At 32.0% G+C, this 144,179-nt stretch overlaps 3 protein-coding genes across 8 annotated transcripts in view; 2 read left to right on the top strand and 1 right to left on the bottom strand.

The window, feature by feature from the left end:
* Positions 1 to 4,599, top strand: part of LOC148278635 (uncharacterized) — a 5,694-nt gene extending 1,095 nt beyond the window's left edge. Inside the window, exons 2-3 of the mRNA XM_088231063.1 lie at positions 1,038 to 1,255; positions 3,288 to 4,599. Coding sequence (XP_088087189.1) covers positions 1,038 to 1,255; positions 3,288 to 3,430 — 361 coding nt within the window. The 3' untranslated portion in view covers positions 3,431 to 4,599. The remainder of the gene's footprint in view (positions 1 to 1,037; positions 1,256 to 3,287) is intronic.
* Positions 4,600 to 23,489: 18,890 nt separating this feature from the next.
* On the top strand, positions 23,490 to 45,949 carry Ir25a (ionotropic receptor 25a). Of its 2 annotated transcripts, XM_088231097.1 has the most exons (12): positions 23,490 to 23,656; positions 32,172 to 32,321; positions 33,093 to 33,395; positions 34,706 to 35,120; positions 36,864 to 36,975; positions 37,055 to 37,294; positions 39,266 to 39,654; positions 39,883 to 40,086; positions 41,038 to 41,223; positions 41,787 to 42,012; positions 42,756 to 42,862; positions 45,112 to 45,949. In XM_088231097.1, the coding sequence occupies exons 1-12, from the start codon at positions 23,581 to 23,583 to the stop codon at positions 45,506 to 45,508; spliced, it is 2,805 nt and encodes a 934-aa protein (XP_088087223.1). In that variant the 5' UTR covers positions 23,490 to 23,580; the 3' UTR covers positions 45,509 to 45,949. The 2 variants fall into 2 exon arrangements, with proteins under 2 accessions (XP_088087223.1, XP_088087224.1); XM_088231098.1 differs by lacking the exons at positions 23,490 to 23,656; positions 32,172 to 32,321 and adding an exon at positions 32,808 to 32,981.
* Positions 45,950 to 46,421: 472 nt separating this feature from the next.
* LOC148278633 (leucine zipper putative tumor suppressor 2 homolog) lies at positions 46,422 to 133,196 on the bottom strand. Of its 5 annotated transcripts, none has more exons than XM_088231099.1 (6): positions 132,889 to 133,196; positions 91,152 to 91,296; positions 76,878 to 77,085; positions 52,452 to 52,640; positions 50,474 to 50,753; positions 46,422 to 47,619 (listed from the first exon to the last, which is right to left on the bottom strand). In XM_088231099.1, the coding sequence occupies exons 1-6, from the start codon at positions 132,925 to 132,927 to the stop codon at positions 46,912 to 46,914; spliced, it is 1,569 nt and encodes a 522-aa protein (XP_088087225.1). In that variant the 5' UTR covers positions 132,928 to 133,196; the 3' UTR covers positions 46,422 to 46,911. The 5 variants fall into 5 exon arrangements, with proteins under 5 accessions (XP_088087225.1, XP_088087227.1, XP_088087226.1 ...); XM_088231101.1 differs by having other exon boundaries at positions 50,474 to 50,738; XM_088231100.1 differs by having other exon boundaries at positions 76,878 to 77,078; positions 91,148 to 91,296; positions 132,889 to 133,193.
* Between the last annotated feature and the right edge of the window lie 10,983 nt (positions 133,197 to 144,179).

The raw sequence follows: 144,179 nt of genomic DNA, 5'->3' as shown, positions 1-144,179 counted from the left end.
AATATTTATTGAAATCGTCTACATTGATGTGGGCATATGTGGTTGCACAGTAATCGATATATTTGAGTCTGAATTTACTTTGTTCAAGTTAACAAACAAATAAATAATAAATTTATAAGAATAATTTATAAATAGTAAATTTTTTATCGAGTATGTAAATAAAATTAATTAATTAATTGACTGGTATGGGGATATAAAAGTTTAGGTATGTATTCAGCTCCGGAGAGGATTATAAACCCAGTTTTGTTTAAATAGATATTATTGCCTTAATTTGAATACAGTGCAAGTCGTTTTTTTTATACATTTGAGATTACGATTGAGTATTTTTTACCATACAGAACATCATTTATTTCTGTAATTTAAACGAAGAAATTGTTGATAAAATAGATCAAACACATTTTTCAAATATTGTGTGTCTAAAGAAGACGTGTAATCCTTGGAATACAGCACAAGTGCAAGGTGGTCAGTAGTACGGTAGTTTACATTTGTTTGTATAAAACACTTTAGAATCGTGTATACAAACAAGAAATACAGTTCTGTTGGTGAAATAGTGTTCTTAACTCGCTGGTAAAAACTTGTGAGCAAAATGTGAACCTGATTTCTTTCTGTCCATGTGCTCTGCAACTGCAAGACGTGTTGTAATCTAGCTCCTAGCTAATTTATAATATTTGACAATGATAAACTTGAATTTCAGTGTGCTTTGTAGCTCCAAAAGGTTTTGGGATATTTATTTTACATCACCCTTGAATAAAATAAAATAATTGATTATAATGGACTATTTATAAAGTGACGTTTTTGGGGGTTAAGTTTGTGTAAAATCACTCAAAATGTGCCTACCGGTTTCAGAATACAACTGTTCCTTTGTCAAGAATAAAAATAAGAAATGTTTAAACCTTGACCAAGGAACGGTTATGTTCTGAAATCGGTCGGAAATTTTTTAATGATTTTACGCAAACTGAATAGATATAAAATAGGTAAAATTTTTAACATTTAAAATAACCATGTTATCTGTATTAAATTTGTTGTTTTTTTTATAGTGAAGTCGCTCCCGTCATCGCGGAGAAAGAAGTGGTGACATCTTCTGTCAAGGAGTCTCCTGTGAAGGAAACCAACGGCAAGAGCGCCCCCGTCGGAGATGAGGTTAAGGAGAAGAACGGCAGTGAGGACAACGGGGTTGCCGGCAAGGAGGAAGCCGTGAAAGAAAATGGGGATGGGCCCAAAGAAGAGGAGGTCAAAGAAAATGGCGACTCAATAGGTAAAACATGTTGACATAAACCAATATAATACCAAAAAACAACACTATCACATCAAAAAAAGCATAGACAAATGCAGGAAAGTCGAAGACACTCAATAGTGGACTCATACATTACAATGGCTTACCTGACTAGAATTGTATCGGAGATAAATTTATATTTTAAATTGAAAAGCACGTAATGACTATTAACCGCAATATATATTAGAATATGATTTTACCTAATATGTACTTTTATTTATTTATAATTTTACCTATTATACCTTGGTCCGCTGAGAGAATACTTGCACCTGCCTAATAGTCCGATTCCTGGACTTAAAGGAGGAGAATTTGCAATGGATGTGAGAGCTTTCGTAGCCGGCTCTAAAGACTTAGGCTTGGAGGGCGAGAATTGATTTACAGTGACCTGTCGCAATAGATCTGCACAGGTCGCCGTGACATTAGGAGTAATTTTCTCCGTCATCCATCTATAAGAATAGAATATGTAGTTATAAACAGTTTTAAGATTAATCATTGCAAAAAAGACAAGTGCCCTCATATAATAATGAACTAGCAGTAATTAGTTAAAAAACCTTGTCACACTACATGAGGAAATAGGATAAAAAAAATGTTTACTTGTGCATAGTAAAAATAAGGGGAATTAAATTGTACTGCAAAGTTTCTTGAAAACATACAAAAAAATATCCTAATAAAAACTAACTTCTTTGAACGACATCACTAGTTCATATGAATCAATCAATCAATCATAAGAGAGCTGTGAAAGATATCCGATTTACTTACCGTCTACGGACCAATCAGGAGAACTGACCGAGAACAAGCGAAGAGAACCTCTGACGTCACATGCGGAGTAATTTCAGAAACACAAAACTTTAAAAAATCATAACGCTGACGTATTCTATGTATAAAAACTAAAAAAAATCTTTTGGCTTAGTTTTATTATCTTTAAACAAATAAATTTAAAACCGCTAAACTTCCTCATTGAAAGAAACACACCAACAATGGTCTCATTAACAAGGAATCGATTTTTCAGGAGAGATATTGAATAAAAAAAAGGTTTCCAATTAACGTTTTTACATATTTTTACATATTATCATAGAAGAAAAAACAAACAAAAATGGGCTCATTGCATTAAATTTATGTCAACCTTAATGATCTCCATCTCCGTTGTAATCTGGTACTTGTCTACAAACATTTGTACATATTTGTAATTTTAAAAGGTTTTTTTGTAAATAACTATTGTCAGCAATTTTTTTTCTTATTTATGCCAGTAATTTCACAACAATCTTAAAAAGTCTATCCCGGAATACCTAAAATATATATTTCGCAACTTTCTCCTGTATTGTATTATTCAACTTGCCTTGAAATAATTTAATAAGCATGTGTCATGTAAAACAAAAAGACGCTTATTAATATGGAAATATGTTTACTGGGTCAAAGACATTCCAAAAGGGTTTGAACAGCCATCTTGCAAGACCAACACACCCAACATGTGTACACTAATCTACCTTTGCATGTTTTTATTGGAGCGATATGATATTTTTACAGCTGGTGATTTAGTGGTGACTATTTTGAGACCGCTGGATAAATTTTCCTCATTCACTTTGCCAGTTTATTGCCACTAACAAACTTGTCTGGCGTTCGTCCAATTTTACCATGGAATACAGACCAAACACCAACGCAGTGGAAATTCATTAGTCTCTTGAATAAACTGTCAAAAATTTCTTAATTAAACCCCAAATGTCTGCTATGTATTTTCCTTTGAAAGGACAAATTATTTTTTTACTAAGTATTTTTTTAATATATCAATAAAAATTTATTAGACTAAATTTTATGCAACAAAAATGAAGAAATGTGATTTATTTAAAACGTTCTTTCCCTGCCTTTTGAACCATTAACACTTTGTCCCTTAGAGCACTTTTAATTCCCGCTGATGTTAAACTAAAAACTTCTAAATAACATATTTCTAAGTAGCCCGAATATGTCAGCTTTATTGTAGCCCTTTCTTGATGTATTTATACTCTGGTTTCTTTTGCAGACGATGTGTGCGCCATCAAGAGGAAGTCATGCGGCGCAGAAGCGGAAGTCACCAGCCCCGAGAAGAAGGCCAAGTTGGCTGAAAAGGAAGAAGTCAGCCCAGATGCGGACGAGTCCAACGACGCGGAAGCCGTGGAAGCCTAATATGGCTCTCCCTCACCGGACACGACTAGATCTAGTACCTATTTAAATGAAATGTTAAGTATTGAACAATCTGTTGTATGATGAATGTGGTCAATGGCAGTCGGAAGTGGGCTGCTGACAAGCCAGATTGGCAAAACTTTGCATCCTCCTCCTACCACGACATTCCCGGGCTTGTCAGAGCTTGTCTTCCCATAGTGAATTGTGTGAGAAGTTGGTTAGAAGTGATAAATTAATAAGTACATTGGCAGTTGTCCGATAACACGGCTGCGACCTACGTAAAAAGTTCAAATATAACAATGTTAGTTTATAAGATATGTCTTTTGGCTCTTTAATAATATTAATATAATATATAAACGAGTTTTCCCCCTACTTAATTTAATGCATTTCATTATATTTTATTTCCTATGTGTTTTCGGTCGTATTTAATGATTTTAGTTTAGTACTGTGGTGCTTGTATGATGAACGATCGGATTATTTCATAGTTGTCAACGTTTATTTGGAGTTTTAAGTGTATTTTGTGATATACCTTTTCTTACTTACTTCCGATAAGTTGTGTAATAAGGCCCAATGGAAAATCTCATTAGAAGTAAAACACCTAAAAACATCGAATGATATCTCAATTGTTGCCAATTAATGAATACCCCCCTATAAAGTATAATAATTATTACCTATATTTATGTGTGCACATTTGCTGCACACTTGGTTACTACTTATCATTTGGTCCAAATCCACTCGGAGTCTAGCTTGTAAATTGCCAATTCTCAATAGTTAACCGACACATTTGGTTGATTGGACACTATTTTTACTATTTCAAAGTAGCATGGACATTTTATATACCAAACTGTGTTCGTATTCATATCAGAATGTAATGACAATTTCCAATTTTATTCTATATCTTTGACGTTTTTATAAAATATAATATGTATATCGATTCACATTCTCTACATTTGATTTGACTATCCTCCCAACTATATAGAGTTGTGTGTTTATATTGAATTTGTGTACAGTTATAAGGATCTCTCTCGAGTCAAACAGTGCTTCAGCCACCTGGAGTTTGTATTACCTCTAAATCCTGATGCACTATCTGACTATGAAATCTTCATCTTAAGAATCTAATTTGTAAAAGCAGAATGTAATATTAAGACAGCAATAAAATAGTTTCAACTTGCTCCCTGTTTTTTATTTCTTATAAATATCTCATTTGTTATGGTTTTCCGTACGTTTTATAGTACGTTAGCCTTGTGGTGTAATGGTCAGCGCATTTGGCTACCGTGCGAGAGACATGGTTCATATAAAATATTTATTCAAAAGGGTTTTTGTATATTAGAATATTTCATTGCCTCTGGACTGGTACCTGAAGTGTAAGACTAATCATCTTACCTTCACGTAGCAAAAAAATAACAAGATACACTGCGATTGGTGTACCAATGCAGTGCCCTATGCACCGTTAGGTGTGGAAAGGGAATGATGTTATGGTTTTATTCTAGATCGTTATGGTTTCTAATTTCCGAAACTGAGTTAATATGATAATAAAAATATTATTTTAAAACAAAATAATTCCTGTGAGAATATAATGCAATTATGTTTTTGCTCCTCTAATTTTTTACTTGATTTGTAATGTGGAGAATGAGCAGTTTAATATATATTTTTTTAAATATTCATAACTCACAAACCCTGTCATCAGCAAATTACAGAAATTTATCCGCAGAATTAAGCCATGGCTATAAATTTCTTGAACAGCATGCAAACAAAGCAAAATAAAATGCACGGAATGTTTTTAAAAATACTGAAATGACATAATTTACTTATTATCGGTGATACTGCATAACCTGTATTTTTTTTTATGAAAATCTGGAATAATTTTAATTACTGCTATTTTTACTTTAAATAATGTTAGTAAAGTTTCACTTTTTTATTTTGCATGGCAGTATGCTTTTTATTGTTTCTACATGTATACAAAAAAGCGTTGTTTATTTTTTAAATTATTACTTACTATGTTTGTACTTACCTGTATATTTTTTGTAAATGCCCCTTGGGCGTATTGTAAAATTAAATAAATAAAATATTCCATGTGTGTTATTTTGAACCACTCGTGGCACGAGAAAACAGTTTTTCTCTCACGAGAGCGTTTGGAATGCCAGCCCAGGGGTATTTTTGGTTGATTAAAATCGCAAGTAATATAAAATTCCATTGATAATAGTTATTCGGTATTGCAGTATCATCGACGATATCTTCAAACCGCCAAGGTAAAAAAGATTTTTGCATATAAATTATTGCCGTACTTTAAGTTTTTTTAATGAAATGAAAATATGACTAAATAAATCATGCTGAAACTGGTAGGGAATTTGTGTTTCGGGGAAGGATGTTTACTTGGGATGGAAAAACAGAGATATTGAAAGGAGGGTTAGGGCTGGGAACAGGGTGAACGGTGCAATAAAATCAACCCTGGCAAATAAAAGTTAGGTGCAGGAGGCAAAATAAGCAAAAAAGCAGTTCACATTGAAGTCCTAGTGCCGATCCTTATGTATGGGAGTGAGGTATGGAATTATAAAAACAAGGGTGAAAGCAGGCTGAATGTTGTCAAAATGCAATCTCTCAGACGTATGTGCAGTAAAACTATAAAAGATAGGTGTCCAAATGCTGAGATTTATTTATTCAAAATTACACTCCTTTACAGATTCATGAACTTATTAACCCTTTCCCCGCGTTAAAATTTGACATTTTATTGATTAGTTTAAATACTTATTATTACGTATTTTATCTATTAGTTTCAGCAATAATTTTGTTATTGACCATGAATATATAGACTATATTCAATGAATGCTTAAGCTACTAATCTTTTTGATAATAAATTACTCACATATGCTGTGAGAACTCCGTAGTTGTGCTGTTATAGGCACTCACGGACGTATGTGAGCACCGCAGTGAATGAGTTAAGGATTTTTAGGCTGTGCCCCAGTGGCCATAATAATAAACAAGAATAAAAAATGCGTAGTAAAATTAAGTAAATTTCAATAACATGTGATGCAATAGAATAACAATCCAGAAAAATTAAGTATAAATAACATAGAAAAAAATTATAACATTTTTATAAGATAACAAAAAATAATCAGATATAAATATTAGAATATAAATTGTATAAAATTAGTTACATAGATAATCAAATGTAGAATATAATACAAAAACGTAATTGAAATGATAAACGTGATACGCTTTAAAAATAAGAAATTAACATTATTAGCAGTGAGTACTAAAGTAAATAATAAAAATGATTTGTGCATTTTGTAAGGCTGTGACAAGCATTATTGACAAAATCAAGAAAGGTGTGGTGCATTGGTTTGGGCATGTAGAGCGAAAGAACTGTTTAAATGATTTACGATGTGAATGTTGATCGATACAGAAAATGATGAAGACCACAAAGGACGGCATGATCAAATTCAACAAATACTTGACAAAGACTTAAAAGTCAAAATAATCGTTGAGCGTGCATGAGATGTATAAATGTAGAGGAAGCAGGTTGTGCGTGCAAAGACAGTGATATGGCATTCTACCCTCCTGCCTAGCCCCCACAAGGAAACGCGGTGGTGGTTTGTTTGTGAATAATAATATGTTGTCAACTGACATCAAGTGTCATATTCCCATTTACACAACTGTAATTCGAAACATCTCTAGAAGATAAAAACTAAGGAAGGTTTCTTGGAAAACTAACTCCATCAGAATTGAATTGAAAAATGTTGTATTTGACTTCTTGGAATCTGCCATAATCAGAAACACCAGCTTTATTTTACTTAGATCAGATGTTTTTTTTTTATAATATAACACATAAATTATTTAAATGAAGTAAATTTGGATAACCTATAGTCATTTTTTTGTTCTGAATTGGATTGGGGGAGGGAAAAAACTTAATGAATCTCAGAACTATGAGGTATTGATTAAAATATAATTGTAAATAGTTGACATTAGAAAATAAATTGATGTGTATGTTTTCTTCTTTTGTGTATTAATTATTGCATATACAAGGTGATATCTTTGTTTACGTTTTGAATATAGACAGGATGATGTGACAAAATTTGTGAATCATAAATATGAAGCTAGAATGTGAAAGTTAGTGAAAACTTGTAAAAATGTTAATTTTGTAATAGGTCCTGTGTGACTGAAAGGCACTAAAATATGAAAATTGATATAGCTATGTTTATCAAGGCAAATAAGCATTTTATTTTTAAATGGCAAGTAAGACTACGCATATGTCCTTATTTATTATTATAAATGTATTTAAAATGTATCTTGCCCTATCCAAACCTAACGGTGCATACGACACAGCATTGGTACACCAACCCCCCCGGGGTATCTCGAACAATTTTTGTTACATAAAGGTATGATGATCAGTTTTAGACTTTAGGTGCTAGTTCAGGGACTTTTTTAATTAATATTTCACTTCGGAAATTAGACTCGAAACCAAATTACTTGTAACAATATATTTTTGTTGTATAAATCAGTTATCATACAAAATGTAGTGCATCTCAATCATCCATTCCGTGAAGTCATGGTAATTAATCTTACACTTCAGGAGCAGTCCAGCGCTGCTATTCCGAACGCTCTCGCTGCCGTAGAAAACACTTTTATAGCGCGTCTTTACATACTAAGTAAGAGGCTATAAAAGTTTTTTCTATGGCCCTGAATAGCGTTTGGAATAGCAGCCCAGGGACAGTGAAATACTGCCTTGTAAATACACTGTAAAAACAAATATATTACTTGGATCCTGCCATTTTATGAAAACTATAACAATTTAAATACATTTTTACTATAAGACTTCATAAAATTATATATTTTACATCTGTTTTTATTATATAAATAAATTCAAACAAACTTGAATTCATACAAATAATTAATAATAACATTATTTTATGCTTAAATTATTTTAATTTAAACTCTTTTATTCCTATAATCATGATTTACAACCCCTGCTTGCACTTGCATATAACATTGAAAAAAATTTAGTCTCCCACAAGTCTGATGATGTCGGTCACGATGGAACCCGGTCACTGGTAAAAATTATAAATAAAAGTGGAATAAAACAATATATGTATTTTTTTATGGTGATCAGTACTATTTATGAATAAAAATTACCCAATGTGCATATAAAAGAACCAAAGGTGTTTTTTTCCCTAGAATAGCAATCGGTTTTTTCTATTCCAGCATTCATTTTATTTCTTTATATTTAGAAATACTCATATACTTTTTTTAGATAATATTACCTATATTACTCATCAACATTGCAGATATTATGTTAAATGTATTATTTGTGCGAACATGTTATATTGAATTAGTTTATATTTCAGTACTCCTTAACCATAATAATTAGGACAAGATAATATTCTGTTCTTTAAATTCCAAAATTACATTGTGTTTTTTCTCATTATTTATACTCTCGGGGCCAATGTAAAAGAACAAGACAGTTTTTAAAATAATATTTGTTTTATGGTGAGCAGATCAACTAAATATTTGTTGAATAAATACATATGACATACATTCTTTTAATGGTGTCACCTGAAGCATATTAATAAAACTTGTGCACCTGTAAGTTTTACCATATGCAATGTTTTGCAACACAATTGCGTACTAAAGTGCAAATATTTTTATTACATTTTTCCCAACAAATACTATTCAACCAGAATGTTTAAAATATTATGTAGGTGCCTGTTAAGTAAATAACAGCATTTGTCGATACTATTCCTGGCCGAATTCCTTTGACCCATTCTACATAACATCAAGAAATTCAAAATTAGAAGATTCGGATTTAGAACAAAATCCAAACATTTTTAACTTCACATAAAGACGGATAAAAAGTGCTTGGATTCGTCGCGCGTCGTGGAAAATATTGTTACATTTCATAGTTCATTTTGTCATCTAGTGCCCGAAATTGAAGAACATTCACATCTCAATCACAAAACTGAATGAAATTCATTTTTCATTTACAGTCCGCCTTTTCGTTAACAGTGCCTACTCTTTAAAAATGTTTACTGTTTATATATATTTAGTATATTTTAAAGATTTTATATTACTGTGCAATGTGAAACATTATGTATTATGTAAATTAAATTTTAAAATCCTCCTCACCAGGATTACTTGTACTGAGGACTGTACAGTGTAATCTTTCTTCTTTATCGATTTATTTCAGCCAAGTGTTATTTTCTTTATTGAAAACATCTTCATTAAATAACAGATGAGCTTAAAGTAATAATGTATGCTACAAGCGGTAGCATTTACATTATATCACTGCGTAGATAAGTATCTATCAACTTGATTGATTGAGGAAACACATCAAACAATTTGGCAGAAATACTTGTAAACCTTGCATTATCTAGTTAAAAATAACCTTTATGTATTCTGTGCCTACTAAGATCATTGGAAATTTATTTATTGATGAATTTAAGGACAGCAGATTTTATGTTAGAATGGTCCAAGATTCAAGGTGCAGGCTTCTCTATTAAAGATTTTAGGTTTATTTCCCAGAAAAGCTATGGTTTCTAGTATGGCCGTGATGTGGTGAGCATAGCAAGACAGTCGTCTTAATGGAGACCAGAGATGTGAACTTAAAAAAATCGGTGCTGTTATCTAGCGGCCGTGATCAGCATATTTTATGAACTAATCATCTTATTTTATTAACTTATTTCTATAAAACTGAGACTTATTGTGGCGCAAAATGGGCTTTTAGTAAGTATATTTGATAGATAAGGAGTTATCGGAAGTCCATAACTATCGTTTAAGGGATAATGAGGATGTTAACAAATCGTGTTGCACAGTGTACATTTCAAAGTTCAGTGTAAATTTAAAAAAATCAATAGAAATTACTCATTTTTAATAGTACAAACCACATTTTGCACTCATTTTCAGAGACAAAAATGTTCACCGCTATACAAAAAAAACCTTCCTAATCTTTTCGTACCACTATGACAGCCGACCTGCAAATGATGGCACTACTGTTTGACGTTCTGCTCACAATCAACGCTTTCTAGGAAACCTGCACTATTTGGTTTACAACTTTTTAATGACGTCATCCACTGCTACATGATGGCACCGTTCTTTAAAGAAACTGTAACTTGAGGATGCACAATGATTCAATATTGAGGCTACCTAATTACAAAACAAAAGAAAATCTGTTTACTTTTTAAAAACATAATACATTATTATTATTATCATAAACAATCATTTAATTTAAATTTGAATCATTTGTATTGTTAATTTTATTGAAATATGTATTTTATTAGTGTTTACATGTAATTGATGAAAAATAAGAAGTGTCTTTTTTAAATTTGTAACATTATTTTTCGTTGTTTTCAAACCAAGTAAAGAAATACATTTAAATAATTACTTTTTGAAACATGAGAACAATAATTTTAGAGGTCTTCTATCTATCAACATGTATTATCTAGCTATCCCAGTACATGCAATGTTACAAGAGAAACATATATTAATTTTCAACCATTCTAATTACATGATGTTTTTTATATTCTTAAGATTTACTAAATTATTTAAACTTTAGCACCATTTTCTTTTAGTCGTATATAACCGTGATAGAAAATGAGAAACAAATTGAGGTAAAGCAAGGTTCGAATCTTGAACCTACTGATCCGGAGTCAGCCACACTACCTACAAGACAACAACCCACATTTTTTAGTCTTTTTTATATGAATAATTAATGATTTACATAGTATGTATTAAACACATCGAAAAATTGTATGACATAGTATTAAAAACGTAGTTCTCAGTTTGTATGACCTATAAATGAGTCACTCTCATATTTCATATGAGTCACACTTTGACCTATTCATGTATTTCTCGATTTGTATGACAAAAAATGAGTCATTACCTATTTATGTTGTTCTCCATGATTTCTATAACACAAATCAGTCACCAATGGATTTCTTAATTTATATGATAATATTTCATGTCTATGTACTTCTCAATTTATACGACAACCAAAAGGGCACATATTTGTATATTTCTTAATGTGTATGACAACCGAATAAGCCACCTATGTAATTCTCAATTTGTATGACAACTAAATGAGTCACCTACATATTTATGTATTTATGTACTTTACTTGTATTTATGTACTTTTCAATGAGACACCATATAATTTGTATAACGATCAAATGAGTCACCTATTTATGTTCGTTTTAATGAGGCACCTATGTAATTCTCAATCTGTATGACTACAAAATGAGTCACCTATAAAGTTCTCAATTTGTAGGACAATTGAATAAATAACATTTTTATAAACTTTTCAATGAGTCATCTATGTAATTCTCAATTTGTAGGAAAATTGAATAAATAATTTATTTATGTACTTTTCAGTGAGTCACCCATGTATTTTTATTTGTTGATGGCTGAATGAGTCACCTATTTATGTACTTTTTAATGAGTCATACAGGTGACTCATTAAAATACATAATGTAATTCTCAATTTATAGGACAACCAAATGAGTCGCCTATCTATGATCTTCTTAATGTGTATGACACGTAAATGAGTACCTACTATACTACCTACTACGCATAGTACCTACTAACAACATGAGTCACCTATGTATTTCTCAATTTTTATAACAGCTGAAAGAGTCACTTATTTATGTACTTTGTGTATGACTCATAAATGACTCAGGGGTGATATTCCAAACGCTCCGCGGCCGTAGAAAACACATTTACCTCGCGTATTTTGTATCTAAATACACGAGATAAATGTGTTTTCTACAGCCGCGAGACCTGTTCAGAATAGCACCGCTGGTCGTTCCCTGAATTACAAATTACTTCAGAGAAGGAACATCGAATTGCGTTATTCCAAGGTTGTTCAGTAATCTCCCTAAAACTATAATTAACATTGAAGATCTTCAAATGAAAAAAAAGAACTGAAAAAATACCACCTTAATACTTTACAGTAACTGATAACATCATCATTCCATGTCCACTCCCCAGTTCGAGCATATGGTGTCCACAAAGATCCTCCAGGCATCTCTGTCGGCTGCCAGCTCCGGTGCATTCTCCCAAGTCAGGTTCACGTCCCGTAGTTCTGACATGAACTGCCGACAAACAGTCAGCAGTGGGCGTCTAAGACGTCAAGAACCTGATGCCTTGTAAAGTAGGCAAGCGCGGTTAAGGCTCTCAGGAGGCATCCGCAGTACATGACCAAGCCAACCGTATCGCCTCCGCTTGATAAAAGTTGTCACTGGAGTTTGCTGCGTTTGTTCTCTAATTACTTCATTCCTTACAAAGTCAAGCCACTGCATACCCAAAATTCTTCTGACAAATCTATTCTCGAAACTCAGAATTTTGCTGTTTGGGCCCTAGTGAGTTGCCCCGATTCGCAGCCGTAGAGGAGGATAAGTGTTATATAGGCGGAATTTTGTTTTCACTGAGTAAATATCCAATCTTCATACTGTTAAATGTGGCGCCTGTTTTTTTTAAAGCTGCCATTTTCCGTAACATATAGAAGCTCCCAAGTATTTGAAACTCTCGACCCTTTCGATTATTTGGTTTGACAGTCAGGGGATTTTGGTATATTGATTTTTAAACTCATGCATGCGGAGTACCTATTTAGATTATTTACAGATACCTGAATACCCCCGACTGAATCGTCAATTATAACCGCATCATCGGCACATCCTAGGTCGCAAAGTTTTTGGGAGGGGGAGATGGATATTTCCCGTTCTAGTGAAATTGACTTCCTTATGATGAAGTCCGTAAGGATTATAAAAAGGAACGGTGCAAGGACGCAACCTTGGCGAACTCCGGCAGTGATGACCTGAAACCAATCTGTGACAAAATCGTCAATTCTGATTCGACATTCTCTACTTGAGTGAAGGGTTAATAAGTTCGATTAGTTCTATAGACATCCCATATGCTTCTAGTATTTTCAAGAGTGTAGGTCTACGCGGACTATCAAACACTTTTTCGTATTCTACGAAGCACATACCCAAGGAACTATTTGTTCTGTAGAATACAGCGTACGCTGTGTTTTCCCGGTACACTAAATAGAGTGATGCAATGATGGTTATAACATTTTAATGGATCACCCCCTTTGTGGAATGTAATGATTTCCCCATTTACCCAGTCTCTCAATCACCTCTTTTTTTCCTACACCTTAGCCATTAGTTGGTGTAAAAGGCCAACAATGCCAATGATGCTGCTTTTGAGATATTTCGGGTGTATATCGCCAACTCCTGGTGCCGTTCCGTTTTTCAAGTTCGACAAGGCCATTTTTATTTCAGCCAATTTCGGAGAACCATCAGCAATGTTGACTGCCCGCGGAATATTTGTTACTGTCTCGATTGAGGAAATCACGAAGCCATATTTCCATACGTGTGTGGTATGTAGCATTACTTGAAAACAAAGGGAGTTTAAATACGTCCCGATGTCTGAGTGTTCTCGATTTTGCATTTATTTTTATATTATTGATAAAGTTAGTATTTACTTTACAGTTTAATATGTTACAGAGAAATTCTAAATCGTAAACATAAAAATAATATAAAAACATTAATCTCATGCACTTTAGCTATATCACGAGATACACATATTTTTATTTTTAAAAAGGAATAGCCCGATAAGCCTCTATTTTGAGGCTTGTTAACAGGTGGGATAGAGGGGATATGGAAGGAGGTAATGAAAAATACACCACAACACCCAGACCAATTGAGAAAAAAATATTTCTTGGATTCTTTTCTTGCAACTGGCGGGAATCGAACCCGCGAGGCCAGTTTCACAGATAGCCGTCTAACTGCGCCACGGCGCCTGTTTGTTTTCAATAGAGCCCTGTGTAATTAAATTAAAATATCAATAAATCATAGTGATCAAATAAAATATAATATGGTCCCAAAAGTAATACTTTGTATATAAACTATACATCTGTGTGAGTAGGTTGGTACTGTGCTCGCTCAACTTTGTTTGCGGTACGTATACATAAATAAATGTGTAGAAGTATCGAAATAAATAAATGTGTTATTTGAAGGAAAGTTGTTAACCCGTTTAGAGATGCCAAATAATTATGTTCCGGTCTACGAAACAAAAACAAAGAACTTTTGTTAAAAGATATCTCTAATCTGTACTAAAAATCTTATAAGCGATTACTAAAGATATATGTACTCTATTTTTAATATAACAGAGTAGTTAGCACAAGAGTCACAGAGTGTTCGTTCGTATGTAGCGGAAACGAGAGCGAAATACAATTTTGATTGCGTTAGAGTGATTAAGATATATGAGATACGAAAGAATTTACGAAACAAGGGCATGACATGCAAAGGGGTCAGTTGACTGTCAACTTCATATTATCACATGTCATGTAATTACGTCATTTGTCACTTTTAATTAGTAATTATAAGTTGTTTTATTTTCAACGTGTATTTTGTCCGTTTCCAGGGGTGATTTCCAAACGCTCTCGCGGCCGTAGAAATTACTTTTATCTCGCGTATTTTGTATGTAAATATGCAAGATAAAAGTGTTTTCTACGGCCGCGAGAGCGGTTCAGAATAGCACTGTTCGCGCTGGTGGATTAAAAAAATAAAATATTTACAATGTTTTCGTTTACATTTGGTACATTATTTATAACACAATATGTAACTTACAACTAAACATGAAAACAAAAAAATCCCACATAGGCATAGCCTGTGCGTGGTGTAGTGGTCAAGACGCTTGACTCATGCACGGAAGGTTCCGGGTTTGATTCCCGGTGAGAACACAAAAATTTAAAATGTGATTTTTCTCAAGCCTGGGTGCTCTGTGATGTAATTCACCACTGTAATTAGGCCTCCTGGCCTGTTGTGGTGCAAAAAAAAATGTAATGTAATATTCTAGATCTAGAATACGTAAATCTATGGCGTAGATGCATAATATATAAATAATAAAAAAAAAACACTAAACTTCCTCAACCATGATTGAGGCAAGCGATTAGCGTCTTAGCTAGTACACCACGGGGCCGCGAATCCTTAGGATAATAATTATTGAAGGAATCTATGTTAATCAGTATCATTCCCCTTTACGCACCCGGTGGTTCATAGGACACTGCATTGGTAAATGTAGCATAGTTCGATCACCTGTTACACAAATGTAAAGTGACCGGTTTTACGCTTTAGTTGCCAGTCCTGAAACAATGAAATACTGTAGTTCAAAAAACCTTTAAACTCAATATTTCATCTCCACTCTGCCAGGAATCGAACCCAGAACCCCAGGAATGGTAGGCTAATGCGCCAACCGCTACACAACGAGGCGGACGCATCTATACTCGATTTTCTTATTCGGGACTTTTATCTGAGGGCAGCCATTGAATCAAAAACACTCGTACAGACGATTTACAAGATTACAGAATCTTCATCCGCCTGGACACTGAATAGAGAAGAGTAGAATATTATTCATTGTAGGTATTCAGTTTAATTCTAGCGTTACATTTAGGGTTTTTATAAAGTGATGGATTATTATATTTAGGTGCGTGTTTTACGATAGGCAATTGGACAGGTGGGCATTATTAAGTAATTAATTTTCAATTTTTCGGACATGTAATATGTAGAATGCATACATTGAAAAGGTATATACGTAAAATCATTATAATAAGTACATTATTCTTATTCTTAGAGGTGGGGGTCAGTGCTGTGCTAGCTCCTGACGTCACTGCGACCTGTGAAGATCTATTGTGACGGGTCCCCGTGAATAGGTCTCGCCCTCCAAGCCCAGGTTTATTAAGAGCCTGGCTGCCGTGTGGAAGGCTAGAGTTTACATTTTGCTAAATCTCCCTTTCGAAGCCCAGATCCGTAAAATATCGGGCTATTAGGGAGGTGAGCTCTGTAACATCCTCAGGTTTAACCAGTGGTCCCCCGAGGATGAGGCTCCTTTTATGATGTAAAGCATCACATTCTCATATAATGTGTATGGATGTTTCCTCATCCGCACTGCATAACATAATAAATACATAATTACATACTTTTAGTTATCAGAAATAAGGAAATATTAAACAATTTGAAGGCCAAAGTCTACAACTCTTGTGTTCTGTCGGTGACAACATGCGGTCTTGAAACCATATGTCACTAACTGCCAGAAGTGTTTACAAAATGAAGTGCACTCGGTGGTTTATGGAAAGACAAATGTTGGGCGTCTCCTTAAAAGACCGAATAAGGAATCAGGAGATAAGACGCCGTACAAAGGTGACCGATATCGCAGAAATAATGAGAAGACAAAAATGGCAGTGGGCGGGTCATGTCGCTAGACAAGAAGTCGATAGGTGAACCCCCAGAATACTAAATTGGAGAGCCTACGAAAATGAAAGGAAAGTAGGGAGACCACAGAGGAGATGGACTGAAGACATCATCGAATTCGTGGGACATGGCTGGAACAGAATGCCCAAGACAGAAAAACATGGAAAAAATTGGAAGAGGCCTATATCCAGTAGTGTAGAGAAACGGGTTGATAAGATGAAGAAGAAGACGTTACGTATTTACTTATATAATTCATGTCCACTCCCAAGGTGGAGCATATGGTGTCCTCCCAAGTCAGGTCCACGTCCCGTAGTTCTTTTTTAAAATTTATTTTTTATATGGGAGTTGCTTTATTATTTACATTGCTTATTATATACAAGGTTTATATTTCAAGAGTGGATTTTTCTGCAATTAAATTTCTTTCTATTTATCTAAACTGTTGGGATCAGGAGGGATGTATTAATGTGGGCCAATAAGGAACTTCTCAGTATTTGCTCATGTAGAAAGGAAACCCCTTAAAACTCTTCAGGAGAAACTGGCTTGTTGGCAGTAGTCAACAGGCCTTCCGTTCCACTAGAGGAGTGTTCGCCATTTTGTTTCCTACTTTGGTTTATTTTACCAATTGCCTGCACTATATTGACCATGTAGCGTCCCGTAGTTCAGACGTAAACTGCCGACGAACTGTCAGCCGTGGACGTCCAGGACCACGAGAACCTATTGCCTTATAAAGTAGGCAAGCGTGGTCAAGGCCCTCGAGAGAAGGGCTTTTTTTGAGACTTTCGAGATTTTGAGACCAGTAGTATGATTCTAAACGTTCTCTAGGTAGGTAGAGAACGCCTTGCTAGCACATGATTTACATATTAATAAAAAATTATAACGACGACAATATCATGTTGTGTAATACAATAGTGAAAATGAAGGAAGAATTTTACAATCTCAGTGCGAGCGCAGGTAATACTGAAAATCTAAGGCAAAAAACATACTCGCGAGGTCAAAACAGCAATTTTTTTATTAGACTGAAGCAGAATTAGTGCGGCACTACTCTAATGTATGCTAAAGCTACACATATCAAGTTACGAAAAAAATAATAAGATGTTCATTGTAATGCATTAAAAATGTAATATGTTTAAAAATGTATCCAAAAAAGGTGATAATAAAAATTAAAAATTCGAGCTTGCCGGAACCCGGGACCTCAGGAATGGTAGGCAAACTCGCCAAATACTCAGCTAGGAGGCAGACTTGTCTCCACCCTTGCGTAATTTTTATTTAAAAATAAGCAAAGGGTATGTATGCAATTTCATGTTTCGTGCCTAGATGCCCAGCATCCCTGATTTTGTCATGTTAAGTCACCGAAAGGGTCGAGAGTTTTAATTACCTGGGAGTGTACGTAACGTAAAATGGCAGCTTTTAAAAAATATGAAAGCCGTCTGGAGTTCAGAAGTTTACTCCGTGAAAACTAAATGTCACCTGTTCGATGCAATGCCTGTATAGTACCTATTCTCCCCCAAAAATGCGAATCGTGGCACCTCCTAGGGCCTCATAAAAGCAAACTATTGCATTTTGAGAATATGTGCCTCAAAACAATACTGGGTGTGCGGGGTATATCTATACTTTGTAAGAAGTGTGAAAATAAGACAACGGACGCAGCAAACTCCGATGACAACTGTAAAGCGAAGGCTGGTTGGGCCATATATTACAGATGCGTCCCGAATAGAGCTTACAGTATTGACGCAAATTTGAGTCTTGAGACAAGGAAGAGACTCAGAGATCAAATCTCGTAATTTAAGGCTTTTCGAGACTTGAATATTGGATAATTATATTAAAAATAGTGCATATAGAAAGTAAATCACGTCATAGCATACTTTAAATGTTTTTTTTTTCAAATGAATACAAAACATACCGATCAACTATTCCTATTTTACCAAACATAGATCACAATAGCCTACCTTAAATAACATAACAGAAAAATCTTCTTAAGAATTAACAAAAATACCGAATGTACACACTCTGTAATTCTTACATGTACCTTCACGTGTGTACATAATATTATAAATACATACGCACATTGTTACATACTAATGCAGTTGACACTTATCTCTGCTCAGAGAAACATTGCAGTTTAAAACCACCTTTCAAATCAATATTTCATGTCAACCTTCCCTGGAAACGAACCCGGGACCTCAAGCGTGGTAGGCGAACGCCCCTACCATCGCACTAATGATCAATATAGTGCATGCAATTGGTGAAATAAACCAAAGTAGAGAACAAAATGCCGAACACACCTCTAGTGGAATGGAAGGCCTGTTGACTACTGCCACCAGGCCGGCTTCTCCTGAAGAGTTTTAAGTTTTTCAGTGGTTTCCTCTCCACGAGAGCAAATGTTGAGAAGTTCCTAATTAGCCCACATTAGTATATCTCTCCTGATCCCAATAGTTTAGATAAATTTAAAGATATTTCATGGCAAAAAAATCCCTTTTTTGAAATATAAACCTTTAGCAAGGTAAATAATAAAGCAGCTCCCATTAAAAAAAGAAAAAAACCACGACACTACGAGGCGGACTTATCCTTGCTCGATTTCCTTTTTTAGAATTTTCACCTGGGAGTAGCTATCGAGTCAAAAACTCGTCTAGGATTCAAGTTCTATTTATAAGAACGTAAAAAAAAACTTATAAATGTTAAAGTATTTTTTTCCTTATTCATTCTTGATCGTTTTTACTCGAACAAAAGAAATATTGGAAAAACAATTTCAGCTATTCTCTTAGCGATCGAAAATTCCGTGAGTTTATAAATATCGTAGTTATGTACTATGCGAATCGATTATTAATGTATGGACATCGGACATGAATAATGCCTAAGTCCCATGTTTAGTCGAACAGGCTATTGAGAAAATGGGGCAGTATTTACTAAAACGGACAGTCGATGTGTACAAACAGTGGTCATCCCCTTGGAAACCGGGGTTGCAAACAGAAACAACTCGACATTCAAGGCTCTCGGGGTTAGCGATGGCAATGAATGCCATTTTTACCATTTCATTAGCATGCTAACGAAATTTTAAAGCGGTTTTGTGAAATGCTTATTGAGGAACTTCCGTGATTATAAATATATATATTTTTTTGAAAATAGAATATTAAACCAAGTCAAAAATATTATTTTTGTTTCTCTATCGTCGCTATGATTATTTATAGTTTGGTAATTTTAAAATTACTCCGCCCATGACGTCACTAGTTGTCTTCCCGGAAACCTAAAACCTGCTTCTGATCCTGAAATCTATCACAACATTATATTATTAATTGATTTGGAAGAACTAGTTTAATATTTATTAAAATCATTTTAAATAATTTTTCAAATATTTTCGAGAAACTTCGCCGTATAATTAAATGCTTTAATTTTACTGGTTGTATGAAAACATTTTTTATATCCAAAAACCAGTAGCACTGAACTTCCTCATTATATTTCGATATATTTGCTGAATTATTTTTGATCTGGTGTTTCCAGGCGTTTTTAAGTAGGTAATACAGTTTTGAAAAATCTTACTTTTATAACGTTTGTACCCTTTTCATTATTTGTTTTCTGTGTTTTTATATCGCTTTTCCCCCGATCAAAATGTCTTCCCTAAATAATATTGATAACCTTGTTTTTTTGGTGCTTTGTGTCCGGCTTGATAAAGATGTTATACGAGTACAGGTAAACGTCGTTTTGCGCCGGTTTGATTTACGCCGGTAATGCCGGCGTGGGATTTTCCCGGTTCGGCCGACAACAGACGACAGTAGGCGCCGCGATTCTAATAGCAGACATACTTTTACACATTGTTTTATTTTATTACCGTGTATGCGAGCAGCCTATCGTGTGTGTGTGTGAAATTGTTTCCGAGTTAGTTTTCGTTTTGATTTTAAGAAAAATAAAAATCGGGTTGTGGTCCTGTGGCTAGTGTCTCAGACTCATGGACCAAAGGTCCGTGGTTCGAATCCCACTCTACCCTTACTTGATTCCCATTTTCTAATAGTGAGTTATTTACAACTCGTTGAAAATGGCCCCCAAAATTAAATATTTGGGTAAATAATAAGAACGCAAATATTTATTTTTTCTTTTTAAATAAAAAAAAGGTATGATTATATTTTTTATTTTATTAGATATTATTAAAATTAAATATTTATTATAAAATTAAATGAATATTCAAATATTTGAAGTTTATGCAATGATTCTGCAAGAAAGAAAGCAACAATCAAAGCAAATGAAATGGGATGCTTTTTTTAAAAAAGTGTGAGAATTTTATTTAGTATCAACGAACTGGTGAGTTAAGCTAGGGTTTCCTAGGACAGCGGTGCCCGTATTTTAACGGCCGTAGTGAACGGTGATGCAGTGAACAGCCGTCGTAAAGGTGACTAGAGTGTGGTTTTCTAGGAAAACGGTGTTATCAACACCATTTAACACCGTTTTCCTAGGAAACCACTCTCTAATCACCTTTACGACGGCTGTCCACTGCATCACCGTTCACTACGGCCGTTAAAATACGGGCACCGCTGTCCTAGGAAACCCTAGCTTTAGTATGTATTATTAAAAAAAACATTATTTATATGAAGAGATTATTATTTATTTTGTAAACGAATTTAAAGAGTGTTTATTATTTACATTTATAATTTGTTTTGAATATATATATAGGATATGTATTAATTCAACGTGTTTTTTTTACATTAAAAAAAAAAAAAAAAACATTTTTTTTGCACCACAACAGGCCAGGAGGCCTAATTACAGTAGTGAATTACATCACAGAGCACCCAGGCTTGAGAAAAATCACATTTTAATTTTTGTGTTCTCACCGGGAATCGAACCCGGAACCTCCCGTGCGTGAGTCAAGCGTCTTGACCACTACACCATGGAGGCCGCCAGATTAGTTAGATTGTTCTTAGAATTTCGACACGGAACCTAACCTTATATCTTCCATTATATTCGTGTTCACTTTACGCCGATTTTTTTACGCCGGTGTCTCTCGGAACGGAACCCCGGAGTAAAATGACGTTTACCTGTATATGTCAATTAGAATCAAAACTCTCGACAAGTGCTTTCGACTCGAAAAAGAAAATCGAGTGGACATAAATCCGCCTTGTGTCGCAATCGCCAATCATGCTTAGGTCCTGGGGTTGGATTACTGGAATGATAGACGTGAAATATTAGTTTTAAAGGTGATTTTACTCTACAATATTTTATTATTTCTGGACTGGCACATGAATCGTAAGGCTGGTGACTGCTCTTTATTTATTTTACAGAAGCAAAAAGATACCGTTCAAAGAGAGACCAGAAAAGTTTCGAAATAAAAATTATACACATGAAATTGTGGTAAACAAAAGGGTGTGTTTGTGTGTATTTGTGTGGGAGTAAGTGTTCAGGTGTGTGTAAGCGTGAGCATTATTAAATATTAAGTGGGAGCGTATCGCAGCCAGAAAGAATGATAATTTAGAATTTCTTCCATTTAGTAAAATAAGTCGAGATACGCTACAATAGGAGCATCAAAGTAGTGCTTTTGCACAACTGGGTGCTGATGTGATAATATTTTATTGATAAATAAGATTTTTGTTTTTTAGTTCTTCCGAATTTCTTATCTGCCTTAACAATAAATTTTCAGGGAAAAACCCTGAAAATCTATTGTTTTCGAATCTCGACAATTTCTGCAAACTCGGGTATTCGCTATAATTACTATGGTAATCCATTGTAATATTACCCAATGCTATTCACAATTCATAAAATACTAAGAAAAACATTCGGAGCTGTGCAGAAAGCGGAGTTTGGAGAATACGGATTAATGAGTTTACAATCAGCCCAACATAGTTAAGTAAATAGCAGCATTTATCGATACTATTCCTGGCCGATTACCTTTCGTTCCCATCCTTCCTTTGACCCATCCTTATAGTACCTACCCAACATCAAGATAGAAGATATTCAAAATTAGAAGATTCGGATTTAGATCCAGTACCAGAAATTGAAGAACATTCAGATCGTATTAAAGGTAGGTATTCATTTCATATTCCTATCCTTTCTCAAATATTTCCCAATCTCAAAACTGAATGAAATTCGATTTTCACTAACAGTCCGCCTTTTCGTTAACAATAGTACAAATAGAAAGAATGAGTGAAGAGAGAGTGCCCAATAAGATACTTCACACAAAGGCCCAAGGTAGACGAAGAGTTGATAGATCCAAACTTCGATGGCTGGATGAAGTGCAGCGGGATGTTGATGCTATTGGCATCAGGGACTGGAAGAGTACATGCCAGGATAGAGAGGGAGATGGCGATGAATGTTAGAGGAGGCCAAGGATAATGATGATTCACAATGAGGAAGATCTTTGTTTTTTTTATTTGTTAACAGACTATTAAACAAAGCCATTTTTTTAAATCGTTTTATCAGCGCTACGATTTTTCAAGGTTTCGTATTTCTGAAATAACTCTGAGTGTGACGTCAGAGGCTCTCTTCCGCTTATTCTCGGTCAGTTCTGCCGATAGGACACAGCAAGCAAACCGGAAATATTCCATAACTCTCTTATCATTGGTTGATTCATATGAACCAGTGACTTAGTTCAAAGTAGTCCGTTTTTATTAAAATGTTTGTTGTTATTTTTTCTTACATTTTCAGAAAACTGCCGTATAATTTAATGTTCCAATTTTTACCGCGCGCAAGAAAACATTTATTGTATCCAATTTCCTCATAACCCACACAGGAGTTTCTTAGCAGTTCATCAAATTTAACACCTTACCTTTAACACGCTAATGCGAATTAATCATCTTTCATTCGAATGTTACTATGCTAAGTTAATGATTATATTACTGCCTGAGGTACGTGGTCAGATTTTGATTCCTTAGGGCTAAACTAGCCATAGGTTCGAGCAGTGTCATGATGTGATTTGTAAACGTGGAGAAATTTATCATGTTTGTCCATTTATTTATTTTTTACTGTACTGTTCATACGATCTTTGGACAAACGACGCAAAATATAAATGTTTGTAAGTATTTATATTTTTTAATATATCTTATACGTAAAAAAAAAACTGAATAATCTAATGCCATCTTATGTAGCTAAAACTGCTTGTTTCATGGGTTTCAACTTTATATTTTTACGATACTTACCTACTTAATTTTATCAAAATTGATGACAGTTTCCAAAGCATACTAACAAATATTAAAAAAAAATAATATGAACTAATATTACATCGATATGATTTAAGATAAAAACAGTTATGTATATATTAATGTAGTTATTCTGGATACAGAGATTTGAAGAATGTTATGTATGTAAAAAATAACAAAAATCTAGATCGAGTATTTTCGGCTACTCTCAAATAAAAATCCTGAATGAGGAAATCGAAGAAAAGTCAGCCTCGTAGTGTAACGGTTGGCTCATTCACTTACCATACTGTACGTCCCGGGTTCGATTCTTATCAGGATCGACGTGAAACATTTGTTGAAAAGGTGGTTTAATACTGCAACATTACACTGTCCCTGGACGGGTACCTGAAGCGTAAAACTAATTATCTTATTTCCATATTAAAAATGATCGAGACACGCTGCATGGTTACAATGTAGTGCCCTATACTAGATCAGATGTGGATAGGGGATGAGTATGACGGTGATTATTTTTCCGTACTTTTAGTTTTAGAACAAGACGAGTGTTTTCGACTCGATGGGTATTCTCAGGTAAAAACCGTAAAATGTAAAATAGAGTGGAGATTAGTCCGCCTCGAAGTGTAGTGGTTGGCGTATTTCCCTCCAGGCTTGAAATCCCCGGTTCGATTCCTTGGAGGATTCCTTACATGTGTTGCGCATTGTCCCTTCTTGAATGAAGAACGGGAGGTAATATTGGACAGTCTGATAGATGTTGCCAGATCAGTCTAGAATCCAGACTAAGTTGAGTACAGTAGGAATTTCAAATTATTAATTTAGATTTGTTAGCTCTCGGGTTAAAAAATGGGAGACTCTCAGGGGTGCCCCGTAATTTGCTAACTGATATTTGCGGAATTTCGGTCTTTTAGAGAATGCAGAATGTTTGGTAATTTTATAAATTGTCAAAGGAGCCCAATGTCTTTGGTTTGAACCGAACAAATATTTTGTTCTGTTCTTTCCTATCAAGACGCCTTTCAAATCCTTGGTGTTGTAATAATTACATTGACTGACAATTATTGTCTATCGAAGCATTTACAAGGATTTCACGGCGACTTGATTAAATGAAGTACAGTAAAACTCCAATTATCTGAACTCCGACTATCCGAATTGCTGAATATCCAAATAGCTTTCAGAATTTGAGAAAAAAAAATTAAGACGGAAACGTTCTGCGATTCGAAAAATAACGGCTTGGCTGACCAAAAAACGTTTTCCGTCAGCCAAGCTGTTATTTTGCGTTGTAATTCTTTTGTATAGATTGCATATTGAAGATGATGTTAACTCATTGACCATATGACATTTCTGTAATTAGTGTAGTCATTTCATATTATCATCCGTAGAATTAAGAATAGTCCAGAAGGAGCGTAGAATCATATTTGAATACATCGGACTGTGTCCAAAAATCTCCCCACTATGCTCCACTTTCACCGCGCAAATTCGTGATGTGGTTACGTAATGTTGCACGATAGGAAAAAATATAATCATAACACAAATGTAAGGTAAAAAAAAAAAGCAATCTGTTAAATTCTCTAAAATTTTATTGCGCACGCGGAAATATTGATTGAAACAACAGAGTAGATAAGTAAAGGGTCATTTATAAGGAGTAATTGAATTAATGAACTTTGAAATTTAAATATAAAACCAATTTTATTTTACATAAAACGGATATTTTTATATCATGTTAAATAACATTTGATGTTTTAAAGATAATGTCGGTCAAATGTCCGCGATATAGTTGTTTAATCCGAGGTCTAATTTTCATTAGTTCTCTCATCAGATGAGCAAAGTAGGGTAAAAAAAAATACTACCCTGGCAAAATTAACGAAATTTCCATTTTGATTTCTTCGACAATCTGGCAGATGGAAAAATGATAAAAATTTTAAGTAATGTGTTTGCTACTAACACATTCATTAGCTAATTACACATGAAATGTGATTGCATCCTGTTTCTTTAAGATCCTAGCAGTATTTCTACACTTTAAAAGGACACAACATGGCATAGTTGAATTCAAATCAGGAGTTGCGTACTGAGCGACGTCTACAAAGAAACCAATGGGTCAAAACGCAAAAACTACTCATTCATGAGTAGTTTAGTCGCCTTCTGTTTGATGCTCGTATGTGGTTTCTGGACTATTCTTAATTCTATGTTATCATCGCTAAGATTTATTAACGGAGAAACTTTCAAAAAATTTCAAGTATAAAATGTGTTGCAAGTAGAAAGTTTTGTGGTTTTTTAAAACATACTATTTTTTGGCTTATAGACTATCAAATTAAGCCTAATTGAAAAAAAAAATAGTATGTTATCATGGCTATTACTTTGTAAGGTTTTGTAATTTTAACATTTTGTTCGTCCCCCACTTCAGAGTATAGGACGCTGTGGCTCAAGATTTTAAAACAGAAATAATAATAAATTACTTTTTGTTTTACCAACTGAGATATAAATGTTCTAATCATCAGGAATTACCACTTATGGTTTCATCGTCTGCGTAGCATGAGATATTATTTTTATATTTTATTTATTTTATTAATATAATTATATATTTTTACAGTTTTAACATTTCAATTTTCATATTTTTAGTAAAACTAAAATCCCACCAAGCCACTTTCTGTAGCTTGTTGGTGGAGATATATATTTATATTAACTTGTACAGGGTGTTCTTTAAACCCTGTCACATCCGAAACCACGATGATCAGTATAGGCAAGAAGGCATATTTAAAAGAATAATTAGAACGAAGAAAATTTAAACAAATAAAATATTTTAAAAAAAAACAAATGGTTGCTTACTGCTGCAGGGGAGAAGCGAGGGGGGCGCGGCCGTGCGATTGATGGTGTATCAGACTCCCCCCTCCCCCTCCTTGTTTCTTCCCTGCAGAAGTTAGCAACTATTTGTTTTTTTTTCCATATTTTATTTTTTAAGATTTAAGTCGTTTTAAAAATTTATTTTAATGTGCCAATATGTCTTCTTGCTCACACTGATCATCGTGGTTTTGAATGTGACAGGGTTTAGAGAACACCCTGTATAATATTATATGTATTTATAAAATCAATGAATTCACAGATGTAATGAAATAATAATTATAATTCAATTTAATAAATTTGTAAAAAAATGGTTACTGGGCTTAGGTCGAGAAAAATCGGAAAATTGACTTAAAAACATTCTTACATAATAAATTATATAAATTAATATTGTATAACTGTATAGTTAATTAACTAGTAGGTATTAATATTATTGTTTATTTTGCGTAAAAATGTCTGCCTTAAAACAGGTTGTACCTAGTTAGGCAGACTAGACATGATCCAGAGAAATCTATTACCTAACTGTGAATGTAGTAGATAAAGTAATTGTTATTTTTGTAAATAAACCACGATGATGATTAATATTATTATTATTAATGAACAGCCAGAAAGATCAGAATATACATGTATATACAAATAATAATAATAATAAAATACAAAGATATATTTTTTTAAATAAATGAAAAATTAAAATATTTACACATAATCTACTATTCATATATAAACTTTTGATCGAGTAGCCACTCTCTTATTTTGCTCTTGTTACAATGTGAGTTAAATTTGAGTTCTTTCATTTAAAAATTAAAAATGCCAGGTACTTATTTGAGAGTTCTATTACCATATTTATTGCATACTTTTATGCTACCAAACAATCATTATACGTGAATCGTGTATTATGGTTATGTTTGAGAGGAATTTTGAAAGCATTACTATTAAATTGTTCTAAAATGATACAAAGCCACAGTAATCCTCGAACAGGCAGAGTTTTAAGTATTTTGTACAGGAGAACATTATCATTTCTTTGTTCGTAAACCTCTGCTGGTACAATTCTTTTAACTTTAGAGTACTGTAGACCTAAGACCATTTTAATATTAGTTTTAGTCGAAAGTCCCCATGACTTTATACCATATCTTATTATTGATTCTACTAAAGAAAAATAAATCATTTTCAGGGCGATTTTAGGCAAAACAAAATAATACTTAACGACCTTATCTCCCTTAGCCCTAGATTTACCCTTCTTCTATTCTTGAAAGCATTTTTATATATTTATTTTGTTTGTGCGAGAAAACTTTAGTGGCTCATATATTATTGAGATACTCGTATATTTAGTGATCAAGATGTTAAACTTGCTTTGTTTCTTTGTTGTTCTGAATATGTCCTTTAAAAAAAAAAGGATAATACTATCTAAGTCCCGAATCGAGTTGTAGTAACTCCTGGGAATGTAATTCATATGCATTATATTTTGTAAAATACTTTGTATTATGTGATAAATAAAATCAATTTTAAAAAATATCAAAAAAATTAAAAATGCGCGTGACGTCACCGGTTCTTGTCGTTCAGTTGTCCTGATTGGTGAGTTAGCTTTCCAGAAACCGAAAATCTTTTACAACACTATATTATTGGTTGATTTGGAGAACTTGTGACGTCATTCAAAGTAGTACATTTTTATTATTTTTTTCATAAATTTTCGAGGAACTTCATCGTACAAGTAAATGATCTAATTTTTACTATGTGTAAAAAAACATTTTGTACATCCGATTTCCTAGAGCACTGAACTTCACTGAAAAAATCTTCAGGAAAAACTGTCATTTTTAGAAAGGTTCTTAAAAATGGTCTTTAAAGCAAATATCCCCAGCACGGAATGAAGAGAAAACATGTAAATAATTTTCTAGAAAATCCCCTACAATTACAACAAAAAACTTTTAAAAATATCATAAAATACCTGGGTGTTTTTCTCCAATCCTAAGCGTCCGCTTTTAGTAAATCATCGTTATTTTTACGTCCATGTTGACACAATTTGCCGACTGATCGCTAATAAATTTTGGTGATCACCTGAAAAAACATACTGACGTCAAGTTCATTGACATTTGCTTTAAACAATGTATCGGTAAATCAAAAATGACTATCAATTTATCATATTTAGTGATAAGACACAGGCAAGCGTATGCGGAATTTATTTTAAATTAAGAAAAAATAAAGACTAAATTTTAATTCCCAAAAAAAAATTAAGCTTTGAAAGTTAGTAACAAACAAAATAAACAAACCATCACGCCATTTCCCCGTAGAAGTAGGCAGATAAGAAGGAACGCCACATCACTCTGTCTTAGCATACAGACCTCGCTTTTTCTACATTCATACACTACATTCTCACGCACGCACGCCGGTTATTCCTACTCTTGACGTGTCCATCTTCAAGTATTTGATGGACTTGATCGGGCCATGTCTTTATCAGACTTCCTCGATTTCTGCATTCATCAACATTCGCATCGTAGATCCTTTTAGCCGTTCTTTCGCTGTCCATTCGCTGTGCATGTCCAAACCAACGCAGCACCCCTCTTTCTTAATTCTGTCGATAATGCATGTCTCAGCCGTATACAGTTCACGAATCTCGACATTTGTGCACCTATCACGAATCGTTTTACCACACATTCTCCGGAGAGATCGCTTTTCGACAGCATTCAACCTACTCTGATCTTTATTTTTCCAATTCGGCACTTCGCTCCTATACATTAGGGTCAGCACTAGAGCTCCATTGTGAACTGCTAGTTTTGCCTCCTGCGACAAATACTTTTTTTCAAGGTAGACTTAAGTGCACTGTTCACCCTGTTGTCGGCACTCACCCACCTTTCGATATATTTCTCAGTATTTCCATCCCTAGTAAACCTACTTTCCATATACACAAAAACTATGAAAAACAGATATCTAGTCATACATTTATATATATATTTGACGTGTATTTATTAATACATTTCTTTTTCTCTTTTTACAAATTAACATAAAAACTTAAACAGCTGACAGAATCCTACATATACAATGTATACATTATACATAGCATAAATTACTCAAGATGTACACTCAGCAACTATCAACAAATACAAGACACATTTTATTTAATATTTCTCGTAGCACTGAACTTCATAATTAGTTTTGTCATATTTGTAATAAATAAGCAAATGAAAGGCCATAAGCCCTGTAATTGCCTAGACTTCCATGTTCCCTTGTCAAAAATATTTTCTTTCTCTGTAGAAATACATTAAGAAATATTTTGCACATGCAATGCTTTGCTCGCAATCAAATCAAATAAATTAAAAACGTAGATACTTGCGATTTTGTCAAGACGTGGTTTTCTGCGACTTCGTTTTTTAACCTACTTATTTCATTGTATAAATGTTTACATAAATTTAAAACACACAAACATTCTTTACCAAACGATGACCCAAATAAAAATAATTATTCGCGCCAGCGTCTTATTACCTACTTGATCGAAATTAAAATTATTATTTATGATTGGTTTGTGATTGTCACAAGAATAATCAACTGTGATAATTAAATACTTATTTATTTGATCAAAACTTTTACAACGTCTCTGTGTCCAAGCGGATAAAGAATACAGTTATGTGGGTGAAATATGACCAGAACCCCGGCGCAGTTAACAAACATTTTATTTTAATGAAAAAACCTACCAACAATTAAATATAATGATATGAAAATACAACATTTTTGGAAACAGTGAACAATACTAAAATCATTAAAAAAAACCATTAAACAGTAACGTTTTTTGTGTACTTTTACTTTTAACGCTAGGTAAGAATCTTCTTCTTCTTCAGCCCTTTTCTCTCCACTGCTGGATAAAGGCCTCTTTCATACGTCTCCATTCCTTCTTATCACCCGCTTTCATCATTCATGTTTTACCGGCAATAGAGGCGATGTTATCGACCCTTATTTTCTGGCTTTCCAACACTTTTTTTGTTCGCCCATGGTCTCCACTTTATTATTTTGGGTGTCCACCTGCCATCATTTTGCCTCGCCAAGTGTCCTACACACTGCCATTTTAATTTTTCTGCACGATCCATGATATCCACGACTCCGGTTCGGCGCCTAATTTCTTAATTTCTTATTCAGTCTCTTGGACATACACCGAGCATCTGTCTTTCCATGGATCGTTGCGTGCATTTTAATTTCTGGCTACATTTCTGTATTACAGACATGGTTTCTAGTCCGTATGTTGTCACCGGCAATATGCATGATTCATAGACTTGTCTTTTTAAGCATATAGAGACTTCTCTATTTTCAAAATTTTATTTTAGTTTGCCGAAAGCAGCAGAACTTAGCCCTATGCTTTTTAGTAACTCCGCTGTCTGGTTATCTTTACAGAGTTTGACTTTGTGTCCTAGATATATGTATTCATCGACTACTTTGATTTTATTATTGTTAATGAAAATGTCTCTCCTCGTTGGACTCATAATCTTTGATTTATGAATATTCATTTCCAAACCAATCCTTTTTGAAGCCTTATGTAGTTTTTTTTATTTTTTTTATTTTTTTATTATCATTATATTACATACACAAAATTATAATTTATGTAAAGTTGCTTTGACTGTCTAACTAGGGTTATTAACCCCGTTCTAAAACAGTCAAAAATTATAAAAAACAGTAATCAATTTATAGAAACAGTTATAAAGATACAGGACAAAGTGAAAAGCAAAGTAAAAAATGGAGTAAAAACATGGTAAAAAATGTAGTAAAAACATAGTAAAATGTAATAAAAACATAGTAAAATTGTAGTAAAAACATAGTAAAAGTATAGTAAAAACATAGTAAAAATGTAGTAAAAAAAACGTAGCAAAAAAATAAATTATAAAAACAAAGTAATAAATGCAGTTCCATAATCATTTTGCCTAGTTCATCCGTGTTTTTACTTATGACCGCTATGTCATTTGCGCACAACCATTTCTTCACACTAGGTAACAGAGATGGGTATTTCGTTTTTTTTTAAAATAAAAGTAGCAATAACAGTTACCATTACTACCGAGAGTGGAGAATCTCCTACAAAAGGGATAGAAATGAAAAGTTTATGGGCTATCCAAAAAGACGCCATTTTAATTATTTTCGAGAGGAAGAGACATTATATTTTAGATTGAAGATAGTACGAATACAATGGGTATTGTTTTCAAAGGGGTCATATCTGATTGATCCTAAAAAAAATTAACCCTAAAGCGTAAAAATATTCCACCGTCAAAATGTCCTACCTACATCAAATAACGCACTGAAATATTATGCATAAAACTGCTAATGCAAGTTACCCGTGTATTTCCTTTGTACAAAGCAAAACAATTCAAAGCAGTAGGTAGGTAAGAAGTATTAAAAAAATAAATAGAAATCAGGCTGAAGTGATTAGTAAATATAAAATTTAAAAAAATATTCTAGTGATATGTAAACAAAAAAATGTACACGATACAGTCCTTCTAAGAACTGCTGCTCCTAAAAATGAGGACAGCTCTAAAAATACATAATAAATTAAGAAAATGCATGATTTACACAATATATCGTGACATGTTTTTTTAGTGTTCGTCAACGAAGAATACAATACGGTGGCTGATAGGGCGTTCAAGGTCGCTCAGGAGTATGTGAGGAGGAACCCTAACCTTGGACTGGCTGTTGATGCTGTGGAAGCTATAGGAAACAGGAGTGACGCTAAGGGCTTACTGGAACAATGTAAGTAGAAGCTCAAATAATTCATCTAATATTTATCATTGCTTGATTCGGAAGAACCATATAGTGATGTTATACAAAATAGTACGTTTTTATTCTTTTTTTTCATACATTTTCAAGCAGCTTCGCCGTACAATTTAAATGCTCTATTTTTTCCGTGCGTAAGAACACATTTTTTACATCCAATTTCCTGTAGGCCCGAACTTCCTCATTTCTCGCGATATTATACTACCCACGACACTGACGGACAAGAATCATATAAGAATCTGCCAGAAATGTTCACTATTTTTATAGATTTTGAGAGAGTCTATCTAGTTTTCTTGCAGTGTCACCTACCTAATTTGTTTTTCAATTCGTATCACGCTTGCCGCGCAATATCATTCCAGTTTAATTCATAATTATTTGATAAAGAGTTATGAAAGCCGTTTGAATTTTGAAATGACAAAATAGTTACGATTTTGGTTTCCGGAAATTTCCGGTGTGAAGTGTGCTTTTTAGCAAGTTTTCCTTCTGTGAGTTGACAGCTGTCAGCGAACTACTTTTTTATTTGTTATTTTACATAGTTTCAAAAATATTTACCACGCATTTTAATAAGATATTAACTGACAACGAACTTCTTGAGCAATGAACGTCAAATACTAAAGAACTTGATGCCTTGTAAAGGTGGGAATAGTTTTTGAAGCTCTGAAAGACTGACAGCATTTGCACCATTTCTACCTCTGAAATGTAACAAAATATTTTTTATTTGTTCTTTTACCATCTTCAATTCTTCAGTATGTCGCAAGTACAACGACATGGTGGTCTCCAAGAAGCCACCGCACGTCGTGTTGGACTTCACGATGACGGGAGTTGCATCGGAAACGGTGAAGTCCTTCACGGCAGCCCTGGCCTTGCCGACGGTGACAGGCTCCTTCGGCCAGGATGGTGATCTGCGGCAGTGGAGGTCACTGGACAACAGCCAGGCCAAATACCTCTTGCAGGTCATGCCCCCAGCGGACATAATCGCCGAGTGTGTGCGGGCTATCGTCGTCAAGCAGGATATCACCAATGCGGCTATTCTCTTTGATGATAGCTTTGGTAAGTTTAAAATACACATTTAAAAGATGGAAACTTAAATCTCTTCTTATTTGAGAACATTTTAATAAGCTAAATATTTGCCTTGTGATTTAAGCCAATATTTCAATTTTTTTATTTTAGATAATCCAAGGAGTTAGTTGCAAAAAAAACTAATTTATTTTTGAAGGCGTATTTAACCTTTTCAGACCTGAATTCATTCCTGTTAATATAACATATATTTTTTTAATTCTTTGTGCCCTAAAGGATTTTAACGTTTTTAGTATGTGTAATGTTTTTTTATCTATTTCAAAAACCGTGTGTTATTATTTGGTTTATTAGGGGAAAAAACAAAGTTAGTGTTCGTTTGAACATACATACGGTCTCAAAGGGTTATTACCTAAAGAGCCTTTTACAGGAGTGAAGAATCAGTCAATTCAATATTGCATAGAAATACTGTACTGAATTTAATGTTAGATTTTATCAATTTTTATTCTGAAAGGCAGATTTCTATTCACAATGATTTGTTTATAAATTTGTACAAACCATTTAATTTTTAAGTTTTTATTTATTTATTCATATTTTTCGCTTACAAACTATAATTAATAATAAAAATAATGTGACCTCACTGGGGTTTCCCGTGCCGAGGACTCTTAACAATATACTTTTTTGAAATTACATTTGAGAATAAACAAAGAAGACTAACTTAAAAAACAAAGATAATCATCAAATATTCAGACAGTTTTAAAAACAAGGTATTTATGTACATCTATATGATTTATATTACAAAACACACAATTAAAATCACAAAAACCTAACGTAAGCTATACACTTGTGGAGCAGTTGAATTAATATTGGTATGGGCAAATGAGACAATCCATTTTACTTCTACCTAGCTCCACTATCCATTTTTTTATAGCCTTTTTAAACATTTTCTCGTTACCAATTGTTTTAATAGATAGTGGAAGTAGGTTATAAATTTTAATTTAATAATACTCAAATTTAATTTAATTTATTTTATTTTAACTACCTCATCATCAGGAATTAGACTACTTTAAAATCACTCAGGTCACTATTTATATTACAAAATAGGTATCGAAAGAAAATAAAATAATAATTTTAAAAACACTAGACAATGAAAACAATATGAATTATAATGGAAATATTTTAACAAAGACCGTTTTTTTAATATGTAATATTTTACTCAATCTTCACTTAGACTTAGACAATCAGAAATTATTAGAAATAAATAAAGCGATTTACTAAAAACTTTGCATAACAAATAATAAGTCTTATAAATGTATCAATTTAATACAAGTTTTAATGTTTTTTAGTTATGGATCACAAATACAAATCCTTGCTGCAAAACATTCCGACGCGCCATGTTATATCACCCGTAAAAAGTGTTAATATTGAAGATATAAAAGGACAGCTAACCAGCCTTCGCGAACTAGATATTGTGAACTTCTTCATACTTGGGAGCCTCAAGACTATAAAAAATGTGCTCGATGCAGCCCAAGCTAATAAATACTTCTCGAACACTTATTCCTGGTACGCATTGACTCAAGATAAAGGGGACTTTTCGTGCACCTGTGAAGATGCCACCATTGTTTACTTGAAGCCCGTCCCAGAACCGACCAGTCGAGATCGGCTTGGAAAAATGAAAACCTCTTATAGTATGAACGGAGAACCAGAAATTGCTTCTGCGTTTTATTTTGATTTGGCTATAAAAACATTTGTGGCTACCAGGTTAGTTCTAAGATCAGATATATCTTTGTAATTCAATTATCTGAACTATTTGCACTGTTTCTCCTATGATTTAAGTTATTTTTGTATTTTGTTATTGATTGCATTACTCAGAATGTTTCTATATATTCTTTGATAATATTTAGAACATACATTTATTGTAGTATGCATAATTTTATTCTGTGTAAACAAAAAAAATCCCACATAGGCATGAGCTTTGTGCGGCTATACTTTTGTGTAGCTGATGTGCTACCGGTGATTTTAGCAGGTCCACCAGGATCGCAAGGACGCCCTTCCGCCGGTTGTAAGGCAGCAGAAACCGACGAACTGACCACACACTCGCCCCAACTCCAACTGAAGCCGAATCAACTTGTAGTAGTATAGTTAAAAGGACTTTTAAATCCAGAAGCTTCTTCTGAAGCGCCTTCCAGAAGCGCCTTGCGCCACGGTCGAGATCTGTCAAGTGAGAAGTCCAGTAGTCCAATCCAAAGGCCAGGTGAAGGTCTTGTAGCGTAGTCAGTATCAACAAAGGGTAGAGCAGAGAGATGATTCAAACACAAGTAGTAGCGTGAGACTGATTTATTATGGGACCTTGCGGCGTATTTATACACAAAAAATACGCACAGGCCACACCGCCAGGCCAATAGCAGGTGTGAGTAGGTTAACCAATCAAGTCGCGAGAGTGAGAGTGTGCGCTGTTCGCCCACTCTATGTTTCTCTTTCGCCACGTATATGGACTACCCCACCCCGCTACCCGACCGCATTAGGGCGTAGACCGTGCGGGAAGCAACATATTTAAAACAGAAATATGAAATAGAATGATTTGGAACAGTATATTTTTATTTAATTTTTTAAGACTGCTGCGAGACATTGCATAGTTTTATATACAGTACTATTAAGCATGTTGTCCAGATGTTTATTGAAATTTACGTTTATGTAATAATTTTTATTTGTAGTATGCTTTAATACCAATATGCATTCTTCCACTTCCTATTTTGTTGTATCCAAAGTCAACACAGGGCTCTTGGCTTCATAGATTTAGGGATCCATTTATTTTTTTTGTAATATGTATCTTTATATGAATAAATAAATAAAAATAATAATAAAATATGTCCTATGCCTAATTCTATACGCCTCAGTATGGCAAAGACCACCCCCGAAAGTAACAAATAAGAGTCTTTATTGAGTGGATAGTACTTCGCTAACACTTACTGAGGTCCCTATTCTAACTAAGTATTAAAGGCCCTAGCAAATAAGAGTCTTTATTGAGTGGATAGTACTTCGCCAACACTTACTGAGGTCCCTATTCTAACTAAGTATTAAAGGCCCTAGCAAATAAGAGTCTTTATTGAGTGGATAGTACTTCGCTAACACTTACTGAGGTCCCTATTCTAACTAAGTATTAAAGGCCTTAGCAAATACGCTAGGCGTCCATGATACTTTTGTATCGGGCCTTATCCATAAATTTGTTTTTATTTTTATTTGAGTAAACTTTTATTGGCCGTGGGGTGGGTATGGATTCCTTGCAGTACGCTTTGTTTAGCCTTGGAGCAGCAAAGTATGAATGTCTAAGTTTCCCGATGAAGATTTCATAGCTTGTGCTTGTATCTAGAACTGGTATTCTCCATTTCATTGTATCGCTCGATATTTAGAGCATGCATATTTGCATTGTAGAATTTTTCTCTATCAAATACCACTATGAAAAAAAAAAATGTAGTCTGCTTAATATTGAGTATATCTTTTCAGTGAGCTTTTGAGACTTGGAAGTTTACAGAAATTAGATTATCTGACATGTGATGAATATGATGGCAAAAACTCTCCAAACAGAACAGTTGATCTAAAATCTTTGATTCTTCAGGTAAGACATTTGTTTATAATTATTTTTTATTTTTATATATAGTAATATAAGTATGGATTACGTATTTAATTTCTTTCAGTCTAATGAGCCTCCAACATATGCACCGTTTTACATGTCTGATGAGCAAAAAATTAATGGGAAGAGTTATATGGAGTTCACGATGGAAATAAATGCAGTGACTGTCAAAAATGGCGGCTCAGTTGGTACTAAACCCCTGGGCACGTGGAAGGCTGGACTCAACAACGATTTGAAACTTCTTGATCCAACTGCAATGAAAAATTACACAGCTCAAATTGTATATCGTGTCGTTACTGTTGAGGTAAAATTTAATACAAAAATATTTGTTTTTAGTATGTTTGATTCCTCTTCGTGTTGTTGCGTATATATCCTAATCTATCTTCTGAACACATTTTGTGGTATTGCCTCTTTATTTCTTTGTATGAATACTAAATAAAACTTCTGGCTACTATCTGTGTCCCTTTTATAGGTCCTGTTGGATATAATATACTAGATCTATAGTCCTTAAAATATAGCTTGATTAGAATGACAGCTGTCAAACTAATTTCATTAGTGATGGGAAATAACTGATCACTGATCAAATCGATTTAATCAGTTATTTCATGCAATCATGAAACTCTGTTTCCGAAAATTGATTTAAAAAACGCAAAAAGAAGCCTATTATAGTATGTTGAATACAATTATTTACCTAAAATAAGACATTTATACTTTTTTCGTGATCATTATCAAACGAATTATTCTTTTATTCGATCAAATTACATTGATCAATTTGTCCCATCTCTAACGTTCTTGCAAAATGATGTAACCTTGTAAGAACGTCTTTAATAATTAGGTTTATTTTAGTTTTAAAGCTGTTTTTATATATTTACGTTGATTTAAATATCAAGAATTGTAATAAAAAAATAAATTAACTTACCAAATACGAATGATTTTTCATGTGTCAATATAAATCACTTCTTAGAAGTTACTAAAAAGTTATGTCGTCAGTTTTTCTGACAACTGTCATTCTAATCATCTTACATTTTAAGGACTATATTGGCTAGCAAAAATAATTTAAAGGCTTTGTTTTTATTTATTATTTTTTTATTAATTTATTATTTCCAATGAATTTAATTCCAGTCAGTGAAGAATTCACTTAAAAAAATGATCATATACTTTAAATGCCCTCAGCGGGCTTTTTAAAATAATTTTTTGAAATTATTACGTTTATTATATAATCCTTTTTTTAATGATATTTTGCGATCTAATGTGCAGGGTTGTGCAAAACTTTAATTATTTTTTGGTATGTGTATTTTTGTACATACACAAATCTGGATTTCTCCCGAGGGGAAGTAGGTATATATTTTTTTTATCAATATTCCTACAGAGATGAGGTAGAATGACAGGTCATAAGCCCTGTAAACGCTCGAATATCGATAATCCTGAATTTGAAAAAAATTCTACCTCATCTCTGTAGGAATATTGATAAAAAAAATAAAACTTTAATTATTCACTCTTTTGAATTCTCAAGTACAAATTATAATGCTTCAGAAATATCAAAGGCCTCCCGTGGTGTAATTTGTAAGGCAGTTGACCCACGCACGGAAGAACACAAAAAAAAGTATTTTTTTTCAAGTCTGGGTGTTATGTGCTGTAATTCACCACTGTAATTAGGCCTCCTGACCTGGTTGTGACCTGATTGTAGGGTTGCAAAAAAAATACACAAAATTTTGATCATGTTTTCAAATCCAGTGTTCCTATTAGTATTCTATGTAATAAAATATGCATACAAATAACTAAATATAACAAACTGATTTGAATAACTATGTTTTGAATATTTCCGCATAAAGTTAACTATGTAATAATTTATGAAATAGAGAAAAACTCCTAACTACCTTAGATCGTACATAAAATAAATGTTTTCATTTTCTACGTACATTTTTTAATAGATGCGTACGCATTAAGAATTATTTTGAGTATTTGAAATATATTTGAGAATGTTGAAAAAATAAAATGCATGTTAATATTCTTGATAATATGCATAACGTCTCTTAAAAAAAAGTGTTTTGAAATTAGAAATATCTGTTTTAAATGTAGAGACCTCCCTTGCGACAACTTTGTAAATATATAAATTTTGGGCAGATCTGAGTTATGAATACCATAATGATTAATAATATATGAGGTCTAGATACCTCAGTAGATTTTAAGAATCACATTGTTGTGTAATATAGAAAAAATTTAGTTTTATATTTTAGTTTTGTTTAATTATATCTTGTACATTCTTTATTTATAGCAAGCTCCATTTATGATCAAAGACAAATCTTCTGTTAGAGAATATAAAGGATATTGCATCGACTTGATAGAAGAAATACGAAACATTGTCAAGTTCGACTACACAGTATATCCCGTGTCCGACGGCAAGTTTGGAGATATGGACGAAAATGCCAACTGGAATGGAATGGTAAAAGAATTAATGGACAAGAAAGCTGATATAGCCCTGGGTTCCATGTCAGTCATGGCGGAGAGAGAAAACGTAGTGGATTTTACAGTTCCATACTATGATCTTGTCGGAATAACAATATTAATGAAGCAACCTACTTCACCTACATCCCTGTTTAAGTTTCTAACAGTTTTGGAAAATGATGTGTGGCTGTCTATTTTAGCAGCTTATTTCTTCACAAGGTATGATTTTTATTCATAAAATGGCGGTAAAAATATTATTAAAACTAAAGAAATTGAACATAAAGTGAACAATGCACTTTGCACTGTTCACTTTATGTAGTGGTCTTTTCTTAACACGTCTTGGGCGCGTCTCCCTTCTATATTAAAATGAAATATTTTGCAGTACGTTAAGGGTGATACTTTATTTGGAATGAATACAGTGTACAATCAAAAGTTTTTGGGTTGTAGTTTTCTGATGTGGGTATTCGATCGCTGGAGTCCATACAGTTTACAGAATAACAGAGAGAAGTATAAAGATGATGAGGAGCAGCGAGAGTTCACCTTGAAAGAATGTCTCTGGTTCTGTATGACTTCCCTCACTCCACAAGGCGGCGGCGAAGCACCTAAGAATCTGTCAGGAAGATTGGTAGCAGCAACATGGTGGCTTTTCGGGTAAACATCTTTACACTGTAATTATATGTGTGTTAAAGAGTTGTTTATTGGAAATGTGTTTCTGAAAATAACTAGCTAAAATATTCAGATTTTTCTTTTGAATTCATATTTTAAAATGGCAGTGTGCTTTAAAAGGTTATAAAATACGGTTATTGGAGGAGAGTAGATGTAAAATGGATTGTGTCCATTGGCAATAGGTTTTGCAACCATGCAAGTTTTGAATTTAATTTTCTTTTTGAATGTATATTTTATATGACATTCATATTACCATATTGATATTTTTGAACAAGAACTCAGTTATTTTTCTATGTAGAATTTCTTTCTGTACTCTCTAAGTAAAAAAATAACAATGCATAGAGTCCTTGGCGACTTTCGTTTTTAAATAGTTTATATTTGTACATATGTTACAATGTTTAAATAAATATCGAAAAAAGGCTCAGTGACTGATGTGCGCCCCTGTTGCTGAAATTGAGTTATCTACCTATGCGCTTTTCTCAAAATTTTAAGCTGTGTCATATGTGCCAACAATCATGGATATCAGACATCAATTTTGGCGTTTATATCAAAAACCTTCATGTACGAGATTCACAAAACCAATGGATTTATATCACACAAAATTTTACTTATTTTTATGCAATATTTTCAAGACCTGTATTTTTTTATATTTTTATTATTATCTTAAAAAGCCCCAATAATTTTACTAACACCTGTCTTACCTACAATGTTTTGAAATTGATTCAAAATTTAAAAAGTTAAGCTCATTTTTAATTTTTTTAAATCTTTAACCGTTCCCTCCTCATTGAGATCATGTTTTCTGTTGTTATTTCTCTGTCTCAGTTTTTAATATCATGACAGGTTGTTAAACACCTTTAACTTAATCATGTTGAAATTTCATCTTTGTTACCTCTCAAAATATGGTTAAGTATTCAGTCTATCAATTCTCTTCCACAGCTTCATCATCATAGCATCGTACACTGCAAACTTGGCTGCTTTTCTAACTGTGTCCCGTTTGGATACTCCAGTGGAATCTTTGGACGATCTTTCTAAACAATACAAGATACAATACGCTCCTCTCAACGGGTCTGCTGCTATGACATACTTCCAGAGAATGTCGGATATTGAAGGTCGCTTTTACGAGTAAGACTCCGAAATATACATTGAATTCCTAAACAAGTCATTCCTGGGTAAACAATATAAGGAATAATCAGTTCAGCTATTTATTGTGAAAAAGGTGTTTTCTTTAATGGATAGTTGTCGATTAGATAGTAGATTTGTAACATTGACTCCATTTCTCCGTAAGTGAAGTCTTGTCTCTCGAGGCCAATTATTCACGCTACTTTTCTTAGCAGACGATGTTGCACCGATTCAATATGAGCTATCCGGCCTACATAGAAGGGAGAACAGATCATGGAGGCATATTCTAAAAGAGGAAGAACAAGTGAGCAAAAGAGTGCCTTAACTGTGAACATATTAGTAAAGTATGAAGTATTCATATATTCATGTATGAAGTATTTCTTTAAATGTTTATGGCAATTTCTCCGTTACTTTTCTCCTTCTGTAACCACCATATAACCGAGAAATCTGTGTTTATTCTTCTTTTTTTAAATACCTTATATTTACCCCCTTTTCCATCTTCATTAAATAAAAAAATAAAACTCCATCATTGCCTATGGTTACCTGTGTTTATTTTTAATTTATAGTATTTGGAAAGATATGAGTTTAAATGACAGCTTAACTGATGTTGAGAGAGCCAAACTAGCCGTATGGGATTATCCTGTCAGTGACAAGTATACCAAGATGTGGCAGGCCATGAAGGAAGCCGGATTGCCCAACACAGTGGAAGAAGCTCTGGAACGAGTCAGAGCCTCCAAGTCTTCCAGTGAAGGTTTTGCGTGGTTGGCAGATGCGACTGATGTTCGCTATCAGGTAAATAATCTTGTTCATAATAATATAGTCAGTAATTCCAAAGTTCACTGCAGTGAAAAATTGGAAATAAAAAGAATTAGAGCATTTAATTGTATGGCGAAGTTTCTCAAAAATCTATGAAAAAAATTAATAAAAATGATTTTGACAAAAATGAACTATGTACCTTGAACGACGTCGCTAGTTCTCCGAAATCAACCAGTGATAGTGTTGTGATACATTTCCGGTTACCAGGAAGCCAACCCACCAATCAGGACAACTTGCCGTAGAGAACTTGGCGGAGTTATTTCAAAATCACAAAAAAGAAATATTGTTTGATAGTCTATTAACAAATAAAAAAAACCTCGACTTTCTCATTATTTAAAATATATCATATATCATTGTACGTCATTGTCAATAAAAAAAAGAGTTTTCATGGTGATCAACTTATGTTTTGGTTATTATTTCAGTCAGAAAATATGTAATTTATTTATTATTTAAAAACAGATTTTAAAAACCAATGTGTTGATTGTAGTGCATGCCTATTGACGATATGCAATCTAATAAGATTGTAAGACAATAGTAAGTAGTAAAATATATTTTTACATAATTTGAAACCTGTACTGTAAAAAACTACATAGGCGTAAAATGTTGCAATAAAGTCTGGAATAAAATAAAGCATACATACACTTATTTTGTATTGTAACCGTCATTTATAATATTGTAAAATTAGTGTTTATTTGATACATCATGATTTGTGATTGCAGGTTTTAACAAGTTGTGAATTCCAAATGGTAGGAGAAGAGTTTTCTAGGAAGCCATACGCTATTGCTGTGCAACAAGGATCACCGCTAAAAGACCAGTTCAATAATGCGTATGATTTTTATTTACAATTATTTCATACTTTAAGACCCATATCTATCAGGGGCGAATTGTCCATATAATCGCGCAGCTTACAATAATATTGGACTATCAAAAATAATGTTTTAACTATATATTATAAATTAACGTCACCATTTTATATTGCATAGCCCGTTCCCAGTGGGAGAAAGAAACTGACCGATTACTGAAGCTTATTTCTTCATGCAAAATGTATACTGTATTTTAACTACTCAGTCTATGTTTTTTCTTCCTCGAGTAAGCTCGAAGATTACAGATATTATTTGTAGCTTAGAATTAAGAATAGTCCAGAAACCGCATACGCACATCAAACAGAAGGCGACTAAACTACTCATAAATGAGTTTTGAATCGGGTTGTGGTCCTGTGGCTAGTGTTTTGGACTCACGGACCAAAGGTCTGTGGTTCGAATCCCACTCTGCCCCAACTTGATTCCATTTTCTAATAGTGAGTTATTTACAACTCGTTGAAAATGGCCCTCAAAATGAAATATTTGGGTAAATCATAAGAACGCAAATATTTCTTTTTAAAAAAAAAAAAGGTTTAGGTTTTGACCCATTAGATTATTTGTAGACGTCACTTAGTACGCAACTCCTGATTTGAATTCAACTATGCCGTGTTGTGTCCTTTTAAAGTGTAGAAATACTGCTAGGATCTTAAAGAAACAGGATGCAATCACATTTCATGTGTAATTAGCAAATGAATGTGGATGTAACAAAGCATTACTTAAAAATTGAATTATTTTTCCATCTGTCAGATGGTTGAAGAAACAAAATGAACATGTCGTTAGTGTTCCAGGGTAGTAATTTTTTTTACCCAACTTTGCTCATCTAATGAGAGAACTAATGAAAATTGGATCTTGGATTAAACAACTCTATCGCGGACATTTGACCGACATTATTTTTAAAACATCAAATATTATTTGACATGATATAAGCATATCCGCTTTATGTAAAATAAAATTTGTTTTATATTTTAAGTTTAAAGTTCATTAATTCAATTACTCTTATTAAATGACCCTTTACTTATCTACTCTGTTGTGTCAATCAAAATTTCCGCGTGCACAATAAAATTTTAGAGAAATTAACAGATTGCTTTTTTTACCTTACATCTGTGTTATAAATGTAATTTTTCCCATCGTGCAACATTACGCGGCGGCATCACGAATGCGCGCGGCAAAAGTGAGGCATAGTGGGGGAATTATTGGTCACAGTCCGATGTATTCAAATGTGATTCTACGCTCCTTCTGGACTATTCTTAATTCTATGATTTGTAGCTTCTCTATTTGGAGAATAGCATTATTATTTTCTACGGACCATTTTCCTTTGATAGTATACTATTGGCATATGACATCAGTTCTTTCGTCCGCCCGTCTTAGTTAGTGGCGCTCCGCTCGGTGCTGCGTCAGTTTTTGGCATTATTCATCTTTAGAAGGAAACGAAGCTGACAGTGGCGGTCACATGGCGGTGCAACATTTTTGTTGCAATATTATTGCGAATATGTCTGATGAATGTAATTGTTTTTTTTTTAGTTTATCCAGAAAAAATAAATACTAACATTTCCCATTACGTTAAAGAAAAATCAATTTTTGTGTACATAATGGGGAGTGAGGTCTAAAAATAATGTGTTTATTTTATTTTCAATTAGTAAATATTTTCTATATAAAATGTAAATTTAGGTTTGATTGGTGGATTATTATGCATTATTTCTCCCACGATTTTTTTTAAGTGCCTTGAAAGAGTAATCTTTATTCTAGGCATAGCATAAAATTTAAAATTAACATCTTGCACCTATATTAAAAAATATTTTTAATTACTTTAAATTACTTCATAGACTTTTGACTTAATGCATTCTGTCAGTATAGCCTCGATATGTATGTATGTATATACATGCAGGTACAAATTACAAAAAAATATAGCTTACCTATAAAAAAAGTCACCGTTCGCCACTAATATCTATTTATATAGTAATTCCTTTAAATGCACAAAGAAAAAAATCTACATCGTTAATTGCTGATATCAAATCAAGTTACTGACTTGTAGAGTAAACTAAGATCTTGTTCTTAAGTATTAATATATTTATCACAATTTCAAGTTTTCAGTACCTACTTCTGTTTACTATTGTCAGTGAATTTTTCGCTTTTATCTGATTACATTAATGGCAACAAAAAAAAAACAGTTCTGAGTATAGTAAAATGTTGAAGTTTTACTTATTTTGTTTTCCAGAATTCTCCAATTACTCAACAAACGTAAGCTAGAAAAACTGAAGGAAAATTGGTGGGCAAACAACCCCGCATCCAAAAAATGTGAAAAGGTGGATGATCAAGCAGATGGCATCTCTATACAGAATATTGGCGGTGTATTTATCGTCATATTCATGGGAATCGGGTTAGCCTGCATCACTCTAGGGTTTGAGTACTGGTGGTTCAAATGGCGCAAGAAGTCCCGAGTAGTGGACGTCAAAGAAGCAGATAAGAAAAAAGACAAAGTTCCGAAGAAGGCGAAGCCTGTTTCTGAAATTGTACCAACTGTACCTCCAGTTGCAAATAATGCAACCACTGATAATTTTGGATTCAGGGCTCGCCATACTTTTATCCCTACAAATTTCCGTGCCCGTTTTTGAAACAGTCAATACGAAATTGAAATGTTCAGCTGTCATTTCTTTTGCTCTTTCAGCTGCAGTTTGAGAATTACAATGGAATTCGAGGGACTAAAGGTATATAGAGAATAGGTCTTTACAGCAAGAGTGAAATATTATATTTTGAAATATACGTACTCTGTTAGACTTATTTTTACCGTTACGGAATATAAAACAGACATGAAATTTGAAGTTACAGGTGTTTACAATCAAAGATTCTCTCTTGCGGGCATTGAATCTTTTGCTATTTAGATAGATTGTGATATAAAATAATGAGAGTTTGTTTATTAATGGAGCAGGAAATGGTTTGAGGTGTTTGTGGGGGGATTTCTAGTATTAAGTTTTAAATTATTTAAAAGGTATAACTTCTACGAGTGGTTTGTTTGTTGTTCATGTTTGGTGCACAAATAAAGTTTGTTCAAAGTTTATGGTTATGTTTTCTTTCATTAAATTAATTGAAGACTTATATCCAAGGTGAAATTGCGTGCACCATTTTTGGGTTATTGCTGTATTTGGTTTTTTCGATAAAGTACATAATGCATTATTTATGTTCAAAGCATTGAACTTTCTGGTCAAACATTTTAATTAATGTTTGTAAATATTTAGTATATAACCACTTACTGACTTTTCATGTCTACCGGTTTCGAGACTTACCCGTCTCTTCGACATGGTGGTGTTTGCATCCCTTTAACTCTGCATGTAATGTATGTATTTTTTGCGGAAGTGCATTTTAGTATTTGCATGTTGGTGTAGTGAGTGTCCTGACAAAGAGACGGGCACGTCTCGAAGTAAGTGGTTATATACTTATATTTACTAACATTACATAATAATGTCTTACAATAAGTTTAAAAAAATTTAAGAATCCAAAAAGATGAAAATGAATACACCGGTTACATTATTTGTATGTCTTATAATTGCATTTATTGTGAAAAATACAAAATAAGCTTATGAAAACACTCACTAAATCAAATCTCAAAATATATGTGTAAGTATTACTTAGACAGTTTTATTACATACATATGATATTATACTCCGTTACAACAGTCGTAATACTGCCTTGGCTGTATGATTTCGTTAGCAGTCATCATCACCATTAAAAATAGAACAAGAGTCGCAAGAAAACAAACTAGTCTACAAAATAAATATTTCCTAACAATAAACACAATCACAATAAACCTTTAAAACTTCATGATTTTTCTCTTAATAGTAGTTTGATCATTATGTGACAGACAGTAATATATGAATCACACAATATGTGTTACTCCCGAGAGATAAGTTACCGCCCTGTTGGTATTTGTACAGTTTCGCTGGTCATGTTAACCCGCGGTGTAGATGTGCGCCTCTACAGGGGAAATACGACAGCAAAACAGCCGTTGCTTCTGACGGCATTATAGCTCGATTGTTTTGTTTAATTTCTCAACATTCTTCTTGTTTTTGTTTCCAAGTTCTAGCTCTATTGTCAAGTTTTCTAGCTCGGCTTCTAGTGCCCGCGATCTTCTGTACATTTGAACGTAGTTTAATTGTAACTGCTTTTGATATCTTAGAACTTTTTCTTTTTCTTCCGACCACTTTCTTCTCTCGCTGTCGAATTCCCTTTTCTTATTTTCTATATCAACCTTTAATCTTTCGATCTCGGCGTTGTTGTGGCGGTGGTCCATACACGGCGGGTCTGGTAGTTCTCCGTTCAATCTCTGAACTTCGGCATCCTCTAAACTACTGTCTGTGGATGTCCAGTGATACTCGGCTGTTTTGCAAACATCGTATATTCCCCTCAGTGACCGTCCCGCTTCTATTCCTTCATAGTTGCTCAAGGATATATCAGATAACTCTTCCCTGAGCTCTTTAAGTTCTGTTTTGAGTTTTTCGATTTCTCGATTACTCTGATCTTTAGTTTGTGAGAGTTCCATGTCGGATTCTTTGACTCTTACATTTAGTTTGTGTACTTCGGCTTGTAATTGTTTAACTAAAAGCTCTCTATCATCACTCTCCGTTCTTAATTTGGCAAATTCTTTTTCTCTTCTTTCATAATTTTCCCTAACGGTACGAAGTTCACTTTTTAGCTGAAGAATCTCGTGGCCTTTGGTAGTATGATCACTCTGAAAAGAAATTAAAAATTAATTTTAATACATAAAAGTAAATTTTTTAAACTAAAATGTCGGAAAGTAGTAGTGATTCAATGATTCATTCATATCGTTGTGACCGTAAAATGATGGATGTGCGAAAAATGCAACATTGATTTTTTATTTTATATTCGATCTTGAAAAGGTTTAATAAAGGCTTTATATCCAGGTTTGAAAAAAAAAATACATGTAACTGACCTAAGTATCGAAGGATATACTTTTGTATTTATCAAGTTGTGACATTAAGTGGCAAAAAAATTTAAACCGCTCATGTAAAATGGAAGAAAATCACATGCATTGTTATTCTATTATTATGATAAGCTGTAAGGTATTTGAATATTTTTTTAATGCAATTTAAACTACTTTTTTCAACATTACCTTCCTTTGCAAACGAGATGGCTTTGTTTATTTTTGCTATAAGGTTTTTATTCATACACAGACTACTCTGAGTGGATGAACATTCTCATGCGAACACCAGATGATTTAACTCACCCCTTCGCTACAATGGCTCTCAAGAAAATCAACCAGATCCTTAGTAAAGAATAAACAGTTTTAAATTGAAAAAAAATAAAGATCAAGAGATATGTATGTCTACACAATCTATATCTAAATTATGGTTAAGTACAAAAATAACTTTGTATTTAAAACCTTTTTTTCACAAATAGTAACCATTTATATTAAGATTATTTGATTTGCAATTTAAAAGCAAAACAAAATATTTCCATGTTACAATAATAAGTTGTTTAAAAAGATATGCATTGCATTTGAATATACAAATAATAATAATAATAATAATAAAACAGAAATAGCTTTCGTCATCGCTGTAATTTTATTAACAATTTAAATAGATTGTTTCATATGAAGGATTATTCCTGGTTTTTTAATGAAATCTCAATAACTATAGTATACATTTTTATTTTCACACATTATTATGAACTTTTAATATAACATGGGTATCTTTTAAATATTTTAATGATTGCCGCACTCCATAAGGTTATCTATAGAAAAAACTAAATTTAACAACATCGTTTTGGACACACGATTCTGCTATCAGATTTTGTACAATTGTAAGTGCTGACATACCAATGTAATAATTTTCTCTTCAATAAATGAGGGTACTTGAAGCAGCAAGCTTGGAAATTTCCACCAAAACGGAAAATTGAGTTACTGATGCCAAAATGAAGTTTATGTAAAAATGTATCTGCCTAAATAACCACGTGCTTCAAAACTGTCCCTATATCATAAAAAATGGATTTAAATTAACTTATCACTACAAACCTAGCATTCTTCAAAATTGAGTTTGCGAAATTAGAAATCTCACAATCACAGCGTTTAGTTAGAGAAAATGTTTCTTCTCTCTTAGTTAGAATTTTGCTGATTTATTATAAAATCTCCCCTTTCATGCTATGCAAAACTAGATTTGGCTACATTTTTGCTGCTTAACAAGCAATGTCCGTTTTTTAAACTGTTCTTTCTTTCTTTTTTAAGTCATTTACTTATGAATGAATACACATATTTCAAAATGCTACATTAATTGGAGCTATTTAAATTTGAATCTAGTACCCTTAAATACTGGTTTTAGGCATTACCTAGAAGTAGGTACAGTATAGTATGCTTTACATTTTTTTTAAATGAGTAAGTATTTGTAGGCTTTGTTAGGGGGGCTCCTACCCCAGTTGGAGATGACAGAAAAAACAATATTGATGTTTGGTTTGTTTTTTATTACATGGTGAATATAATACAAGACAGCAAGTACTATATCTGTGACTAGGCGGACACTGAACGAAACTTTGTTACCAAACATGTGGTCTTTTTATAGGTCGTGTTCTTTTGTTCTGAATGCCTTTATGGTGGGGATGAAGTTGATACTTTGATACTAAACCTTTGCCCTGGATTTATGTAATGAGTTGGTTCTCGCACAATTTAATGTATTGTGACGCTCTAAATCTCTAGTGAAATAATTTTGCGCTTGTGCGTGTCACCGATCCATGGTTGCTGTACAATGTAAGTGTAGGAGCTTCCCTAACAATAACTGACAAAAGCCTACATATCATAGAACATTAAAGAGACAAACATATAGAAGTCTAGGCATTTACAAGGCTTATAACCTGTCATTGGCTGGTTTAAGTGGCCACTTCACACACTGTGTAACATTCACTATCTATATTTCTTCAATTTATCTGTCGATTTTGGCATCAACACAGGCAAAATGGTAAAAATATTTGCACTGAGTTGCTTGCACATACCGCACACCGCATCTGAGGACACGAGTCTCCTTGGCGGTGCTCACACACAAGGAAAAATAGCTCGTGCCGAATGAAACAAGCCATCCGAGGGGGTTCTCTAAAACTTGGCAGCCTGTGCACAAAGATTCTAGTCCAGTGGAAAACTGTTTAAAAGCCTTGAAATTCTTTTTGGAAACCACCAGATCTGTATATCCGACAAGATCGAATCAATAACAAGGCCACGGATAGTAGCAAGAAGCTCCATTCGGTAATCATAGATAGAGGGAGGGAAAGGACAAAACCACAGGATGTGTTCAGAAGATTGATTAGGATATACGCAGCATCACGAAGCGGAATCATCAATATTAAAAACAAAGAATTTTTCATTGAATTTACCATGACCAAACTTGCTAGTCTAGTGATCAGGGATAACCCAAGAAGATTGACTGTCGTTGGCTAGTTTGAGTGACCAAGTTGCACAACGTGTAAAGTGGCCACTTAAACCAGTTGATGACGGGTCATAAGCCCTGTTAATGCCTAGATTTTAATATTTCCTTCTGCGTTGTTGTAAGTTAAGATTGTAGTAGACACAAAATAACACCTACTTGCGCTTCCTTGAGCTGGGTCTTCAGCAGCGCTATTTCCCCGGCCTTCTGGCACAGGTTCCACTCGGTCTCCTCCAGCCTGGCCCCGAGGGTGTCGGCCTCCCTCCCGAGCCGCGCGCGGTCCTGCTGCAGCTGGTGCGTCCGCATCATGAGCATCTGCTCCAGCTTGAGGGCGCGCTGGGCGCCCGCCCTCAGCCGGCTGTCGTGGGCGGCCTTCATGCGGCGGAGCTCCCTCTCCCACACGCGCTCCTTCTCTTGGTACACTCTGGAAGTTTGTTCACTGTTTGAATGGAAAGGAAAACAAGCTTGTAATGCAGGTTGGTACAAACAACAAATAAAGTCAATAATTAAATGTATTTAGTACATTACTTGGTATGTATGTGTATGTGTATGTTATTGGTATTTTTATACAATTTTTTTTGTGTATTAAAAACATTTTTGTATATTATTGGTATTTTTTGTACATTATTGATATTTTTGTGTGCTATTGGTATTTCTGTAAATTATGGTATCTCCATATTTTAGGAAAATATCAATAAATATTACATGAAATGCATTCAAAATATTAAAAAAGTAATTGTACCATTAATTTATTAAGAAAATCTATAAATTTTCCACATTGAACAATGGTGTTTTTTTACGTAGCTGGTGTGTTTGTATATTATTATATTGTTATATATTATTATATTGTTGGTATTTTTGTATTTTATTGGTATTTTAGTATATTTGTTTAACTTTTTGTACATAATGTTATTTGTATATTGTCGGACTTATTGCCAAATGGCAATTTCTTCTAAACAACCAATTAAATTATAGTTTTGTTTTTAAAATTCAAGTTACATAACATATTTAATAGAAAATAAAAATTAAAAAGCCAAAGATATATAAAAATAGAAATAAACGTATTTGTTTATAAATATTGACAGGTGTATTATTATATTATTGTTTTTTGTATATTATTGGTATTTTTGTACATAATATCTACTTATTTTAGGAAAATATCAACAAATTTTACACGAAATGCATACAAAAAATTTTTTAAAAAAATATTATTATGAAAAAGATTATTTTTTTGTATGTTACTGGTATTTTTGTATATTATTAATATTTTGTACATTATTGATATTTTTTTGTATACAGGGTGTTATTTAAACCCTGTCACATCCGAAACCACAATGATAAGTATGGACAAGAAGACATTAGCATATTTAAAAAAAATATTTAAGACAAAGAATTCTTTTAAAAATAAAAATAATAAAAAAACAAATGGTTTCTTACTTCTGCAGGGGAGAAGTGAGGGGAGCGCGGCGCAGTATCAGAATCCCCCCTCCCCCACCTCGTCACTGCCCTCCAGAAGTAAGCAACCATTTGCTTTTTTTGATATTTTATTTTTTTTAATTTTATTCCTTTTAAAATATTATTTTAATGTGCCAATATGTCTTCTTGCTCATACTGATCATCGTGGTTTCAGATGTGATAGGGTTTAAAGAACACCCTGTATAATTGGTTGTTTTTACTTTTTTGGTATTTTTGTATATTGTTGGTATTTTTGAAAATTATTGTTTTTTTTTGTATATTGCTGGTACCGAATACTACGGCACCCATGGTTTAATGGATAAAAGACGCTTGCCTTATTTATTGAGGTTAAATAAAAAGCAGTTAGCATCTTGACAATAATTCAGTGTGATCAATAAAAGGTCAAAGTTTTTTTGATCACATTGTATTAAAACTAAAATAAAAAGAACAGAATTTTAAAAAAAAACGGAATATAATTTATCTACAACAAATCAAGAGTGACAGTCACTTATTTTAAAACACGAAACCAGCCTAAAATGCATGCCATAGTTAAATTTTATCCGACAATATGATTCAGCATTTAGAAATGCTATTTTTCTATAACACGCTATGCTATTTTGTTGAGCATGCTATTTAAAAAAAATAATATATATATCATCAGTGTTAAGGATGCGGCGTTTACCTGAATATGACTTGCTCGTTGTGTTCCATGGTTTGGCGCAGGTGAGCCAACTCGGAGTCCCGGTCCCTGAGCGCGGCTTCTAGTTCCGAAACCCCGGAGTCACAAGGGGAGGGCGCTAGCTGTTGCAGGCTCCCCCCACCCCCGCCATTACTCGCACCCACCATTGCGCGGTACGACCACTTGTGGCCACTGAAATCGAAAAAAAAATCTTTACAAATCTTCGTACATCATGTCATCAAAATATATCCGGAATTTATATTTTACTTTTTTTAATATTTTTTAAATACACAATTTTATCATAGACACAATTATATGTTTTTTATGTCCCGACTTGTTAGACAATTCCGTGTTAAGTCGGGACTCTTCGATATATCAATCAAAAATATTTATTAACATATTAAAACAATATACAAAATAATCAAAACAATATACAAAATAATCAAAACAATATACCAAATAATAATAGAAAAATAAAAATAATAAAAATTATAATAGAAAAATATAAACAATAAAAATGTTTACATGTTGAAAAATGGAATGCAGAAAAGTTATATAATAATACGTATGACAGTGATGATAACATATATGGCGAACTTTTAATAATTTTAATGTAATAAATAAATCATTTAACATAGATTTATTTGCAAATAATCTTAATGACGTACGGCGTTTGCTTTCGAAATAACTCGTAGTATTTTTTATTTTCTTTTATTTTTACATTTAATTACTATTCATTTTATGTATCTTTTTTAACTTACTGTGATGCTACTTGTGAAAACCTGTAATTGGCTTATTTGTTATTTGTTTTGTTATAAATATGAGATAATTATAGCTGTTGGTTATCCAAATAAATAAAATAAAATAAAATAAATTTATTTATATATATGTGATGATGACATATACGTATATGGATAATAATGAAGACAGCAGCGATGTTATACAAGGTGTTCATTAAACCCTGTCACATCCGAAACCACGATGATCAGCATGAGCAAGAAGACAAATTGGCACATTGAAATGATTTTTTAGAACGAATAAAATTTCAAAAAATAAAATTTCAAAAAAAGCAAATGGTTGCTTACTTCTGCAGGGCAGAAACGAGGAGAGGGGTGGGGGAGTCTGATACTGCGCCGCGCTCCCCTCACTTCTCCCCTGTAGAAGTAAGCAACCATTTGTTTTTTTAAATATTTTATTTATAAAAAAGATTCTTTGTTCTAAATATTTTTTTTAATATGCTAATATGTCTTCTTGCCCATCTACATCAACACCTGTATATTTATTCCCGAAGCAAACTCATACAGTGGTCTCTACCCCTCGATACAATCCAATTATGGATCTTCATCTTAAATATAGACGTTGTTTTGGACATTTTGGAGAACTTAATATGTTCATCCAAGACGTTGAACACTCTTGGAGCTATACTAATGTATGAAACCGGGTTGTGGTCCCGCGGTAGCGTCCTCGGTTCGCGGATCAGAGGTACGAGATTTGAACCTTTGCTCTGCCATAACTTGGTTCTTATTCTTATTCTTATTTATTTAACTTTTTGTACATAATGTTATTTGTACATTGGCGGGCTTATTGCCAAATGGCAATTTATTCCAACCAACCAATATTATATATATAATTCTTAGAGGGGGGGGGGGGTCAGTGCTATACAAGCTCCTGATGTCACTGCGACCTGTGAAGATCTATTGAACGTAGTTATGCAGAGAGCAGCCAGCCATAGAAAACTGAAACTGAGATAATAGCACGTTTGTGAAAAGAGTGAATAATCAAATCTACGCAACAATTGGAATGTTTTTGACTTTGACAAATAATTAGCAATGAATACATTAATTTTTTTAAATATTACAAACAAGAATCTAATTGTATTGTATTTGACCAGTTTTAATTATTTTTAAAGTAGGTACCGTAAGATTTTTCCAGTGCCGTGGGTTTATTCTGCAAATTGAGAAATGCCGTTTTTGTGATCGACAATATTTTCAGAAGGTGATTGTTTGTTATATTTTTTTGTATGAAAGCGGCCTGGCTGTTTTTAGCAGAACATAGAATTGACCTTACTGCACCCGATATCACCAATATCTCATTCTTACAAAATTGTGGACTGATTGCTTTTAGCGTAACTATGTTCTATTGTGACGGGTCCCCGTGAAAACGTCTCGCCCTCCAAAGCCCAGGTCTATGCCCGGCTACTGTGTGGAAGGCGAGAGATTACATTTTGCTAAATCTCCCCCTCTAAGCCCAGATCCGTAAAGTATCGGGCTGTTAGGTAGGGGGCGAGCTCTTTAACATCCTCAGGTTTAACCCAAGGCTTCTTTTATGATGTAAACTTTGTAAAGCATCACATTCACATATAATGTGCATAGGTGTTTCCTCATCTGCACTGCAGAGTCTACATCTAGAAGTTTCGGAAAGGTTCATTCCAGCAAGGAGTTTGTTCAATCTGCAGTGCCCTGGGCGGGCTCCAGTGATAACCCTCACTTGATTTCGGCTGCAAGGAAAAATTGCTAGTTGTCGAATGAGAAAAGCTGTCCGAAAGAACTCTGTAATCTGGTAGCCTTGTGCTGAAATAAGGTAAGCCACGGTTCACGTTATGTATGTAGATACTTGTGACCGACCGATGTTTCGACTTCGGCCAGTTTCAGCCAGTAAAATGAGCTTCGGCCGCGGTTTCGGTTTAGGCCAATAATTGACTGAAATTCGTCTTAGCCGAAACCTGCGGTCGGTATGTGTCGGATTACGTGCATCTTGTGTCTTGTGTCTCAGCCGGGTGACCTGCGACCTTTAGTTTGTTCCGGCTTTCGGCCCGCGAGTGTTGTTAGTTGTCAGTCGGTCAGTTAGACCAAAAAGCTCTAAAAATGATCCATCGTGTTTTACTTAACACTTATTTTAATGAACTTGCGAGGTTGAACAACAAAAATGCCTAATTTTGGGCGTTATGAAGTGACTTTTAACTTGCTTAAATAAGTTTCGATTTCGGCCAATCCAAAAACCCATAAAAGCGCCCAGTTTTATCTGCTGTCTTCGGACGTACGGTATATACAAGTATGAAAAATATTTTTTTAGAAAATGAATGTTAGAAAATTATTCTTTCTCAAAAAAAACCAAAGTCGGTTCAGTTTCGAGGTGCGGAAAACGGCACAACGAAACCTCGATTTTAGTAAGGCAAAATTAGTCCGACGAGCAGTTGTCTTTTTCGCTGCACAGTGTCGGGGAGGTATATGCGAGGGAGTGACAGAAAAACAATTTTCAATTACCTATTTACCAAAATTCCCAGACACCGCCTATCCCTGCCAGGAATCAAACCTAAAGACTCGCGTGATAGGCGAACGCGCCACCACACGAACCACTACGAGGCAGACTTATCTCTACTCGATTTTAAGACAGTCAGAATTTCTTGTTCAGGGTTCTGGGTCTATTTCACACATAGAACTGTAGGTACTTTTCTTCCGCCCGGACACAGACTAAACGATTTTTCTAAGTTTTTCAAATTCGCAAAAATAATCGATAATATTAAATTATTCATGCTTTATTATGTTGGTTCATAAACATCTTAAGAACTAATATAAACTTTTAATTACATTACAATTTATACCAAAATTTCTCAAGAACATGTTTTTTCAAATTAATTGAAAATATTTAAAATCTTTACATTTCTTTTATTTCTTCAGGTAACTCATTGTACAGCTTTTCAATCCCTTGTACAATGAGAATTAAATTTGATTATATTTTTTATTTTATTTATCTCCTTAATTGTTTTATCTATAAAAATTGTTATGTTATATTTTATTTGTTGCTTTATTGCGAGCAAGCCGATTTCTTTGTTCTTTCTTTCTAAAAATACGACGGGTTTCGGAACACAAACTCTAACGTTTATTTTCAAATTTACAAAGAGACAGTTGTATTCCACAACGTTGTGATTTTAGTGTCAAATTTATGAATTGTTTCAAATAATGCGTGGATTTACGAATATGGGTATTTTTACGCATTTAGAATTCTCTAAGTCAATGTCCTTTACTGAACTAAGTATGAAGGTAGGTAGGTATGTACTAGAACGGAATCACACCTCGCTAGTCCGCACTGTTCCGCTACTTTAACAATGGAGGCATATCTTCTGTTTGTAATGTCCATCACACGAAGAAAACTCACCTCTTGCAGATGCAACAGATTCAAGTCGCCGCTCATGGTAAAAATGGTTCCGGCGCCTAGCTTCCATTATTATAGATGGATGAGTTCGTTCGCAATAAAACATTATAAGGAAATGATTCATTTTATGCGCATCGTCCAAATCCACTTTGCGACATGCATAGTGGTAAATCATATTTTGCCAAAAGAGTCCAACGTCTCTAGGTATGAACTTTTTTTAGTCATATAGTCACATAAAATAATACATGTTTTTTTTTTCTCTTACGATCTACTTTTATATATTTAGTTAATCTTATAACTGTAACATTCCAAAAGACAGACCAGCTCTTGTGCTTGAAGAGTGACTAACAGTGTAATATTATAGATATTACTTAGTCATTTGAAGTTATATAATTTCGAATATCATCATCACCATCATCATCACCATCATCATCATCACCCTTTTCGTACCGAGTGATGCATAGGGCACTGCATTAGTACACCAATCGCAGGGTATCTCGATCATTTTTGTTACGTGAAGGTAAGTTGATCAGTCTTCAGGTGCCACTCTAGGAACTATGCTATATTCTAGCGTAAAAACACATTTTAAAATAAATATTTCATGTCAACCACGTCGGAATTTTGAATATACATGAAAAAAAAAACATTTAATCTACTTTCATAATTATTTTTCCGATTCCATACTTCGCTCCCGTAAATTAGAGTTGGCACTAGAACTCCATTGTAAACTGCTAGTTTTGCCTCCTGCGATAAACATATGTTTGCCAAAGTAGATTTCAGTGCACCGTTCACCCTGTTCCCGGCACTCATCCTCCTTTTAATATCTTTATCAGTTTCTCCATCCCTAGTAAACATACTTTCCAGACACACAAATTCTTCTACCTGGTTCAGAATATCTCCGATCACACTGATCTCACATTTAGTTTTATTTTTATCCCTTTTAAAAACCATCCCTTTCGATTTATCAACATTCATTAGCAAATAGCTTTTCTTGCATACATCGTAGACTTTTTTAACCAAAAATTGCAGGTCTTCTTTGCTGCTAGCAAAAAACACGGCATCCTCAGCTCAATACATTTTTCAATAAATATTTAATTTCAATCATGTCGGAATCGAACCCAACTTGAGTATCAGTTTAGCTATATATTAACTGGTGTTAACATTAAAATGAACACTGATTATATTTATGTATCTTATTCTATATATTTCTAGATATGGAGTTCTACAAAATAAACGCCTACTCAAGAAATACTCAAGTTATCAAATTGAGATTGTTTTTTTTTTACTTTTAAGATTAGGTGATTACTTTCACTGCGTTCACGAATAATGCATATTTGTAATGCGCGTATTACCATATTTACTATCCGTGTAATTCTACGAAAATGAACAGAAAGTTCAACATCACTAAATTTAAAATGTTGCAAAATAACGCTGGAAATAATTACGTGGATAAAAAAGATGGAAATATTTACGTGGATAATAATTATTGACGAAGTTTTCCAAAATACTTTTTTACTTAAAACTTTTAAAACAATTTGTTATTTTTTGACTGGCTGTAAGATAAGTCCGCCAAAGTGTTTTTTTGGTATTAGTACTAAGTTTGAAATAATTATAATTTTAATATATTTTCTTGAGATTTAATTAGTTTCTTTTTTTTCCCGGGATATTTCTTTCTTACAATATGTAAATATTTTATTAAAATTTTTATTATGAATTGTTTAAATTTCTTTGTATTATATATTTGCTTGCTATCTTATTTCAGTTTTATGTACATATTATTATTTCTTACTATATTATTACATTTTACTATATTATTATTATTACCATACCTTTATGTAAATATTATTCTGTCCCAAAATGAGTTTGTTGTAACTCCTGGGAGTACAAAAAAAATTGTATGATTTAATAAATAAATAGTTTTTTTATAACTTATTTGAAGTAATATTAACGTTAGTAAGCTACATTGTTCGTTTCGTGGTCTAGAGTTCGATTCCCGACATGGTTGACATGAAATATTCTCTTTGACTAGAATATTTCATGGTCCCAGGACTGGTACCTGAAGCGTAAGACTGATTATGAAGAAAATAATCCATTCAGTCTTAATAGCCTTTGTGTATGTGTGCGTAACATAAAGTTTTCGAATAAAATGTTGCGTCCTAACACGAATAAAAATAGTGTTATGTTTACTCAGTTCACCGACAGACACTAACCCTAATATGGGCATTTGAGCGAACTGTATCTGCGTATGTTTATACTATTTTGTTTGAAAATGGTACCTATATAATATGTGGCTGATCTTATTGACTTATATTTGTAAAAACCACAGTCTTGAAATTGAATTATCTACATTATTATTAAGTCATTATTAATAAAAATCTATATCAACAAGCCCCAAAAAGTGTTATTTATTTATTTATTTTGTTTATTCATTTTTTCCATTATAAACAATGATTAAACACACAAAACCACACCAAAAAAGAGACAACCTCTTGTGCTTGGCATGGAGTATAATATATCCTCGTAAATATACATATTTTTTAGTATTTGATTATTTTGTATCGTATATCACTTCGAAGTTAACAAATATATAAATCTGCTTATGAATTATATTTAAACAATTTAAAAGCCCGTCAAGGGCGTGTAAAATATAAATAATAATATACGAAATAAATTAATCAATTAATATGTTTGAAAACAAATATGCTTCTCCATGAAATTAAGTTAATAGATTTTGAAAAATATGATTTTCAGGAATTATTTTTTTTGTTTTGTTTTCACGTCCTATATGTTGTGTTAGTATTTTTAAAAATATGTTTAGTAATAATTAAAAAAGTACGTATTTAGAATAACTTACTAAGATTTCAAATGATGGATTGTATGTGTAAATTAATAATAGTTAACAAGGTAAATAAACACTGAAATTGTTGTAATTAAATGAAAAATACAGTCATTACTAAAACTATTATTTGAATTGATTAAGTATAATATTTATAATCAGATAATGGTCACAAGTGAGTAGGCACAAGGCTGATCAAGATTTTTTTAGAAAACGGTACCGTGAAGCACAAAGATCGAATGTGATATAAAAATAATTATTTTGGATCAAGGTTTCCTTCGATCCAAGATGCTTGTTGTTATTTGGCATTATTTTGCATTGTTATTATATTAATAAACATTTTGATATGATATTTATCACTCGTTTAAAATGGCACCAAAATGTATTTAAATCGTAACAACGTAAATATATTTACTTTTATATATGTAATTTTAGATAAATGGCTTCCTCATATGCTATCATGATTCCTTATCCACACCCAGTGATGTGAAGGGCACTGCATTGGTACTCCAGTTGCAGGATTTATTTACAGATTGTAACCGCACACCGTATCTGAGGACCCGAGGACTTAAGCCTCCTTGGCGGTGCCTACATGCAAGGAAAAAATTGCTCGTTGTCAAACAAAAAAAGCTGCGCAAGGGAGCTCTCTGTAATCTGGTACCCTTAAAATATTTGTGCTGAAAGAAGGTAATCCAGAAGTTCGCAATAAATATGTACTACATTGGATTGATGAAAAGAGGGAAGTAAATTCTTCACGGACTTTTCAATTTATAGTGAAAATCACCCTTTGATACACATTTCGTGTCGATATTTCCGGGAATCGATCCCGGGCCTCAAGCATGGTAGGTAAAAGCTCAGACCAATTACGTAATCTCAACTCGATTTCCTTTTTTATGATTTCTATTCGGGAATAGCCATCGTGTCAAAAACTCTCGTCCTGGATTATGTTTCTATTTTACGTACAGAATTGTATTCTTTATTATTATCTCAAAAAAGTTCTTCATTGGTATTGAAATTATTTAGAGGCGCATGCGCACTAACCCTACAAAAAAAGAATAGAGTGGCTTTTAAAAATGGGAATCAGTCACTTGGAGCAACAATTAAGAGTTTGTATGTGTGAAGATATTATCACATGGACAAAACCTATGTAGATACATAATTTCTCGTAGTTTCATGTTCGGTAAAGATTTGGGCAGTGGCCCAGTTCGGAATGCCGAAGGCAGTTCGGTGATGACGGGCGTTATCTGCATCTGCCAGCGTTGGGAAAAATATTTTAATGATATTTCCTGTAGGAAAAGCGCTGTAATGGTCTTCGTAATGTTGCGGGGTATTTTGTTTTATACAGCAAAGCTAAGGGGAAATTCTGAGAATAAAGGTGTTGTTATTTTATAAGTTACCGCCCTTGCTCGTCTGTTTGCTCTCTCGTTTCCCACGATACCAGCATGTGCATATTTTTGAAATTAATTTCTGGGTTACGATTTATGATAACCATTTAATCAATTTTTACCAGAGAATCAATTAAATCGTTTCACGTTTTCGTAATGTCTTCATTGCCAAATTGTATACTAGCATACAGTACCAATATGTTTTAGAGTGAAAAATAACAACACGCAAATAACAAAACTACACTGTTCAAGTTATATACACAATAGCATGACCGACAAAGGAAATCGAGCAGTTGCAGTTAGCAGAATGCACTTTGTGCAAGAAAATGCGCGGTGTAATAACATTTCCCCTCGAAAACAAATTTCCATTATATTTTTAGCGCAACATATAAAATTGTATAGTACACATTGGCGATTTACATTGGGCACGTAAAAAAAACCAACAATTTTCAGCTCGGGAGCTATTCAAGTAATAATTCCGGAAGAGAACTCCGTTATCCGCACCTGGGCCCCGATTACAATGGGATGTTAACATTTATCTTCAATTTTATCTACAAAGTAAAATTAAGTTAAGTCTGAATGTTAAAAAAACGTCGTATATGATTTTTGGGAACAAACAGGACTTTAGTCCTGATATTTAAATATCAATATTTTTCTCAGAACTGGCTATATTGAAAAAATCAATTCTACTAAATATTTGGGACTGTTTATTGACTCCAAACTTTCATGGAGCTACCAATTTGAACATGTAAAATAAAAAAAATATCACTCGTAACTGGCGTATTGCATAGACTTCGTGGCTTGCTTTCTCATTCCGTTTTGTTTGCCGTCTACTGCATTCCCACCTATCCTATCTATCATGCATATGATTTCGCCAGTAAAAATCAGATCTTGAAAATACAAGTTCTTCAGAACAGAGCTCTGAGAAACATTCTTGGACTGAAATGGGATTCCCATGTCAAAAATATCTACCGACAGACAAAAATACTTCCTTTCAAGGTGATGCTACTGGATGCAATACTATTTTTTTCATGAAATTTTCTGCTCACATAAATTTAAAATACACATTTGGTCGTGATATTCATATTTACAATACGCGTTATGGAATTTTCATGTGTTTTCGCTCGACGAAGATCGGCAGAAGGTCTCTGGAAAATATGGGCCATTCCGAATTTAATAAACTGCCCGGTTGGCTAAAACACGAAAAGTCGAATAGAGAATCCAAAAGTGTCGCAATTAAAAATATTACTTAAATCTTTTTGATAGTGTAATTATGAATGTAATTTATATATATGGTGTAAAATACTGTGTTTTATGTTTCTTAAATAATGTTTTATTATTGTATGATTTTATTATGTATTGTCACAAAAATGTTTTCTTTTTATGTACGGTCCCAAATTACATTACATTAATTTTTTTTTAATAACGCCTGGGAGTATAATATATATTATATGTTTTATTAATAAAAAAAACAAAAGTTTCTGTATGAAAAGCAGAATATGAATACATTTTTTCTTCTAAACATGTTCAATAATAGATTACCGACGAAGATACTTTAAATGTTCATGCTAATATACTCATTTTCGTAAACAAATATCGGTTTTTCTTTATAGACAGTCAAAGATAACTCTGTTAACTTTTTAATTATTTAATTTATATTAATCATCAATTTTATTTTCAAAGTAAAATTAAGTTTTCTGTATGAAAAGCAAAATATGCGTACAGTTTTTTCTTCTAAATATGTTCAATCATAGGTTGCCGACAAAGATACTTTAAATGTTCATGCAAATATACTCGTTTTCGTACACAAATATCGATTTTTCTTTATAGACAGTTTAAGATAACTCTGTTTGAATTCGGGCCCTGATGTTTCATAGTGCATTAGATTGGTATCTTAATCATCTATAACATGAAGCTAAGGTGATCAGTTTTACGCTGCAGGTGTCATTCAGCGGCAGTAAAATGTTGCAGCTTCCACACCACATTCCGCACACCGCGTCTGAGGTATGCAAGTCTCTTGGCGGTGGTTACATACAGGGAAAGATCTGTCGTTGCCGAACAAAGAAAACTAACTGCCCACCGGCTCTTAGCAATTTGGTAGCCTTAGTTTATTTGTGCAGAAAAAAGTCACCCAGAAGTACCATATTACATATCATTATAACCAACTTCCTTTATTTAAAGAAAATACATATTTTACTTTCCTCTTCTGCTTCCTGGCTTCTTCCAAATTCATTACCCGATCCCAAATTCCTCATCAGACTGATAAGTCTGATAAGACCCACCAGACAGGTTTATACCCTAAGTATTTTTAATAATAAGTTTTCATATATAAGTTCTATCTGAAATATTTGAGTAATAAAAAAAGAGATAAAACAGCCGCCGCAATCAGACGTGAAAAATAAAATAAGAATAAAAAAAAGCGAAATTTTTTTAACTTGAAAAAAATCGAGAAATTTGTTAAGATAACTATATATATATTTCTATTTTCGACACTTGTGCAATAATATTTTCACACATGTCCACCCTCATTCCAATATAACACCCACTCACCCACCCTCTCACTCACTTACACTCAAACAAACACACTAGTATGTATTGTAGGTGTATTTATTTATGTTGTTCATTAACGCCCAAAAGGCATTTACAAAAAGTAAAAATGAAATACATGCTAACATACTAAATAATAAACACAGAATATACAGAAAAAATATGTGAAATTAGTTAAAAAGGATATAATAAAAAGTTTTACAAAGTAAAAAAAATAAAAATAATAATAATAACAAAGGTATGCAAGAAAAAACAGTAAGCATATAAACAAAAAATGCAAAGATATAAGCTTATGAAATAAATTCTGTAAAGCAAACAATAAATAAAGTGTAAAATAAAGGTACGCAAGAAAGACATTTTTAAGTTAAATTAATAAACAAGCAAGCAAATATTATCACAAAAAAATAAGAAATAAGAATGTTTATCTATGAAATGCGTATTTGCCAATACTACAATGCAATTTGATATAATAGTAAAAAAAAAAAACAAGTATAAGGTAATAAAAATAAACAAGTATTTTTTTTAATTTATGGAATTGAATTGTCAATAATAGTTTGACGAGCAGCTACAAATAAACTTGATATTGTGGACTTATAAGATAGTAAAGAATTGGACAAAATGTCTGCAGCCGTTCCATAAGTGTTACCTAACCTATGCAGTCTCGGTATCAATGAATTGTTTTGTTGGTTGGAAGAAGTACTGGAGCAATGAAACAATAAAGTACTCCTAGTGTTGACAGCAGGTACTCTAAAATTAATCAATTCAAGTATTTTTGGTGCGTCAAAAAGAGAGTTTACAATTTTATACAGTACAATGAGATCATCTTTCAGAAAATGTTGTTAGGTTAAGCAGTGTTAATAAATAGTCATAATTCACATTTTGTATTGGAATGTTTAGTGTGTAGTTTATATATCGTAGAAATTTATGTTGAATGTTTTCTATATTATAAACATGAACATTATAGCAGGGTGACCATATTGATGAATTAAAATCTAAATAACTTCTTACAAGAAAACAGTATAATATTTTCAATGATCGGATGGACTTAATTTTTTTTGTATTTTTCAAAATATTCAGTAACTGTATTCAATGTATTTCTGTGGATATCTGTCATTGGTTTTATTCTCTGTATGTTTTATTTGTTATATTTTTGTTACATGTTGATATTCCCAATAAATTAAAAAATAAAAAAAACCTGATGCATTTAAAAAAAAAAATATTGAAAATATTAAATAAATATTAAAAAACAAAATAACCGTTAACTCACCTAAGATATAATTAGTGTAATTCTCCTGAGAAATGATCCATGAACTTCACACAAAAATGATATTAATTAATAAATGTTAGCACAATTTGAAAGTACCATAGCTAGAAAATCGCGGCACTGTTGCATTACGAATTAATCCGTCTAATTTGAATACGAGTTAAATATAACAATGGGATTTTGCATGTTATTTCACACAACCGTCTTCTTTGGCAATGAAAAGTAAACTGAACACCGAATAACTGAATGAATCTTATCGAGTTCAGACGTCTGTATGATTTATTTATTAGTTCTAAGGGCAGTAACTAACTACAATCGAATCTGCCATACATCTCAATAACACACTGAAAACAATAAGTGAACGTTACTGAATATTAGCGATGCGAATAACCGAATAATGGGTATCATTAGAAAATAACTGGTTTTGATAATCATTATCATTATTTAAATTTATTTCAACAGAGAGGGAAAATATTTTTGAGAGGGGAATATGGAAGTCTAGGCTTTTACAGGGCTTATGACCTGTCATTGGCTGGTTAAACACACTGTGTAACATTCACCATTCTGCCCATATTTGAACATCCACATTTCCTCAACTCTTCCATCTGTTGACTTTTGTGAAGTAAAAGAGCTGAAACCTTTATCCCGTGGGTGAGATTCATCCGGCTGAACCAAATCACCTACTAGGCAACGCCTGAAAATAAGTTTTCAATTTTTATACTTCTTTTACCAGGTAGTAGTTCAACAATGTTTGAGTATGTCCAAATGCTTGCAGACTGGCTTGATTTCCTCCCTAGGGAATTATTCATATTGAAATTTATTTGTTGTTCAAACATGAGCAAAATGGTGAATGTTACACAGTGTGTAAAGTGGTCACTTAAACCAGCTAATGATAAGTCATAAGCCCCGTAAATGCCTAGACTTCCATATTCCCTTTTAAAAAAATGTTTTCCCTCTCTGTTAAAATAAATTTAAATATGCATAACTCCCTAGGGAGGAAATCCAGCTAGTCTGCAAGCTTTTGGACATACTCAAAAATTGTTTAAATTATCATTATTTATCACAATGTTTCTATCCACACCCAGTGGTTTAAAGTGTACTGCAAAAATTTGAAAAGATATATTAACTTGATCCTAAACTAATATATAAGTATAAAAATAAAGTAAAAATTATGTTCTTCTGACATTCTACATTTTTTCCAGTCTACGCTGGTAATATGGACCCCGTGGTTTCATATGAAATGTATGATAATAATTATTTACAGAAGTCGCAAACATACACCCCTTAACGTCCAGCACAATCGTTGTGGACCCAACTGTTGTATTTGCTGCATTGAATCCACAATGCACCTCTTTGCTAAGTCGCATGTTTGAAAGTCTGAAATAATCTATTAAGAAAAAAAATTGTAGTGCAGGTATTATGAACCTCGGCCCCACCCAACTAACACATTAGGGGTTCCATAATACATGCACTATAACCATTCAAAACAAACTATTCTACACTGTAAAATATTTTATATCGGTCATATATCATCATTCCTCGACAATTACAAATAAATCCGATAAGTTTCTCCATAACACGGAGACGGCCTCTGTAGAGCGTTTAATTTTTCAGTACAAAAGAATTCACCGAGAGACATAAAAACATTTCAAATTTTACTCGACGAATAACCTGTCAAAACTTAGTTATGGCTTTCACCAATATATTCCGCTAATAGTTTTTTTAAAACAAGGGGTTCCATCCATATTAAATGCAGGTTCCATTTTACCACCTCCTCCTTTATACTATCAACTTTAAGATTTAACCGTACATTTTGGATTAATATATTACAACAGAGACGACGAACATTTTAGAGACGGAAATATAGAAGTCTAGGCATCCACACAGGGCTTATGTCCTGTCATTGGCTGGTTTAAGTGACCACTTTGCACACTGTGCAACATTCACCATTCTGATCATATTTGAACATCTTTCATCTGTTGATGTTAGTGAAGTTAAAGAGCTGAAACCTTTATTTATGTGGGTGATTTTCATCTAATTGAATTTTTTCACCTACATACTGGGCAACGCCTGAAAAAATATTTTTTTTTTGAATTTCTATACTTCTTCAATGGACTAGGTGGACATATGAAAGAATTTAAGGAGTTAAGATCTTTAAATATAGGCATAATGGTGAAGGTTACACAGTATATAAAGTGGCCACTTAAACCAACCAGTGGCAGGTCATGAGCCATGTAGATACCTAAACTTATTTATTACCTTCTCTCAAATGTTCTTTATCTCTGTTGTAATATGTTCAAACTAACAGCTCCCTAGGGAGTTTAATTCAGTTGAATCCACAAAAATTTGGACAAACTCAAAATATTGATGTATATTTTGCACTTGTTTTTATGAAAGCTCATCAGTTTTGATGCCCTGATTTGGTTTTCCGTAATTTTAAATAAAAATCTAAAATGAGCAATTGCTATTAAATATTTCGTATTGTCTAACAAAGAACAACTAAAGAAGTTTCCAATCCGATATTGTCTAAAAACCTACTATAGTAAGCAATTATACACGAGTACTTACAATAAATTATACTAAATCAGAAAACAACAATAATACATCAACATTTTACTCTTAACTAAACTAGACCGGTATTTGTAGCGTTATGTTTTCATATAATTTATTTATTTAGATTTGCAGCTATTGGAATACAAATCAATACCCTATGCCCAATTGAGGCGATGAGGATGAAGATGCTTATTTTTCTTGCATAAAACCTTTGGAATGCACTTAAAATCCGCTTTTGTCGTGGTGAAGGATCTAGTAGTAAAACCGAACAAAAGACTAATAAAATATCACATATTGAAATAAATAATCGATTCGATTATTTAATGAATCGAATTATCTAATTTTATAATCGATTGTTGATCACTTTGAAATATCGCGCCATCCATTTCGATCCAACTTCATGAAGCCATAGAGCACGATATGAAAATCGCATTTTACAAACTCGCGTTTCGAAACGTTATATTAATAATAATTGCAAAATGATGTTATGGTGTGTGATTTAATTATCATGAGGTGTAATAAACTCTCTAAGAAACGAAATAATCATTAAAATGGCTGCTTTTTACAAGTCATACTATTCTATCTATCCAACGAACATTTTGTAGGAAGCGTTAGGTTGTATAAACTGTAGGTGCTTAAGAGGATACGCGGTGTCAGAGAAATTTTATTAATAGGTATTTACATATTACAACAGAGATGAAGCACATTTTAGAGAAAGTAATATAGAAGTCTAGGCTATGACCTGTCATTGGCTGGTTTAAGTGGCCGCTTTAGAAACATTCACCACTCTGCCCAAATTTGAAAATCTATATTCCTTTAATTCTTTTACCGTTACAAAGAAATATGGTGGTGACAAAGGTCTACATTTCGCTGAAATTCGCACGTAAATCGGTCCAGTAGTTATGCAGTCTATAAAGGACACACATACGAACATTACCTTTTATATACAGGGAGTTCATTAAACCCTGTCACATCCGAAGCCACGATGATCAGTATGAGCAAAAAGACATATTGGCACATTAAATATTTTTTTTAGAACGAATAAAATAAAAAAATAAAAATATCAAAAAAAGCAAATGGTTGCTTACTTCTGCAGGGGAGAAACGAGAAGGGGGGAGAGAGGAGTCTGATACTGCATCGCGCCCCCCTCGCTTCTCCCTTGCAGAAGAAGGCAACCATTTGCTTTTTTTAATATTATATTTTTAAAAATTTTCTTGGTTCTAAATATTTTTTTAAATATACTAATATGTCTTCTTGCCCATACTGATCATTGTGGTTTCGGATGTGACAAGGTTTAAAGAACACCTGTATATATATGATAGATCGTGAATAATCTTTGTTAGGATTTTCCTAATTGGATGTCATGTAGAGAATGATGTTATGTTAGTATTAAGAAAAATAAAAGGTACGATAGATAGTAAGTTTAAATCTCGAAGATTTTTACACAATAAAACCTATGCAGAATTGTTATTTTTTTGCACGGTACTATGTGGAACGTATTCCCCGTGTAAAAATAGGTTCCAGTGTAGGTACTTATAATATTCATGATATTTATGATAAGCTGCTTGCACCTTTTAAGTAAAGAAAATGTCTATCAATTTGAACATAAAAGGTGTATTGACATATTGATATCAATGTTATCTTTATTTGCAGTATGACATTTCACGAAGTATTATCCTTTATCGATTTTCAGAAATAGAGCCATAAAGAAGAGATAACAAAAATAACAACAAAAAATGATAAGCGTGCGGCTAGGAATCATATCCACACAATTATTGAACAAGACTTAGCAAAAATCAACAAATGGACGTATTTATGAAAAATGTACGTTCAAACGGGCAGAATAGTAAATGTAACCATTCTGGTGTGATCACAAATACGGTGTGATATAGTTGACAGAGAGAAATTGTGGAAAGTTTTACCGGAGTATGGAGTGAATGGTAACCTGATAAGGGCTATTGCGTCACTGTACAAGGACAGCACAGCACAGCATGTGTGAAGGTGAATGGGTCATTCACATCGTGGTTTAACATTCCTAAAGGAGTCAATCAGGGATGTGTAATGTCACCATGGTTGTTCAACATATACATCGATAACTGTATGAAAGAAGTGAAAGACTTAAGAATGGGAGCAAAACGTAAGACTGACATTAAATAACAATGCAGTTACCTATGCACCACCAAGTGTGGAAAAGGTTTTGATGATTTTACTACTTAATGATAAAGCGCCCTTTTGGTATTATATTACGAAAATAGCGCTACATAAACTATTGCATATTTTAGCATTTTTGAAGTTCAGTGCAACGGGAAATTGAATAAAAAAAATGTTTTCTTACTCGCGGTGAAAATTTAATAATGAGTATTTAAATATGTTTCGAAGTTTCTCTAAAATGTATTTTAAAAATATTAAAAAAGATTTTTTCGAAATCAACTAATGACAGAGTGCTGTGAGTTGTAATACATTTCCGGTTACCGGAAGTCAACTCACCAATCAGCAGAACTCTCCGACTAGAACTTGTGACGTCATAGGCGGAGTAATTTTAAAATTACGCAACTTTAAAAAATCATAGCGCTGATAATACGATACGTAAAAATATTTTTTTTGGCATGGATAGACTATTAACAAATAATTTTAAAAAACATTGAACTTCTTCATTATATTTTGTGCTAATGAGGAACTTCAGCTCTACGAGAAATTGGATACAAAAATTTTTTTCTTGCTCGCGGTAAAAATTAGAGCATAGAGTTCGGTAAAATTTCTTAAAAATGTACGAAAAAAATTATAATAAATATTTTTATAAAAACACACTACTTTGAATGACGTCACTGGTTCATATGAACCATCCAATGATATTGAGAGCATTGCAGGATATCCGGTTTGGTCACCGTAAACGAACCAATCGGAAGAACTGTCATAAAACAACCTCTGACTTCAAACCCGAAGTTATTTCAGAAATACTTTAAAACATCATAGCGCTGATAATACGACATATAAAAATAAAAAAAATAAAAAATTGGCTTAGTCTAATATTCTATTAACAAATAAAAAAAAAATATATAAAAAGACTCTGACCTTCCTCATTGGAGTTAATCTATTCGTATTTACCTCATGCACGCGGAACTCACTTTATTCATTCGGTTCTAAGATATTTACATCTTTACATGAATGTCTTAACACTTTCTTGTATCAATTGAACGGGCTCGGGTAACGCTAATTGCGGTACCAATACTGAACCAGTTAATCACGAGTGAGATAGCGGAGCGCTTTACCACCTTGGATTTACTTTCGTATTAATTCTCGTAAACAAACATAGCTAATGGGAAATGAATATAGCGAGACGGATAACTTTGTCATGTCGAATAAGTTTCTCTTTTGACCATTCTACAGATATATGTAGGTGCACTATTCTCTGGCTGGTTTATGTGAAAATCAACACTAAGGAAGAATTTAAGAAATATCGATGTTCAAATATAGCCAAAATGTTTGATGTTGCAGTGTGTAAAGCCGTGGTTCTTAACCGGCGTACCGCGGAGCTTGTTGTACTGGTGGATTTTTATAAGCTGGCGCGTGCGCTATACTTACACATACGCATTGTGTAGTATCCGTGAATAAGCCCATGGTATGTGTATGCGCGGAATACGCATTTCCCTGTCTCTCTCGCGTTCAGACGCGCTTATGAACTATGGCTTTGTTAGTTGCCAATAATATGGTAATGAAATATACACAGGATGTTTCTGCGTTCGTCTGAATTTGGCTGCGATTTTTAATAGTAAAAATTTAATAATATGTACGAGTATTAAGTTATGGATTAAAAACTCTGGTTTATAAATATGTAGGTATTTCATTAAATCAAATCATAAATATGTCGATTACGTAGTGAAGGCGCTTTCGCAAAACTTACACAAAAACATGTTTTATGTACAGAATACCGATTTTAAAAATCTTGATGTTATAAAAAATCTCTTCTAAAAAAAAACAATTAATTAAGAAAATGTCAAATATTTAGGGGTATTTATTTTTAAACAAGCATGTTTTTTTATTTAATATTTTGTGTTCATCATAATAATAATTAATAGAGTGTAAGTAAAATGCACAGTACAAAATATATCGGAAAAAATATGCATACACACTTATTAATAAACAGTAAATCGTGTTATTTAAATATTTAAAACAATCTACACAACTTCACATTCAAGTTCTAAAGTAATTGACCATATAAAAAAAAAATCAAATTAAAATTGCCCCTTGTTCTTGGAAGAACTATAATTAGTAAAATGCAACATTTAAAAAAAATATTTGAAAAATATAAAATAATGAAACAAAGTATTTTAGTAAATGAATATTACATTTTCTTAACCCAATGTATCCAACACCGAATTTTAAAAAAGATAGCACATTTGGTTAAAATTTAAAACAACATTTTTTAAAATCGACATCCTGTAGCAAGCCCTATGGCCCTTTGGCCATTAGTTGCGTACTATTAATCTGTGAGTTGCTCTGTAGACGTCACTTAGTACGCAACTGCCGATTTAAATTAAATTATGCCCTTTCGAGTCGTTTGTTAGTGCCAAAATACTGCTGGGATTAAAAGGGAATACGATAGGATCGCATTTCATGTGTAAGGAGCAAATCCACAAGTAATATTTTTTAAGAATTCGATTATTTTACCGTCTGTCAGATTGTTAAATAAAACAATATGGAAATTTTGTTAGTATTGCCAGGATAGTCATTTTTTTTACCCGGCTTTCTATTAATAAACCTTAGTATAATATTGAACGGTATTAATTTACTTAATTAATGATTATTGAATAATTTTTTTACGTTTGCCTAATAAAAGTACCTTTTTTTATAGTCCAGTCAGTAAATATTTTTTTTGGTAAAACATAACACAAAGGTATCTTAAATTGTGTTATGATATTATATTGTTCGCAGTTTGGCAACAGTACGCGGCCACTTCACGCATGCGCGCAGGTGGGATGTCAGACTTTTAAACATAGCGCGATGTGTGTGCAAACATGATTCCACGCGCTTTCTGGAGTATTATACTTCTATGTGTATACCAAAACAACGAACCAAAAAGCGCTAAAAATTAACAAGTTTGCTCATTAAATCTTCGCTTGTTTTTTTTATGCACAATTTTTTTTACATTTATTTTAATGAACTAGTACGATTTAACAATAAAAACGTCTTATTTTGGGCATTTTGAAGTAACTTTTAACTTATTTATTTTACTATGTTTTTTTTTTAACTTCGTATCTTACTGTTTTATAAAAATATATTTTTTGCTAGGCACATATATTTTTTTTACTATGTCTTTAACCATGTATTTTGTTTTTACTACGGATTTCATTGGATTTTAAACATGTTTTTACTATGTACTCGTATTTTAATGTGTATTTTATTTTTACTACGTATTTAACTGGCTTTTTCGAAATATGTTTTTTACTATGTTTTTACTACATTTTGTACTATGTTTTTACTACATTTTGAACTATGTTTTTTGCCATACATTTAACTAAGTATATCACTACGTTTTTTGGCTTGATTTAATGTTTTTATATGTTAATTACTGATTTTTATATTTATTTTTGACTAGCTTAGAACGGGGTTAATAACCCTAGTTAGATAGTCAAACCAACTCAGTATACACGTATAATTTTATGCATGGAATATGATAATAAATAAATAAATAAAATAAAAAATCTTCATATGTTTTGGTTTCGGCCGAAACTATAATAAAGGCCCAAATTCGGTTAGGTATTGGCTGAAAGTCTTGTTTCGATCTGTCACAATTAAAACATTAAAATACTATTGTTTGTAACATACTCATAATTTTATTTTTACATTCCATCGGTTTATCTTCCTTTATCCACATTTGTGTAACTTTCTCATTTATGTAAGTGTGAAAGGACGCAGGAATTCGGAGAAGATAATGTTTTAAGTGCTTGCAACGCTTGTAAAAATAATGTATTTCTGTGGTTTATCAGTAAGCGAAGTTGTGCACGGGGCTGAACGATTTAATTGGCTTTGTAAAAGGGTCGTGGTCCACTGTGTGAGCTAATTACGATAATCCTGGTATTAGGGCGTGCGATACCGGTTCTCAATTAACCGGTTTACTCGAAACATAAACATAGCAAATTAACCCTTAAAGTGATTCTAAACGAAAATATAAAACTAATTATTCATAGATGGCGTTTTACACGCACCCCGGAATGAATATTTTATTTATGATTACGTAAAACCGATTTGTAGAATATTCAATTTATAAATTGTAATGTGGTTCAACAAATAAAGTGTCATTATTTTGAAAATTTAAAGCCCTATCCGCACTCGATGGAGCGTAGGATGCAATGTCAAATCAAAGGTAGCGTATCTCGATCATCTGGTATAGGAAGATGAGAGGGAAAACATTTTTGAGAAGGGGATATGAAAGTCTATGCATTTATGACCTGCCATTGGCTGGTTCAAGCGGCTTTTTACACTTTGAGTAACATTCACCATTCTGCCCATGGTTAAACATCCACATTTCCTCAACTCTTTGATTTGCTGAAACCTTTATCACGTGGGTGAGATTTATCTGGCTGAACGGATTCTCTAACTAAGCAACGACTAAAAACAATTTTTAATTTTGTATACTTTTTCTTTTACCAGTTAGTTTAATCGAAAATGTTTTGAGTACATCCAAATGTTTGTAGACCGGCTGGATTTTCTCCCAGGGAGTCATTTAGATTTTAAAAAGATGCAACCGAAAGAGAAACATGTGCAGTATGGTGAATGTTACACAGTGCGTAAAGTGGCCACTTAAACTAGCCAATGACATGTCATAAGCCCTGTAAATGCCTAGACTTCCATATTCCCATCTCAAAAATGTTTTACCTCTCAGCTGCAAAAAGTTAGAACTATAATTAAATTATTACTACTTAAAGATTGTTATACGGTAACGCCATCTATGCTTCAAAAATTAAAGTACTCGTATTGTTAAATCAGTAGTTCTGTAGATGGCAGTGCATTTATGTTTGTGAAGTGGTCAGAGAAACAATATGAAATTTTTTGTAGTTCAATAATCTTTATTTCTAAACATAACCGTCGGGTATCTTCATGTTTACAACAATAATAAAGTATACATAAAAACACAGATGAGAAATAATCATTAAAAAATGTTATAAAACACAATCAAAATTTTATTTAGCTACAAATTTAAGATGTAATCTTAAGTAACAAAAAAACGTAAGAGAAAAATGCGACCGTGTAGGCATTTTCAGTGCTTTGGTTAAGAAAATCAAATAAAAGCAGTTCCCAATTCACAATTTATGGTTTCTAGTATGCTACGTCACAAATATTAGCAGATGGAGTGCTCAATAAATGAATAAATAGATGATTCAATCAATTAATTAAAGGTATGATTGAATAAATGCAGAGAAGAAAATGGTGGATAATAAATCTACGATAAATTAATTTAAAATTAATGAATTTATGAATGAGGAAGTTCAGCAATTGTTTTCTTTGTTAATCGACTATTAAACTAAACAAAACATTTTTTTTATTTTAATGTTTCGTATTTTTATGTATCGCTATGATTTTTTTACGTTTTGGATTTCTAAAATTACTCCGCGTGTGACGTTTCAAGTTTTCTTCCGCTTCTTCTCGGTCAGTTCTGCCGATTGGTCCATTGAGTTACTGTAGACCGGAAGTCTTTCACAACTCTCTTATCATTGGTTGATTCATAAGAACTAATGACGTCGTTCAAAGTAATCGTTTTTATGATGATTTTTTTCATACATTGTCAAGAAACTTTGCCATTTAATTTAATGCTCTAATTTTTACCCCGCTTTTAAAATAATTTTTAATATCCAATTTACCATAGTGCTGTACTTTCTCTCAATAGACGGATAAATAGATAGACGGATAGACAGATTAATTGATATATGGATGGATGGATACATGGATAGATAAATTAATTATCTATGAATAAATCTTTGATTGAATGATTGAATAATTGCTTGAATGGATGGATTAATGCATGAATTAACAAGAGTAAATAAATTAATGAATTAAATCATTAATTTAAAAAAAGGTTGAATGGGTAGATATAGATAGATATTAGATAGATAGACGAATAGATGGATGGATGGATGGATGGATGGATGAATGAATAAATGGTTAAATGAATGATTGAATAAATGTTTAAATGCATAAATGTTAAATGGGTAAAGGAATGATTGAGTAAATGGTTAAATTGATTTATTTATTCATTTATTTATTAACGGACATTGTCCATTTATACAATTTATAGGGTTTTAATGTTTTAATGTTGTATGACTATAAAAGAAAAGTTAAAAACATTTAAAATAAAATGAAAGAAGCATTGAAAAACATAAGGGACATCGAGACAAGATCTGGACTATTTCTTTAGTGCTCGTTTAAATCTCTGTAAACTTAAACCAAAAAAGTCCAGATGAATGATTGAGTAAAATTATTACCGGATGAATAGATGAAAAAATCAAGGAATGTTTGAATAAATGCGTAACTGACTATAGTCTAAACCTAAAGATAAATATATTCAATAAAACCTTGCATATAACAAAAGCAAGGTATAAATAATTTACAACTAAAAAAAAAAACTGAATATAGTCACATGAAGCTTAGAGATATCAGCTGAAAGGGGAGACGTGTGCCTGAACATTGCACCAGATGTAAGACTGGTCAATAGAGGGCGCTGCCAAAAAGTAAGTAATGTTCATCGCGTATCATTTGATAATTAAGACCTACATAATTCTAAATAAATTGTCTTTGTCCGCATCCTCCTCTCCGTTGCTCTCTACCCCTGAGTAAATATAAGTTTTATAGTGAGAAGATCTTTTAATATAATTATGTATCCCCGTACTGCGGGCCAACTGTTTGTGACACCTAATTTTTATAATTCGTATCATTTCTATCAAACGTATATGTTATTCTTATTTATATATTATGTAGGCGCATTTAATATGTATTTGTATGTTCGTTTTGAATCCACGTTCGCGTATTGTCAAACCTTGTTTTATTGTTGACATTATATCGTATTTACTGCATTTTGTGGTTACCTACCGTACTCGTATTGTATGGGACTCGTCGCAGATTATTCATTCAATGTGTATCAGTTAAATTTTAAAATAAAATCCTTTTTTTTTGAGAATACGGTTTTGATATTTAACATAATTTAAAAAAATACAATTTATAACATTTCTTGATTTGAATTTTAACAAAAAGGTTTCAAACTTTTTACCAAGCTCTTTCTTGTACCATTTTTAATATAATTACAAGTTTTAAACAATTATTTTTTATACTTACGTACCCACACACAAGCACCCTCTCCCTCATTCATTCTTACACGCACATGTACCCTCTCACTCATTCATTCACGCATACACACATTCACCTACACATGAATACAAACGTCACACACACACAACTACGTAAACTATTTTCTTATATATTATGTGTCATTAGATTTACAGTGGATTTTTTTAATTGGCTCTAGTATTTATAATATTATTCTACTTATTTTGTTTATGTAATAGCTGTAAAAATCCCAAATAAAATAAGTAAATAAATAAATAGCTGTAATTAAATTATATTAAATCGAAATGATTTTCCAGCGGATCTCATCACAACAAATGGATATCTAAATGCATCTTGTATAATGAAAACCTTACCCATTGGTTTGACTGTTGACACTGGACACAGGTGACCGGCGGACGCTCTCCAGGGAGTCGTAGTTCAGCAGCTTCCGTGGGGGGGCGTGCTGGAGGGAGGAGAGGGGCGGCGGGGGCGAGGGGGAGGGCGAGGCGCGTGACGTCAGCAACTTCCGGTCCAGCGAGTAGTTGGACACTCCCGAGTGGTGGTGGCGGAGGTCGCTGCTGCCTAGAAACGGAAATCAAACAAACCATTATCCCCTGTCTCCATTGAGTTATAAATCATCATAATTCACTTATCTGCATCTAAAGGCGCATATGGCCCTGAAATTTGCACACCCCAAAAAAAAAATTATAATCATCATTCCACTTTAGTAAACTATGCAGCGTATCATCTATTACTTGAAGTTAATGTGATCAGTCTTACGTTTCAGGTGCTACTTTGGCAACAATGAAACACTGTAGTTTGGAAGAACCTTTAAAATCAATTTTACACGTCCACTCTTCCAGGAATTGAACTCAGGACCTTAAGAGTGGTAGACAAATGCTCCAATCACTTCACAAGGAGGCGGATTTATCTCTACTCTATTTCATCATTGAATTGAAAAAAAATTAAACATATTATTATTCCATTAAAATCGGTTTCCGTGACTTTACAATCAACTCTATTATGTTAACGAATACTCCTACTACGTATTGTTTTGTGGAGGAGAAATCCATAAAAGCCTTATTTTGTTATATGGGAAGAAACGGCTTGCAATGAATTCACTACGGCGTGATACCTTGCACAATATTGGATTCAAAATTATATAATATACAACAATATTCGTGATTGTTACGAGAGATTTCAGCCCACATGGTGTGTATTTATTTATTTATTCATACAAATATAATTTATTATAAAAATAATAATAACGAATCCCTAACTCTATGAGGCCAAGAGACATATGTTGAGTTGAGATACAACATAATAGAAATTGGAAGCATGTACATTATTAAACAATAACAAAATAAAAATTGGAATCTAAGACATAAGCATATATTTCAATACACATCTGGACACGCTTAAAAGTATATGAATCTATGCAATATCTCGCAGCAGTCTCCTGCAATGGTCTCTTCCTTTAGACAAAATCCAAACTTGTACACTTCTCCTGAAAGTGGATTTCGTTTTGGAGAACTTTATATATTCATCCACAGGACAGTGAACATTCTTGGGACCACAACAGAGAAATTTCTCTGAGCAAAAGTCGAACGTGTTTTTGATATTAAATAATTAAAATTACAGGAAAACACGTAGGAGCATTCTGCTGGGATCTACTCTTGTAATTGAATGAGATTATTTTACTACAACAATTTACCAAAATCTAAGGGTTTTCTCAAAAAAGTGGAAGAGCTATGACTTATAATAATAATAACTTTTTACTTTTAAGAGATATACCCCTCCTTTTATAGTTTGGTATTTTTAAATGTATTTTCATATGACAATGGTCGGTGACTTGAGCCCGGGACACATTGTATTAAAAAAATTAAAAGCACGGTTGCGTAAGGCCAAAAATATATGAAACAGTGTTTAATTTTTTGGTTGGCTAGAAGATATTGCTATTAGCAATAAGTCCGCCAAAGTACTAATCCTTTGTATTTAAAATTTTAAATAAACAAATTTCTTTGGTGACGAATAAGGGTCAGCTGTGAGGAAGTTCAGTGCTACGGGAAATTAGATATAAAAATGTTTTCTTGCACGTGGTAAAAATGAAACATTTTATTGTGCTCGTAGTTTCTCGAAAATATGTAAAAAAAAATAATAACGGTTTAAGTAAAAACGAACTACTTTTCACAAGTGAATAATAATAATCAAAAAATGAGGAAGTTCAGTGGTTTTTTTTTATTTGTTAAAAGACTATTAAAGTAAGACAAAGTTTTTTTTTTCAATTTTTATATATCGTATTATCAGCGCTGTGATTTTTGAAGTTTTGTATTTTTGAAATAACTCCGCGTGTGACGTCTGAGGTTCTCTTCCGCTTATTCTCGGTCAGTTCTGCCGATTGGTCCATTGGTAAGCAAACTGTTATCTTTCACAGCTCTCTTATCATCGGTTGATTCACATGAACCAGTGATGTCGTTCAAAGAAGTGTGTTTTTGTTTAAAAAATAAATTATTATGTTTTTCGTACATTTTCAACAAACTTTGCAGAACAATTGAATTTATTTATTTAAATGATTTTTTACCATGCGCAAGAAAACGTTTATTGTATCCAATTTCCCGTAGCGCTGAAGTTCCTATGTTCTGTTTTTAATTTGATTTTATTATTGAATTTTTTATTGATTGACAAATTGATTTAAAAATAACATTATCTAGATCGTGCCAAACTAGTTATAAATAAAAGTTTATTAGCGCGTTTTGAATACAAATAAAAATAACAGGAAATTATCATAAACAAAACAAATAAACACAAAAATTAAACTATAAATAAAGTACTAAAAATTAAGAAAGTAATATGCGACTTTATAAAAGAAGATAAATAAATACTTCAAACATGTGTTGTAATAGATTTCCGGGTTCCGCTAGCCGGAAGGCTAGCCATTTTTTTAACGTTTAGTGTATTTTGACTGCTGAGGGGTTTAACCTTTAAATGGAAACACAACTCACCGACGACAACTCGTGACATCACGGGTCTAAAAGTAATTATATTTTAGTTACATAAAACTTGTAATTTTTTAAAAAATAAAAATACCTTTAAAAATTATTGTTTTTATCTAATTTATTTGTTTTTATTTTTTTATTATAGCGCAATTAAAAAAAACATTCGTTTTAAAATGGGAAAATCGTATGATTTCCTAATTTTGCGTTCGTTTTACCAGACTACAGCCTTAATACGAAACATGAAAGTATTGCTTAGTTGACAAATACGAATTTCATTTAAAAAATCACTAAACTTTCTCATTAGCGTATATTTTCCACTTTGTTGTTCTATTTCAGCACTTGTAAACTTACCGGTAGGTCGGAAAGTTTTGCTAACAGGAAGTCGGTTTTTCTATCAAAGCGCTGATGTGTTTTTTACGGTAATCATTAATCTCTCACGGCTTCGGCATGTCTCGTGTCACTGACAGATTATGTAAGCTAAGTACCCGTATCAGTGGGTACGTATTCCACAACGTATCGAGTTACTGATGCAAATTTCTCAAGCTTGTGTCGCCACACGCCTCACAGGATCTTCTGTGTGGGAATATTGCGTTACTTTGGAAGGCAACAGGCAACAAACATTACTTCGTACCATGGAAAGTTAGCGTAGAATGTCTACATCGTCTAAAAACAAAGCTCTTTCAACTGTAAAGAACCTAAAAATGGAATAACCATAAATCTCTAATAAACCGGGACAATTTTTTGCAGCCCCATAAAATGATTTAAAAAAACGTATATTTTTTTAATGTTTATTCATAAATCGTATAATACAAAGTGTAATACAAATGAACTACATTCCTATAAGTTACTTTAACACAATACTTTTTTTCGATACGTTTTTTTAAAAAGCATGTAAGTAGTAAGAACAACAAAAAAACAATACTCGTACATCCTTGTAACTAAATATATCACAACAATACATAAACCAAATTACTTTTCCGACACAAACAAAATAAATCAATACGAACGCTTTCAAGAATGGAGGGAGTGTTAAATCTAGGGTAAAGAGAGGTAAGGTCGCTAACGTCACATCAGAAGATGATTTACAACACATGTTTTACAAGTTTCCATTTATAACGAATTTACAAACGTAATCGTATTTACGTAATAGAAAACAAAAAGTAGTTATGCAAAAAATAAATGAAATGTCACGTATTCAAGAAACATTCGAATACAATTGGAAAAGGATGTACCACAAGGCAGTATTTAAGGGCCTCTACTATTTATAATTTATATAATATATATATTTGTATTTTATTTTTATTATTCTTGCTCGAACTATAATGCTTCTGTTTCATCTATTGATATTTTTAAAACGCCTGTTAATTTATTTTAAAATAAATTAAGACTCATTCTTGCTGGCTATGATACGATCCCACTTGCTATTTAATTATACTCATACTTACACACACCTGAACACTTAATCCCACATAAATACACACAAATACACCTCTACACTTACTCTCATACAAATACACATAAACACACCCTTTTGTTGTACCACAATTTAATATGTATAATTTTTATTTAGAAACTTCGCTGGTCTGTCTTTAAACCATATCTTTTTTATGTTATTATATCATTGTCGACTGTTTGTTTCTGTAAAATAAATAAATAAATGAGCAACCCAAAATTGTCAAAACACACTGTACTATTTTTGCGGATGATACAGCATTATTTTTCGACTGCACAGGTGATTCAAATAATATTTCTGTAGATATAAGTGAAAAATGTCAATCAGTAGCAAATTAGTTTGCATCTATAAACCTATTTTTAAATACAGATAAAACAAAAATTATAAACTTTCGGCCAAACCAGGCATCTCCATTAAATTTAAATATTACAATGAATTTTAAAATAGTAAAAACCACTTTTACTAATTTCTTTTAGGTATTAAATTAGATAACCACTTAAATTGGAAAGAACGCGTGAAGAATGTTGTCGCGAAAATAAGCGGTCGTGTATTTGTATAAGACGAACTGAATAAAATAGCAAACAATGAATGTGTTATGTCCACTTATTATGAATATGTATATTCAATTTTGAAATATGGTATTTTTTTGGGAAAACTCTATTAATGGACCGGATGTTTTTAAAATTAAAAAAAAAATGTGTTAAGAAAATGGTCAATGCTGATTACGTGGCTACATGTAGGTTAATTTTTATTAGATTAAATTAATTGACAGTGACGGGTATTTATATTATAGAAATGTGTGTTTTTGTTAAATCAAGACCTGAATGTTTCAGGACAAAGGAAAAAAGCCATTTTCATAACACCAGGAATAAAAATAAAATAAAAAATCCTTTGGCGAAACAATCATTTATACAAAGAGGATCTGTATGCATGGCAGTAAAAATAAATAATAAGCTCCCCAATAAAATTAAGGAAATCAATTGTGTTAAAAAATTTGCAGGTGTATTAAAAGTGTTTCTAATCAATAAATGTTTTTATACCATAAATGAATATTTAGAAGGTGCAATAGAATAAATTAAAATGTATAAAATACCATTGATCAATGTAAGCAATATACACTATAATCTTTTCAAATGTTTTGACAGTGTTTTCTAAATTTGTATGCTAAGATTTTTTAATTTTTTAATTGCTGTATTTTTTGTTTAGCTTCGGTTATACTGTAAGATTGCTAAAAGGGAATGAACTAACTTTTCTCACACATACAAAATAAATAAATATGAACGCTTTCAATAATTGAGGAAGTGGTAAATTTAGGGCTAAGGGAGGTAAGGTTGCTAATGTCACATTAGAAGATGATTTACAACACATGTTACACAAGATTCAATTTGTGACAAATTAAAAAACCATAATTTCATTTCCTTGTAAGGGTAGGCAGAGAGGATAGAACGCCATATACGCCATGTCACCCTGTTTTTACATTCTAATTCTGACTCATGTATCCACGATGATTATTCCAACTTTTGAAATGTCTATCTTCGAGTGTTTGTTGAATTCGGTCATGCCATGTCTTTCTCAGTCTTCCTCATTTTCAGCATCCATAAACATTCGTATTGTCAATCCTTTTAGACGTTCTTTTCCTGTCCATTCGCCCTACATGTCTACACCAATGCATCATTAATTTGTTGATTTTGTCGATAATGCTTGTCTCAGCTTTACACACGAAAATAATATAATGCACGGATCTCGACATTTTTGCCCCTATCATGCATAGTTTTACCACACATTCGCCTGATAGATCCCATTTCTCCAGAGAAACTCCATTATGAACTGCTCATTTTGCCACCTGCGACATCAATTTATTTGCCAAAGTGGATTTATTTATTTATTTTATTTATGTTTTATTATTTACACTTTATATACATACACAATATACATATAGGGGTGGGCATATTGCCTAAAGGTGATTCTAAGCGAAAATATGAAACTAATTATTCATAGATAAATATTTTTTTGTTTTGTACACCATTTTGTGAAAAGAGTCAAAATTATGATGTTATGGTATTTGTTACAATCAATATATTGTAAAGTTTCCGCAAACTAAATTTTGTAAAATATCCATTAAGAATAAACGAAAAAATGGCATTTATCATTAAAAAAATATAAAAGCGCCATCTATGAATAATTAGAATAATATTTTCGTTTAGAATCACCATAAAGCAATTTCTTTCTACTTAATTAAACCGTTAAGTTTGAGAAAATTACAAGTACATGGACATAATCCAAGGAATTATACTGAATCTTATAATTTTATACAAAATTAAGAACAAAAATTAAATTTAAAAAAAAATAACACTATACTATGAAAAGAGAAGAGGAGGTGGGAAGGAAAGAAGAAGGAGAAAGGAAGCACTCACATATTTAGATAGTGATATTTGAATCTTTATTTAAATGTACATAAAGAAGGGATCTTTAACCTTAGTGGGTAGATTATTCCACAAACGAGCAGCTACTACTGTGAAAGAGGAGGCAAGAAAATTAGAGCGGTGAAAGGGTATTCAAAGGGTACTCTCTTTACTAGAGCGAAGAGATAGTCCATGTTGTGATAGAGGTTGAAAGTGCTCTCTAAGATAACAGACGATGTGGGATTATTTAAAATATTGTGAAGAAGTGATAGAATGTAAATGTTTCTTCTTTATGATTTAAGTGCGCCGTTTGCTCTGTTCCCGGCACTCACCCTCTTCTCAATATATTTCTCAGTCTTACCATCCCTAGTTAACATACATTCCAAATTTTCAGATGGTTCACAATGTATCACATTTAGTAATATTTTTTATTTAGTCTTAAAATAGTACAAATATAATAAATGAATGTCCTAATATTAACTTTTATCTAATTATTATTAAAACATAAACTAACTATTAACATTTCTAAACAATAAACGTACACTTAAAAAAAAAACTTCTACAAAGCTAACACGAATAAGATTACATTTTAAAAACTAACTTTTTTTTTATCCTTTTAAACAACTTTAATTAATGACAACTATCTATAATTAACTTTTCTCCAATCAATTCCCATTTACAGACTTTTTAACTGGCATCAAGTCAAAAAAACTCGTTCAAAGTTCTGGTTCTATATCAGACACAGAACTGTATTTTTTATCCGCCTGGACACGGACAAATATAATAAAACTAGTAAATATCTAAAAACTCAAGGACTCAAGATAAACACAATCATAACGAAAACGACACATTTAAAAACAAATCTTAGTTAGGTATGCGTGAAAACCTAAAACAGACGTTTTTTAACGTCATTATCACGTGTTACCTTGAATTTAGATACTAATAATAATATTAGGCTGGTAAATTACAATTTTTCTATTTCAAGAAAACAAATCGGTTTTTATCTTAATAACTATTATTTATTGAGTTTGGCATTAGTTTTCCGCGCGTCCCACATTTGATGAAGGCAGGATTTCTATGGTCATGATGGAGTCTAGAGTCACGTCTGTCATCCAGGCGACGTGGGTAGGCAAATCTGGCGGGTGTTAACTATACGCTGTTCCCACGGCGGACGCGAAACGTCATGCCCGGAGATAGCGGATAGCGTTTGTTTACCGACGACCACAATCGATTGAGGAAATCATCGAACATTTAAAGAAATAGTAGTATAATAGATTTAGAAAAAGATTGAACTGGTTTGAGTATAGTTATATATACTTTTAGAACAGAAAATACAACAACACGATCTTTTTTCTGTGTTCTAAAGTTTTCTATTGCATTGAACAAAGTTAACTGGATCGACAATGAAATTTTCAAAACCCCTTAGAAATAAAAACAATGTTCTCCTGGCAGTCACAATTATTATTACAATTCACCAATACCTCGACTACACCGGCTAGGTAACGAGTATGGTGAAGTTGATATATTTCGTCTGTCTTTATATAAATATAGGTTAAGTTTTCAAAAGGTTATAAATTAATTTGTATAAAATTTCTTAGTATTGTTCTTTATTTACTATTTTTTTTCTCATGTATCTCTATAATAATGTATAAACTTATATGTATGTATATGTATGTGTGTATGTTTTCATATGTAAATAATTTAAATATTTTTCTATGTACCCTATACCTATGTTGGTACATTTCCTGATTTTTACTTATTATTGTATCTTTTAGCTTTTCTTATGTTATCTTTAATTTTAACTAAATTTACATACCTATGTTTCACTGCTGCACTTGAATGTAATTTCTAATATATGTAAAAGCCCGTAGGGCGTGTAAATTAATAAATAAATAAATATGAAACTTAAAATGCCTCAAGAAATGATCGAGATAAATTGCAATTGATATTTGTATTTACTATTGCAGTGTTCTATGCCCCTGGACTGGTACCTGAAACGTAAGACTGATCACCTTACCTACATGTAACAAAAAATATCAAGATACACTGCGATTGATGTACCAATGCAGTGCCTTAAGTACCATTAGGTGCAAAAGGGGATGATGATGGTGTCCTATGTCCACAGATATATATATTGAAGAAGCATCTACAAAGCATTATTGACCTATACCCCTAAAATAAATTAAATCGGAACCAAATAAAGAAATAAAGTGAAATCTCGATAATGTGTTTAATCGGTTATTGTTATTATAGTGTTCTTTGTCTTTCCCACATCTGATCCTAAGTGAAGCATGTGGACATCACCAGTTGCCTCCAGGAGACTCTATCGACAGCCAGCACTCTCGCCTCCTCTCACGTCAATTCAGCGCCCCTTAGTTCCGCCGAATAAAGTAAAAAAATCGTCATAAAGTCGAACAATCGTCACGAGCGGATGTGGAAAAGAAGAAGGAGAAGATTGTTTCTGAACCATAATAAATAAAATAAATAAATAAAATCATATGCGATTACCAGCGTTACTAGAAGATGTAAAGCATTATTTATATGTTTAATTTGGAAAAAAATCGTGTCTACCATTTGCTCGAAGTTGGGAAATTGTGCAATTCTCTTGGCACGAAAAAGTTCTCTGCTAAAGGTAAATTTTATATTTCAACACCAGTTTTAAGAAACTTTCCTTTACATAGTGTTCATATAAAAAATATTCGTTCATTTTTAATTAAGAAATATAACATATTGCGCAAAGGGCGTTAACAACTATAAAACTCTATATTTTTCCTATGTTTAAAAAACCTACATTATTATCGTGTGATCGTTTAAACGTTGTTAAAGTCATTTTAAATTTATTTCATAACTACCTATTAATAAATTTGTTTCATATACTTTCGAAATAATCAACAACAGTAATGGGTAACCTTTTTAGGTCGCCTTGTCAAAATTCTGGAAAAAACTGGCATGACCCGGGTACCGTGTCACATCTGAGAATGTTAATAATTTTTCGACCCTGAAATAAGAATAATATTTTGTAAATAAGATAGTCTTGTTTTATAAACATTACTTTTTTTTTTTTTTTAAAAAGAAACACTTTTGTTCTGATTTGATTTACGCAAATATTTAATTTTTGAGGGTTATTTTCAACGAGTTGTAAATAACTCACTATTAGAAAATGGGAATCAAGTTTGTATAGAGTGCGATTCGAGCCACGGACCCTAGCAACAGGACCATAATCCGATTAATTTATTAGTACTAAAAAGAAAATGTTATGAATGTTTAAATGTTTTTATTTTCTTTTTTAATATTAAGTTCACAGATTGTTTGAATGTTTTTATTTTCTTCTTTAATATTAAGTTCACAGATTGTTTAAATGTTTTCTTTCCTTTTTTAATATTAAGTTCATAGATTGTTAAAATTTGTTTAAATTTTTATTGTTTAAATGTATACTATGTATTGTTACAAGAAATGTACTATTTTTTTTATGTACCGTCCCAAATGAGTTTTCTCGTACAACTCCTGGGAATATAATATCATGATATTCATGTCTTATATGTTTTATTAATAAATAAAAAAAAAATAAAAAAACAAATTATTATTTACGTTAGTGGCTTTTTATGGCTGAATTGCATTTGATAAATCTTCAATTAAAGGTTAGTGTTTTGTTCATTTTTAAGATAAGAAAGCATTATTCAATGCCGAAAATAAGGTCTTACAAGAGTATGCAGATTGTCATCGTAAGCGATGCGTATCACCCAAAATATCTTGGCGTATCAGGTTATCTGTAGGTTACCCATCACTGATCTATAACACCGCACGTTGTAAGGAAGTATTTATGTACCTACAATGTACACTAGCAACTTGTGGAGATGGACCTACGTACATTTTGTTCGCGTTGGCCGTATTAGCGGGTCGCAGCACGAATTTTTTTTATTCGTATTATTATGATGTTATCCACCAGCCTATTTGCCTACCATAAAAATATCCCGGGTGCGATTTATAACAAGATTTAAATTAAAATCTCAAATAAACCAACAACTTTTCCGATGACTGTTTAAACTGATTACTGATGTTTTCATATCAAAATCTATTATGTATACTAAGGTTATTACAAAAAAAATATGTTTATATTCTACACGTAATTCAATATCAAATAAAATGTCGACTTAGTTTTTGACTATTACTGTTTTTAGTGAAAACTATGAAGATTTCAATGTAAATGGTTAGCGCAAAAATCAAATAAAACATTGAAATGTACTTCATAAACATTTTTTGGTTCATTTTTAAACTAGGTCCCTTATTTATATACGTGCTTTTATATTGCAATATTTTAAAGTGATCAGATTGGCAACTAAAGCGTAATCCTTAGTGTAACAAATTATCAAGATACGCGGGGATTGGTCTAGAAATGCAGTGCCCTACGCACCATCAGATGCGGATAGAGTTATGATGATGGTGATTTACCTTAAGACGATACGTGGTGAGACTTTTCTTCATACAACCGTATTCCCGTATTTTTCTCCTGGATAATGGCACGAGAGCAATGATTTTTATACACATTTATTTATTTATTTGCGTATTCATTCAAAATTACACTAGTTTAAATATTAATAAACTTATTAAGGCTTTTTAGGCTATGTCCGTGTCAAGCCACAATAAATAACAATAAAAAACATAATAAAATTAATTCGATTAAATTATAATGACACGTGATGCAATAGAAAAACAATCTAGAAAAAAAGTAATAAATAATAAAATTCAAAAGAATACAATGCAAAAAAGATAATCAGAAATAATTTTAAAAAAAAATTATAAAAATTAAGAATCACACATAATCAAATATACAAAATTATGGTATCATCAAAATCAACAAAATAATAGTAAAATATAGTAGTATTAAAAAAAACAAAATAAGAGTATCATTGAAAGCAACAGAAATAGAATATATATATTCACATTTCTAAATTTTGTTCCACGAAGTTCGGCAAAAGGTCTCTGGAATACATTGGTCGTATACAATTTAATAAACTGCCTGATGACCTTAAAAATGAAATGTCGAGTGGTAAATCTCAAAGACCAGAAATGAAAACCTATTTCTTAAATTTTTTTGAAAGTGATAGTTTTTAGCTCAGTTTCTGTGAATAGTCTATATATTGTGTTTTAGGTTTAAATGTTTTTCTTTTCTTTTTTTAATATTAAGTTCACAGAATGTTTAAATGTTTTTATTTTCTTTTTTAATATTAATTTCACAGAATGTTTAAATGTGTTTCTTTTCTTTTTTAATATTAAGTTCACAGATTGTTTGAATGTTTTTATTTTCTTCTTTAATATTAAGTTCACAGATTGTTTAAATGTTTTCTTTCCTTTTTTAATATTAAGTTCATAGATTGTTAAAATTTTTATTGTTTAAATGTATACTATGTATTGTTACAAGAAATGTACTATTTTTTTTTATGTACCGTCCCAAATGAGTTTTCTCGTACAACTCCTGGGAATATAATATCATGATATTCATGTCTTATATGTTTTATTAATAAATAAAAAAAAATATAAAAAAAAAATATATATATAAAAACATAATTGAAATGATAATTGAGATATTTTTTCTAGAAACTCACTCAATACTAAGTAAGAAATATAAGAAATAGGAGCAATAAATCATATGCCTACCACTAAATTAAATAATACAAAAATACATAATGAAAAAACATAAAAATATCAAGATGTATAAAAAGCAAATAAAATTAAAAGTATAGATATTTACCATTGGCGTGTCTCCGTCGTTTTGATTTTTCGATAATTTTTCCTTATGGGAATTAGGACCATCTCAAACCCTTAAATGTACCTAGTTTTATCTGCCGCCTTCGAACTTTTTTGAAATTTTAAAAACGGAAACACAGAAAATTTTATTCCGATACTCATTAAAAAAAATAAACAAATCGGTTCAGTTTTGGGGTGCGCAAAACGAGACAACGTAACCTAGCTTTTTTCGTTTTTTGTTAGGAATAATCGGACCGACGTGCAGTTGTTTTTTTTGCACAATATCGGGGAGACATCTGCGAGAGGGTGACAGAAAAACAATATTTAAATGCCTATTTATCAAATTTCTCTCCCACCGCATTTACTCTTAATATTAAAATATCTTAAATATCGGGGCCATTTACGTCTCGTCGTAAATAACTGTGCTAGAATCGAATCGTGGAAGAGCAGGGTTCGAATCTCGGATCTCTAATTCGAAATCGTGACACTACCACTAGATAACAGAATTCTATGAATATGCATGCTTTTCTGATTCAAGATCGCAACTCCGATAAAATAGAGTCATAACTCAAAATATCTGATTTTGAGTTTAATACACATAATGAATCGAGGAAATGAAATCTTATATGCTTAAAAAAAGACACAATTCTAGCTTTACGATTTAACCTTACTTACAGTTGGCGCTTGGCCTTAGTGGCGAGCGCTTAGCGGTGCGGCGCGGGCGCGGTGAACTCAAGTGCATAGTCCATAATGACCTGCGCGGGCAAGGCAGATCATCGCTTACAACGCCCGCGCCATGCCGCAAAACTCTCGCGACTATGGCCAAGCAGAAACACTTATTTGAACGCCGCCATTTTCTAACAGTGCCTTATTTTCTTTATAACAGTTGAGATTTTCTTTAAAAATAATGTAACATTTTTTTAGACTAATCTAAATATAAATGCACATGACACATAGGCATTGGTAAATTATTAACCCTTTGTTCTCTGAACATAATTTGAATAGAGTTTTTGAACTTTCCATATTACATGACATATTATTTTTAAAAATTTAAAACTCTTTGTGTAAAAAAAAATAGTGGCACAAATTTTCTTTTCTCGCGTCAGGGAATTTTAATATAAAAAGTTGTTGATTTTCCAGTACGATATATTTCCAAAAATCAATGAAAAACCCACATTATAATCAAACCATAAATATATTTTTTTTAAACTTGCGGTTTTAAAAACGATTAGTAATTTTACACAATCAAACGGGGAGAGTTCTACGCAAAACTGATTCCCAGGAGTTCTTTAGTTTTTAGGAACAAATTACTTCAAAATGGCCGAAACTATTGAAAAATGTCCAAATATGTACCAAAAGTGATTAGTTATATCAAATGCATTATAACATAAGAGATAAATTAGTTATTTTACATCTGGAAAAAATTGTACCGTCTGGGAGCAAAGGATTAAACGGTGAAAAGAAAAACAGAAAAACATAATAAAGCAAACATGGTTTTGATTTATTTTTTTGTTTTTAGGTTCTCTTGGAAATTCTGTTTTTTTTTGTTATGATTTTATTTTATCTTATGTGTGATATTATTAGTCCCTGGACTGGCATATAAAACGCAAGACTAGTAATCTAAAAACTCTGCGATCGGTGTACTAAATATTAAATACTCTGATAATTAAGTATATTTGAGTTTCTTCTTTGTCCACCTTCGTTCCTTCCCACTTTTACCCTCTTTATAGTAAAGTGTAGATATTTAGTTAATTTCTGTTTAAAAAGAAAAATATCTATGTTTTCTTTTATAATAGAAATATTCTAATATACTCGTACCTACAATAGTTCATATACTACTTTTCGAAAATCAAACGGTTTGGGTAGGTAGGAAAAATTTACCTTAATGCAATATGCCCGCCCTTATATATATACAAACTGTATATAAAATTTTTGAACAAATAAATGATATTGATCTATAAACAAGACGAGCAAGACAAGAAGTGGAATTGAAACTGATGGACGAGGTTCATTTACCGTTGTCTTATAAGTGATAGAGTTGGGAGGACTTACTGCCGTATATGGTGATGTGAGATCCAGGGCGGGCAGTGAGAACTGGTGTGGAGCCATACCTCTCCCCAACATTGGAGAGTCGCCCATTTCCTGTGGCTGGGATTCCCATGGGCTTGAAGGCTATTGGTCTGATCACTACCTTTCCCTGAAAAGTAAAAGAAACGACTGTGATCAAGATATGTTTGCTAAATGGAGCTAGAAAACTGGAGATACATTTATCTGGAGTAACTTATATCTGGAATTACACACGTCTGGAGTTACAAATTACATATTTTTATTTTTTTATTTATTTATTTTATTTCATTGGAAAGCCAACAGACATTTATACATTTATAAGAATCAGTTATACCATAAATACATATCATAAAGTCCAATTAGAGGCTTCCACATAATATTGTTATTGTAAATGTTGTCACATAAAAATTATACATAACATAAAATAACTAATCATACAAAACTTATAATATTACTAGAAATGTAAATGAATATTGGTCACACAGTTGCACATTACAATAAATAATACAACTATAGTTGACCATACAGTGTTCATTTATTATGTGCCTACATACAGAACTGCACATCACCTGCATAATATAGGCTGCGGATTCAAGGCGCAACATCATAACTTAAATTATTTTTGGAAATTTCACTTTTAAAGGAAGTTAAAGATATATTATTAATATCAATACAATTTAATTTTTGATTACACATATGAAAGCTACAGGGTATAAAAGATAAATGTTAATTTTTACGTGTTTACTTATAATGGCATCTGACAGCAGTTCACCCGATTTGAATTTCTGTTGGATCAAATTTGACATAAAGGTTTTACTTTCCATGATAATTGAACCAGGAAAAAATGCAAACTGCGTATAAAGGGGGGATGTCAGTTAAATACAGGAAATAATGCGGTAATTTAATATTAATGAAAACCACTTTAGATTTTAAAAAATAGGTTATTTATAGTAAGCAGGTTCCTTTATATTTATAAGTTTATTTTAATAAAGTGGTCTGAAAACTTGAAAACCTTCCATTTCAAAACTTATTTTTTTGACATTCATCCTTTATATTCTGTGTACCCTTCATATATACGGAGAAGGAGATTTGAAAGTCGAGACTTTTACTGGGTTTTTGATGACCAATGAGTTATTATGCCGTGTGCCGTTCCCACACGTTTCCAACCTTTGTAACGTATTACAGCGTCCATCGACAAAGTTGATATCATTTAAAAAGATAATGTGTAACACTTTGTACCGTGTCGCAGTCATTGCTGTATGCAATTGCAGCTTGTTTTGGATATCTGTGTTGTTTCACTGTATACGTTTTTAAGTGATTTCTTTATAACTGGGAACCAGAATGATTTTAATCGTATTCCATCATCGGTGTGTATATTGTCGGGATGCTCGTCAATCTCGATTTATTGGTCTCCCTAAGATTACCAGCACGAAGGAAAATTTATGCCCCGTTTCCACATGGTGTTTGGCCAGAGTTGACTTTTCGGGGTAGCTGAGGTGACATGCACTCATGTGCTCCTTGTACTTTGGTTGACAGTTTGCCCGATGCACACTTTGGGGCAGTTTTTACAATTTACCGTGTAAATACCGTCGGTTTCAATATATCTTTCGAGGTGGACGCTGTAATTCGATCTGAAACGTGGCACAGTAAGCCAGAAAAACCTATTATGCATCTGAACGGCAATGAAAATCTAAAAAGTTTAATCATTTTATGGCCCTTAATGGATTGTATTGAGTGAGTACCTACGCACTGTAACATATACCATTTTTTTAACGTTTGAACCATTGTTATTACATATATTTTTAGAGTGGTATTATTTTAGATGAATCACATGGATATATTACATTTTAAAGAATGAAACAATAGTCATAAACCGGTAAAGATCAGCCCTTCCACTCCATTAAAAAAATCTTCTTTATAATATTTTTGAAATAATGGTGAAGAGCTCATGCTTCTCTGAATCATAACTAAGAGGACAACCCCACTAAGACAACTTTGATCAAATCAAAAACAATTTGAACTATAGGATCCAAAAACCATATAGTCAGTCAAACTATATAACTTGTCAAAAAGAGTCGCTTATGATCGAAATTAATGGAAGAAACCCGCAACTCGGAAATAAGCACGAGGTATATTTGTATGTTTATCATCCTCTACGTACTAAGGCAATTACTTTCCAGTACTGCAGAAAAAAGCGTTTATTAATTATATTAATTAAAAGTTATCTATTATAATTTTAGTTACCCAACTTTCGATAAGAGACATTTTTAAACACATAATTATAATTTACTTTCAGGTTCTAAGTATGTATTTTTTCAGTTCAGTTTTTATTGCATTTTGTTATTTTCGGAAGATTATTGAACAATATTGGAATTACGTAATTTAACTCACTCCAACCAGGGACCTATAGTTTTAAATCCAGTTTTGTGAGTTTGGAAACTCTTTTTTTATATTCCGGATCAACAAAGGGATATACGATCAATTTGAAGTCATAAAGTTGTTTTAACGGCAGGACATGACTGAATTTAAAATATAAACCTTCGTCTTAATGTTTTGCATCACAGATAACGGTATTCCATACAATCCCCCTTAACCGTTTCAACTGAATTAAATATCGTAACCCAGGTGATAGAGTATATGTATTTTTTTAGATGTGATGTGATATGAATATGCCAGAGAAAATAAACAAACGGAATAAAAAACAAGATTGATATAAAAAATAGCATTAAATAAACAACAATAGTGTTATAATTCAAACTATGCAAATTTTCTGATTCGGTGAAGTTGAGACAAAAAACGCGAAACTGAAATGACCAGCGGTGAGGATCGAAATAAAGTTGCCATAAAATACTGGAATCAGTTGTTCCCCGAGGCGGTAAATTAAAAATGGGTTATTTGATTGTCGGTATCGTATTTGATTAATGCCTTTCCATTGGAAACAAGCCGATCGTAACGAGATGATTGTAGAAATAAAAAATAATCTTGGCAAAACAAAAAACTTACACACAAAAAAAAGTCAATGAAATGACGTCGGTAAAGCAAAGCCGTTAACCCCCCAAAGCCTAGAATTTTTAAAATAGATGCTACGGGTTGTTACATTATTTGCATACTATTTTGGAAGAACGGTAGATGACCCAGCCGAGAGTATCTTGTTCAAATTAAATACAGGTACATAATAATACTAATCGAATTAAATACATGTCATGTGGATAACACATCTTATGGTCAGATTAGGGGCTGACGACTTATTAATTTATTTATTATTATCACATATAACATTAAAAAGTCATGTATCCCAAATACTATTATACCAAAAGCCTTGTGTTGGGTTGGATTACAGCATAATAGAAAGTGGAAACATACATACATAATATTTAAAACTACAAAAATTATAACATAAATGTCAAATTCATATCACTATCTGAACAACACGAAGCACTGTGTGAGCACCATATAATTAATAATAAATACATTTATACTGTCTCGCTGCAGACTCCTGCCGAACTTAGACGAATGGCGAAGTTGATATGTGTGCAAATCAATCACAGGGATTTATACAAAAAAAACTATATTTACACTAGTAATACTAGATGCAAAAAAAGTCATCCTGCTTAATACTCTGAATTTAATTTACTAATGGAAACAGATTGATTTTTAATTGACACCAAGTTTACAACTAGTGGTCCCCATAAACGTAGTGTAAAGATTCAAATGCTTGCCTCACGCATAGGAGTTGTAGAATCGATTATCTGTGAGATAACTAAAGTTTTTTTTTTTAATTCACTTTATTTTGGGTTCTAATTCAGTCACAAAATGCAATATAAATTTGCTTTTGTGCAATTAAAAAAGAAACAAAATTCTTGAAATCTGTCAATTTGATCACATTTTAATTAAATGATTTGATATACAAATTTGCTTATGAATTAATTTTGACTGCTACTGTTTTTTTTTCTTACATTACTACAAATTTAAGCATTTTTTTTAAGCCCTACAACAGGCCAGGAGTCCCAGTAACAGTAGCGAATTACAGCACTGGACACCCGCCCTGGCTTGAGAAAAATCACATTTAATTTTTGTGTTCTGACTGAAAATCGAACACAGAATCTTCCGTGCTTGAGTCAAGCGACCCACAACACTACAGAGGCCGCAAAACTATAAATAAATATGTTATTTTTGTAAGGTACCATAATTATATAGTTTTTGAAATTCGTATTTTGTAATAGTATATATTTTACAGCCCTTTATGAGTTTGTAAATTGATAAATATAAACTAAATAAACAAAAAGTTATTCATATACGGGTTTAATTTAAAAAAAATATTTTTGTAAATTTAATCATTAATGTACATTTATGTCATTTTGTGTTTGTTACGGCGTGGCTAAAACAGATAAAAAATAATCTGAATTTACAATGATATACCGATAGTATTTTATATTTTATTTGCTTTTTCAAATTTTAAAGATTACTTGATATACTTGTTATTCCTTCTTTATTTTTTCTATTTTCTCGTCTGCATTGGCATGTTTTTATACTTTTAAACTACTTTTAATTACTTATATTATATATGTAAATAAAATCAATATATTGCTGCTCTTACTATAATGTGTCATTAATTTTGAAGATGTTTTTTAAATTGACTTAAATTTATTGTCTTATATTTCTCTTAAAGATTATTTTCATCATTTCTTTGAATCCCTTAAAATAAATACGTGTATATTTATGTTTTTCCTTTTTTTTTAAAAAATGTTATTACTATTTTATTTTGTTTTTACATCTGAGCATGTTTTTCATTCTTTATTTCAATTCTTAATTTTTAATTACTCTTACAAATTTTCTTCATTTTTAATATTATTTCCATTTGTAAATACTCACTACAAACTACAATCTTTAAAATATATTTTTTTCACTTAAATTTTAATTTTTAAACAACTTTCATTTATGTTTTTCTTTTTCCTTCTCTTTTTTATACTTTCATAACTAACCTTACATATAATTGCTTTATAATATGGAAACTTCACTGGTCCATAAGAATTAAGTCTAATTGTGTAAAATATTAAACTTTGTAACTGTATGTTTCCTAAATAAAAGAAGAAAAAAATATAAAAAAATAACCATTATCTTATTAAAAAAAATTGTTAAATCAAAATTAGTGTTCAAAAAATCAAAAAGTATTTGATAATTTAATTTATAAAAATATTATGTCAAAATCTATGCAATGAAGGGTTTAAGTGTATATACATAGTATAAATGTTATAGCTCATCAATAATTTATTACCCGCTCGACACCAAAAACTAATGACAAAACCATTAAATTCTTTGATTACGTATATAAGTTATATAAATCTATCGGATATCACGGTACTTATATACGTAATGTACGAAATTTTTATCAAATTTGGTATCCGGAAAGCTATTTTTGTTTTATTGCCGAGGTTATGATATGTAGTCGTAAATCACAATAATTAATAAAAAATAGCGGATTGCTGAAATATCATGGAGAAAATTGTCAGTATAATTAGTATTTGAAGAATTAACTTGATTTATCGTTTTTACAAACATTATATACATATTGTTTTAAATTACTAAATTAAGCTAACACTTACACGCAATCTTAACCCACACATTTATATCCACAGATACACCCTTATGCTTTTAACTACGCTCACTTGTTGATTATATTTTCAGATATATAGTCTGTCAAACAAAACAGAGACAAAATATTTAAGGGAAATCAAAAACACCCCCTAATAACGTGCACAATGAACCAAAGTCATTTATAGTTCCGACTTATACTGTTTTTTGACACTGTAAACTAAGTTGAAATTAATGTTTATTGCAGTAATCAAAATTATTTTGAGTATGACAAAACCTGTAAAGAGAACTCGGGGATTTTTCTCTCAAAGGCGTTTATCAAAAATAAGAATCGATATAAATTTATACATATCTTAAGGGACAGTCAGCCTCGTGGTGTAAAGGTCAGCATGTTTGCCTATCATGCGAGAGGTCTCGGGTCCGATTGATACGGTTGATATGAAATATTTTTTTATTTTTCATTTAAAGGGTGTTTTCACACCAGAATATTTCGTAGTCGCTGGACTGGTATCTAAAGCATAAGATTGATCATCTTACCTTCATGTAACAAAAATGATCAAGATACGCTGCGATTGGTATACCAATGCAGCGCCCTATGCACCATTAGGTGCGGAAAGGGAAAGATGATGATGATGATAATCTTGAGGGCAGTGGTGGACATTCACATGACAAAGATACACACCCATGAGATAATCATCAACATAAAAAAATATAAAAAAATGAAATAATTATGAGATACGGAGTTTCAATAGCAATATGATTTCCCGACAAATCATAAGGACATTTAGCACAGAGATAATACTCGTACATATGTAGTAAATATGACAAAAGCTTTATCGTAATAATATAATGTAGAACCATGGAAATTTTGTAAGAGCCAAAAGCTAAAGAAGATACTGACCTTAATGAAATTGGTTCCGGAGAGTCTAAGGAGTTGAAAATGGCTGTTAGGTGGCCAAAACATGTTGTTATTTAAATTGTTAATTATTATTATTTTTCTCAATTGAATTTTAGAGATCCTCATCACTTTTTAATATGTATTTTACTTTGTCTTTCACTATGATTTTTTCCCTGTTGTTTTTTTTATTTTTTTATTATTTTTTATTCAAACATTTTATAAAAAATGCGGCCAAGGGACCTGTGTTGAGTTGGGATACAACATAATGGAAAGTGGAAGCACGTACATAATTAAATAATAGCATTAAAAAATATATATATTATTACATAAACATACATATATTTTAAGGGGCATCTGGATAAAAAGCTTAAAAGTAAATGAATTTATGCAATATCTCGCAGCAGTCTCTTGCAATGGTCTCTTCCCATACACAAAATCCAGGCTTGTACACTCTTTTTGAACGTTAAAACCTTTTTCAAAATATTTTGTTTTTTCATTGTATTAATTATTGTTTATTATTTTTACTGTTTTAGAACGTGATAAATAACCCTAATTAAACGGTCAAAGCAACTGAGTATAATGCATAATAATATAAATAAATATATTCAATGAAAAGTTATGGGCTCAGTAAATGCCATATTTCTTTCTCAAAAAAGATTTTTCGTTTCTGTTGAAGTATCGATCAATCGAACAATATGAAATTGTGTCATTTCACTGCATGTTATTTAAAAGTATCTTTAAATTTAAAAATGTTTTTTATCACACCAAATAAATTTTAACGCCTGGTTGTAATAGACTATTTTTCAATTTTCAATAGCTGTGTCATCATCGGTTCTTTTTTCAAATATTCAAGTTCAATACCCGCCAATGACACAGTTAACTCGACCGAACACTATTGTGTGATTTCAAATACGATAACTGTCATAATCGGAGAAAAAATGGCCATAAATATTGCAATATTCGGGATATGTTGACTAGAACAATAAATTAATAACATTTAAAACAGAACTGTCCATAGTAAATTTGTTCTACTTTTTATCAAGTTCTGAGACAAAATATGAAAAACTCCGATGTGGAGATCGTAATTAATATACATATTTTCAGAAATAGAGAACATTTAAGAGAAGGGAATATGAGAGTCTACGCATTTATAGAGCTTATGACTTATTATGTTTTAAGTGGTTACTTTACACACTGTCTAAAATTATTTTTTATCAGGTCATGGTTAATTTAATCAAAAATTATTTGTTTTTAACATTGTTGACTCCCCTTCGTGCTGCTGCGGATATCCTAACCAATCTTCTGAACACATCCAGTGGTCTTGTCCCTTTCCTTTTCTCTATGATTACCGAACGGACCTTCTTGCTACTATCCGTGGCCCTGTTATAGGTCCAGTCGGATATGCAGATCTGGTGGCTTCCAAAAATAATTTCAAGGCTTTTAAAAAGTTTTGTCATCATTTCGGCGAATTGATCATGTCCAATCAATTTAATACCAGTCAGTGAAGAATTCACTTCCCTCTTTTCTCGAGCCAATGAAGTACATATTATGTGCTTCTGAATTACTTTCTTTCAGCACAAAAATGCTTAGGCTACCAGATAACAAAAGGCTCCTTCGGGCAGTTTTTCTCGTTTGACAACAATCAAATTTTCTTATGTCCTCAGATGCGGTGTGGGGTATGTGGTGGGCAAGCTGTCTAAAATTCGTCATTTTTCCTATGTTTGAACATCTTTTCAGAAAAGTAGTTTTAATACATGAAGGTGCTGGCTATGAGACAACTCTGCCTAAAAGAAGCACATACACACTTTTGGTCAAAGAACAAGGACAGATCTTAGCAAAATATTCATCTGAGGTTTTCCCAAAGCACGAATTATGTTCTACCCAAAACCCGTACGACTTTTGCTCAGAGACACCTCTCTTTTATCGCACCGAGAGTGTTTAATATTTTGGAAGAACGAATAAAGCTCTCAAAGACAAAAACTATTTTCCAGAGAGGTGTTAAGGAAGGGATTTTCCTTAGCGGGAGGGATCTGAGTAGGAAATTCCTTGTTGATTTTGCGAATATATAACCTCCTTTTCGTTCTTTTTTTATTATTAAATGTATTTAAAATGTTTATGTTTGCTGTTTATCATATTTGTATGCCATATATTTATTTATTATATATACGGCCTAAACCAATTACAAAAGTTATATGAAGAAATATATTTATGCACAAGATTTTTAACAAAAATAACATAAAACTGTGTAGCAAAGACAAACAAGGGAAATACAATAATAATAAAAAAAGAAATAATTAATATTCCGGTAAATGGTATACAATATGGTTATAAACACGAGAAACTCATAATACTTCCAGCTAAACCATGCCAATCTATCTTTATCCTACACTGTTTAAGTGGCAAAGAGATCTACGAAAAGCCGGCAGATCTATCCCAACTAATTCCAAATTGTGTGACGAATTGACTAATTCACACATTCTGGACATTGGGGGGTATAGAAACAAAAGTGATTCTTAGAAAATTTGATAAATAGCAGATTTTGGCTTCTGGTGACACGGTTGGGAACATGAGAAAAACTGATTGCAACAGAGACGGGACATGAGGTATTTTGAAAATGCATATAAGGTCCATCTCAGTTTTACGTTTCTCGAATAAAGGCACATTGATAGATTGGTCTATTGCAAAATAGGAATAATTACCCGTTTGCAATCCGAAAAACCATGCCACTTTTCTTAAAAAACGGTGTTGAACAGACTCGACATGGTCAATATAAGTCCTGTAGAATGAAGACCAAATTGGAGAAGTATATTCAATTCAATAAATATATAAACATTTTCTTTAAGCTTTAATATGTTTCTGATTTCATATAATGTTTGTGGTGATAATGAATTATTCTTCCCAATTCAACTCGGGACTTTGGTCCTATGAAATTGCGACGTATGTTTAAAAAAATGTATGATAAGCTATAAGCAAATAAATACAATATTTCTTTAATTCTTCCATAGATTGGTTTTTGTGAAGTTAAAGTGCTAAAACCATTATTGATGCAGATGAGATTATTTTTTTATATGCATGTCTTATATTGTTTCGAGAGATGGATCAATAATAATACATTCAATAAAGATTTGAATTGACTTACTAGATTTTAAAGAAATCTGAATCACAGACATATAACAAAAGTAAAACTTTAAAATACTGAGTACTAAAAGTACCTAGTTTCAAACAAAAAAAATCTGAAGATTGGATTATTTATGACACAACTCTAAGAATAGACAAGAAAATCTTTTGTAAATTTGGGTCGGGTTCCTGGAATCTTTTTACTATGTCTTTATAAAACAACTCTATTCAATTTTGTTGACAACTTGGTTTCCTGGAAAAATACAAGTAGAAAACGAGGAAATAATAGTTTAACAATGAATGCAGCTAAGATGGTTGAATATTGTAAGTGATTTGAATAATGCAACTACTATTTACAATAATTATTTTTTCCACACGTCTTCCACAGACCATATGTTTACAAAAATAAAATGTCATTTTTTGTTGAGAAATATTGATCTTGTTTGGACGAATGACTATTCTAGCATGAATAATAATAAGTTAATGCTTATAGATCACTAATTCCTTGAGAGTCTGTAGAAAATATTTCAGAAATCTTTTCATCTTGATACAAACAGGTCAAAGTTCCTTTGATCTTGAAACTGTAAACACGTTAAACTTCTCTTGATATTGGTATTGTAAACAGGTCATAAATAAAGATTCACCAGTAACATTTGTACAATTTGTAGAAAATAATGACTTCCCTTACTTTCTGACGAGTTTTCTCGATCTTGATACTATAAACGGGCCACAGCGGCAGATTTACCAATGCTTATTTCAAATTGTGTAGATTGTAAATAAGAGTTTGATTAAAGGTCAAAGTACCCTTGACCTTGCTACAGTGAACCGGTTAATGTTCTTTTGATCTTGATACCATAAACAGGTCATAAAGGAAAATCTGACGAAAAAAAAATTACAGCATAAAGAAAATATGTCAGAGTTCCCTTAATCTTGATACTATAAACAGGTCAAAGATACTAAACTCTTGCTAATGTATAATGGTCGTAAAGAAGATTTACGGATAATCATTTCTCATAGTGTGGCTTATAAGCAAGAGTTCGCTTGCTTTTAATACAGTTAACAGGTCAAAGATCCTTCGGTTTTGATACCATACACAGATTAATGTTCTTTCGATCTTGATATGATAAACAAGTCGTTTGTCTTTATAGGAAGATCCACCGGTTAAAATTTTACAGTATGTAGAAAATAAGTCAGAGTTCCCTTGATCTTGACATCGGAAGCAGGCAAAGTGGTCCAAGTCTGCAGCCAGCAGTCACCGCCCGCAGCCCGCGGCCACTTGTATATCGCCGGCACAGGTGACCCCAATCCCAACAGGTTTTTTCATATGGACCACTCATCTGGTTTATCTTACTACGGCCAAGTATCGATGTATACATGTGTAGTGTGAAGTATGTGGTACGAGAAGTTATTCGCGAAGTTAACCATTGTACAATAGGATGCGAGCAACAAAATACCCGTTTAGAAACAGACTTACACTAAATCCTATTCGTGTTCATAAATTGTACCATTGTTGATAGTCAGCACTAAGTTTGGCTCAACTTAGAGTAATTGTACAAATCCGCATGACCACGTAAATAATTTTTGAGTAAAGCTTTAACGTTAAGATGTAAAATTTATTTGGATATTATGAGCATCGTTTTTATCTCGGGTACATTTCCATCAGTTTTGCTCCTTCTTTTAAGTATTAGTTATTAATTTTAGATTTACAGGCCTAAATTTAGATGAAATTTTCATTATTATGGTCATAAAATTGTATTGATTTGACGCAAACAGTTTCAGCTTTCAGCAAGTTCTTTTGTTTTTTTTTTATTGCAAAATGTTCATTTATTATTATATTTAATTGTTCATCCAATACTGTTATTTTTTGTTCCCTTTATCACTTGATTCATCTATTTATTTTCAAATCCACTTGTCATATATATGATGATAGTAATCAGGCGGTGACTCCAGACACGGCTCGTCTGTGAACAGTTTCCCTCCACCCAGATCCGTCCTGTGCTGTTCTGTTTAAGCATTTCGCACAGAAAGCTCTGATAATCTAAATACCGAGTCCATTCAAGCTGTCGCATGTGGTCGGTTGTCGTCCACGCAACCTTGTTCTTTCTACACATCTTAGTAATATATTTTTTTACAGGCGCAGGCGTTCCGAATATCTTCCGGAAATAAACAAAAAAAGAAGCATCCCATTTCCGCACATGGATAGCAGTCTTCTTTGGGTCATGTCCTCTTTATCTGTATACCAAAGCAATTAATTCTACCCACTTGTCTCAATGTGTATTTATGTGCCTACACCAGAGAAAAACATCAAACGGTGCTAAGCTGTTTAGTTGTTGTAATTTATTTCGTTTTCGCAATAACCCTTCCAGCGGCGCATTCACAAATGATTATCGACGTCCTTAAAAACATGCTGAGTATTTGAGCGATCACAATGAACAATAATGAAAATGCTTAAGTTTGACAGGCGCCGTGGCGCAGTTGGTAAGGCGGCCAACTGTGAAACTGGCGTCGCGGGTTCGATTCTTGTCAGTTGCGAGAAAAACCCAAAGAAAGATTTTTTTCTCAATTGGTATGGGTGTTGTGGTGTATTTTTCATTACCTCCTTCCATATCCCCTCTATCCCACCTGCTGACAAGCCTCAAAATAAAGGCTTATCGGTCATAACTCAACGCGTGTGTAATCTCTAAGTCAACGCTCGTGTCGGTTTGTTTTTTGTTTTCCCCGTAAATAAATACAGTTCATTGCCGTCAAATTGGCGTTTATTATAATATAAAATGATACAACATATTGCATTCGCAAAAAGAGAGGGAGTATCTTATACGAAAAAGGTAAAATTAAATTACGAACAATTACTAGGGCGACTGCTTTTTTTGACATTTGACTTGCCGACCGCCAGCTAAATGCAATAAATAGTATGATAAATTGTGTACAAACAATAAAACTTAATAAAACTAAATTATTTTACTTTACTTACAGATCTGGAATATTTTCCATATTTACACCAGTGAAATTAAAATATGTGATTGCGCAGCAGGATTATACGTCGCGAAACGTAAATATTATGACGTTTAATATTAGATGTTTACGGATGTTCCATTGTGATTGCGAATACGATAAACAACTCATAAATTCATTTAAAAAATATATTTTTAAAAAAACTAATACAAATCACACATTAAGTCCTTTGAAGTAATTATATCTTGTGTCGTTCGCACTTATTTCTGACGTTTCAATAATCATTGTAGCGTTCAACATTTCGATCGGTGTAATTTGAGTGAACTTATATAGGAACCGAGGATTTGTGGTTGCAGTCAATCTAAGCACGACGAAAACATTATATCATATAGTATTGTGTGAAATTAAGTTACATAAAATAAAATCAACATTTATTTTTTACATTTTAATTCAAACATTGATAGAAAATAATTAGAACTTAAAAAACAGATAAGATTAAATGTAATTCGCAGTTTATTTACGATTTTATCTAGTAATAACTTTAGTCGCACACCTTTGATTCTACATCGACATAATAATGTGAAATTTAATGATATTTTTATAGCTTTAGGGTGATAAATTAACACACAGATAAACATTTTACTGCTGTTTGTAATAGAATAAAAAACAAATAAAAAATCTACTGTCGTAAACACTAAATGAATTATTATGTCGACTAAGATTTTTTACGTAGTAAATTAGGTAAATATAACTTTTATTATCTATATTGTTTATTATGTGTGTAATGATATATATCATACATATTTAAATAAAAATTAATATTGAAAACAACTAAATAATAAACGCCACTATGTGAAGGAAAAAGATTTTGACCTGACAAAGACCTATGAGGGAAGGAAAATTCATGATTGACAGATTAAATTTTTATGACCGAAAGTTTGGTATTTCATACCACGCAGTTTAACTGAGTCAGCCCGGGAGTCAGTTCGTCCAACCCTCAAACTGGCTCCCTCCACAAGCCCAAGAAGGGAATAAGGCCACCGGGTCATCAGATCTCCAGATAAGCTTTCTGGGCCAGCGAAAAGCTTCGCAGAATTGTGAGTAGTACTTTATTAAAACGATACCTGTTTTTTTAACAACCGGATCATGTAATTTTAAAGCCATTACAGACCTCTTTTTTTTCACTTTTTAGTCTTCCTTGAGCATTGGAGAAATATAAATGGTACATTTTTTTATTTATTCTTGTATTTTTATTTTTTTACCGAAAATTTAAAGGGAAATATTTTTTTTAATTTTCTCAGAATAATTTAAATAATATAATTTCCATCTTACCTCTATGTTACATAATATGATGGAGATACGATGCATTTATCTTACCAATGCAGTGACCTATGCGCCGTAGTTCCATTATGTAATAAATAATTTTGAATGTTGCCTATTTATACGTTAAACGTTTATACAAAATGCAGTTTTCATATGTTCTATTACCAATTACCAGCATGTCGATTCTCCGTAGAGGTTTGGAGAGTCATATACTCATATAGTATTTTACTTTAATAAAGCAAAAACTACACCAGCCGTGGCCACGGTGTTTTTTAGAGTTATCTTTACCACTTTTAGCTCTTAATGGCTGTCCATTTGATTGTGCGACACGTAAATAGGTTCCTCATTTGTTGACGTATCGTCCCTTTTTAGCTTAGGGCGAATACAGCTAGAGGCCCAATGTAGGCGTCTAAATGAAAACCTGGAAGATGTTGTAAGCGTAATAAGTCACAGGCTCTGTGGCGCAGTTGGTTGGACATCTGACTGAGAACTGGCATCGCGGGTTCGATTCCCGCCAGATGCAAGAAATAAATCCAAGAATTATTTTTTTCTCAATCGGTCTGGGTGTTGTGGTGTATTTTTAGTTACCTCCTTTCATATCCCCTCTTTCCTACATGCTGATAGGCCTTTAAATTAAGGCTTAGCGAGTTATTTCTTTTAAAAAAGTACTTATTTTGTGAGGTATATAACGTGGTAAAAATTACAATTAAACTAAAGAAAAATACAAAACTCCGAACATTGTTTAAGTGGAACGGAAGTTCCCTAGATGTCATTCAATTGTCCAGCTTCTACTGAATTTGTTTTTTTGTGGTTTCCTCTTACTAAAGCAAATGCCGAGAAGTTCCTTAATAAGGCCACATCCTGAGTTTCCCACCAGATTCTCACACAATGGTTCAAGTATTGTACCAAATAAGCATGGCAAAAAATAAGTAACTCCGAAAAAAAAAGTACGTCAGAACACCGAATAGTTTTGGTGCCGAATGCCTAGCGATTCCTAGCGTTGATGCAAGTAGTATAGCCTATTACGCGATGGTTTATATAACAGGTTATTAAGCAAGAATATCAAACTCCCAATTTTCAAATGTTTTTTACACATCTCAAAAAGTGGATGAATTTCGTTAAATCCGAGCAGATTCGTTCTGGAATGTAACGCGAGTCAAATTGTATGGACTGGTGAAGGAAGTTATTCAAACGGAAATAAAACTCTAGCCATTATTTCTCACCAACAAAGAAAACGACAATCACGACATGAATGAACGATCACGGCTAATGAAATAAAGGAAAATGGCTGACAAATGTCAGAGAAATACAAAAAGCTTTCATTATTCAGGCGTTCAAATCATATTGCAAAGGGACGCGTCACGACCACTTGCACTAAAAAGCAAAGATAAAAATGAAAGTTTAAAGTAATGAGGCGCACAATAATTTAAGATAATCATAACGTAAAACATGAGTATGCATATTTAGTTCTTGTATTCAAAATACTAAATAACAGAAAATAGTCCAGAATTAGATACGTTTATATTTTTTTTAAGTCAACCGATGCATAGATAAGCAAAACATTATTGTTACATGCTCTCAAAAAACCATCACTTGTGTTCATACTTTGTGGTGATCAAGGTTTTTCTTAATAATGTGTAGGTAAACCTAGATGGCGGCCTCCGTAGCGTAAGACGCTTGACTCACGTATGGTAGGGTCAAGGAACGATTCCCGGTGAGAAAACAAACATTAAAATAAATTTTTCTCAAGCCTGGGTGTTCTGTCCTGTATTTCAACACTGTAATTGGGACTTATAATTAGAAATCAAACACTGATTTGAGTCTACTGAATACTTTATTTTATTTTTACAAATATAAACATATAAAAATAAAACTTCGTGACAATTGTTTCGCCTTATTAGGGCATTTTCAAACGAATGTTCGAATGCATTTTCAAACGACATTCGTTTGAAAATGCCCTAATAAGGCGAAACAATTGTCACGAAGTTTTATTTTTATATGTTTATATTTGTAAAAATAAAATAAAGTATTCAGTAGACTCAAATCAGTGTTTGATTTCTAATTATAAGTTTAAATATGGAGTTCTACAAAATAAACACCAAATCAATCAATACTGTAATTGGGCCTTAAAAACAATATGGGTAAACTCACAAGTTCTGTTGATTGGTGAATTGGTTTTCCGTAAACCGGATATCCATCACAACACTCTATCATCGGTAAATTCGAAAGAACTAGCAACGTGCTTCAATGTAGTTTGTTTTCATCACGTCAAACTTAAAATTTATCGATCCATAGAGAGTGACCAGAGGAACCAGTTGTTAGAGAAGCTAAGTTTGACTGACAAAACAATTGGGAAATTGACTAATAAAAATACTGAAGTGGAAGCCAGAATAATGATACTGAAAACAGTATTTTCGTCAGTAAAACGGAATTTTTGAATGTTTTCAAATTAGATATTCTTTGTGGGTCTGAAGTTGTTTTATTATCAAGGTTATCAACTACCCTAGCTCAGTATCAGGCATAGAAGAAACGTTCACATTCTATTACTTCTTCACAATCTTTTGAATAATCCCACTTAGCCTGTTTATCTGATAGAGCTCTTTCAAACTCTATCACAACATGGACTATCCCTTCGTTCCCTGATAAGAACCCTGTTCTTATTCGCCGCTCTAATTTTTCTGCCTCCTCTTTCACAGTAGTAGCTGCTCGATTGTGGAATAATCTACCCACTGCTGTCAGAGACGCCCCTTCTTTATTCACATTTAAATCACGATTGAAATGTCACCATCTAAAAATTTAAATTTTTCCACCTCCTTCTTTCTATATTAATATATATAACGTGTTAAATAAATAGATCGATTTCGTGTAAAAGCGATGTTTCGTTATTTGATGTTCTAGTAATCTCTCTAGTTATTTTCTATAAATGTATGACTTGGATTTAAGTTATTGTTATTACGGATAAGCTCTCTATAGAATTTCTTTTTGACTATTCTTATGTACTTTTTACATTTATTTCTATATGTTTTATATTCTTGTTGTTAAATAATAATATATTTTTATATTTTGAACGGGGTACGTAACTTTAGTTAGACCATTAACGCAACTTTTTATAAATGTACTTAGCAGACTCGGCAGACATTGTCCTGCCCGAACGTTGGCTTGCCTGCTATAACGTCTAAAAATGTATTGAATGTCAGTTAACATTATTTTGGTATTAGCGAAAATCTAGTTAAAAGAAATAATTGAAATCCACGAAAAACGAATGCGGTTTGTAAATATTTAAATACACACTTTTTATATGGAAAAAAAAACATCTTCCCAATTTTTTAGTATTTGCAACCCTGGTAGATCAATGAATAAAACGTTTTTGCACCTTACTTTTTACAGGTTAGATTTAAGATTTTAGGATCTACAAACATGCGCAGCGCCTAACTCATTATTATGCGAAGAAACGGCACGTAAATCGGTTAAGCCGTTTAGGAGCAGTTGAGTGACATCTAACGTTACATAAATATAGATAATTTTATGTATGTGAAATGAAAATCAACAAATAAATCAAAATAAATTTTAAATACTTATTTCCTTCGTACATTTTCAAGTAACTTCCCCGTACAATCAAATGCACTAAAATTCCTCACTAGTGATGTGCCAAATATTTTTTATCTTTAATGAACTTTTTAACCCACAAAAAATTAACTTGGGGAAGAAATAGAAATGAGAAACTTTAAAATGTGGGTATTATATGTAATTATTTAATGAACTTATACGGAAGTCACGTATTAAGCATAATATAATATAGGTAAACCAAGATTTTAGTGACAAATTGACTGCAGTCGTCCACAAAGGAAATGTATTCTATCGGACATAAAGGAACAAGTCGTGACTTGAAATTACAAATAATTTACAAGTTTTTTCTCTATGCAACATAAAGAGGTTAAAATCAGCCGTAATGAGAAATAATGAATCATCTCTTTTGAGTAAGTAACCGAAAAATGAGAATTTAAAGATGCTTTTCCACCTAATGCGCAAGATAAAAAGTTTTAGAGAGAAAAAACAAAAAAATACTTAAGTAGCAATAATGACATAATAAAAAGACGAGAGCTTAAATATTTTTGTCATTTTTTTTGTATTTGTGCTATTATACAAATGGATTTAAAAGAAGTACAAACGTGTAGGCCATATATTTCGGAAAATTGATATTTTCTATATAAAATCCTCATAAAAACTTCATCACGATCAACAGGATAGATGTTAAAATTGTAAAAAAGTATGGCTATTCAAAGATAGACATAATGTTGAATGTTATCATCATCGTTTCCTTTTACGCACCATTCAGTGATCAGTCTCACGCTTCAGAAGCCAGTCCAGGAACATTGAAATGTTGCAGTGTAGTACCACCTTAAAAAAACGATATTTCACCTCCACCCCGCCAAAAATATAATCAGTCACCAAAAAACCTCAAAAATGGCAAGCAAACGCGAGAACCATTACAAAAAGAGGTGGACTTATCTCTAGTTAATTTACTTATTTCAGGATTTATATCTGAGAGGAGTCATCGAGTCGAAAACGCTTATTCAGGATTCTGATTCCATTTCACACACTAAATAGAACAAGAATTAATGGAAAAGGAAAAGAAATCAACAGATGGAAAAAATTAAAACGTATGGCTGTTTAAAGATAAGCAAGATAGTGAATGCTATAAATGCCTAGCCTTTCATATCCTCTTCTCGAAGGGGTTGAAATTTAAAATTTAAAACATTTTCGAAAGAGTTAGGTTTATGAAGAAAATTTACTAAGCGGCTAAAAATAAATTGATCCATGCCCAAATTACAAATGATTAATAATAATGTTATTATAATAATAATCATGGTTCATTAACAAATATTACAATTTGATTGATTGAATACGTATGATAAATTATTTTATGATGTATTTCGCATCGTACTAGTGTATTTGTGAACTTTTATTAATCCATATCCAATCAAATTATACGGAATCCCGAATATAATCGTTAATAAGCATCCACAAAAGATAATCTGGCAAGAGTAAAATTACACAATATTATGAAACAAATCTGAACGGAGGAATATTGAACTGAGATTTTTTTAATTGTTTTTTTACAATAAACATTAGTGATAAAACAGAGTATTAAAAAAATAAAGCATAATTACATAGCAATGAAATACATATTAATAGTAAAAATAGTAAACAAAAAATTTCACAAACTCATGGCCTATTCGTGGGTATACAAGAAAATGAATTTTTGGTCCTTTAATAAATAATGGAAAGTTAATATATTTTTGTGTAATTATGAGAAAGAAAAAATAAAATATTCTGTAAAAGATAATATGGTATTTTTTTTATAGTAATAAAAAAGGAAATAAAAAATATTAAAGAAAAACACAAAAATATTCCTTATTATTAAAGGGCAACAAAATATATCATAGAACAAAAATAGTTCATATCTTTAGTTTGAATCCATGATAATGCATGTTTTTTAAAAGAAGGAAAATTTTGAAAGTTTGGAATCAATGAAACATTATCAGTAAAAAAAGAATTAAAAGTTTTTGGGCCTATAAAATATGCATGTCTCCGTGCGAGCCGCGTTTTACAATGTGGTATTTCTAGCACACGATTTCTTCTTTGACTTGATCTTTGAGATGTTAAATTATATTATTTTTAAAAAAATAGTTCACATATCCCTTTGTAAGATGGCAAAATACCATAGATAATTGGTCAAAAAATTAAGTAAAGGTTTGGTGTAGGAACTAATTATTCTGACTAAATGTTAGTAAATGTTTGTAGATATATAGGTACCTAACTACTTACCGACTATTTTATGTACATCGGTTTCGAGACGTAACCGTCTCTTTGTCAGAATACTAATATTAGAATATACAAATCCCATTGAAAGTGTTAGTTGTATTCAAATATTAGTTATTCTTATTCTGAAAAACAGGGGTCTCTGGTATATAAGCTCCTGACGTCATTGCGACTTTTGTAGATATATGTGACGGGTTCCGTAAATTAGTTTTCGCCCTCTAAGCCCGGGCCGCGATTACAAACGCTTCTTTCATCGGTACATATCGAGACGGTATAAACTAACATCAATATTTATTTACGAAAATGTGTATGAAACTTTAAAATAAAAGTAATTGAACATGTTAAGATTTTTTTTAATGTGTATACTTTTTTTTATACAAAAAACTGAATTTTTTATAAAAGAATTATGAAATTTTTTCTGAATTATGAAAAAAAAAAATTTAATATTACTTCTATAATTTTTTTGATTGTTTTTCATACTTATTTATAAACTTATTATTTTTACTATTTTTTTATTTATTTTATTTTATATCTACAAATTTGAAATAAAAAGTTACCAGTTACATCGCTTTGGCGACATAATCAAGACTGGTATCTTTATGATAAAATTACATATTTTTCATTTTTGCTTTAAAAAAAATCAATTGGGATAAAGAATTTGAAATGATCCTATTCAAGTTATTGATTTGAGGACCGTTTTTTCAAATCATGACATTCCCTTAAAACGTAATTTTTCAGGAGAGAGTTTTTAGTGATTCGATGCAAATCACGTAAATAAGCATTGTTTTAAAAATGTACACCTCACTACTAAACCTGCAGGTAATCTAATTGTTTATCAATATATTTTTTTAATATTTTATGTTTTAGTACCCAGGATAAAAAAACATGGATAATATGGAAAAGTCCCAAATCCAGCCGTGGAGAGAAACGGGCTGATAAGAATAAGAAGAAGAAGCTATCATTTGCACGCAATATAAATTATTGAAATTATTGATTAAAACACATGGAAAAATACTGTTTTTTTAAAAGGAGATATTCTATCGAGTAACACTATGATATTTTTTTAAGCCGGTTTTTAACGTGTTTTGGCGAGTTTTTTCAGGTAATCGATGTGTCTTAATTTAGCTTTATTAAAAAAAAAAAAAAAACACAACACCATTTGAGGCAAATATTGTGTTTAAAAAAAACGATCTTCGATTGTAGTATAAGATAATGCAGTGATCTTGTTACAAAAAAAAGGTATTAAGCCTTGTATTTCATGGTTTTAATATCATGATAATGGACTCATTAAACAGTTTTATACCTATTTATGGTAATTGTTTACTGTAAGTATGCGTAGTCAACAAAAAATCAGAGTTTACAGTAGCTCATTATAGTATGATCATGTATAAATATACAATGTACAATTATACATATATTAAGGTATTGTATGTTAATTGAAATAACATGGGTTCATTTTTACATCCATCCCACTGCCTGTTCAAGAATAGTGGAATAATATTAACAAGAATCGTGTATTTCTACACGAAAATGCATTGTTACGTAATGTAGAGAAATAATAAAATGTATAAACATTTCATGCGTGGTGAGATAATGCAAAGTCGATAAAAAACTAATATGAATGAATAATGAATAACGGATTTTTCAAAATCAATTACTCTTTTGAAATAAGCATTTCAGTTTTAGAATTTGTTGTCTGGTCATATCGGCCATTCAATGGCATCAACATTTTGTTACAAACATACTGTAGAAATGAAATATTTAACAATTTACAGCTAATATTCCAATTCCATTAAGAAGCGTTTGTACTTTAATATAAAAAAAAATAATACGATTATTGCAGGTATAATTTAACCCAGAATTCAAGTAAAATATCACAAAAATTGTAATCTCACATGCTTGCATTTCGTTTCAAAAACAACAATTTGAAATTTGGCTTCAACAACTTGTTAATTTAATCTATTATCTTCAAACCATAAGCACCAATGTTTGTTAAATTCATCGTCTTTATATGAATGCCAATTTACCTGAGTTTAGTCTAAACTTCAAGAAGTGTAATTAAAAAGTTCTGTGCTAGGGGAAATTAGACGTAAAAATATTTTTCTATTTAATCATTTAATAAACCCTTACGAATAATTCAATTGATTTATAAATACATGTTTTTATTTTTGATACAAACTCTGTCGTTGATGATAATATTTTAACTTCTTTTGAAAGGGTTGTCTGAGTCTTTTGTTTAGTTTTGTCAAGTAGTTTATTGTATAATTAGGTCCCTGGTGTATAAGTCTCATTTTTGAATGTTGTATGTGATATTGTTCTGATTTTCTTACACGTGGTAAAAATTTAGATTAGTAAAAATTAGAACATTTGATTGTGCAGCGAAGTTTCTCGAAAATGTATAAAATAATTAATAAAAATGAACTACTCTAAAATACGCCACAAGTTCTTCCGAAACAACCAATGATAGTGTTGTGATAGATTTTCGGTTTCCGGGAAGTCAACTCACCGACAAAAACAAGTGACGTCACAGGCGGAGTAATTTTAGAATTACAAAACATTAAAAAATCATAGCGATGATAGTACAGTACCTACATCAAAATAATAAGGCTTAGTTTGATAGTTTATTAACAAATAATTTTAAAAATTTAACCATGGGACTTTCTCATTTGCCGGTTGATAAAGTAATTATATTTCATATGCAACACAACAAAAAGTTGAATGAATTTTGAATTTCGAAAGAGTTGAATGAATTTCTTTTAAAAGAATGGCATTTTAAAACGACAAAATCCTATGATTTCCTTACTTCTTCCAAGTCACGTTTCGCACCTTTTATTAAAAATATATTTTTAAGAGGAATCTTTTTATTATTTTCCTTGCTTATGTTTTATTAACTTCAAAGGGATGATTATTAACTTAGTTTACTTCAAACAAAAACTGCATATTGTTGTTATGTTTATAATATGTAAGGATCGGGCGAAATTTTGCGGCCGTGGTCTGATTAAAGTGCCTTTTTGTATTTGTCCTAATGACGAGGAAATGACAGCAAATTTGCCAAAAGAAGTCGGACTGTTGTCGTTTGTCAACAGATCTTCCGATCAACTTGGAGAATGTTAGGATTTTCTTGTCTAGCACATTGATATATTTTATTCCCTTCAGTATCAGTATCATTAATCGGGCCTTGTATTTTTATTAATATCGTGGAAATTCTCATCCAAACCTATCGCGCCTCACGGGCGAATCGTCAAAATAAGCAAATATGCACAGCTTACCACTATATTTGACTTTCAATAATAATGTTTTATAGCAAATACGTTTATGCGAATATAAATCAAATAACTATTATTTATTATAAATCACCACCACCGTTTATATCTTCCTACAAAAAAATGTATATGAAGAGAGCCCAGCCCGTTCTCAGTGAATGATGAAACTAGCCGATTACCTCAGTTTATTTCTCCATACAAAAAGTACACTATTTTATATCTTTAGCCCAAGCCGGCTTTTTTAGTACCAAAAACTTGCAGATTATAAATATTATTTGAAGAATCTCTATTTGGAAACTATATTTCAGAAGGATTTTTTTCTTTGATAGGCTACGTTGACATATTATGTATCACATAAGACATGTGACGTTTACAGTGGTTGTTTTTGGCATTATTCATTTTAAAAGGAATTGGCAACAGTGCTCAGTGTTGACAGTTACTGCTGAATGTCGTTGTGGTATTTGTTAATAAACTTTTGAACAAGTATTGTATTAAAACAGTGTAACATAAAGCTTATTGGGTGGTTAATATATTATATTATATCGCGTATATTGTTGTTTGAGTTGATTTTCACAGATCCACAGAAAAATTAGTCATTTGTTAATTACATTTCTTAAATATTATGTACTTATACGTAGGTACAAATTAATGAACATTTTTTGCAGATTACCTATAAAATAAATCACGGCTCGCCAACGTCCACTGGCTCCCAGTTGCGTGAAAAATACCACATTTAAAATTGCTTTAGACCGAATTCAGATAAATAGGCAGATACAAGGAAAAATATTGGGTATTACGTATTACACAATCTCAAACAGATCTATTTCAAGTGTTGTAGATCTATTTCAAACATTCCGATTTACAGTAATTTAATAATAAAAAAGACGTTTATTTTTCATTTAAAAAATACAGCGGTGACTTGAAGTAACCGGACAGCTTATTACAATAATAATGATTTATTTTTAACTTCAGAGGAAGATCCATATTACGGTCTGATTACTACGACGAAATGATGGTCATGTTTATGTAACTGTTTATACAATTACTCGACCACTTGTAGAAAAACAAAACAGTTATGATTATAAAATTGGCGACAAAATTGGTGTATTTTGGAAGATTACTGCGAAAATTATTGTTTATCAAAAAGTATTTAGGTTTATTATTATTAAACATTTCAAATAGTTTATTTTACTGTCGTATTTCACACCATTGTACCAACTTCACTTATGTTGTCTAATATCTATGCTTTAGATAATACTCCTTATGACTTTTTATACGTATTTTTGTTCTCGGTAACGTAAATTTGTCAAATAATCAGAAGCAAAAATTTCTCAAATTTAAGTTATAATTATTCCGTATCTTTTTAAGGCAAAATCAATCAAATTTTGCAAAATACTAGAAAAAGTTTCGAATCCTTCAAACAAAAAACAATAGTGCATTTAAAAAATATATATCTAATACTTAAAAATTTATTCTGTTTTTTTAGAAATTCACGGCTATTTATAAATATTTTTAGTGCTTTTTTGTCAAAAATTCTATACAAATAATGTTATATTATACTAAATTCCTTATCCTTTCCCTTTCATTTATCTAACACCTACTAATTAACTTTTCTACATACTGATTTCCTTTTAAGATTAAAAGAAAAAAAACATATGCCTTATAATTGTTTACCTTGTTATTTACTATTATTTAAATTTTCTTTTTAAACCCGAGTTTTTTTTTTCTTCCGTCATAACGGTGTTTTTATTTTTAAATAACTATGTTTAATGTTTTTTTAAATCTTTTTCATAACTGTTATTTTAGATAATTTACATTTTATTAACTAGGTCAATATTTGTATTAGTTACAAATGTTGTATATCTTTTTTATTAATGCTATTTACTAATGTATACTTTTTCGATGTTTTTTGTTAAATATTGTTATTTTTTGTTGTAATTATGTAAAAGGTTTACTGAACCGTAAATAAATCAAAAAATATCATAACAAAGAGGATAAATCCCATAATCATGCACAAAGCACTGCTTAATTAAAGGTTATTAACTACGTCAATTTAATTAAGTCACAATGAAAAGATTGTTAGTAGGTAGGTACTACGTTTTACAATTTCCACACCAAGGGTTAGTACCCTACGTTTCTTTGATGGGAAAGAACGGTACAACGTATTAGTATGGTTCATACTGAGAGACATTGGGCTTTCTGGAAAATTTGTAAAATTTAATTTAACCACTCTGCACTCTGCACATTTTTTCAAAGATGAGAATTTCGCAAGTGTCGGTCAATAATGGGGCACCTTCACACAACTTCTTCTCTACTTAAAAAATCTAATATTTTATAATCTTAAGAGAAATCTTCTCGATGTTATGGGGCTCAAAATATTGGCTAGCGCTTAGTAGTGATTTTCGATTCTGACATAACACAAGTCGAGGTGTGTGTATATGTAATTTAATATATAATAACCTGGGCAATTGAAGCGTGGAGAAACAAAGTAAAAGCTATGATTATGAAGAGGAGAATCACGACCGCTTCACACGATGGCTCATTACCAAGGTCATGGTACTCTCGCTCTTGGCGTGTTCACACCATCAATATATGTCCCGAAGGAACACACAGTCAACTCTTCTCAGCAACATTCGACATAATTAATTGTTTCACACCTAAGTGAGATTTTATAAATAGTTCTAATGGGAAGGCGGTCGAACTGTTTTTAGTGGTACCTTCAGTCCATTCAAATCATTAATGAACGTGTACGTGGCAGAACGTTTTAAAATAAAATAATCTAGTGTGGCTACTTGTATATATTTTTTAAACAAAAAATACTGTTTAAACAATATATATTTTTTAACAGTATTTTTTTTAAAAGTGTTATAAAATAATAAACTGTTACTGGGTACAAAAAACCAGCTCTTTCAAAACTAAACAGTTAGTCTTAAAAAATAAAGCATATAAAATAACAGTTTAAATATTCGTGGCAAAACTGGTATTTAGAAAGCGCGGTAATACTGTGGCCATCCTACTACCCACGAAAACAAGAAGTCAGGTAATTGCTTCTTAAAAAAAACAGGTAAAACAGTTTTTTGGTTATTCACCACATACCGCACACTACATCTGAGGACTTAAGACTCCCTGGCGGTGCTCACATACGGAAAAATTGCTCGTTACCGAACGAGAAAAGCTACCCTAAAGAGTTCTCTGTAATCTGGTAGCCTTAACATCCATGTACTGAAAGAAAGTAATGCAAAAGTACACAATATTCACGTTATTTGATCGTGGAAAAGAAAGGGAATTCTTTACTAACGAGTTAAATTGATTGGACATGATCAATTCGCCGAAATTATTACAAAACTTTTTTAAAGCTTTACAATGTTTTGGAAGCCACCAGATCTGTATATCCGACAGGACCTATAACTGACCAACGGATAGTAGAAAGAAGCTCCTTTCCATATTTATAGAGATAAAGAAAGCAACAAGACCACAGAAAGTATGTTCGCAGCAGCAAGAAGGGAAATCAACAATATTAAAAACGAATATTTCTAATATTAGCTTTACATTGACTTAATAAAAACTGGGTAAGTCCAGTGATTAGGGATAAACCAAGAACATTGTAAGCGCTGACGGATATATTATTATATATAATATTCCCATCAGGGCCCCGATTACAATGGGAAGTTATCACTAATCATTAATTTTATCTACAAAGTAAAATTACATTTTCTGTATGAAAAGTTACCGATGAAGATACTTAAACTGTTTATGATAATAAACTCATTTTTGTACACAATTATCGGTTTTTCTTTATAGACAGTTGAAGATAACTCTTTTAACTTCCCATGGTAATCGGGCCCTAGCTCCATCTCTGTTAAAAAAAATAATATCAAAATTTTAATATCCAATGCAGAACAATGTTTGAGTGGACTTAGGTACCGAGTACTGATATACGAAAACAATAATTAATGGCTGTGTCATAATTTTCATATTACTTTGTATGAGAAATGCAAATTGTCTGAGTTAATGTCTCTTTCAAGTCTGAGCAATAATTATCTGTATAGGAATCGATAACATTTCCACGTTCGACGCAACTAGAGCAGTTGTACAAAAGCATTCAAATAAAAAAAATACTTGGGAGAGGGCTCCAAGATAACTGAATATAAAAATGTAATATTCTAACTTTGGAGACCTTTGCGAAATAAGTTAATATTTATTTATTTACATACATAAGGTTATTTTACATTATTTGAGACAACAAGTCCCAACTCCATGGGACTAAAAGTCCTGTGTTGAGATGGGACGAGCAATTATATGACACAGACACACGAGTATATCACCACAAATATCGGATTAGAAACATAAAAAAATAATTATCAAAAATATTTAAAAAAACAAAAATATGGCACACCAATATGGTAAACAGTAAACTCAAGCATTTGGAAAATCATCAAGGAGTTTCCCACTCAAATCCCTCCCACTAAGGAAAATCCAGTCCTTAACTCCTCTCTTAATAATATTTTTTGTCTTTGAGAGCTTAATACGTTCTTCCAAAATATTGAACACTCTCGGTGCGATAAATGAGAGATGTCTCAGAGCAAAAGTCGTACGGGTTTTGAGTATGACATAATTCATGCTCTGGGAAAACCTTGTTATTGTGTGACCAGAAGTGTATAAGGGCTTCTTTTAGGTACAGTTGTCTCGTTTCCAGCACCTTCATATATTAGAACAGCTGTTTTGACAGGTATGTTGGAGGGCGCCGGATATATATAAATGTATATTTATATTCATTAATATAAAATTAATAAATTGGTATCCTCGTCAAATTAATATTTTTATACTGTAGTTAGGGCGTTCTCCCCCAGGTAACTGTTATAAATTCAATAGTCAAAAGCAACCAAATAATTAACTTCCTTTTAGAGCATCGCAAAAATGGGATTCAATTATAGTGTTACTATTTTGATATTACGCCTAGAGCTGATTGGATGTTCTAGAGCAAACTTAAGCAACAAGTATTCAAAATGCGTATATAATGCTTCATCAAACTAAACAATAATGTACTAATGAGAAAGCACGAAATTAAAGATCTTGGGATTGTTTTAGACTCAAAACTACTTTTTGAATCGCATATCAATAAAATTACCTCCAAAGCATTGAGCATGTTAGGCTTCATAATTCGAATGAGTAAACACTTTGATAATCCAAAGGCCCTTATTTCATTATATTATACATTTGTCAGAAGCCATTTGGAATACGCCTCTCAGATATGGAATCCCCAGTATGCCATATATATAAGTAGAATAGAAAATATTCAAAACAAATTTATAAAGTACCTTAAATACAAAACCGGTATTTCTTATGTATCTACTCTCACTGCCTCCACCTTCCATGGAATCATTTCTCTACAATACCGCAGAGTGTGTGCGGACCAACTACTGCTTTACAAAATTGTGACAGGAATGGTTGACTGTACAGAGCTGCTTGTTTTAATAACAATACATGTGCCAGCCAGGATTTGTAGACGGTACCACCTGTTTCATGTACCAACAAGTAAGACATCGTATGTTAAAAATGCTTTTTTTCGTAGGACTTTTTCAATGTACAATACAAAATTTAAAAATATAGATTATACAAACATCACTCTGTCAGATTTAAAATTTAAACTAAAAATGTATTATGTAACTTAGTAGACATTATAATAATAAATATGTACATCTCCCCCCCCCCCTCCTTATCCTCTCTTCAAGCATTTTTGTCCTTATCCCGCCCAATTTACAGTAACTTAATGTTCTTAAAATTAATATTTAAAAAATCTTTGATTATTGAGTACTTGAAAATAACATTTTTATATGTATAAATTGTTTGTATTTATTTGATATGTAATATATATATTCTTTACTAACTTTGTATACTATGTGGAAATCTGTTATTGGTTCTGAGTTTATACACTATATCTGTTTGTTTACTAAAAATATGTATGTAGAACTGTTGATTTCCCTAATAAAATAAAAATAAATAAAATATATTTGTGATTTTTCAAACCGTGTTCTGAAAGAATATTTTGCACGTCCGTTCGATTAGTAGTTTTTTATTCCGTTCCGTACAAAAACTAGTGTTTGTAAAGTTGTGGGATTAGATCATTAAACTAGTGTCCCTTATGTTCGCAAAATTTATAGTAGCTTACAAATTGAAAACAGTTAAAAGTATTATAAGTACATATAAATAAAAAAAACGAAGCAATCTAATGCAAAATTTTACATTAAAAATCATAAGAAAATATTTTTTATTTACCATTTTACGGTTATAAAACAAAACATACAATATTAGCAAATGTTGAGAGTAAAAATATTTCTCGAAAATACATCAAACAGAACAGAGATAAAATGCAAACTTATACAAAATTGAAATACATATATCATATTATTCATATTTAAAGCATTAACTTTGTGGTCAAATATTTTACTAAATGTTATAAAATATTTGTATATAACTACTTGCCGACTTTTCTATGTCTACCGGTTTCGAGACGTACCCGTCTCTTCGTCCTATTAAACCTATTCTATCCTATCTATCTATCTATTATCCTATCCTGTTTAACCTATTAAGCTTACCTCCTTCCTCCATCCCCTCTACTTTTTTCATTAATTCTCAAACAACATAATATTTTCCTAATCTAATTAGTGCATGTTTATCCTAATCAGTGCATGTGCTTATGAAAATGCATGTCGTGTTGGTTTTATATTTTTGAAGGTGTATAGTCGGTTTTGCATGTTGGTTCAATTGGTGTCCTGACGAAGAGACAGGTACGTCTCGAAACCGGTAGACATAGACAATTCGGTAAGTGGTTTTATACAAATATTTAATAACATATATTTCATTTCTATTAAAATATGAAGAATAAAACAGAATTCAGATAAACCAAAATCTCAAGTCTGTTCTTGTCAAAAGCGGACACAACCGAAGGGTATGAATGTGGAAGAAGCTTGCAATGTCAGGGTAGATTTATTTGACGGTACATCCTCTCTGCTTATTGCTACGTAGAAATGGCGAGGTGGCAGTAATAGTAGTTAAAAAAATTCAGATAGATACGCAAAAAAACTAGGAAAATCGGAACAAATGTAAAACTTATATATAGCTGTTACGAAAAAATTAATATGAGTATTTTTCACTAACAGTCTTGGAGTAAAACTTTACTATTTTTCATTATGCTTCTAAATATTGTGATTCGATTAATTTAATTCAATAGTTGCTATGTTCTGAGCGGTTTTTAGAGGGATTAACTAATTTCGTCTAAAATCACTCTTTAATTACGGATATTAAAAGAACCACTTATAACTTACAAATATCATCTATCGCATTGGATCAAATGTTGATGACCTCAAAACACACATCAATCTAAGAACTATAATTTATAAGTAATATGTAATGTAAGATTCTGGGGTTGTTTTGTTATGAGACGTGCCAAATATTTAGATTTATCTCCTAAAAAAGTTACAAAACATTTCCTAAGTACTTTTCATGATTGGTCGACCGTTGAAGTTGCTGGGATGTGACCAATCTATCAAAGTGCAAATGAAGCAAATGACCTTAAAATACCACAGGTAATGTTAAAAAATTAGAACACGATACAGCGATAAAAATACGCCAGGAATTTCGTAGTGAATGCTTTTTCAAATTATAGAAAATATGCTGAGTCTTTAGGTGTTTGCAAATATGTCAAATATTGCAATCTGCCTGTATTTCACAACAATGGTTGCATGAAATTTATCAATGGTAAATATTCGTTTTGTTTTGTCTTTTAAAACTTAATTTGATAAGGTGTTTATTAAAAAAACTGTATTTATTTACGTAAATTTTAAATATCAAGTAACAAAACTATATATTCCAATAAGTTTCAGATGTTTTCGTTGGCGATATAGGAATTTAAAGAAATCGTGATAGGTAGTTGCGTGAAATGAAGATCATTTCTTTATATTTAAAAAAAATATATTTGTTGCACTAACTTTGTGGTTCATGGTTATACTTTATTTTATTTGGGAAATCAACAGTTCTACATACATATTTTTAGTAAACAAACAGATATAATGTATAAACTCAGAACTAAAACAGATTTCCACATAGTATACAAAGTTAGTAAAGAAAATGTATTACATATCAAATAAATACATACAACTTATACATTTAAAAATATTATTTTCATGTACTCAATAATCAAAGATTTTTTTAAAATTTATTTTATGAACATTAAGTTACTGCAAATTGGGAGGAATTAGGACAAGAATGCTTGAAGAGAGGATAAGGAGGGGAAGGGAGATGTACATATTTATTATTATAATGTCTACTAGTTACATGATGCATTTTTAGTGGTTTAAATAAAATAACTTTGTTTTATGAACCACTTTTTATTGACACAACTTTGGATTGGTTTTATTTACACAACCCGGGTTGTGTGCATAAAAAGTGGTTCATAAAACAAAGTTTTTTTAATTTGTACCTCTAAAAATAGTAATCATTTCTTTACCTCGAGTTTTAGTATAGTAAATTTATTGTGTATGAAGAGAGTGTTGAATATTGTTAAAGAACAAACAACCTTTAGGATTTTTGGTCATTTAATTTACAATAATAAAATCGATGCAGATATTCGATTTGAAATAAGAGTAAAAAGATAATTGTATTAAAAAACAATCATATTATTTTCGGGGGAAATTGACACTTTACTTTAATGTAAGTGCTACATTTTCGTTTCGAATTTGCGTTTACACTTTACTGTAAATTCTAAAACCGACTATAAATTGATGAGAAACATAATATTTCAAATATTTGTTTGATAAAGATAATTTAATATAATCTTTGGAAAATTCCAGCTGAAAAAAATACCATTCATCTAAGAAAGCCACAAATTTGTAATTAGATCGCTTTATATCAATTAGCATTCATAGTTCCACGGCAGCGGCAGGTTTGATAAAAACATAAGCTTTTAAATTTGTTATATTCTAACGGGCTGTAGTCCCGTGGGTAGTATAGAGGTTAAATCAATTCTAGTCTTTAAAAGGGAAAAGGAAATCAAAAGAGAGAGAGGGGAATGCTTAGAAAGGATGAGAGATGTTTGTGATTTTAATTAAAACGTCGTAGAAAAATCTCATATATTAAATGGATATGAAAAATCTTTGTAAATTATTTAAAGTTCATACCGTAGTAATAATTCTAGTATGCAAATTTACAAAGAAAAAAATTGAATTTGAGATGTCAAGTCACTCGGATATCAAAATAATATAAAAATTCCCAAATTCCACACAAGTCATGCTCAAAATAGTTTTATTTTCAAAGGAATAAAAAAATCTTCCCAATCAATTAAAACTGTAAAAACAAATATATCTCGAAATAAATTCAATTAAATTTTTTTGAACCCGAGTAAAAATAGCATTTTATTTTTATTAGTATGACACTATTATTACATATTTTCTATTTTTCTTATTATTTCGTATATTTTTTTTCATTTTCTCATGTATATTTGAAATTAGGTAACATAAAATAACTAAATAACTATAAGAGTGTAAGACACTCTCCGAGCACAACAGCTATGGTGCATAAGAAACTGTATTTGTTGAGTAAATGCAGCGTATCTCTAACTGTTTTTTTTTTAAATCGATTTTTAATATTTTAATGCTTTCCATTTCATTTATTTCTACAGAAAACTGATTGTAAAATTTCAAACGTTTGAACACTGAGTTTTACTCTTTATTTGGATCTTATATATCTTGTTTTTATCTCTAGTTTCGTATGTATGGCGTTGTCGGTTAATTTTTTAAGTAGAGTTTTTTTTTAAGAAAACCGTTGGCGTATCATATTGATATTATTATCAATCTGTTATGAAGTATTTTATAGGTAAGAATAAATACGATTTACATTCCACCATGAACTTTTTTTTTATCCGTAACAATAAATAATAATTCATTATTTAAATGATGTTTCCGCGCGTAGAACGTTGACTCGATAATTGATGGCTAGCATTTTTTATGCAACCGACGCACACAAAGTTATAAATATTTTTTATTCCGTTTTTTGTTATATGAAGGCCGAATTCTTCGATTTGCAGTAATGACCATGAAGAGGAAATCATGACCCCGCTAAATTAGCATGTTCTGTAAAATTACAGACTTGTGTACTTACGTCGATACTTGTACTAATTAAGTACTTGTTTACAAATATTTGGACATCGCTTTTTAACAGGACCCACAGAGAAGATAACAAAAATGTTTATTTCATCTATTTACCGTGCCTTTGACTTCAGGAAACTGCAGAGGGCAAAAAGTTAACTGGCACATAATTAGGAATACAGATTTTGTAAAAATACTTGTTAAATACAGAAAAAAAACTTCAAGACATAAATAAAAAGGGAATAACAACATTCAAATCGGCAATGGAAAAAATATGTTACCAAATACACATACTATTAGGAAGTGTATTCAATATTTCACTGTCTAAAAACCTTCGGCTAATGAACTGAAATGGGATTTAAAAATCTTTAATGGAGTCAAAAGAATAATTGCGGTTTGACCTTTAGACAGTTCTACGTAATATGCAATCTTGTAAGTCGGTATGTAATTTCCGTCACGATTCTATTGCACAAAATGATACACTTAATTGTATTTCCGGCCGAAATGTTAACAAAAAATTAAGCGATGATATTTAAAATATCAAGGAAGAATAAAACACATACATTAATTATTTGCGAGGCAAAATGTGTTCGGTTGTGCGTTCAAAATACTTTAAGAATGCCCAAATTTAAGTAGACAGAGAAGCATTGTACGTTCCTCGTTCCTCATGAGGAAGTTCAGCCGTACGGAAAATCAGATACAATTTTTTTTTTCTTACGCGTGGTAAAAAATAGAACATTTCATTATATCGCGAAGTTTCTAGAAAAAAAAAATGATATTGATAAAAACGAACTACTTTGAACGTCGCTAGTTTTTCTGAACCAACCAATATAGCGTTGAGATAGATTTCCGATTTACGGGTAGCCAGTTCACCCACCAATCGGTAGAACTCCCCAAAGAGAATATGGGGCGTCACACGCGGAGTTATTTTAAAATTACAATCATTCAATTACAATTACAATCCATTAAAATATTTTTTTAACTTTTTATAGTATTTTAACAAATAAAAAAATAATTCCGTTCTCACTGTTTTACTCGGGTTGTATAGTAGGTTAAGAGATTCAAATTTAAGTGACCACTTTACACACTGTATAATTCACCCTTCTGTCTGTGTTCAAACATTACACACACACTCACATAGGCGATTATGTAAACTTTCTTATTCTATATTACGTTTTATTCCAAATCCCAAAAAAAAGCACTCTCACACTACCAGGGGAGGAATTCTAAACGAAATTATAGAGCGGTATAGCGCGTTTTTACGTACTAAATACGCATTCGGAATACCAGCCCTGAAGTCAAACTAAAGGATGGGTCATGGGGTCTACCACAAACTCTGAATTCGGGCAAAGAAATTTCAGGTTTCTGAACCCCAAAATATTCAATATGTTACCCGAACATTACAAAACCATGACCAGAATTTAATTAAATAAATTTGAAATAAAATAGTTACTGGATTTTGGTAGAAAAAAAATCGGAAAACTTAAATAAAAAAAAAAAATAGTATGTGTATAGTATAATTTTATAATAAATTAACTAGTAGGTAGTCATGTTATTGTTTATTTTTGCATAAAAATGTCTGCATGAAAACAGGTTATACCTAATTAGGCAGTCTAGACATAATCCAGAGAAATCCCTTACCTAAGCATGGATTTGGTAGATAAAGAAATTGTAATTTTTGTTAATAAACCATGATTATTATTATTATTAAATTGACTGATTTCTTCAATTGGCTCTAGTATTATTAACATATCCACCGTTATTCGTAAAAATCCCCAGTAAAATATAATACTTCTTTGCTTAATTTAAGTAAAAGGCTTGAAACCTGTTCATCTGAGAGGTGATCAATGTGTAATATTTACAAACGTTTATTGACGTAAATGAAATTCTTGTTCTTATTCTCAGTCAGTGCTATGCAAGCTCCTGACGTCACTGCGACCAGTGCAGATCTATTGTGACGTGTCCCTGTGAATAGTTTTCGCCCTCCAAGCCCAAGTCTATAAAGAGCCTGGCTACTGTTTGGAAAGCGTGAGTTTACATTTTGCTCAATCTGCCCTTTCAAGCCCAGATCCATAAAATATCGGGCTTTTAGGTAGAGGGCGAGCTCTTTAACATCCTCAGGTTTAATTGGTGGTCTTCCGAGGATGAGGCTCCTTTTATGATGTAAAGCCTCACATTCACATAAAATGCGTATAGGTGTTTCCTCGTCTGCATTGCAAAACCTACATCTAGAAGTTTTGGAAAGGTTCTAGCAAGACGTTTGTTTGATCAATCTGCAGTGTCCTGGGCGGGCTCTAGTCGTAACCCTCACTTGTTTTTGGCTGAGCTTTATTAGGTCAAAAGCAAAATTTTGCGAGTACCGTTTTATCAGTTCCTTTCATGGTGCTGACTAGGTACTTTTTGCCACGTGGATGAAATACTTTTATTCTTAATTTATTGCAACAGAGAAGGAAAATATGTTGCAACAAATTTAGATGTTAATAACTTCCTAGGAAGAACTTCCTGTTAATGTCACATAAACATAGGCAGAATAATGAATGTTACAGAATGTGTAGTGGCCACTTAAACCAGCCAATGGCAGGTCATAAGCCCTGTTAATGCGTAGACTTCCATATCCCCTTCTCAAAAACTTTTTCGCTCTCTGTTGCAACAAATTAAGATCCAAAATACCCATTAAGGAGAAAATTCAACCTGTCTACAGACGTTTGGACATACTCAAAACATTGGTAAAATAAAAATACTGGTGTCGGTCACGACGAAACCCAGTCTGGCGATGTCGGTCACGACGAAATCCGGTCACTGGTAAAAAAAATATAAAATAATTATAAATAAAAGTGGAATAAAACTGTAAAATAATTTTATTATTATAATTAAAATGCAGTTCCACCAAGAAATGTCAGTAGAAAAACTCAATATATTGTTTATTTATTTATTTGATTACAAGTCTTCAAAATGGAATGTCAAATAGACGAGTGAGCATTTTTGACCCTTCCTTTTGTTCGCGTTTAATCGAGGGAATATTTGCCCAATATTTGCCCAGTGCACAGGATTTTACCCGAGAGTAGACATCGAGTCAAAAGTACTGGTCCAGAGTTCTGCTTCTATTTCACACACATAACTGTATTTTCAATTGCCTGGGCACAGAAATAGTTTGGTTACGAAAATTATTGTGAAATTGAAAAAACTTTTACGCTCACCATAACTTTATTACTGAAAATGACAGCAGATATGATTTAACCACAGTTTCTTGCACAAAGAGTTTATTGACATCACGATTCTAAAAATCATTTTACGATAGTTCATCCGAACGACTGCTATTATTCTGAATGACTGGAATTTTATAAGCGCGCGTAATAACAAGAACGGTTACGATTTAGCGAAGTGGAAAACTTTTTGACGGAATTCGGTATGAACTGCGGTAGTAATTTAATTTTATTTGTAATACTGACCTTTTTTATAAACATTTTCTTGATAAAACCCCATACTTAATGATTATGATAAAAACATTTATTTATTTATTAATTTACATGGTACGCAGTGCCTTTTACATTACAAAAATACATTGTTTAATTTTATTTATTTATTGACAATTCTTGATGGAATTCCATTGTAATGATGTAAAAACTTATATTTACATATAAGTTATTAATTAAAAAAATATTTGGTACACTTCCACTTATTTATTTTGACCAATTAGCGCTTTCACCCTCTAATGGAAGAGTCTGAAGTCTGAAGATGCCCATTAGAGGGTGAAAGCGCTAATTGGTCAAAATAAATAAGTGGAAGTGTGGCCAAGTATTTTTTTAATTAATAACATATATGTAAATATAAGTTATTACATTGGGTTGTGGTCTCGTGACTAGTGTTTCGGATTTACGGTTCAAAGGTCTGTGTTTTGAATCCCAATCCCCTTAGTGGTGCAGAGGGCACTGCATTAGTACACCAATTGCAGCGTGTCTTGATAAAAGAAAATTTTGTTGCATGACGGTAAGATGGTCAGTCTTACGCTTCAGGTATCACACCAGGGACTATTAAATATTCTAATGAAAAACACTCTTTTAAATAAATATTTCATATCAACCTTATCGGGAATCGAACCCAAGAGCTCTAGCGTGGTAGGCAAACGCGCTGACTATTACACCACGAGGTCCACCATAATAAATAGCTATAAATTGTTTTCATTCATATGTTATAATCTTCATGATTATTATCTGTGGTGCAAAGGGTACTGCATTAGTGAAATTTTGCATGCGTGTAAAATAAAAGAGTAAAAAAATCCCACTGAAAAGTCTCTAGAACCTAAATATTCAAACTTATATTATCTATTATACAAAACATCTTTAGAAAAAACCTTTACTCTGATGATAGATGCTGTTAGGCGATCCCAAACATTAGAAAAGAGTGCAAATTACACGCGGCGTAATAACCGGGAAAAACTCATTGTGCATTATTTTCTGTACGTAGAAAAATTCGAGGAATTTTAAATAATATATTTTTCATAAGAGATGTAGCTGTTTTTTATATGGAAGTCTAGGCATTTACAGTGCTTACGATCTGTCATCGGCTAGCTTAAGTTATTACTTTATACACTGTGTAATCATTCTGCCTTTAATCGTAGACATAATGAGTTTTTCCATTGTTAAAAAATAAAAATATGTATTATTGAACTACAACATAAAACTGACGCAGGATTATTTTGAGTGAGTTCAAAACTATTTGAATAACTGGGTAAATAATTCACAAGAGGAAATGAGCGAGTCTTGTAATTTATTTCAAACTCGCGTTTAAATGTTTCATAAGTGCAGAATGACTCAGGTGAGACTTGTAAACAACTTAAACCACAGCCCAACACGTTGGAAGTTAACAATGAACTTATAAATCATGTCAACTATGCCAAGACTATGCTGAGTGACGTCATTTCGTAGAGGTGAGCTTAAGAGTCGTTTGAAATCGTCAAAATGGTGAGTTTTTTCATAGCGACTGTACACAAGCATACGACATCTCTGATACAGCTTTAAATACACACATTAGCCATTTATTTTGAATGAATTCTAATCTCTTAATGTGTTACTCGGCAGCAGCAATCAGGATTTTCAGCGATACGGGAAATTGGATTTTTTTTTCTTACACGCGGTAAAAATTAGAGCATTACGGCGAAGTTTCCCTAAAAGGCGTAAAAAAATAAATAAAATGAACTACTTTAAATGACACAAGTTCTTCTAAATCAACCAATGATGGAGTATTGTGATAGATTTCCGGTTTCTAAACATTTGTTGATTGTATTCAAAAACCTTGCATCGACGCCGGAAAGGAAAAAAGTTACGTAGCAACTTTACAGAAGAGCAATTTTTTTTTTCAAATTACGTAGGAATCACGCCATAACAATTCGTTTGTAACTACCAGATTATTTTTAATTAAATTCGTAAATACCGATGAGATTTTTATATAAAAAAAGGCATAACACTTTTATTGGATCTTTGTAAAGTTGCTAAATCTCGCTTGGTAACTTTTTCCTTTCCAGAGTCGATATTATTTTTTCTATATTTATTTAATTCACATAAACACCCGGAAGGTTTTTGCAAGTGTGGTACTACACAAAATATGTAAGTTAGAAATAAAATATAGCATTTAGTACATTCAAATACATATTTCTTCATATACGTAACTACCAACTTAATCATAACTTTTTTTTCTCGTTTAACTAATTTGTGGGTGCTGCATGTAAATCCGTTGACGATAAAGTATTTTTTTTGGAAATACTATAGTTCAGGAAAAACTTAATACGAGTAGTGCTATCAAATATTTTATTATAATTTTATTATTATTATTAAAGAAGAATAGTAATACGGAGTACACAAGAATGGTTATTTGATATTGTATTTAATATATCTGTCGGTCTCGTAGTGTAATGGTCAGCGCATTTGCCTATTATGCAAGAGGTCTCGGGTTCGATTCCCGACATGGTTGACATGAAATATTTATTTAAAAAAGTGTTTTTACACTAGAATATTGCATAGTCCCTAGACTGGTACCTGAAGCGTAAGACCGATCCCCTTACCTTCATATAACAAAAATGATCAAGATACGCTGCGATTGGTGTACAAATTCAGTGCCTTATGCACCATTAGGCGCGGAAAGGGAATGATGATGATGATGATTTAATATTACTTACAAAATTATAATTTGCCTAATTTTTTTTATTTTTTTTAAGCACTGTTGTTTTCATAAAATAAAATATGTCAAAATTTTGAAGATACTAGATTTCGTCCCTAGAGTAAAGTTTTATCAAGATATCGATCAAAGAGCAAAATTCAATGCCAAAAAAGTTAAGGTTTTGATTAGAATTTTTAACTCTAGTCCTAGCTTTAAGTGCCATTGCCCCGATTACAAGTAAGGAAAGTTCTTCCATTGTATGTGAAGTAAAATTGTGAAAGAAAATGTGTATATTTGTAAAAAAAAATATATACGGTCGGTAACAAATGATCATGTTTCGAAAATAAATTTGCATGAATATAATTTTTTTCATTTAAAAACATTAATTTTACTTTAAAGATAATTGCTAACATTCTAACATTCGATTTGGGGCCCAGAACCCCGATTACAATGGGAAGTTAATATTTATCTTCAATTTGATCTACAAAGTAAAACTAAGTTTTCTATATGAAAAGCAGAATTTGCATACAATTTTTGTTCAAAAAATTTTAATTATAGGTTACCGACAAAGATACTTTAAATGTTCTCATTTTCGTACACAAATATCGGTTTTTCTTCATAGACAGTCGAAGATAACTCTGTTAACTTTCCTTTGTAATCGGGGCCCAGGAAACCAAAGTTAGTTCGGTGTTGACCAAATAACAAATTATTGGGAGTAGAAAAAATAAAATCGATAGATAGGATTTTAAAAAAGCGCAAATTAATGTTTGTTAAGGCTGTTATTTTACATAATCATAATGCCTCTATCCTCACCAGGTAGTGCATAGGGTACTGCATTCTTACACCAAATGTATTGATCATATGTTACATGAAGGTAAAGTGATCAGTCTTAGCCTTCAGGTGCCAGTCCAGGGTCTATGAAATCGTGTAAAAAATACAATTTCCTAACAATTTGATACTTAATAAATAAATAAACAAAATTACTCAAAATTTATAATCAAATAAATAATAAGTAAGAGTGTTTACAAAATCAATAAATGCGTTTAATTATAATTCGCTTATTTAATTTTAAATCTTTAAACTATTCGGAGGTGTAACAAAATAAATATCGAACGTAATTGAGTAACGTAAGTAACTGTATTTTTATGATAATGGTATTAAAAGTACAACCTTCCAGTAACATGCAGAAGAAAATAATAAAAACAAATTATCAGTAACACGTAAAATTCCAAATAAGATAAGGAAAATATCAGTAGTAAGAACTTTAAACCGTTACACATACATACTTCAATGTAGCTATAATATTTTTAATGTACTTAAAACCTGACTTAAAAAAAAATGTTACGGTAAATTTTAACATGGATACTTATAAATTTGTTAGTCCAACTAAAAATGTTTGATTAAATAAATCTGATTTTAACCAAAAAAAATATACACATATGCATAATCATTTGGATAAAAAGTACATTTCTTAACAAAGACCGCTATTTCACAGATTAAAAATATTTTCTGATAAAAAAATTTCATGTTCTTACAACGGAAATATTTATCACTATTAAATGGTTTACTAATGGATTGATTGATCTATGCTGGCGAGCTCATACTAATGAATTAAGCCGCAATTTTTTTAGTCTACACTTAGAAGGTTGCAAAAATTATTACTTATTGATACTAAATGCTTAATCGTACGAGCGTAACTACTACCCATTCTAGATTACGCTGATGTTTCCACGACTGATTTAAGCTGTGCGCTACTTGATAAACTTGAACGACTTCAAAATACATGCATAAGGAATATTTTTGGTGTTGGGAAATATGACCACATTTCTGATTATCGTAGGCAACTGAAATGGCTCAAAATTAGACAGCAGAGATACTATCACTCCCTCTTACTTCTGATTTATTTATTTCATAGTCCTAACGCTCCTATATACATCCGTGAAAAAATTCAACGCTTATCAGTTTATAATTTACCTCTTCATTCTAATTCATAAAGCACCGTATTAATACCCATCCACAATTCCTCTTTCTTCTCTAAATTATATAGTGTCCATGCGTCTCGACTGTGGAATCATCTCCCATCCACTATCAGAGATGTTCATACAGTATCTCTGTTTAAAGCACGTCTGAAGTAACATCAAAATGAAACTATTATTTTATTGGTTGGTTGGAAGAAATTGCCATTTGGCAATAAGCCCGCCAACGTACAACAAACATCATTTACAAAAAGTAAAATAAATCAATAAATTAAATAAATATTTTGAAAAATTATGTACGCATTTGAAGTTTGAAAATTTATTAGTTATACAAATACAATATATCAATTTGAGTCGTTGCTAAATTAAATAAACTTAGAATAGTTTTACCTTAAATTCCAATAATTACATCTGATTGGTTTGAAGTATTAAGGAAAGTAGCAGATGAATGAAGATACCGTAAAAAAGGAAAATTGAACTAACCTCAGGGTCCGGTGGCGTTTGCTTCAACCCCAGTACCATTCATAGGCCGGATTTGACCTTTTCAATCAAATGAATACTAAAACATGACCTGAATACTTTAAACACAACAAAACACTCTGAGCCTTAGGTGATAAAATGACCTTGCGAGACTAGAAATAACCGTTTTTCTAGATTCGATATTTGACGGTTACAATCAATTTGAATTAGGAGCCTAACGTTTTCATTTCAAATCCGTCGCGCGGCAAATCAAAGGTTCGAAAGTAAAACGGACGACGACCACACCACCCGACAGTACGAGCAAAACTGGCAAAACTGATACCAGTCCATCAAAAGCGCGACGCGAAAGGCACCAAGTAACCTAACAAATAAGCGAAAAGGTTGAACATAAATGAAAGAGTGAATCGAGAAATCTATTCTACGAGGTGGCTGTATTTTCATTAACTACCTGGAATTGTTTTCAGATAGAAGCCAAAGCTTTGGCTACAGCTGTGATTTGACCGCACAGGTGTGTTCGTGTATGAAAGATTCTACATAATCTCATAAGGCTCCTGAAGACCCACATTGTCCGCTCGGCTGGTAGATTAAATAAGACCTCGAAGTAAAAAATACTAAACTTAACGCAAACTCGCCACCCTGCAAAGATACCGTAAAACTTAACCGTTTTATAAAGCCTTTAACTTAATGATCTTCGATTTTTGTGGATAAATCTGAAAGTGTAAGTGTAACTGTGTCGGGGAAGCTACACAAAAACATGGCGAGTAATTATTTCACAATGAAAAATCATTAATAATATTAATTAAACATGCGTGTGAAAATTAGATACTGTTATTATTTAGTTGAATAACTGCTAAATAATTTGAACCTACGAACGTAAAATAATATTGTGATTGACTATCGATATGCAATTATCACGAAAGTAATTTGAACGTTGTATGGCGGAGAACGCAAATGTTTATGAATTGAGTAAATAAATGTCAGAAATAAATATAAACTAATTTCTCTGCCGACCATAAACGCATAAAAATCATGTTTTTGTAAATATATGTAATCGTTATCAATAAGTTATAGGCGATAATACGAAGATATCAACAGACAACACGCTTATTTTTATGATAACGACAGTTGCTGTAACGGTACAGCCAATTTACAATATTCGTATATTATAAATACTGTTTACTGCAATAATATTTGTAAGAAATAAATGTAAATGATTGAACTCAAGTGTTTTACATGTAATATTGTTTTTTTATTCCTTGATGTGCTTTGCTAATTCTAAAAATAATTAGATTAGCATTTCAAGAAAACAATTTTAACTACTTTTTACATAACGATGAAGTTTCAATAAATTTTGTTGTTTTGCATGTATGTAGGTACTTTTTTTTTTTTTTTTTTATTTATTCGTATTTTTTGCTTACAAACTATAATTAATAATAAAAATAATGTGACCTCACTGGGATTTCCCGTGCCGAAGACACTAAACAATATACTTTTTTTAAATTACATTTGAGAATACATTAAGAAGACTAATTTAAAAAAACGAAGATAACTAACCAATATTCAGACAATTTAAAAACAAGGTATTTACGTACATCTATATTTTTTATATTACAAAACACACAATGAAAATAACAAAAACCTAACATAAGCTTTACACTTGTGGAGCTGTTGGTTCAATATTGGTATGATTGTTTTTAGTTTAAATAATTTCTTGAATAGTAGTTATGTTAATCTTTATATATTTATAATTCTTCAGTACAGGTGATGTCACTGAACGTCTCCTAAACGGCTTAGCCAATTAACCTGCGGTTTTCAGCGAAATGTAGATCTTTGCGCTGTGCGTGTTCATATATATTAATTTTTCAATCGAATCTGCGAAAAAAAAAGTAAGAAGCATAAATCTTTTTTTCATCGACCTACCAGTGTTGCATTCGGCGAGAATGCATTTACAAAAAAAAAATGAAGTTGTTTTTTGTGTTTAAAAAAAGTTTGTTTTTGAATGTTTGCAAACAACATTCGCTTTTGATGGATCTAAATCAGATTCTATCCTTACATTCCTTATAATTTTTTCCGATTTTTTTTTTACTGGATTTGTGGTGACACTAAAATAATATTAACTGACGTTAAATACAGTTTTGTAAATGAGCATTCATGAATAAAGTGCTCCCCTGTTGATGAGAAAACCCGAGTTTGACGTTTGCAAAAAGAATTATATATTAGAAAATGAATTATTTTATACATTGGAATTCAACCGTAAACAAGTACCTAGGTACCTATTTATCAATGAAAAGTCTTTTTCCAAGGTAATAACAGGCAAGCCAACGTCCGGGCAGGACAACGTCTGTCAGGTCCGCTAGTTATTTCATATAATTTAAATATATATCAAATTGTTTAACGGTTATAGAAGAAAAGATTGTCTGTAGTTAAAGTTTCAAGGGTGCAAATGTTTTAAATAACGTATTTTACCCTACTTGATTATTTATTATAAACAAACTCACCATCAGGACAAATTTATTACAACTGATATTTTAGCACACTCTAGTCATGACGAAGCAATATTATTTTATGTTGAAATTTCAATAGAAATATTCAATAATAATTATAAATGTACACAGAAAATCTATAAAAAATCTAGGAGAACCGATGGATGAATATACAGGGTGTTTTTTAAACCCTATCACATCCGAAACCATAATAATCAGTACGGGCAAGAAGACATATTAGCATTTAATTTTTTTTATTTAAAACAAACAAAATTAATAAAAAAACAAATGGTTGCTTACTTCTGCAGGGGAGAAGTGAGGGAAGCGCGGCGCCGTATCAGGTTCCCCCTTCTCCCTCCTCTTTTCGCCACTGCAGAAGTAAGCAACCATTTGCTTTTTTTAAATATTTTATTTAAAAAAAAAATATTTGTTCTAAAAAATTATTTTAATGTGCCAATATGTCTTAATGCTCATACTGATCATCGTGGTTTCAGATGTGACAGGGTTTGAAGAACACCCTGTATATGCTGGCAAGCTTATACTTATAAATTAAGAGGAAAGGCTGTCTGACTTTCTTCATACAAACGTATTCTTTTATTTTCTCCCTGGATTCTGACATATCTATAGTAGTGATTTTTTTCCTCATTAAAGATATTAACCATTACCGTGTCTTTATTGGTTTGTTTTTTTATAAATAAATTGCTTCTTATGGGAATTGGGACCATCTAAAAAACCCAAAAAGTGTCAAATACAAATACAAGTATAAATATGATAAATGATTAAAAAAAACTAAAAAGTTCCGACGCAAAAAATTTCGTTTCAATGCGTTTCGTTTTGGGTTGCGGATTGCGGGACAACGAAACCGCGATTTGGTCGATTTAAGTAAGATACAATCAGTCCGACGTGTTATCTTTTTTTTCATAATATCAGAGAGGCATCTGGAACAAAAAAATAATTCTGACACCTCCTGTCCTCTTGAGTGATAAAAGATTTTTCTGTCTACACTTTCAAGGGTACAAAACTTCTCACCGATTTGTACCAAATGCTTACTTTAGCATTCACAAGCATTATAATTACTTACCATTCTAGATTACTTGGGAATATTAAACTCGAACGACTTCAGAGTATATAGGGTTTCTATTTGGTCTTAGGAAATATGAACACATCTGATAATCGTAGGAAGCTGTGATGGCCTAAAGTTAGACAGCGCGAGAGATTATCAAATCCTCTAACTTCTGTTCACTGTACATCACAGTCCTAACGCTTCAGTTTATTCCCAACAATTCATCCTTCTTTTACTCATATAGTGTCTAAAACATTTAAGTTTGCAAGTGAAAATTCTTGATGGAAGTTCATTGTAATTTATTATATAAATAAAAGATGAGTGACACTTTAATCCACAAATTTGGAATATCCAGTGACCGGTTTCATCGCTTTCGCGACATCTTCCTGACATCTTTCCTACCAGTCTCGAAGATGACGCGAAAGCGATGAAACCGGTCACTGGATATTCCAAATTTGTATTAATTTTGGATTGAAGTATCACACGTCTTTTATTTATATAATAAATCATAAAGTGTCAATGTGGCTCGATTGTGGAATTATGTCAAATTTCCCATTCACCATAAAATTGATTTCAGCAGTAACCTTTGTTCAAATCACACCAGGGCTGGTATTCCAAACACTCTCGCGGCCGTATTATCGCGTATATTTACAAACAAAATACGCAAATAAAACTGTTTTTTCGTGCCACGAGAGTGGTTCAGAATAGCACCCCTGCCCTGATATATGGTGATATTCCAAACGCTCTCGCGGCCGTAGAAAACACTTTTTTCTCGCGTATTTTGTACGTAAACACGCAAGATAACAGTATTTTCTAAGGCCACGAGAGTGGTTCTGAGTAGCACCAGTGAAGAAGATCTCAACTGTCAATTTTTTTTTATAGATTAATCTTTTCTCTTTTACACTGTCCTTATTCCCTTTTTCCTATTGAAGACTTCATTACGTCCATCCTGCCAGGAAACGAACTCAGGACCTCAAAATTAGTAGTTGAACGCATCAATCACCACTGGCGGACTTCCCTTATTCGATTCTTTTTATTTAGGATTTAAATCTGAGAGCAAAAAAAAAATCGATAACACTCTTTCACAGTTCTGGTTCTATTTCACACACATAACTGTTTTCTATATTGAAGACAAGTGCAGATATTAATAAATAAATATACAAACACTTGTTACATGTTTTATTTTTGTATCTATCTTATTCTCGTGTACGTTTTGAAACTAATAATAATAATTATGGATAACTTATATAGCGCCATTTTCGTAATATAATACTTCAAGGGCGCTTTACAAAGTGATTATATAAAGATATAAATTTAATTTTAACTTTTTAATTTAAGAAAAATAATGTACTTTTTCATACTACTTTTCCACCACATGCAAATCTATATAAATAACAGCTTTTATTTTATTGGATAGTTGGATAAATTTCGATTGCGCAAAAGTTCAACAAATAATTAATCAAATTGATTCGGTGGTTCGATCCCAGCTCTACCCCAACTTGTTTTCCATCTTCTAATAGTAAGTTATTTACCTACAACTCGTTGAAAATGGCCACCAAAATTGTAATATTCGGGTAAATCATAAGAACGCTAATATTTCTTCTTTTTAAATCATGGCGGAAGGATGTCAAATGCTTTGTCCTTGGTTCACGGTGGCTAGTTCTGCCAATAATTAGTTCCAGCTCTCTTGGCATGGTCTTGTGCACCGAGATCTTGGAAACTCCAAATCCACAAGAGCAGAACTAACCAAGAAGTGTGACCAGCGCGGCTTTAAGCTTAAAAAGATATAAAAGCCAGATTTCCGTAAAAGGTTTTGTTATTCAATGTTTGTAAAAAATGAGACTCCAATTAACTAACTATGGTAAAACTATCTATTTTTGTTCCATAAATAAATATACTGAATCATATTTTTTTTTTTGAAATTTATTTATAAACCCTTTCGGATACCATTCATTTAACAACATAATTTATATTTTAAAAATTAATATTTTATTTTGAATGATAATATTTGTGACACCTTTCGTAAAGGTTGTCTGAGTCTTTTGTTTAGTTTTGATAATTGAGATATGGTTTCTAGAAACTCACTTTAAACTGTCGTAAGAAATAGGAGTAATTAATCTACTTGTATGTTTTGTTATACATTATAATATACAATATATAGACGCATCCATAGTCGGGACTACGTTCATGGTGCACGTAAGGAATGCGGCAATGTGTTTTTACGCTGCCCGGTTGAGTTTCGAGCACAATTGGCTTCTCGATATTCAAGAATATAGTATATTCGTGAACACCGACCAGCTAATTATTATTGAAACTCAGCCAGACAGCGTCACAACACACCACCGCATTTCTTCCGTGAGCCTTAAATGTGTACCCCGACTAGTATTACACCGTAAAATACGCTTATAAATATCGGTCGAACAACTGAAATCAGATTTTCAATCAGTTTGTTTGACTAAGGCTAAACAGTTTGATCTATTCCTATGGAAAACACTTGTGTTTACCTAATTAAATTGGAATAATTCATACTTAATTCAATGTATACAACTTTCATTTAGTGATGGAGGATATATTAAGTTTGTATAACTGAAATCTGGCTAAAGCATAATAACTAATAAGTACCGAATAAATTAAGCTCTGCGGTTGCCTTCTGAGACCTTTATCCACGCTTGCGTTTGGTTTATGAAAAATATAATCTTTTTTACTTTTTTCAAGTCATACAAAAAAAAATCTGTACTCCCAGGAGTTACAACAAACTCATTTTGGGACAGAAACATATTTACATAAAGGTATGGTAATAATATATAACAAGTAATAATTTGTACATAAAACTAAAATAACACCATTAACAAATTAAAACAAATCATATTATAAAGTTTATATTTAAAGCACTAACTTTGTGGTTATTCATTATAATAAAATAAATAAAACAACTTTGTTTTTAACCACTAATTTTTATTTTTCACCGACCGGTTTCAAAGCAAACAAGAAAAATAAAATAAGTGGTTAAAAACAAGGTTGTTTTATTTGTAATATTACAAATCATATTAATAAACATTTACATATAGTAAGAAATATCCTAAGTAAAAGAAGAACCTAAAACTAAATTTCACCTTCCACGTATCTCCTCATATGGACACATTTTTTTATCGAAACATGTTCAGTTGCAGGTTCCCGAAAACGATATCTTAAATTCTCATACAAATATGCACATAATTGTAAATAAATATCGACTTTACTCTATACCGTCTCGATATGCACCGATGAAGATGGCGTTTATGATCGTGACCCTGAACGACCGTCAGCAGTTCATGTCATAACTACGGGACGCGATCCCAACCGTCTATGTATTTATTAATTTATTTACGGACTAGCTTAGTTGATTTAGTTACAATAAATTTATTTCATTTCTTAACATGCTGTTACAATTAATATAAAATAACTATGGAAAATTAAAGCTATGAAAAAAAACTGCCTCGAGACAAGATCTATAATTATCTTTTGTATATCGATATTATATCATTTAACTGTCACTATAAAAAGTTTTGAAAGGTTGTGGACACTATGATATTTATGCTCAAACAAAATATCAAACACGCGATGAAGATGATTGTGATTTATTAACTATTTTTAAATTTATATATATGCTTTTACTAATCATTATTTTGTTCAGTTTTGTTTTATCCTAGTAATTTAAAAAAAAATATATTTAATCATATATAAAATACAATACAAATACATAGTTAACAAAAATGTTTATACAATAGGTAGGTACACTCAATGTATTTTTTTTTATGGATATAGCCACTCCACTGGCCCACAGACACGTTCCGGAGTGTCAGTGTATTATTTATTTATACATAATTTCACATCAATTGTGTAAAAATTCAAGAGAAATAAAAAAATAAAAAAATAAAAACATATCTACATCAATAAAACGAAAAATGATTTTCAAGTAACTATAATTACATTCTTATATTTGAAACATATTCCTCAGCTTCCTGTCTAGTCTTTTTAGCAATCCATTTATGTACTCTAGCTTTGAAAATATTGTTTTTCATTTTGTTTGCTAATATGTCCTTGCTTAAAAAGTTGTATAGCTTAGGGGCCAGAAAAGCCTTTGTCCGTAATTTGTTTTTTTCTTTGGGAGCAGAAGTATTGTCTTTTGTCTTTGCCTAGTGTCGTAAATTTGTTGTCCGTCATTATGTCTGGCAGGATTTTGATGGAAATGTCTTAAAATTGTCTTTATGTATATTTGTCTTATGTCTAGTACTGGAAGTTCTGTAAAAAGTCTGTCTGTAGAGTATTGGTGAAGCTTTTTGCTGGCTACTCTTAGTAAGGCTTTTTGGGCTTTTATTAATGGCTCTAATGTAGTTTTATTTGTTCCTCCCCATCCTAATATTCCGTAACTAATATTATACATTGATATTTATGATTCGCTTAAAAAACTTTTATTTCAATGTAATAGTTATTAACATGTATTTTGTACAACTCATTGTCATATTAATACATAGACGCGCCCTATGGAGTAAATATTTTAAAAAGTAGTGACAAGAAAACTTACTCATAGTTACTTAGTTTGTTAATTTATACCAAGGATGCATTCAACGATTATGCATATATGCTACCACAAATTAGAGGATACTCATTTTTGGTACAGGTAAACGTCGTTTTACGCTGGGTTCCGTTCAAAGAGATACCGGCGTAAAAAAAATCGCCGTAAAATGAAGACAAATATAATGGAGATATAAGGTTAAGTTCCTTGTCAAAATTCTATGAACAATCTAACATGCTTATTTAATACAAAACTTTTATATTTTCGAAATAAATTACAAATGTATTTAATAAATTCAGTTTTAATTCGTTTAAAAAATAAACGATAATCTTAATTTATAAATAATGTTTATTTTATAATAAATACTAACTCGCCAGTTCGTCAGTAGTAAATTAAATTCGCACACCTTCTTTGAAAAAAGTATCCAATTTCATTTGCTTTAATTGTTGCTTCCTTTCTTGCAGAAACATTGCATAAACTATAATTATTTTAATATTCTTTTAATTTAAATACAAAATACAAATAATCATACCTTTTTCTTTTTCTTAAAACAAAATGAAAACTAACTCTGAAACAATTTTACACGCACAAAAGGCTGCTTGCATACACGGTAATATAATAAAACAACGTGTAAAAGTGTGTCTGCTATTAGATTCGCGGCGCCTAGTGTCATCTGGTGTCAGCCGAACGGGGGAACCCTACTCCGGCACCAACTGGCGTAATTGTGAATCGGCGCAAAACGACGTTTACCTATACTTAAAAAGTTTGTATTTCAACTTTAACAATAAACACTCGTTTTTGGTGGATTTAATCAGATTTTTTCCTTAAATTCTTTTTAATTTAGAACCATTTGCTGCTTTTCAAAAGTTACACAATCCTTTTTACAATGTTTATCCGAAAGCCTTTAAGCTGGAATTTGGGTTTCGATTCTAAACGTCACGCCTGTCTGGCGGTCGGAGAACGACTAAATAAGCGTTGGGCATGACTGAGCGTTTGGGCATGAGTTAAATGATTTTCGTAATAGTTGAGGACTCAGGGCATGACCATGTGTATTAATATGTTAATGGTACAACTACGTAAATAGAAATATATTATTTAAATTTATTTCAACAGAGAGAGAAAAATTTTGAGAAGGGGATATGGAAGTCTAGGCATTTACAGGGCTTATGACCTGTCATTGGCTGGTTTAAGTGGCCACTTTACACACTGTGTAACATTCACCATTCTGCACATGTTTGAACATCCACATTTCCTCAAATCTTCCATCTGTTGACTTTTGTGAAGTAAAAGAGCTGAAACCTTTATTACGTTAGCTCTTTTCAGGATGTTCAAACATGGGCAGAATGCTGAATGTTACACAGTGTGTAAAGTGGCCACTTAAACCTTTAAATTGCGAACATTAAATTTCGTTGTTCCAAGATTGTTCAATGATCTCCCACAAACCATCATTAACATGAAAAATCTCCAAATGAAAAAAAAAAGAACTGAAGAAATATCTTCTAGATACTTTATAGTGCCTGTTTATAAATAAATCTGTAAAATATAAATAAAATAAATGTAATATAAACCTGTCATAAAAAAAAAAATGTGTCCCACCGAAAAGTATTTAGACTTAGTGGGTAACAAATTATTATATGTATTTTTTTATTATAAAATAAACGCTGCTCTGCAGCACTGAAAACTGAAAAAAGCCAGCAAATGACAGGTCATAAGCCCTGTAAATGCCTAGACTTCCATATCCCCTTCTCAAAAATTTTCACTTTCTGTTGAAATAAATTTAAATATAAACAACTCCCTAGGGAGGAAATCCAGCCAGTCTGCAAGCATTTGGACATAATCAAACATTGTAGAAATATATTACATTACAAATTTGCTAACTAATAAAAAACAGCCTACCTAACTCAAACGCGTACCTCATTTGAAGCGTTTCGGCATCTTAAGAGTTCGTCGGAACGTCTTTAGGTCAGAGACACGAGTAAGTATAACAGTGAGAGCTTTTTGTCCATACATATAAAAATTTAACTCGACACAATTTTAAACAATATATCATGGCAGATTCGTGTCACCGGAGTGGTCAATATGTACGTATACGGTGCACGTAGTGTAGGCATGTACGTGTGTGTGTCAGGGGCGAACCGTGTATAGAAGCGATTATGCGCAGCTAACCATTATACTTGACTCACCATAATAATGTTTTACTGTAACTTTATTTACAGAAAAACAAATAAATAATTACCATTTATTTTAAATCATTTCTACCGTTTGTATTTTTATCCTAAAATAAATATTAATAAAGCGCGCCCAGCGCCTGCGGTTAGCCAAGAAACTATCCGATTATTCCAGTTAATTTTTTCCTACAAATAAGTGTACTTTATTTTGAATGTCTTAACCCCAGTTCTGGTTTTTTCTCCTTTTCTCTAAACTTGCAGATTACACAAATAATTTGAAGATTCTTGATTTGGAAAACAGTATTTTAAACATTATTTCTTAAGGGCTATTTTTCTTTGAGATGGAACTTTTGACATAAGACCATAATTACTTTCATGCGTCATATTGCAGGACATATGGCGCTTGACGCGGCCGTTTTTAGCACTAATAATTTCTAGAAAAATTCGGCCAGTTGACATTTCAATTGAATACCTAATATCGACGGAATTTATAGTACTATTTTTTGTTTATTTTTCAATGAGTTGTGTATTAAAGTAATGGAAAATATATCTTTATAATATAATATATCACGAAGTTACGTCGTTTGAGTTGATTTCATGGATGAGAGTTGTTGTATCACCCAAAACCACAGAAAAACATCTTATTATTGTATATATTACTTACATTATAATATTATGTACTTTCTATGTAAGTACAAAAAAAGGATATTTTTTTATAGTTTACCTGAAAATAAAATCACCATTCGCCACTGGTAGGTATCATTGTAGCGGCCTTCTAGAAACTTTCTAGCAAATCTGAATTGTTATACAACGGTACTATTGATTCGGTAGATATGATAATAGGTAACTTTAACACAACTGTAAGATGGATTGCATTGTCATTTTTAAATAAAGTAGTCATTTTGTTATTTTTTTGTACCAATTACTAGAGGTACCCTGTACCCTTTGTTTTAAAGATGTCAAATACCAAGTGAAAGGAAGCAATAATACGGAAAATATGTAAACAGTTAAGATTTTATAAAATA

The sequence above is a fragment of the Micrasema longulum genome, unplaced genomic scaffold (genome assembly GCF_059751315.1).
Source record: "Micrasema longulum isolate JH-2025_06_02 unplaced genomic scaffold, ASM5975131v1 h1tg000849l, whole genome shotgun sequence".
In the NCBI taxonomy this organism is placed as follows: Eukaryota; Metazoa; Arthropoda; class Insecta; order Trichoptera; family Brachycentridae; genus Micrasema; species Micrasema longulum.
This window is presented reverse-complemented; position numbering and strand designations above follow the sequence as displayed.

Coding starts and splice junctions, on each gene's coding strand:
- Ir25a (XM_088231097.1), top strand. CDS start 23,581: ATGTTTGTCCATTTATTTATTTTTTACTGTACTGTTCATACGATCTTT. Junction 32,322..33,092: donor TAAGGGCTTACTGGAACAAT/GTAAGTAGAAGC, acceptor TCAATTCTTCAG/TATGTCGCAAGTACAACGAC. Junction 33,396..34,705: donor TCTCTTTGATGATAGCTTTG/GTAAGTTTAAAA, acceptor AATGTTTTTTAG/TTATGGATCACAAATACAAA.
- LOC148278633 (XM_088231099.1), bottom strand. CDS start 132,927: ATGGTACTGGGGTTGAAGCAAACGCCACCGGACCCTGAG. Junction 52,641..76,877: donor GTCAACAGTCAAACCAATGG/GTAAGGTTTTCA, acceptor TTTCGATTTCAG/TGGCCACAAGTGGTCGTACC. Junction 47,620..50,473: donor CCCAGCTCAAGGAAGCGCAA/GTAGGTGTTATT, acceptor ATTTCTTTTCAG/AGTGATCATACTACCAAAGG.